At 40.5% G+C, this 144,179-nt stretch overlaps 1 protein-coding gene and 1 long non-coding RNA gene across 10 annotated transcripts; one reads left to right on the top strand and one right to left on the bottom strand.

Moving 5' to 3' along the window:
• The first annotated feature begins 28,908 nt into the window (after positions 1-28,908).
• On the top strand, positions 28,909-90,171 carry LOC138763931 (diencephalon/mesencephalon homeobox protein 1-like). Of its 2 annotated transcripts, none has more exons than XM_069938939.1 (6): positions 28,909-28,977; positions 34,246-34,714; positions 72,068-72,231; positions 78,359-78,537; positions 82,915-83,269; positions 89,763-90,171. In XM_069938939.1, the coding sequence occupies exons 3-6, from the start codon at positions 72,078-72,080 to the stop codon at positions 90,167-90,169; spliced, it is 1,095 nt and encodes a 364-aa protein (XP_069795040.1). In that variant the 5' UTR covers positions 28,909-28,977; positions 34,246-34,714; positions 72,068-72,077; the 3' UTR covers positions 90,170-90,171. The 2 variants fall into 2 exon arrangements, with proteins under 2 accessions (XP_069795040.1, XP_069795039.1); XM_069938938.1 differs by lacking the exon at positions 28,909-28,977 and adding an exon at positions 30,288-30,412.
• Positions 88,804-126,250, bottom strand: LOC138763932 (uncharacterized). Of its 8 annotated transcripts, XR_011357902.1 has the most exons (8): positions 126,132-126,250; positions 111,216-111,288; positions 106,781-106,873; positions 97,116-97,148; positions 94,878-94,999; positions 93,455-93,546; positions 91,188-91,313; positions 88,804-89,412 (listed from the first exon to the last, which is right to left on the bottom strand). It is a non-coding gene; the product is annotated as an uncharacterized lncRNA (long non-coding RNA). The 8 variants fall into 8 exon arrangements; XR_011357903.1 differs by lacking the exon at positions 94,878-94,999; XR_011357904.1 differs by lacking the exons at positions 94,878-94,999; positions 97,116-97,148.
• Between the last annotated feature and the right edge of the window lie 17,929 nt (positions 126,251-144,179).

Below are 144,179 nucleotides of genomic sequence, written 5' to 3'. Positions count from 1 at the left end.
AATAATTAATAATCAGTTTGCAGATCAAGTAACTTGCTTTTCTTTCGGTCTCAACCATTAATAAAGGCAGTCAACAAACAATGAAACATTTACCGAAATATTTGATGGAGTTAACACGACATTAGTAATTCCAAATACATTTCCTGTCATCACTCTGACCATAAATCACACAATAAAATTTTTTGGTTAGGGTGCAGTTTAAAGCAATAGGGAAGTGGGATAAAAGTCAAAATAATTTTACTAATATTGCCAAACTAGAATGGGAGTAGTCTATCATCATTTTTTTTAATAACTCGGAACGAGCAGGTAATTCAACCCATTCAACTGGCGCTCAGAATTTGTCCACGCTATTTTTTTTTGAAGGAACGTCTAATTATTTTTGACCACCCCGTGATGAAAAGGAAAACGTGTTCTTGTTTGCTTTGCATTCTATTGCACAATTTTATAACCGTAACCCTCCTCTGAGCCCCCAGTTGAAATAGACACGTCGCTGGGTAAATGTTAACTCTCCTGGCGATCAATTCACGTTCTGTCTGCACAGAATTGTAAAGTTTCATTAAGCTTCGTAATGAGATCCTCATTGAAACATTGAAAAGAAATTAAGCCATGTTGGGTGATTATCCTGTTAATTAACCCATTTCAACCTGTTCCCATTCGATTCGGGCCCACCAAGATGACTTTTTCTCCATTGTAATTTCACGTCTCTTTTTGCTCTCTCTCTCTCTCTCTCTCTCTCTCTCTCTCTCTCTCTCTCGTCTGGCTGTGGTCATTGAGTACGTGGAGGGAGCAAAGAAAAAGAGTGAGAGTAGACAAGCTCTTCGCCACCCTGCTAAATGAAGATTTGTCCGATATTTCTTCCCCTCAGGCCAAGAACTCCTGTTTGAGGACAGGCCATTTGTAACCAGCATCCCAAGCCTCTTCTGACAATTAATATTCAACAACAGCGAGCTTATTCAGATTCACACAACAGTGAGCTCATTAGGATGATGAAGTGCTTTTGTTGGTGAGTGATTTTTTTTGTTTATGTTCGAAGATCTTCGGAACGAGCTATTAAAATATAATAATTAAAACTAAACACACCGGGTTGCCGAAGGCCCTTGTTTTTCAAAGAGAAGTTTACTTTGAGACAATATAGCAATTATGTGATTACACTATTATGCTCGTTATTAAATCATTGATTTTTGGCGTCAGGTCTTTCTAAGGACCCGCTTAGAAGAAGGGCGAGTGCTTGTTTTCAAATTTAGAACAGTAAATTTAGTAATATGTTAACGATTTGTATAGTTGAAAAAGTGACTCAAGAACTACTACATGTCAAAGTCTGCTTCAAGCCAAAAAAAAAGCAGCTATGGAATCTAATGAGGTGCTAAATACCACAATGCCACACTGAAAAGGTAAATTTGAACTTTTTTAAGATACTTTAAAATTGAAATAGCTTTTGGAAAAAATCTAACTTACTATCTATTTGAAAGATTAATGTGAACCCCGTACTCCTGTAGCATGACAATTTTTCTCCAAAATTATGCTATTATATCTATATACTGTGCAAGACAGTTATTTGCAATTCCCTCCCTCATGATGGAAATAGAGATACTTTATCTGAAACATTTGTATTTAAAAACTTAGCAAAATGTTCTATAATAAAGCAACAGATGTAACTGACTCTTTTACTAGTCTAACCCTTCATTTAATTTCTAATTACCAGTCGGAATTATTTTGTCGAGGGTAGCGTCCAATTAGATAGTTAGGGTGGTGGGGGGGGGGGTGAGGTCTGTTAACAACAATCTGAGAAGAAAAAAAACATTCATATAATTGAACTACGCAATGATTAATTCGACTCCGGTTCAACGCATGTCTGCCAGCAGAATATTATTGATTAAACACCTCTATTTATATTTACGTGCAAATGAACTTGTAAGCATAGAATACGGCAAGATTTTACATTGTCATTATTCTAATAATTGATTCCCAACTGTTCTTATTCTGAGTTGACTAAGTGCATATCCCAAAAAAGAATAAGGAATAAATGGCATTAATAAAGTACGTTGACACTGGACGATGCCACCAGTTAGAATCAAACAAGCACATGAAATATTTAATGCAACGTTGAAATTCGAAGCAAGGGAAAAGATTTGATAGCAGTTTCAGTGCTGGGTGGATCACAAAAGACTGGATGAATAAATGTGCTGCGGGGAGACAGCACTTAGAAAGACACAGCCTGGAGGCACCTGCACACCTTCTGATGCGATTTTCCGTCCTAATACTCAGCAGTCTACGAGGTTCAAGAGAGCACCCTGTCACAAATGATACTGTTTAAAATGAGGTCTTATTCTAGCTTGATGGTCATACATTAAGGAGGCGAAATTGCAACAAATGCCACTGCCTTTTGATCGATACCTTATCACGCCTCTTGACTTTCAGCTATTGATGGGCCAGAGGCATTGTTCATTTTTTTCTCTCTCTTTTCACAAAGCTATTTGACTTGACTTGGGGGCTAGATTATTGACACGTACATGTGCATTTGGTGCTCCTTAGCGACACTTGGAGCTAGTAAAAAAGACCTTCGGGAGGCCGCCCTGACAAAAAAGGAAAGTGATGTATGGTCACTGGTGACCGTCGGTTGCAATGGCCGGAGAAAGAACATGGCCTCAGCACTCCGCAGGCTGCACTGGCAGATTACTTGTGGAAAATAAGAGCTGGAAGGCGCTTGTTATCAACTGCGAATGAAATGTCATCGTCCCCAGCCACCAGATTTAAGGGACTCTGGTTAGAAGTGTTCCACCTTGGTGGCTCGTTTGGGTCTGAGCCGAGGCAGGAGGCAGTAATCCATGACATATCAATTATTTGACTTCTAGCCGAAAACTGTGCTGGGTTGTCAAACAATTGAATGATTTTCTTTTCCAGCAGTTTCCAAGTATCAAGATTCTAATATAGCATTTATATAAACGGAGTAGCAAATAGAAACAGATTTTTAAATAGTCAATAAAAATGCACCAACCTCTATTACTGGGTTCTCCAACTGGACAATAAATCATACGCACAAACCATTATATTTGGTAATGCTAACACAATTCATGTCTCATGGGAGATACTAACAGCATAATTATTTTTGTATATATTTTTAGACAGAATCCGTTCGTCCGCTCATGAGTATCTGTTCTTCGACACCACTGAAACCCGTTACATTCTTTAGCGTACGGATTGACAATGTACATATACAACGGTGGCAATCCACTGCGGGCATGTGAGGGAAGCAAGGTACATAAGGAACATAAGGACCTGTCCTCCTGTTTGTGCGTAATGTAAATGCAATTACGATTCTTTAAGTGATAAGGATGTAACGTTATTTCTAATAAAGGTGAAAAGTTGTGAAGTATTTGTTATGGATTACAAGGTAATATACCCAAGATGCCCTTTCTACTTCTCTTGATGTGGAATTACTTAAATTCCTTCTAAATTATTCTTCATTGGGTTGAATGTGAGGTGTTTCTTATGTCAATTCCTGCGTTTATAGTCTTGAAACCCATTGTCTTTGGGGGGTTTTTAATAATTATCGAATCATGCGACATACCATGTTATATTCTTCAATCCATCTATAACTATCAAGGAGCTATGAACTCCGGCATATGCCAGAGAAGTGACATGGTCAATGAACCGTAAAGGCCATGGTGTATTATCAACCCAAATCGTGAGGTAAATATGCCAGCGCATGATGCGTTTCAGTAACCCTGTTGACTCCCTGTGCGTGGAAGACGTCGCCGTTTACTATTAGGGCACATGAGAGGTCCGCAGACTGATCAGCATCTGCTTCTAGTTTGAGTCTGCATCGGGCACCAGGGTAAGCTGGAAGAAGTGCAATCCAATGCTGTTCGGTAAACTGTCTGACCAGTCCGTCACTCCCTTCACAGAGAGATCTGACTACCTGAAAGTGTTTGGGGTCTAGTTTGGAGGGGCCAAGGAAGATAGCAAAGGTTCAGCAGAACTTGCGTCTGTGGGCACCACGCTCCCTTGCAGTCACAGAGAGGAACTTGGTCATCAGGTGCTCTCAGTATGGCAGTATATGGTGGAGAAGTGGCCCATCCCCTGCACCTCAGCCCTGGCGTCTCCAGAGCAGTCTTCTGGTTCAGTTTGGAGATCTAAACTGAAAAGGATCCAAAGGGTCGCCATGCACAAGTTGCCAGAGAATGGGGGCAAGGAAGTCAGCAATGTGGCCCTCATCCTTATGACCATCTTCCTGTGCAGATGCATCAGGAAGATGTACTGCTATGTACCAAGGTTCTACCCATCCTGGTTTTGAGAAGGATGTGCCTGGTCCCATTACAATGCAAAGTCCCGGACTTTGCCATATTAACTAATCTATGTAGCGAAGCTTTATCAAACACCTTTGAGCACGTCCATAAGATGATGGCTAGCAGGGAACATCCTGCAGACACTGAAAGACTAGAACTCGATGGATACTGTGGGATGGTTCCCTGAGCTGACTGTCCAGGTCAGCTTGTGGAATGCCTCATTACCAGTGCCCTCAAACATCAAGATTTGGGCTGCCTGGCAGTGAGAGGAGCCCTCCTGGTCAGATCCTTCCTGTTCAACAAAAACATCACCCACAACAGACGTAGTCCCCGAGATGACTGTGGTGGAGTGGAGACTGTGCCCCCCACCCCACACCTCCTTGCAAAATGCTGATTTACTAAGAGTGTGTGGAGAATCATTCAAGGGCCCAGATCATATTTCAACCCAGCAGCAGCATGACAGCAGACTCTGATTTATGGGCCGTTCCCAGGGACGTATGTAGGGTCAGTCACCCAGAACTGCCGGAAGATTATTAGCTTGGTGAAAGACACCCTTTGGTCTGCCCAAAACCTGGTCTGCCTGAAGCCCCTCAAAAAACAAAGGGGGAAGAAATGATAAGGTGCAGCAGTGGTGGCAAGAGGCTAAATAGCCCAGTGGCTAGAGCACTGGTCTTGTAAACCAGGGGTTGTGAGTTTGTTCCTCGCTGGTAAGGGGCACTGGACAACTTGGCTACTCTCTGTCTTCCTTACTGTCGACAAAATTAAAGAATTTCTTATGTTACATTCGAAATATGTGACAATAATGGAACTTTTACCTTTAATTAAAGAATGTCTGTATCAATGCACATTGATGGAAATGTATGGATATGACACTGTGAAAAAAATTTAACCTTTTTATTTCTTGTAAATAATTTATTGTAATAAAGTTTATTTTTGTTTAAAATATGAACTAGCCTTCCTTACTCTAAAAACCGTGTGTAGAGCCAATGTAGCAAATTGAAATGTCACAGAGATCTGCATGGGACCCCTTAAACTGAAGAGAAATGCATTAGTCAAGATCTGAGTGTAAAACTAAAGGGCATAGGTTTAAGATGGAGCAGAAAGATTTAAAGGGTACCTTAGTGTTAAGTTAAAGAAAACAATACGAGCTGCCAAAGGAGGTGGTGGAGGGATGGGGGGAGTTAAAGAAAGGTATTTGAACTGCTAGTGGGGGAAAAAAAAAGATACAATAGGGACCCAAGCGCCGATATGATCCAAATGGAATTATTTTAGCTGGGCATAGATCTTGGCGTTTGTTTCTACGTTGCGTGACTTTTGAATTTTTACAAGGCGCAGTGAATCAAAACATGAAATTGTAATTTGGAAAAGTTTTTTTTAGTGGGATTACAGTAAAAACGCATGACATCAAGTGTCAAGCAATACCAATAAAAGTTTTCTAGCGTTGTATCAAGATTCTGTATTATTTGTCTTTTGCCTTGGTCTTGCAGATATGAATTGCGGCCTTTAGTTCTTTTTTTTAATATTAACGCACGCAGCACGGTAACAGGCCCTTTTAGCCCACGAGCCCGTACCGCCCAATTTCACCCAATTGACCGACAACCCCAGTACTTTTATTTTTGACAGGTCGGAGGAAACTGGAGCACCCGGAGGAAACGCACGCAGACACGAGAATGCATTAGATGTCTGAACATTTTGTCCCTTTTCAGGTCCCAAATCTCCATTCTCCCTGGCCACTCCACAACGTCCCAACATCACCCGATTCAGAAACTTCTCTGTGTCTGCGAGTGAATTGTCGCTAAAGACAAGCTCCCTCGTCTTGTGGCATATGTTGTCAAATGTTGGCTGCGCCCGTGTTCGGCTCTCTCAACCACGAATTTACAGGGCTAAGTGACAGATTGCTTCCCTCAAGGATATTAATAAAAAAAGTTCTTTTGTGGATGAGGCGTCGATGAATAGTCCATAAAATTTCTGGATTTGTTGAATTTATGTTAACAAATTGAGTTTTAAACCCAGTTTCTGGTGTTGCTCCTTTCCTGGAAGCTGGCTCCCACGGCAAGCACGAGAAATAGCTCAAAGTTTTTTTTTGCTTGAGATCGGTGTTGCTAGAAATGCTCTCACATGTTTTCTGTTAAATGTCCTGAAATATGATAATGGACCTTCTTGAATAGTTGATTCGATTGCGAGATTTGCTGGGTCATTTCACGGGACTATTGAGTCATCCGCGTTGGTCGGGGACTGCATCTGAATCTGAACGAGGTTGACTAAGTTTTGTTCTTACTAGAAACTGACAGCGTCATTGCTGGTCTTGTCATTATCGCAGAGAACCAGATCCTTCGGCCCACCAAGTCTCTGCCGACCACCAACAAACCTATCTCTGCCAATTCCTTTCACAAGCATTTGGTCAGTTACCTTTCGTTCCTTGGCGTTTCGAGTGTTCGTCCACATCATTATTAAAAGCCGATAGCCTCTTTGCCTCCACCACTCCTGCAAGCAGCAGATCCTGGCTTGTTCCTCTCTCTCGGTTTAGTCATCTCTGCAATGAAGGAGCATTTCCTTCTGTTTGCTTTTTATAAATTTCTACGCTGTTAACAAGGCTGCTTCAGTTATGAAAGCTAAATATTATACACTGTATCTCTAGTCTGTCTCAGAACTGAAAAATTCAATCCCAGGCAACTTCTTGGCCAATTCCTTCCCCAAAACAATCACGACCTCTATAGACTGGTGACAAGGATTGTATACAGTACTCCAGTTTTGGTCCAGCTAATGGTTTATAAGGATTAGATTGGGGTTCTAACCTTACTGGCCTCATATTTCAAATCTATGTTGACATTTTCGAATTTGAACTCGTGTTTTCCGGGTTATTCGTTTCGTAATGTACCTATTACATCAGATTCATGCTTAAAAAAAGAAGGGGGGGGGGACTAATTGATTTGAGCTGAGTAAGTGAAGTGATATTATAAAGCTACTTGATACGCCGCACACTTAATTTCTTCGTCCAGTTCACTCCAGATCTCCACCTAAATATACCAAGCCGAAAAGTACTCCTTAAACGTTTTAATTGTTCTATCTGATGTGAATGACGACATGGGGGAGGTATTTCCAACTTCCCACCACCATCACCACTTAGGTGGTCTCACTTAGGTGGAAAGTTCAAAATCTCAAATCTGTGATGCGATTGCTTGGGTCCATTCATACTTGCCCCATGCTGTCCTGATGTTATGAATGTTAGGATGGCGTGGACGAAAGAGAATGTGCTCTGTTAATATGAAAATACATTTTAAAACGAGGAGGGAAATAGTGCCGACCTCATACCGGTCTGGAGTTACACAGCATACTGCGTGAACTCCACTATTGTCTCGCCGCTAAGTTTCAATATAGACGGAGATCTGATGGGATCCCTTATTTCACTGTTAATCTCTATCCACATATAACCATATAACAATTTACAGTACAGGCCCAAAGCAATATCCTCCCGAGCGAAGGTTGAGTCATGTCTGTAACTTTGGATGGAACACCGAGGATGTAGGTAAAGAAGCTGAAAACTCCAGCATTCCAATTGGCAAAAAAAAAAATTTATAAATGAGGCCTTTGAGCAAGTAAATCATTATTAAAGCCAATTATTATCTCTTCTTCAGCGCGTTCCCTAAATAAGATTAACAGTTAATATACATTTTCTTAGCTGCTTCACTGAGATTTCCCCGTTAAACACGAGTCAGGGGCAGCCGGGTGAACCAAAAGTGTATGGCTGATCAATTTTCAATTCTTGGAAAACTGGCGAAGCCCAGTCTAAAGGTTAGGACAGAAACAAAGAGAACCCTTCGATTGTTTTTAAACTCCCGCTTATTGTAATTAACAATGCCAGGGTCTGTGTTCATCGGACAACGCACTGAAGTAATCGACAGAGTGGCGCTTTGTTCATTATCAGCTGCGTGCGTCCATCCAGCTATCTGTCTGTCTGTCCCTCCTTATGCTCCATCTGCGCTCCACACCAAATCTCCACTCAAACATCACCACTCTTCACCTTTCTTTCAATTGAAATATTATTGTTTCCCTTGGAATTAACGCCCTAATATCTTTGGTGCCGCTGTAGGCTTTATTCGGGGCCACGACCAGAAGGCTTGAATTCACGCGTTGCTGCGTTGAAACACTTTTCCTGCATGCTGAGCTTGAAGGAATTTGGCTTTCACTGGTCCAGAAGATGACGCTTGCCAGATATATCTTTTATTCAAGAACGCTGCACTGAAAATCAGGGTCCCGCGACCGCAGACGATAGAATGCAGCATCTTTTAAAAGACAACGATTTTCCAAATGTTGCATCAAGGGTATCGGGAGGATAGAATAGGACCAAAAGCGGACGATGGTGGAAACACTTCGAAAACCAGTCAGCAGCTGTGGAAAGAAAAACAATAATATTTTAGTTCTAAAGAATGATCTCGCACCTGAAATATTAACGTTCGCTCTTTCCAAAGACGTTGGCTGCCCTCTTTTCCAGTATTTGGTTTGTGTTAACATCAGATTTATTTTGATATTTTCATTTAGAGATCTTAGCGCTTGCCCAGGTCACTCGCCAGTCTCCCATAATGGTTGCAATCGCTCGTTGAAATGTTTTAGTCTGTAAATTGGTAAAATAATACCTGAGGGAAGAAATATAAAAGCCATCTGACTTCTTGGTGTTGAACGTTGCCTTGATTCCAAGAGGAGATTCACCAAACACGGGATTTTGTTGGCACTGTGGTTTAAGTTTAAAAAAACACAAATGCTGGAGAAACTCAGCCATGATGAATGGCTCCAGCCCGAAACGTTGGTGATGTATCTTCACCTTTTGACATAAAGGCACTGTTTGACCTGCTGAGTTTCTCCAGCATTTGTGTGTGTGTTTGTGTGTGCGTGTGTGTGTGTGTTTCACCAAAGGCGGGTGCCAAAGGAGAGCTAATAAAATGGAAATCTTTGTACATGCATGTGCACATCAACTTATAGAAGTATAGAGAGGGAAGGAGTCATGGTCCTTTATTTTGCCACTGTTTAATTCTGCCCTTGTTGCTTGCAACGTCTTGTCCGCCCCCGTCGTGGGATTTTATTTAATTTGGGCTGCTGCAGGATAAATTGACTATAATTTGATTGTTCCCTGTGACCTGGATTACTATGCTCCGAATCAAAGATGAAGGTGCTAAAGTTAACCTTACTTATGCGATAATCAGGGTTCTTGTAAAATAACCCAGCTCTATATTCTCTTTCGCAGTTACCCAGAGTCCTGTTGTGTATATATTTAAATCCTTGCGTTACTTAGGAGCGTTCTGTCATCAAAACGCGCCAATTTGTAATTTTGCGTCTTTTATCTGTACATCTATTAACAAGTCTGGGTGGGAAAATAGTCAATTGAACAATATCAGAAGAGTTTCCCGATATAAGATGAAGTTGTGGAAGGTGATATTTCGACACGGAGAAGATAGTGAATCTTTGAAGTTCTCCCCCAAGAGAATTGAGAGGGTTCGAGCGCTGCCAGATTGATTCCTGGAGACCATAGGAATTAAGGGACTTTGGTCCATACATGAAAATTATGAAAGGCGGATCAGGTGGGAGAGGCCAGAGGGCATGTTTCTGCTTCTCATTCAGTCCAAGGGAATAGTGGGTCCAGCAGCAGTACAGAGAGAAGGGATGGCGGTCATGTTTTTAAAACGGATTCTAAGATCGTGGGATATAACAGCTGGGAAGTATCCTATTCATCCCGCAATAACTTTGTCGTATTGACTTAGAACATGGAACAGCACTTCGCCCAGGATGTTAGACTGACCTATATCAACCTACTCCCCTTCCTAACCTCACAACCTATAACCTTTATTTATTTTATTTATGTGCCTATCGAAGAGTCTTTTAAATGTCCCTATTGTACCAGTCTCCACCACCATCCCGCCAATGTATTCCAGGCATCCACCGCTCTTAGTGTAAAAATCTTACCTCTAACTTCTTCACTAAACTCCATTCACTTTAAACAGATGTCCTCTGATATTGACCATTGCTGCTCTAGGGTTACATGTCTGGTTACATGGAGCGGTACGGTTGGTGTAGCGGTTAGAGTAAAGCGTCAGCTATTGGGACCTGGGTCGGATCCCGCTCCGTTTGTCCATGCTCCCCGTGTCTGTGTGGGTTTTCCCAAGGAACTCCGGTTTCCTCCTACTATTCGAAATGCCCTGTCACCGTGCTGTATGTCTACATTTAAATTTAAAGATTCCACCTGAGTCCAATTCCAACTCTTCATCAGGCCTTGTGTTCCAACCTTCTCAGTACTTGATGAGGCAAATTGCCCTCCTTTCATCTCTTGTCTTTGTGTGACATTTTACATCCATGACTTCTGATTAACTATCTATCTTGCAAATATTGTATAATATTAACAGGAATTGTCTAGGATGACAAAGAGTTCGAGATGGGATGCAGAGAAATGGTGAAGAAGAGGTAAAAATCACATGGCCTGCCAACAAATGTAAAGTAATTAATGATCAAAACAAAGTGGACAACAATGGGACAAATAACAAAATCAGAGATGTAGGTGGGTGGGTAAATAGATTTGTAGATGCCGCAAAGATTGGTGGAGTTATGGAGGGGACTATTAGAGAATACAGCAGCATGTAGATCAATTCTAAGTATGGGCAGAATATGGCAGATGGAGTTTAATCCAGACAAGTGAGAGGTGTTGCCCTTTGGAAGGTAACATATACAGTTAACAACATGACTCTTAACTGCATTAATCTACAAAAGCATCTGGCAGTCCAAGCCCATAGATCCCTGAAAGTGGCCACAAAGCAGATAAGTTGCCAAAGAAGCTATATGGCAGATTTGCCTTCTTTGGGCAGGGCATTTTGGAAGTCATGTTACATAAAACTTGGGCTACATTGCACTTGGACAATTGTATTTTCTGGTCACCCTGTTACATGAAGGATGTGGAGGCTTTGCAAAGAGTACAGAAGAGACTGACCAGGATGTTGCTTGGATTAGAAGATGAGTTATAAGGTGAAGTTGCACAAACTTGGGTTGTTTTCTCTGGACCATCAGAAATGATGGACCTGACAGAAGTTTATAAGATTAGAAGGGGAATTGATAGGATGAACAGTCAGAATCTTTTCCCTGGTAAAAAAAAAATCATGCATTTAGGGTAGAGGAAAAGGGAGTTTAAAGGAGATGTGTGAGCATGTTGTTTTACACAGACAGTGCGAAGTGCCTGGAACAGTGATGGAAGCAGATATTGTAACAATGTTTAAGAGGATTCTAGATCATTTCACATGGATATGTTGGGAATCTGACAATTTCACCAAATAATTCTACTAACCCTATTTTCATAGAACAGTTACGTAGAAGTGTACAGTACATGAATAGGTCCTTCAGCCAACAATGTATCAAGCATGGGAATGGAGGGATATGTATCTCATGTACAAGCATGAGATTTCATTTAATTTGGCATCATGCTTGATACATTGTTGGCTGAAGGACCTATTCATGTACTGTACACTTCTACATAACTGTTCTATGAAAATAGGGTTAGTAGAATTATTTGGTGAAATTGTCAGTTTCAATGTTGAATCCAGATGACTATGATCCTTGAATTTATCTGGAGCTATTTGTGCGTTTCAATGGAACATTTGTAGGTGGGCAGGCACAGATAGCCTAGAGTGTTAGTGGGATGGAGTCATACAGATGTAGTCATACAGATGGAATTAAATTTGAAAGCTCAACAAAACCAGCAGGCCAGTGAGGAGAATAAATGTTGAATGTGGCCACTCTGCAGAACATCCCATTCTCAATTCAAACATCCCTTTCATTCCCACTTAATTTTCTGTCTCACTCTTGTTATGACATTGCACTCATCAGCCTCCTACACTGTTCTGACGAAGTTCAAAACAAGTTCAAGAGCCTGCAATATTATATTTCAGTGAGGCAAATTACAGCCAGTCAGACTTAACATTGTGTTGAATGGAGGCAATGATTACACTTAAGAAATTTGCACTTTGTTTAAACCCATCCATTTTACTTGTCACATTTTTCTTGCATTCATCACATGTCTTCTCCTACTTTGCATCTTATCACAGTCAGGTTTATGTTTTCCTTACCCCTTTCCTTGCCCACCCTTTTGTTGTTAATTGAGTTCACCTCTACCCCCCCCCCCCCCTCCCTTTATGGAAAGTGTTTAACCTGAAATAACAACTCTCTAAATGCCTAATGTCTTGTATATCCCACAGTTTCAGATATTGCTTTGTTCTCTTAAAATATTTGTAATAATTCTTCTGGGGATACAATGGGAGAACAAACCCATGTTCTGTGATGTCTCCTAATCCCTGAAATCCCTTATTACTGGTATAACCCTGGCAAGTTTCCTCCATATCCTCTCCAATACCTTAATTATTCTGAAAAGAATTGGATGCAATCCTGCAAGTGAGGTCCAAATAATGCTTTGCAAAATGTTTTCAGGCCTCTATTTGGTGTCCCTACTTACAAACCAAAACATCCATTGTCTGCAGATTTTTTTTATTTCTAATTTCCTTTGTAACTGCCTGATCAATACTACCATTAAAGATTGATGAACAACCACTATTTCTGAGTCAGTCCCTCCAAATCTCAAAGCTGCACTGCCTATCATTCACAAGCCAAAATTTCCTAGTATCAGTGAGTGACCCAAAAACATTCTTCTTTTAAAAAGATCAATCCTTCATTACTTTTTGACACCTGTTCCTTATCTATTTGTAAAAGTAGTCGTATCCTTTTAATATTATATGCTTCTATTTTCAGAAAGCCTGTTAGATGGCAATTTATTGAGTATATTTTGAAATTTATCAACTATAATACCTTCATCCATTGTCAAGAAAAGTATGGAAGATTTTTGTCTCATCAGTGTATTTTCAAAGTTCTGCAAGGAGGAAGTCCACACAAATTTGACAACTGGCCAGAGCACCTCTCTTTAGGGCCAACATAACTCATCTATAAAGATGTTGGACAAATTCCATTAATTCACTGGAAAAATTACTTTCAGCAAAAAATATAGCTGCTTCTGTAGGACCAATGTTCATAATTTATTCTCAATATCAAAAAGCTCAATCAGATTAATTCAACACAATTTGACACATCTGTGTTGGTTGTCCATGCTTCTCCACCTGAAAATTCATTTTGTCTCTGATGAACATTTCCAGCAGTCAGTTCGTCGACCAGAACATCAGGTCCACAGAAGGAGCAATCTTATGTCACGTAGACCACCTTGATAATGATGATACTAATAATAATCAGTTTATTGTCATATACATTGGACACCTCTATACCAGCAGTCTTGCTGTAGCGTAGCTGAACAGTTACTTCATTGTATACATTAAATTAAAGAGAGATAATACATACAAAAGATAGGTAACAAATAGTCACAAAAAAAAAGTGGTGATACAATTATAAAGACCATCTTTATTGCGGTGTCAGAGTAGTCTGTGATTAGGCAACAATAGCTGATGGAAAGAAGATGTTTTGAACATAGAGGTGTTGATCTTTAGACTTCTGTACCTTTCACTCTGAGGTGGCAGTGAGAAGCTCTTGCAACTAGGGTGATGACCCTCCCTCCCCCCACCCCCCTTTATAATGCTGGCTGGCTTCTTGAGGCAGTGCCTCACATGAATAACTTCAATGGATAGGAGGTCGGAGCCTGTGATGGGCCCGACTTTGTTGTTGACTACCTGCTGCAGCCTTCTGCATTCATGGGCACTTGAATTACCAGGCTGTGCTGAAACAAGCCAGTATAATTACCACTGTGCACCTGGAGAAGTTTGTTAGTGTATTCAATGACATGGAAAATTTTCTCAAACTTCTTAGAAAATGGAGGTGCCTTCTTCATGGTTGCTTCAATGTGCTGGGTCCAGAAGAAGTCTTCTGATATATCGATTCCCAGGAACTTGAAAGTACTAATCCTCCAACTCCATCACATCAATGAGGGCAGCTGCATGGTCCCTCAGCTTCTCCTTATCTCCATCAATTAACTTGATATTTAACATAATCAGAATCAGAATCAGAAATTTATTGTCATGAACAAATCATGAAATTTGGAGTTTTGTGGCAATATCATAGAGCAAACATTCATATTATAACCATCTGACAACATTACAATAAATCAAAAAATTAAAATAATAATGCATGACAAGTAAGGCAGTGCCTTTGGTTCAGCAATCATTTAGGATTCTGGTGGAAGAGCGAAAGAAGCTGTCCATGTGCTGCTGAGTGCTCGTCTTTAGGCTCCTGCACCTTTTTCCCGATGGTAGCAGAGTGAAGAGGGCATGGCCTGGGTGGTGGGATCTTTGAGAAGAAAGAATGCTTTTTTCAGACATCGCCTATGTAGATGTCCTTGATAGAGTGAAGTCTGGTGCCCATGATATTGCAGGCCATGTTAACAACCTTAACCATATAACCATATATAACCATATAACCACTTACAGCACAGAACAGGCCAGTTCGGCCCTACTAATACATGCCGTAGCAAATCCCCACCCTCCTAGTCCCACTGACCAGCACCCGGTCCATACCCCTCTAGTCCCCTCCTATCCATGTAACGATCCAATCTTTCCTTAAATGTAACCAATGATCCCGCCTCAACCACGTCTGCCGGAAGCTCATTCCACATCCCCACCACCCTCTGCGTAAATAAATTTCCCCTCATGTTCCCCTTATAATTTTCCCCCTTCAATCTTAAACCATGTCCTCTAGTTTGAATTTCCCCCTTTCTTAATTGAAAAAGCCTATCCACATTTACTCTGTCTGTCCCTTTTAAAATCTTAAACACCTCTATCAAGTACCCTCTCAATCTTCTACGCTCCAGAGAAAAAAGCCCCAGTCTGCACAACCTTTCCCTGTAACTCAGACCTTGAAATCCTGTCAACATTCTCGTGAACTTCTCTGCACTCTCTCTATTTTGTCCTGAGAGTTGGCACCTCTATACCTCTATACCTCTATACCAGGCAGTGATGCAACCAGCCAGAATGCTCTCCTATACAGGTTTCTAAGAGTTTTCAATGACATGCTAGATCTCCTCAGACACCTCACAAAGCATAGCCGCTGGCGAGCCATCTTTGTGAATGCATCAATCTGGAGGCTCCAGGATAGATCCTCAGAGATGTTGACTCCCAGGAATTTGGTTCTTGATCATCTTCATTACTGAGCTCTCAATGAAGATTGGGCCATGTTCTCCTGAATTCCTCCTGAAATTCACAATCATCTCCTTGGTTTTACTGATGTTGATCGCAAGGTTGTTGTCGTTACACCATTACAATGATCTATCTCCCTCCTGTACGCTTCCTCATTGCTGTTTGTGATTCTGCCGTCAACTGTGGTGTCATCAGCAAACTTCTAGATGCCATTGGAATTGTACCTGGCCACACAGTCTTAGGTGTATAATGAGTAGAGCAGTGGGCTAAGCACGTATCATATAAACAGCAAAACTAATAATCAAATTCCGGAATCTGGAACTCTGTTCTTCCCTTTGCAATAGGGTCTCCCATTTCCTCGTCAGTAGTCCCCAGTTCGTGTAGTTTGGCAAAAGCACCTCTTTCTTGCTTACCATCAACACAGGGGCAACTCAATCCTGGGTACTTAGTCCCCTGCTCTATTCCCTCTGCACAACTGACTGTGTTTTACCTCTGATTATGTAACCGAGGTCCACTCCAATAGAAACTATAAATTTACTGAGGGCGCCACAATTGTTGGCCAAATAATGGGTAATAATGAGTCAGAACATAGGGTGGAGATTGAGAATGTGATTGTGTGGTACCAGAACAACAATCTTACTCTCAAGCATCACCAAAACCAAGGAGTATTAGGAAGGGGAGAGACGTTGCACCTGTATTTGTTGGTGGGACAGATGTTGAGAAGGTTACTATCTTCAAGTTCCTGGGAGTCCATATATCAGAGGGCTTCTCCTGGAGACAGAACATTAATATCTCTATTTTCTCAGGAGTCTGTTGAACTTCTTTTGGTGAGCCTTGGAAAGTTTTCTGACTGCACTGTGGCCTGGTTGGAAACTTATGCACCCAGGAATGCAAAAGGCTACAATAAGTAATTAAAAGGAATCTGAGGAGTATTGTAGATCAGAGGGATCCAGTACAGGGTCATGGTGCCTTGAAGTTGGGAATCACAGTGATCAAAATGGCTTTCATCACAATAGCCTTCATCAATTAGAGTGTTGATTTTAGGTCTTGTTGCAGTTGTGTATAAGACATTGGTGAGACCTATTTGGACTACTGTGTTAATTTTTGGTCACTGTGCTACAAGAAAGATGTTGTGCGCCCATTCGCTTCTGGAGGAGGGGTGCCGTGCATATTCCATATGCACAGAGCTTTTTCTGTGCCTTCTCCAGAAGAGGTTTATTGGTCTGGTGCTGCATGAGCTGGAGATGGATGTCATCCCCTCAGCTTACACCGACCATGTCCTCTTTATGGTGACTGACCATGCTGGGCTGCAGAGAATGCGTGACTGCCAAAATGTCTTCTCGGCCGCCTCATCCACCAGGGTCAACTGGGTGAAGTGATCCAGGGTTCAGGTGGGTCAATATCAGGTGTAATCCTAGCAGAGGAGATGCAACCCTTTGAATGGAACACCACACATTTCCCTCACATGGGGGTCCTCCTGTGCACCACTGGAGAGACCTGACTGGAGGCCTGCCAGGACTTAAATGCTGAAGTCTATGCCTGACAGAGTCACTGGCATGTCTCCTCCACATGATTTCATACCGGAATAGGGCACTGGTCATCAACCAGCTAGTGGCCGTGATCCTGTGATACCGCCTTTTCACCCTGGTGTCACCCACCACATTTATCACCATGTCTCAGAGGAAGTTGGTGGACCTCTTTTGAGGTAAAAGGAGGCACTGGTCTCTTCAGCAGTTCTGAGTCTCGAGACCACAGAGTGTGGCTGCACTCAGCTGGGAGCTCTCTACCTCAGCGCCCTGCGGAGATACCTATATGAGAACATGTGTTGGCCATCTACTTACTTAGCAGGGTTTGCTGCTCCAGGAGGACACACAGCTCACATGAATGAACAGCAAGCTGTGCTGCAGGAACTTCCCACTTTCAATTGGGAGCTCACGTGGATGGTATCTTCCAGAGAGGCCATAACAAGTGTTGAGGAAGCTCAGGGATTGGAGAGGAGGTGGGGGTGAGGAGGAGGTTGAGCAAACATGGCTGTGTTGACCACTGAAAAACTGGAGTTGCTTGTTGGAATCAAGGCCCGACATCTTTCTCGGGCCCCAGTCCAGCACAATGTAAGTCACCTTCTGTTGACTCCCACCATGCCGTTCCGAGACATGTTGAAGCAGATCGTGGGCTAGCTGCACCTGCTCACTTTCCACTTCCTTTCCCTCACCTACCATCTGGAGACCCATGATGGTTTGTTTAACCACCCAGCAATGAAGGAAGTCCCCATTGGAGTCCTCCCCCTTTACATCAGGGATCCAGGGTGAAGAGTGCTACACAGAGAGATGCCGTGCAACCAATTCATGAGTCAGTTCACTGACTCCTCATTTCTGTGGCTGGGAGGAGAGAGGTGTACCAATTGAATGTGGTGTGAAAGATTGCAGCTCTCTTCACCTACCTGAAGGGTCTGCACCAGCCCCCCTCAGTGTGGGGGCAGGGGGGTGGTGGGAAGAGGGGGTCAGTTGCTCAGAGGATCGCTTTGTTGGGTTGTTGCCGGCCCTGGCCAAGATAGTCATTCATGGATTGAGGAAGTGGGCAATCGAGGGTTCTGGATGAGCCAACTACTTGCCGCTCTTTTGAGCTTACGTCAGAGCACGTATGTTGTAAGTGTGGGATCACATGTTATCTGAGGGGATGGTGAGCGAATTCCAGGACAGTGGATCTCCAAAAGGATTGAGTGTGTTGTAAATTTTAACAACAGAATTTTAATTTGAACATGTAAATAGTGTATAGCTTATTGCATCTGTGCAGTAACTTGTCTGTAACAAAGGGGCAGTATTGATGATCACTTATTGGAATTTCCAACAATGTAAATAATATGTTTAGATCTATAGTTTGTTGAGTTTTGTACTACTATTGGAGTTTGAATAAACCTTTGTAAAAATAACAGATGTTAACCAGAGCAGGTCCAGAAAAGTTTTGCGAGATGTTGCCAGGATTCAGTGGGGTGGAGGGGGGTGCCCGAGCTATTGGGAGAGGTTGTGTAGGCCAGGCTTTTATTCCTTGGAATGCAGGAGGATGAAGATTGCTCTCACAGTGATATGACTAGATTATGAGAGGAATAGTTCAGGTGAATGCAGAATCTCTTGCCCAAATAGGGGAATCATTTAACCAGGGAACACAGGTTTAAGTTGATAGCGAAGAGTTTGAACAGGAAGCTGAGTGGTAACTTGTTTACACAGAGGATGGTGAATATAGAGTGGGCTGCTGGAAAATGTGATTGAGACAAGTAATAGTTCAAATTTTAAGGAAAAAAATGGATGCATATATGGATAAGTTAGGTTCTGAGGAATATGGGACAAATATAGTCAGGTGGGACCAGTGTTAGTCAGACATTTTGTTTGACATGGGAAAATTAGGCCATTTCCATTCTTTATGACTCCATGACTCAAAAATTCAAAGTACATGGGCCCTGCAATCCCATCCATTACAGCCATCCATCTATGTGAAAGAAGGGAGCTAACAAAGGATTCCATCACCCTTGTCTCAATCTTTTCTTGCTACCTTTCAGGAGTAGGTACAGATGCCTGAAGTCCAGCACTTCCAGGTTTAGAACAGTTCTTTTTTCCCAATCAGATTCCTGAACCTCACCACTCTACCCTAACCATAAACTATTCTGGAACTACCAAAAGGTTTTCCTTCACAGCTGAAACATCATTTTTTTTTGCTGCAAAATCCAAATGAGAATATAATTTTTTATTTATTATCTTTTTGCATTTCATAACATATTGTGGAAACCACCAATATTTTTTTTGTCCTTTCCGTCCCTTTATTGTTTTCTTTTTTTTAAATTTTTTTATTTTTCACACTATAAACCACATTGATCAAGATACATACATTTTTCTTTTCAAATATATACAGTGTCATTTTCTCCCCCCCTCTTCCCATCCCACCCTCCCTACCTCCCCTCCCATTCATTTAATGTATAGAATCTAAGATACATTAAACCCGTCAAACAATGTTGTCACTCAATAAAAATAAACAAGAAATTCTACTGAGTCAATACTTTTCATTTCCTTCTCCTTCTGTCATTTTAGGTGGTAGATGTCCTTGGTAGGTTTTCTCTATTGTGTTTCATGTATGGCTCCCATATTTGTTCAAATATTGTAATATTATTTCTTAAATTATATGTTATTTTTTTCTAATGGAATACATTTATTCATTTCTATATACCATTGATGCATTCTCAAGTTATCTTCTAATTTCCAGGCTGACATAATACATTTTTTTGCTACAGCTAAGGCTATCCTAACAAATCATTTTTGTGCACCATCCAAATCAAGTCCAAATTCTTTGTTTTTATGCTACTTAGGAGGAAGATCTCTGGGGTTTTTTGGTATATTGCTTTCTGTGATTTTATTTAATATCTGGTTTAGATCTTCCCAAAATTTTTTCACTTTCTCACATGTCCAGATTGCATGAATTGTTGTTCCCATTTCCTTTTACAGCGAAAACATCTGTCAGATACTGTTGGTTCCCATTTATTTAACTTTTGAGGTATAATGTATAGCCTGGGTATCCAGTTATATTGTATCATATGTAACCTCATGTTTATTGTATTTCTCATAGTTCCAGAGCATAACTTCTCCCATGTTTCCTTCCTTATCTTTATGTTTAAATCTTGTTCCCATTTTTGTTTAGTTTTACCATTTGTTTCCTCATTTTCCTTTTCTTGCAGTTTAATATACATATTTGTTATAAATTTTTTGATTATCATTGTGTCTGTAATCACATATTCAAAATTACTTCCCTCTGGTAACCTCAGACTGCTTCCCAATTTGTCCTTCAAGTAGGATTTCAGTTGGTAGTATGCCAACAGTGTATTGTGAGTTATGTTATATTTATCCTTCATTTGTTCAAAGGATAATAATTTATTTCCTGAAAAGCAATTTTCTATTCTTTTGATCCTTTTTTCTCCCATTCTCTAAAGGAAAGGTTATCTATTGTAAAAGGGATTAGCTGATTTTGCGTCAGTATTAGTTTTGGTAATTGGTAATTTGTTTTATTCCTTTCTACATGAATCTTCTTCCAAATATTGAGCAAATGATGTAATACTGGAGAATTCCTATGTTGTACCAATTTTTCATCCCATTTATATAATATATGTTCAGGTATCTTCTCCCCTATTTTATCTAGTTCTAATCTAGTCCAATCTGGCTTTTCCCTTGTTTGATAAAAATCTGATAGGTATCTTAATTTTGCGGCTCTATAATAATTTTTAAAGTTTGGCAGTTGTAAGCCTCCTTGTTTATACCATTCTGTTAATTTATCTAGTGCTATCCTCGGTTTCCCCCCTTTCCATAAAAATTTACTTATTATTTTCTTTAACTCCTTGAAGAATTTCTCCATCAAGTGTATTGGCAATGCCTGAAATAGGTATTGTATCCTTGGGAAAATGTTCATTTTAATACAGTTTATCCTTCCAATTAGCATTAGTGGTAAGTCTTTCCAATGCTCTAAGTCGTCCTGTAATTTTTTCATTAGTGGATAATAATTGAGTTTATATAGATGGCCGAGGTTTTTATTTATTTGTATACCTAGGTATCATATTGCTTGCATTTGCCATCTGAATAGTGATTATTTCTTAAATTTTGAGAAATCCGCAATATTCATTGGCATTGCTTCACTTTTATTTGCGTTCTTGTATCCCAACACTTCTTCATATTCCTTCAATTTCTTATGTAATTTTTTAATTGATATTTCTGTTTCTGTTAAGTATACTATAATGTCATCTGCAAATAAACTGATTTTATATTCCTTGTCTTTTATTTTTATCCCTTTTATTTTATTTTCTGTTCTTATCAATTCTGCTGGTGGTTCTATAGCTAACGCGAACAATAAGGGTGATAGTGGGCATCCCTGCCTTGTTGATCTGCTTAAGTTAAATTGCTTTGATATATATCCATTTACTGTCACTTTCACCAATGGCCCCTTATATAATGCTTTAATCCAATTAATATATTTCTCTGGTAAACTGAATTTTTGTAATACTTTGAATAAATAATTTCATTCTACTCTGTCAAAGGCCTTCTCTGCGTCTAAAGCAACTGCTACTGTTGGAGCTTTATTTCCTTCTGCTGCATGAATTAAGTTAATAAATTTACAAATATTGTCTGTTCATCTTTTTTTAATAAATCCAGTTTGGTCTAGATTTACTATTTTTGGTACATAGTCGGCTAATCAGTTTGCTAATAGTTTAGCTATTATCTTATAATCTGTGTTAAGTAAAGATATTGGTCTATATGATGCTGGTGCGAGTGGATCTTTCCCTGTCTTTGGTATTACTGTAATTATTGCTGTTTTGCATGAATCTGGTAAGCTTTGTGTTTTATCAATCTGGTTGATTACTTCCAGGAGGGGAGGAATTAATAAATCTTTAAATGTTTTATAGAATTCTATTGGGAATCCATCCTCTCCTGGTGTTTTATTATTTGGTAGATTTTTTTTATTATCTCTTGTATTTCTACTATTTCAAATGGTTCTGTTAATTTATTTTGTTCCTCTATTTGTAATTTCGGTAGTTCAATTTTAGTTAAAAATTCGTCTATTTTGTCTTCTTTCCCTTCGTTTTCAGTTTGGTATAATTGTTCGTAGAATTCTCTGAAGTTTTCATTAATCTCCGTTGGATTATATGTGATTTGTTTGTCTTTTTTCCTTGATGCCAATACCAATCTCTTAGTTTGTTCTGTCTTAAGCTGCCATGTTAGAATTTTGTGCGTTTTTTCTCCTAGTTCATAATATTTCTGTTTTGTCTTCATTATGTTCTTCTCCACCTTATATGTTTGTAGTGTTTCATATTTTATTTTTTTATCTGCCAATTCTCTTCTTTTAGTTGTGTCTTCCTTCATTGCTAATTCTTTTTCTATATTTACTATTTCCCTTTCCAACTGCTCTGTTTCCTGATTGTAGTCCTTCTTCATCTTGGTTACATAACTTATTATTTGCCCTCTGATGAACGCTTTCATTGTGTCCCATAGTATAAACTTATCTTTCACTGATTCCGTATTTATTTCAAAGTACATTTTAATTTGTCTTTCAATTAATTCTCTAAAATCCTGCCTTTTAAGTAGCATGGAGTTTAATCTCCATCTATGCATTCTTGGAGGGATGTCCTCTAACTCTATTGTCAATATCAGGGGTGAGTGGTCCGATAATATTCTAGCTTTATATTCTGTTTTTCTTACTCTGTCTTGCATACGAGCTGATAACAGGAATAGGTCTACTCTTGAGTATGTTTTATGTCTACCCGAATAATATGAATATTCCTTTTCCTTTGGGTGTTGTTTCCTCCATATATCCAAAAGTTGCATTTCTTGCATCGATTTAATTATAAATTTGGTTACTTTGTTCTTTCTGTTAATTTTTTTCCCAGTTTTATCCATGTTTGAATCCAAATTAAGGTTGAAATCCCCTCCTATTAGTATGTTCCCTTGCGTGTCTGCTATCTTCAAACAAATAGCTTGCATAAATTTTTGATCTTCTTCGTTAGGTGAATATACATTGAGTAAATTCCAAAACTCCGAATATATCTGACATTTTATCATTACGTATCTCCCTGCTGGATCTATTATTTCCTCTTCTATTTTAATTGGTACATTTTTACTGATTAATATAGCTACTCCTCTAGCTTTTGAATTATATGACGCTGCTGTTACATGACCTACCCAATCTCTCTTTAATTTCTAGTGCTCCATTTCAGTTAAATGTGTTTCTTGCATGAATGCTATATCAATATTTTCTTTTTTCAGTAAATTTAGCAGTTTCTTCCTTTTGATTTGGTTATGTATTCCGTTAATATTTAAAGTCAAATAGTTCAATGTAGCCATTTCATACTTTGTTTATCTTTCCTTTCCGTTTCCTCTTCATCACCTTTCCTTCTTATCCATTTCTGCTTTCTTGTTTTGAACACTTTATAAGACAACATTTCTAAAACATCAAACATTTCCCTTATTCTCCTATCTAAAATTTCTTTAACCCCACTATCTCCTCCCCTTCCTGAGTTGCCCTTTATCCCTTGTCGGGCAACCACATCTCCCCTCTCCATTTGGATTTGCGAATTCACTCGCAAACGTCAATTGATTTCGCAGTGACCGTAACTCCTCCCCACCCAGCCCCCCCAGAAAAGATTTTAATTCCCTCCTTACTTCCTCTCTTCCCTTTCTTTCCCTTATTAATTCTTATTTATACTCTATATATTTTCCTTTAAATACGGATACACTCATGTACACACATATATACATACACACACACACACACACACACACACACACACACATATATGTATATATACATATATATATATATACCCATATACACACATACATATAGTTCGTGGTCATTTTTACTCTCGTTATATGTCTTCAGCTCTCTGTCTGTTTTGTAGTTGTTCTACAAATTTTCGTGCTTCCTCCGGATCCGAGAATAGTCTGTTTTGCTGCCCTGGAATAACTATTTTAAGTACCGCTGGGTACTTTATCATAAATTTATATCCTTTTTTCCATAGGATCACTTTTGCTGTATTAAACTCCTTTCTCTTCTTCAGGAGTTCAAAATTTATGTCTGGATAGAAAAAAAATTTTTGACCTTTTTATTCCAGTGGCTTTTTGTCTTCTCTTATTTTCTTCATTGCTTTCTCCAATATATTTTCTCTTGTTGTATATCTTAAGAATTTTACTAAAATGGATCTTGGTTTTTGTTGTGGCTGTGGTTTCGGGGCTAATGTTCTATGTGCCCTTTCTATTTCCATTTCTTCCTGAAATTCTGGTCTTCCTAGGACCCTGGGGATCCAATCTTTTATAAATTCTCTCATATTCTTGCCTTCTTCATCTTCCTTAAGGCCCACTATCTTTATATTATTTCTTCTATTATAATTTTCCATTATATCTATCTTCTGAGCTAACAGCTCTTGTGTCTCTTTAACTTTTTTATTAGATTCTTCTAATTTCTTTTTTAAGTCCTCTACTTCCATTTCTACAGCTGTTTCTCGTTCTTCCACCTTGTCCACTCTTTTTCATATATCTGACATGACCATCTCTAATCTATTCATTTTTTCTTCTGTACTTTTAATTCTTCTTTTTATTTCACTAAATTCTTGTAATTGCCATTCTTTTACTGATTCCATATATTCTTTAAAAAAAATCCATTGTCTTGCCTTGCCCTTCTTCTTCCATTTCTCTATGTTCTTCTTCCTCCTCTGGGTTGGTTATCTGTTATTTCCTTATTTTCTTTTTACTCTCTTCTTTCTTGTTCTCGTTGTTTTCTATGTTCTCTTCCTGTTGTTGTGTTGTAGCTGTCATTCTCAGCTGTGGAGATCGACTCCTCAGCTGGTCCCCCCTCCCGTCAGTGTTTTTTTTGTCAAGCGCGATTGCGCACTTTTACTTGGCTCCGCGAACCATTTTTGTAGTCCCGAGCTCGGGACTTCAACTGACCTTAGGGAGCAGGCTTCTATCTCCGCGGCGGGCCTCCTCGGACAGGTAAGGCCTACACCTTCTTCTTCTGACGTTCTTTCTTCTTCTCTTCTTCCCGTTGCTTTCGACTTTTCTTTCTTCGCTGCCATTTTATTCCCACCTTTACTTTCACTTTATTTTAATTTTTATGCTTGTGCCTTTGTGTTTTGTGTGTTTTTTTTTACTTTTCTGGAGAGGGCTGGAGTTCCCCTACCGGCCACTACTCCATCACGTGACTCCTCCGAAACCACCAATATTATTGTTGTTGGTGTACCTTACATTACATGTAACTGCTCTAAGTAAGAATGGTAGTGCCTCTGTACATTGCACCTATATGTATGACAATAAACACTCATACTTAAATTCATAGCCCTGTTACATTGATTGAACTTTATTAGCAGATCTATCCTTTCCACATTTTGAACAGTCCTTCAGCATTTGCTCTCCTCCAATCCTCTTCCATGTCCATATAAAAATTAAGGACTTGTTCCAACCTAGGGTCACGAACACACCCATTAACATCTCACCCAGACCAGTTAACAATAACATTGAGTGATACCAACCTTTTTTTTTGGTCTTGTTTTATCCTCCACCTTGATCATGCTCATTCTCTTTTTACTTCCTTCTGACTCTTCACTAAACCTCAGCACCCATTCCTTTAGAAGATAACCATCGTGACTTTTTAGAAAGTTATGCTTTTTTTTTCTCTTGGTAAAATGTCTTTCCCCCTTTTTAATTCAATTTCAATTTCCTCCCACGCTCTATGCCGACTTTGCCCGGACGCCACTTTCTCTACCTGAAGCTGCTTCACTTTAATCTCGACTTCCTTTGTTATCTGCGGGGCTCTCGTTTTCGAGGGGCCTTCCCTCCTCTTTATGAGAATGTGCACGGTTTGTAAACCGACTCTCTTCTGCCGCGAAAGCCTGCCATTGTTTAAGAAACCCGTCTTAGAATAAGAATCGGTACAATGAATAACTTTTGAATGGATTAAGGTTTTAGGTGGGGGAAATACATCTTTCCTTGAAGTATCGTCTGCATCAGAACTTCTGGGACGAAATTACACAAACTAAATTGTCGTTAAGTAAATAAAGTTAACCTAAAGTTTCAAAGCGATCTGGCGCCTGAAATGAAAGGTTTTAACTTTCTTTTGTTGGCTCTTGAAAATCATGCTTTAATTCCGAGATAAAGAGGTGGCGTGTCCTGCATTCCAGAAGCCGATTTTGTTTCCTGCTTCTACCGATGGAGTTTAAATCCTCCTGCCAGAAATAAAGGCGGTGTGTGGAGCATCCGACAAGGAACCGAATGGAGAGGGGGAGAGAGAGAAGGATAGAAAGGGAACAGGGAGAGCAAAATAAGCAATAAAGAATGGAGCCCAAGTGAGCCCCTATATAAAAAAAGAAGGGAAAGAGAAAACGTTTCTTTTTTTAAAAAAAAAGGCGAAAACAAGAGCAGCACAGAGGGTAAAGTGGAGAAGAATTAATATGAAAGACGCAAGTTTGAGTTCGGAAACTCGGCTCTTTCTGAAAGCGACTCGATGTCGTGTTCCGAGAGAAGGAGAGTATATGTTAAGAATATTCACCAGATGGGGCCTTGAGGAATTGTCAAAAAGCGCAGTGGTGATTTAAACAAAGGAGAATTGTGATATATGCACAATTAACCGCATTTTGGAGGTCTGAGCATTCGTCCTGACTTTCACAGAATTGTATTTGTGCAACATTAAAGATGAAAGAGAACCATGCGGTCATTGTTAATCTCCGCTGTATCAAATGTCCAATCGCCCACGTAGGTGCTTAAAGTCCCTACGTTTAAAGCTAATATAAACGATGGAATATCAGAACCCAGTTAATAAAGTTCCAAAATCTAACCATGTCGAATGAAATATCAGTAATTTCCTGGTATTTTCAAAGTGATGATATAATCCCTGAATATTCAGCATAGACTTTTCTTTTAATTTACACTTACTTTATTTTCTCTTGCAATTCTCATTGGCAACTCAACGTAGATTAACATCAATCACGGAATAGATTTGGATCATCCCAAATTCCAATAAATTAAACAAGCCATGTGCCCGTCCACGTGCGTATTTGGCCATACCCGTCGTTTTATCGCCATTTTTCGATGGTTTTGTACGAGTGAAGATGTCCTCTCTCTGTTCGAGTCATGTACTATGACTGTATACGCCCCTGTCTATTCTGGGCGTCCCAACTCTATGCACATGTATACATCTGTGGGTGATATGTATATGTTCGAATTAAGTTTTAGAAGAGTTGTATTCTTGACATTGTCATTTTAATTTTCTAATAGCTTCACAAACTATTCCCAATGAAGCTTTAAACGGCGGAGTTCATTTAATTATTCAAGCTGCACTGTTAGAAATGTGATTTTCTAATATGTCCTTGGCACGTCCAAAAATCCTAAACTCTGGGAGCGGAGATTTTCCTCCATTGATCCTTAAATAGGTAGCCACGCAGTACTAATATATGTAAGCGTGTGCATCCAGACTGGTGAAAATAAGCAAGGACTTATACTAATAAATGGTACAAATATTCAAGCGGTGCATTCATACTGTAGGCGCAAATCAGCGAGCACTCAGCAAATACATCAGCACATCCTGCAAGAATATAGAATCTATCCACGAATACAGAATGGGCTAATATGCAGTACATATTACAATCAGCACAAATATCAGTGGAATATTTGTAGAATTGGACTCATTCAGCAGCGCCGACTGGAATACTGTGTTGGATAGTTCAAGTGTCAAATGTGCACAGAATTATAAATAGGCCCTTAAATGTGCAACTTTACAGGAAATGGAAAGAACAGATTACTTATTTATATCACTCGCTTTATTCTCAGTCTTACCCCCTTTCATTTAGATAATTGATTTTTTTTTTCCTGCCGTTTCTTGAGAGTAATTTGTAACAGCTTTTAAGATGCTTTAAAAATGATCAAAAGGGTTTCGAGTCACTCAAAGACGAGGTTGAGGGGAAAAGAGCAGATTTTCCTCGTGACGGCATTTTAAACCCCTTTGCCGCATATTGCTGACAAGTTGATATTTCCCTGTTGCAGAGATCCAAAAAGCTGAATTGAAACCAAGTAAAAGAATGAGGTTTGCATTTATTTATTTTTTGTCTTTTTAAGGCTGTCAGAGAACGTTAGTCTCTCAGAAAATTAGTCGTTTGGATCATCTTCTTACCAAAACAAAATCTGAGCTTTTTAAAGCAATACCGGATTATAGCAAGAAGCTTTGTTTTGCTAAATCGAAGGATTAGAGAAGATTTGCCACCATAACGTTGTGGTTTTATCATCCTTTTATCCCTTCGTGTTGGTAAAGCTGTGTTGCTTCAGGATTAGGGTTTTACAAAGACCTTCCTTGTGCTGCTCTGAGGCAGATAGGTGCAAATCCACGGATATGGGAGGCTTGCCTAGGTTGCTCCTGGCCACAAATCCGCATGTAAATTCTACTGCCGTCAAATCCAGTGGCCTGCAATATGGATTGTTCTTTTCTCCATAGTCAAGTTTGGTGGGAGGGGGGTTGCAGTTTTATGATGAAGTACTCATATGCTTCTTTAAACTGTTAAGATCTTGAGAATTTATTTTGCACGGATTCAAAGTATATCAAGGATAGTGTTTCCTAATACTTTACCGAAGGAAAAAAGTATTTATTTGTATTCACAACTTTTGGTGATCATGCCTCTTTTTAAACCTGTCTCTGCAGTGTCTGTGTGTTAGAGTGCGCTTTACTAAACTGTGATTAATGATGAACGAATAATGTTATTATCGTACGTCGCGTTTGTGTGGCTGTGTGAGTGTATGTGTGTGGTTGTGTATGTGTGTGTGTGTGTGTGTGTGTGATAGAGAGAGAGAGTGAAACTCATAGTAAAGCAACAGTGACCATTTTTATTTAAAGTGTTGACGTCGCCACATAATGATACAATAATGTGTTGTATATGACTGGCGTGTTCATCTTTTCAAAGTTCAGCTTTGTGAATGTATCAGAAGTGTGACTTGGATGTAATACAGCTAGATAACACCATTTATGTCCAGGTTGGCTCTCCTCTCGAGAAACGTTACACATTTATTTATTTCTATCCCTCCGAAGACTATTATATTAGTACTACTGATGTCAGAATTAATGTGCCCTCACTGTACGATTCGAGACTATGGAACCACCCCCCCCCCCCCACCTCAGCCGTGTCTGTGTGTGTGTCTGTGAGTGTGTGTGTCTGAGTGTCTGTGTGTGTGTCTGTGTGTGTGTGTGTGTGTCTGTGTGTGTCTGTGAGTGTGTGTGTCTGTGTGTCTGTGTGTGTGTGTCTGTGAGTGTGTCTGTGTGTGTGTGTGTGTGTGTGTGGCATTAATTTAAACCCTTCTTAGTCTTGTCAATGTACATCAAATCAATTTTTTTTAAAAATACCATCTCCTCTACCTAAAAATAACCATGAAACACTAAAACACATTCATGCCTCAAATCAAACACATACATATAGGCCCACACGGACTGAAACGCATCCACACACGCAAGTGAACATACAAACACGGCGCACTTTGCTGAATTTTAACCATGTGCCAGAATGTATTATTTCCGCCATTAAAATTACAGTTTATCTGCAATTAGTGGAGGTTAGAAAATAAACTCTCGAGATCCACCAGGATTGATCTGCCTCATGATCTCCACCCCATCTCCTTGACAAACGACAAACGTTTAGGCCGATATTCCCTTGCAAGATATAAAGTGCTCAATTGAAAGCCATTTTTTTCATAATTCCCTCGCATTAAGGCATCGGCGTGTTCATGTGATCCTTTCGTTTTAGTTCCCACTAGAGAAACAAGCTTGAAGAACGTTGTTTTCTTACATAATCTGTTTCCTATATCATTGGGCACTCAAGAATTCTAATGCATTAGAGGGGTAACCGTGTGGTACCAGGTCATTTCGACCCACCAATGCCGTGCCGCCCAATTTACACCCCATTTACCTACACCCTCAGTACGTTTCGAACGGTGGAAAGAAACCGGAGCGACCCTCCTCCCACCCCGGGAAACCCACGCAGACACGGGGAGAACGTACAAACTCCTTAAAGGCAGCGCGCCGATCACTGGCACTGTAAAGGCCCTAGATGATTTTGCAGGAGATCTTTGGAAGTGGTATAGCAGAGGGTACGGAAATCCTAAGATGAATCAAAAGCGTGACTTAAGTGTTATTAAAATCCAACAGTTAGTCATTTAGGCTGGGTCTTGGGTCAAATGTGAGGGGTAGGACAGGGATGCGAACGAGGTAAAGGTTCCATTATTGTCACGTAATACTACATATGGAATGTAACAAACATGAAATTCTTTAACTTTGTTTACCGTAAGGAAGCCTGAGTCGCCACTTTGTCCAGCGCCCCTCACAGAAAGGCAAAAGGAGAGGGGAAAGTACTCATACGCGTACTTTCGAGTCTGCCATTCAAACACTATCTGATATCAATATATTTGCTGCTATTCGGTAAATGCATTTCATTTAAAATCTCGCGTCCTTTTCTACAGAACGATCTTTATTTGCTGTGGGGTTTGAATTGTATTTGCCCATGGTATAAATATGGACCACTTGTTGCCATTGAAACGGCACCGGTAAATAGGGGGTCGAAATTGTTCAGTAGCAACTTCAACCCAGGGCTGTAAATATTCCTCTACCTTGAAACACAAACGTTTCTTCTGTAGCAACACATTCGCATCAAACAAAGTCAATCGAACACCACGTAAACTGGGTAGAGTTCTGTTCTAATCTTGTGGTCAGTAACGTTTGTCCCAATATTTGATGAAAATCCATTCGCACATTTTGAGGCACAAGTTAAAATACTTAATCTTTCCATTTCTATAGAACTTTCATTTTAGTTTGTTTCACGTCCATTAACTTTTTACCAAGTATGGGACTTTCGCGTCATGTGATTTTCTTTTCACTCTCTGTGACTTGGAACTAAACAAACTAGTTCCCAAACAGTTAAAGCGAATTTCAACAATGCCATTTGTGGGAACCGTCTCTGTAAGTGCACGGCTAATCCCGAGAATTTGCACAATTCCATTGAAGAAATCGGATGATGCTTTTCTTTCCTGTCTTTACCGAGCTGGCTTTCGCTACAGAAAATGGGAGCGTGTGTATTATAAAGAATAATATGCTAGTCATTGAATTGAATTCAGCTGATCTGGATTGGGCTTACAGCAACATTCAACATGCAGGACGGCCAACAAAGCCGAAGAACCAGAGAAAGTCGGAGTACACAAATGCCAGGATTATCTGTCCCCCTGATTCGGTGAAGTTACGCTCGGAGTAGATTGCAACCATTTCACGATAGGAATGAGTTCATGTTGGAAATATGGATGTGCACATTTGGTCTAATGTAACGTTATAATGTCATCTATACTCTTGCTCTCGCGTTTTATCGAGTAAGACCCTTAAAGTTGTGGAACATTGCATTCATAGCTATCATGAAGGTCACATTAGACAGAAACAGCACAAATATTGTTTGGTTCAAGATTTTAACATTATACGTCCGAACTGGAAAGTGAATGATTTTATTTTCCAACCATGTTCACTTATGCAAATACAAATTGGTCACATTTGACGGACAACCTGTAATGGGAGGCGTTAAAGATTGCGCGACAATATCACTCTCATACAATTATAGATGGTAAATTGGAGGGGCAAGTTGTTTTAAACCTGATGTTAGATTGCATTAAAATGAGAAATTATGTCAGCCAGATGCTTAAACATTTTGTTTTCACTGCAAAAGGAGTCTCAAATCAGCGTGTTAAGATCAAACTCTTGAGAGAAAAGGAAGAAAAGTTTCACCACCTAAATAAGGAATCCCATTGCTTTCTGAGACCGAATAAATGCCGAATGTTTTGGATGCATACATAATTAATAACGTGTCATAAAATGTTAATGTGGGTAGAACGTGCCTTTAGAAATTATTTGCCAAATGCAAATAATGGTGAAAAGGGGTTGTTCAATAATACTGATCAGATCTTTTGTCCATATACAATTAAATCAAATCTATTCAATAATTTGATTGTAAGACGCTAAGTGGACTTCTTGTCATATTGTTTTTCGACTGGAATTGAACATTACTTTTTGACCATCGAAAGTGTCAAGCCAAAGAAGGTCGGACTGTGACATATTATCTGCAATTACAACACTGGACTTTAAACTGTGAATTTCAGTCGTAAATTAGAATTGTAAATTGAAATACAGTTGCATCTGATTTTTTTTGTCTATGGATGATCATTACTTGGATTAGAATAATAAGATTTTTAAAAAGAGACGAATAAAACATTAACTAAAAGGAATTTATTACTCTGGTAGAGCAAGTGAATGAACAGTAATGTAAAAGACTGCTGCCTTTGTGACATTCAAATCACCTTAAACCCCTTCTTTGGGCAGTTGTTTAAAAATGAAAGAAAATGACATTCCAGTCACCTAAAACTTTCTTAAACGAGATTAGAAGGCGAATTGGCGGCTCTTGTCATCAATAAAACGATTTTCTTTTGGTCGGTGTGTGAAGTACAGGTGTAGGAGAGGAGATCTTCGCTAACAGGTAGGTCTATTCACACAGCCTGCTGCCTAATTCTCCCACAGCCCCGCTCAGACGAAGCCAGCGCTAATAACATGTCGTGGAGATGGCTGTTGGCAAATTGCTTTGTTATTCTTGTCAGAAGAGGTCCCTAGGAACCAGTCAATTTTAAACGATACATCAAAATGATTAATTGCCTTTAAATGAGCATCTGTTGGGTACCCTTGGTCGGGTTGGTTGCAAAGTTTGGGGGGGTGGGGGGAACAGAAAAGAGCAAGAGGCTCAAAAATATAATGTATTCATAAAGTAAAAGTGATTCGATCTATTAATTAGCTGACAGCCGCCCATAGATTATCTTTTCTACTTTCAGATGTTAAATTGTTTTGGGGAGTGGGAGGAATGGGTTTAGCAGTGCCTCGGCGTGACTACGGTCTGGGTCGTCTCGGAGTCATTCCGAAGCTTTTTTTTTGCTCTTTTTTTTCTTCGCCTTCTCAAATCTTATTATATAATTCAGAATAATAAAGTTGGCGCTGTTGAAGCTCGTGCGATGGGGCTGACAACGACATGTTATTAGATCAAGAAAGAGGTGGGGAAACGAAACTCTGAGCGTGAAGTCAAAATAGAAAAGATGTAACTTTGGGAAAATGAATCGAGCAAGTTCTCTTGTCATTAGCGCTTCAAATGAAAGATTGAGAAAAGGTAGAAGGAGTAGAAGACATGTTCTGGAAAAAAAAACCAACCTTCTTCAAATCTTCTGATGGACTGGACGCTCGTCTGCATTAAGCCACACTGAAAGCTGGCTTTAAGGAAAAGCTGAGAGGAATTTATTCTCGCTTTAATTGCTTTAGAACGGCTCCCACAATGACTCATTTGAGAGATTTTGCGCCCATTTAAGTCCCTACTTTCAGCAGTTCACGAGTTAATCCCCTTTCATTCTGCAGACCCGCGGTTGGCTTGATTCAAGGGAACCTGCTAGACAGAAACTTAAACATATAAGAAGCCAGTGTTTTAGGGGTATTTCCAAACAACAGCAAGGATCAGTAGCGTGGAAACAAGAGAACTCTGTGGAGAAAAAAGGTGTGAGAGAAATAAAGGCGAGATGAAAGAAGAATTGGTGAATATGCAAAATAAATTAAAGGGTTGAACAGATCAGTTAGTCCATACCAGGAAGGCAGATCTGAAAAACTGCAATAAAATAGAAGTCGCATCAAATGGTTAAATAAGCTACGCAATTAATTTAAACAACTAGACGCATACCTCAAAGAGCGACCGTTTTACCACAAATGTCTTAGCTAAAGGTATATTAGAGCAAAGTTATCTTCCGCACTATGGGAAGGAGACGCTATCGAGCACACATCAAGAAGAGACGGGCATTATTGCTTTAATCCTCTTACCAGTAGTCATTTTAAGGCAGCTTTTTTGGTGTGTGGAATGGCGTCGTGTTGCCCCAATCCCAGTTTAAGCCGTCAGGGCTGGGAGAGATTGTATTGGGAGGACCCGGGGCTCTATTAGCAATATCCAGAGGGTTAGAACCGTCCATTCTGCTGTGTAAAAGCATGACCAATCTGAAAAGCAAATAAAATCAACGGTTGAGTTCGTCAACCCTGTACCAAAAACTGTACAAACCCCTGCTAACAGGAAGATGATATCTCGAGTACAGTAGACACTCCCCACTTAAATATTGGGCATTTTTATTTGTTCTGTGGGGAGGGGAAAAGTTGTTCCTTCTTGTCGAAAATATCTCAGAAATACTTTATTGTGTTTTAAGGTGTGAAGCTGATTTGATCTGTGCAGCTAGGAACGTGACGCAGGTTGTTTTAGACGAAGTTTGTGCAGAAGTAAGAGGAAGACCGAGAAGACCATGCTTTGATTGACACGTTGAAGGACCATTGAAATCCTGCAAACTTGTTCTTGGCTCCTGAAGCACGCCAGTGCTTCTGTCTTAAACTCCCGCATCAGCCTGTTTCCCAGCAGATGGCAACATACCCTATGATTGGCTGCAACTTTCTAATGTAAACTGCAGCAACGGAGTCTGAGAGAGATCGAGAGAGGTATTGTAGAGAGATACCAAAAAGAGGGCGACAAGAGGTGGCCGCAGACAGCAGTAAAATGACAGAACTGACTCACTGAACAATTCCGAATACTAAGTGTTAGATATTCTGTCTGCCTTTTTATCCAAGAGCTCTTAAAAGGAGTGTATCTTCCGTGGGCTAGTGGAAAGATTCAGGTTGACTAAGGTAAGTGTAAAAATTAGTTTAAATGGAATGTGTCTTGAATATGTAACTAGTTGAAGTAGTGTGTTTAACCTGCGCATCTTGTTTGAACACTCATTGTTCTTGGGCACACTAGCTGGGATTTGTTTGTCTTCGTGACGAGTTTAATATGCGCTTTTCCGATGGCAATAATTTAGTTGCTAGCAAGTCTCAACACTTGACTCCTCGCTCTATCTTTTATTTTCTGTTTAAATCGTCCGACCAACAAAGTAAGAACTGCGCAACGGAGGCTGGTGCTGAGCACTGAGACGCTTCACGTCTGGTTATTTCAAATATTTTTGAATGAATATCACTCTCTGTACACCCTGCCTTCCGCTCCCATCCAACCCCGTGCAAATCTCTGTCAAGACAAAAGCAACCTGAAAGAAACCCGATCAACACATGTCCCATCCGGCATTCAACAGAAAGCAGGGCTTTACCGCTCTGTCAAGCGCCTACCTACTTGTAAGATGGCAAGTTCTGAAAAAAACTTCTCATTCAGAAAATAAAACTTGAATATTATTTCCTTCAACAACCTTTCTGACATTTCTCGTAACTATCAAGATTTTAAGATTAAAAAAAAATACGGATGCGCGAGTTACAATTTTAAACCCGTGTTGATTAGATGTCATAATAACGTAAAAAGAACTGTTCTGGTGACCAATCTGTCATACCCTCATGAACCCCACTCTTGTATTCTAATGAAACACTTTTGACAGAAAGAGGAATCGCGGGTGTGATTAAAACTAGTTTCTGATTTACTCTTCTCAATCTGTTCAGATGGTTTTTAAAAAAATATTAAAATTAAAAGCGGAGGGTTAATGCAACCCGAATGATGTGGAGTATTCGGCCAACTTTCAGAATGGTGACGCGTGAATTCAGCTGCATTTAGAAAGGTCCTGCTGGATGGGATTATACTTAGATGCCGCGGCGCCTTCTAGATAAATTGGTTCGGATTTGTAATGAAATGGGAAATTCCAACTGAATAGTTGTGGTCAGCTTTAATCCCCCCCCCCCCCAACCTCCGCCACCCTCACCGCCCACCAATCCTCTCCCCCAGCCGGAATTTCAACAAAATTGATTCTGAATTTTTAACTTAAATTATACTTTGTTTGGATAGTGGCTTGATGCGAACAGTTATTACTAAGAACACAGACCAGTACCACACAGGAACAGACCCTTCGGTCTCCGATGTCTGCGCGGAGCACGGTGCCAGATTAACATAAAACTCCACTGCTTGCACATCATAAATATGCCTCCATTCTCCGCACGTGTGTGTCTACAAGCCTCTCAAATGATTCTATCGCACCTGCTTCACCCACTCCCCATGGCAGCCCGTTCCAGGCTATTGCGAACAAAATATTTGCACATCCATGCCTGATGGAGTTATTAATGAAGAAAGCGTGGCCCACTTTAAAGTAGCCTCGCAGTTATTCCGGATATCTCCAGCTGCTTTGTTGCCAGTGTAGCCTTGAACTCTGCGCAGGTTGGTCATGAACCTGTATTTTACTCTCCAGATGATCAATCAATTTTCATCATGCCCCTCTCCCCCTGACTTCCACCCAAACAAAACGAAATGACGGAAGATGAGGGTAACCATGGCCACAACAGAAATTTAGTTCGTGGAATAAGATATCAGCAAGTAAGAATACCATTGAGATGTAAACTATTGAGGACATTTCTGAATAACGTCCCAAACACATTTTAAACGAATTATAAGTTAAATCAGCTGCATTTCTAAGAAAAAAAGAGGATAAGAGAAATGACACCTCAGTGTATAAGTGCACGGAAAACTCATCTGAATAACTTGAATGAACATCGATATCAATGATAAATATTTATGGTATAGCCATATGCAAGCTTGGGTCCAATACCTTCAAACATAAATTGTGTGTAATTCAGGGACGCGACGACAAACGCAAAAAAAAAAGGGAATGTTGGCCACAGACCTGGAGAAAGGAATAGTTGGACAAATAAGCCATCAAAAATGGCAATGGGGAAATTAGAGCAAAATAAAGACAGGAAGCGAGGTGAGGAGTGTGCAGCGCAGAGAGGTAGATTTTCTGAAAACTGTCTTAACTCTAGTGTATCTTGGTACAAAATACGCGCGTGTGTGTGTGAGACACATTATGGGGTGGGGTGGGGGGGGGGGGTGGAAGGCGCAAAGGTTTGTGGGGGGCGGTTGTGGAATCAACCTGGTGTCAGAGAGGATGATGAATGAACCGCACTGCAGTCGAAAGCTATTTCCACTTCTATTAGGTCCTGAGCCAAATGGGGATCAGGATGCATATTTTAAGGACTATCTAATAAATCTTGCCAAACTCGCCCCTACGGCGATGATCCCGATGCAGAGGTGACTGCTGAATGCTGGCCTACTTTGTCGCAAAGTAAATGTTTAGGAATCGCCTCTGTCGAAGTAATCAACATTCCTGGGCGCTTCTGTAAATCTCATTTCAATGAATTTTTTAAACTGTTTAGCAAGTGTCCATAAATAATTACTCTCGTCCCACTGTACAAAGACTTAAGGAACAAAGTGGACTTGTGTAAGTAGCAAATCTCAGCGTTCCGAGCTTAATCTAATTCAAGTGCAATTCTATAAATCATGATTTTAAAACGCACCGGTGCTGTTTATGTTTGTTTAGCGTGTAATCAAGGGACAGTTGACTCTATTTAATAATTAACAACACTTAAGAAACAATTAATTCTGTTGCACGTTTTTAATTTTACGACTGAATATAATTGCTTTCAATCTCACTTGGAGTGACGGCCCACAATTACATACTCTTTAGCGCACTTTGACAGCGAGAAAACATCTCAATTAAGTATAATTAGTACATTTGAATATTGTTTGCCCTGAAGCTACACCCTAAAATATTTAATTATCAAAATCTAATTATTTAAACTAAAGTTGCCAATGTTCCAGTTATAAGTACCAACCCCTTTGGAATGTAAAACAACTGCTTAACTGTATTTGTAGGTTTTTGATAAACTTTTTTTTCTGCTATTGTGAAATGTTAAGGTGTTCCACGTCATTTGCTGCGATGCAAATAATAAGCGTAAATATAAACGTGCCGTTAAAATGTGGTACAAACACATACATATATTTGCGTATAAAATATGTATAGATGTATATGTATGTATGTAGATATGTACATTTCGATTTTGCCTGGAATGATGAATGATGTTACAAACATCACACAGAATTATCTCCCTTGGCTGCTAAAAGTCGGATGTCTTATCTGCAAAAGAGACTTACATTTCTTCCCCCTTCGGTGTTCTCTTTCGTTCTCCTACTCTCCATTTCTCTCTTGCTTTGATTTATGCAGTTCGATTAGGATTACTGTATATTTGGTTCCAGATCGTCGCTGTCGTTAGATTTGCCTTTACAGATGTAGATGACAGTAATAAATATATAATCATGTCCCGCAGCAAAGATCCCTCCCGGCAGCTCCGCCATGCCAAACTTTTAACACTGCACAAGCCAGGAGATGATCATCTTAAAGATGTAAACGCAGATAATAGTCAGCCGTGTTTGTTTTGTATTTGGCGTGGGAAGAAAACTCGGAGAATACATCCCGAAGGAATGAATTGCGTTTAGTCTGTGTGGGGAACAATTGACCCGGGACAAACCGGCCATATGCAAAGTATTTTATCACTTTAAAATGTGTAGACGGGTTGTTAAAAAAAACTTGATAGCGATCTCTAATTTCAACAAATATTTATTACAAGATTTCTCAGTGGTACTGACTCTACATCATTCGCGTTAGCTCTAAACTCAGTGTCTCAATTGGGTTATCTCCTGATTATCTGTAGATATTTCGGATTAGTTGCGGTGTTACTAATTACCAACGGATTTAAGGACACTGTCAACCTAGTATTGAAGTCGCTCGGGACCCGGCCCCCTCCACCACCAATTCTCAATAAGACAATTCCCGGGATAGCAATTGTCAAAGCAAAAGCTCTCCGCGTTAACGAGTACAATGCTTCGTCGTATTTCTGTTTGATCATCTCTAACAGGAGTACCTACATCACATATCATCGCCGCCACTCGAACGACCCTAACTGATTATTCTTCGACTGCACGGCTTCTTTTGACATTCGGCCCCCGTCTCGGCTTTCTTTTCTTCGTCTACTTCACTTCATTCGGTTTAAGACTTTGTCTAACCCATAAACCGGAGGCACGCACTCCTCTATTTCTGAGAAACAAATCCTCTTGAATTTCGAAAGAGATTGAAGTCCATTGAATGAGCGTTCTCTTATCCGAAACATTATCTCGCGTTAAATGTGCAGTACAAGTGTTGAAACATTTTAACAATCTATTAGGGTTCTTTGACATCGCTGATGTTCCGCATTTCACAACCCAAGATTATAGTAAATTTGTTCTCTCTCCTGAGTCCCTTGGGGAGACACAGCAAAAGCACCATTTATATGCAGATTTACTGAATCAATAAAAAGCAGTTGAAGATACAAGTATACACGAGATAATCTTGAGGGGTGATATGTATATATGGAACAATCTGAATATATACATATTTCCATATTAATCACGGTAACTGAGAAAATACGGAGAAATTCATTGATATCTACCATCGGTGTAAGCGGGATACGTGAACGAGATTACCAGTGGATGGGGAGAATGAATCAATATCAACGAAGAAAACAGATATCCTTCAGTAATTATGCAATTAAAGTTTGAGTTTAACCGGATTTATGTCTCTTAACACGAAACAAATCGCCTGATTAAATTCGACAAAAAAACGCATCAGTCACACTACATTAAAGGAGATGGAAGTAATTATTCCAATTACCTCTTTGTAATCGCGTGGTTCATAATTAATGGCTTTTCGCCCAACAGATAATTTGATAATAATAGATAACAGTGTTGTGCAACATTTTGTCACCCCTTGGGTCACATTCCATTTAGACAGAAAAGGGAAAATAAATTGAATCAGGATAAATCAAGAAAGGGTTGCTTCCCACTAAATGTTAGCCTGCATTGAATTTCAGATCGGAATCGCACTGCACATTTGGAGACTTGAACCCACTTTGAACAGCCCTATTGATGAGGTCTTACACTTAAGGGCATTTAACAGTATGAATGACCCTTTATTGTTATTACAGCTTCTGCTACTTTTAAGTCTCTTTGTGTTTTCATATTATTGTTTTATCCCATTTAGTATATAACATATAACATTCTGACTAGTTTCTTCACCCATTTTACTTTCACTGAAAACATGACAGAAATAGTGGAGTGTTAAGGTAAATTCACCAATCACCAGATGGATCATTTACTCCATGAAATAAAATAGTAATCTGAACACACAAATGGTTAAGAAAATAGCAGCAGAAGCTGCTAAGATCATTGCAAATCGAGGGCCATTCCTAATGTTAAACACAGCCTCGAATAGACTCAGCACAGAGAACTCAAACTGTCTGCACATCTGATCTCTATGTTTAAAAAGCAGTGAAGGAAGTACACAATAATGCACAAATTTTCCAGGAATAATTTATCAGGTCAGTGCCCTTTGGTCGATTAGATTCAGTGAAGGGCTTATGGGAATGTAGTTAGGAAAATAAAACATGTCCACTTTTGGGTGAACTAGAAACAGAAATAAAATATTCTTGTTAACAGGTCAAGTCGAGAATTTATGTGAGATTTCTTTCCATAAAATGTTGATAATCTTGGAACTAGTATCCACATGTTGAAGCAGATAGCATTAATACATAAAAGGGTGTACACACGAAGCCGAAGGAAATAGGGGGCTGTGTGCAAAGTGAAAAAAGTCATTAGAATCAGCGAAGGCTCAGGTTGAATTTAGATACTGGCATTTAATCACTCGGATTGAAGATTCTATGTAAAGAGTAGGCCGAGGCCTACAATCGTAATGCGCAAATTTCTCTCCTGAATTGTCTTTGAAGGTGAATTTCTGAATGCATTATATCCTACATGGTCAGTCTATACTGTGCTCCATGTAATGATATGTCTAGTGTTAATTTCACAGCTGGATGTGGAAATTAACGGTTAGATACATACATGATATTGGGCAAGCAAATAAACATAATGAACAATTTGATCATATCATTCCATACAAAACAAAGATCATCCACCTAAAGTGATATGCATATGTTAATTGTATATCAATGTGTGGCAATACCTGCTTAACGAAAATCCATGAAGATCTGCCTTATCATTCGCAGGTGTAAGAGAACATCATTTACTGTTGTAAATCTGATACCAATCTAAATACTGACTTCCCACTTCTACTTAAGGGCGTAGTTCTGCAGCTATGAAGTCAGTACCCCATGACACAATCACATCGCTGATTCCAAGTGCCTCCAATGGCTTAATTCTGAATGGAAAACAGAAAGTAAGGATGCAGATTCATTTTGTGGTTACAAGACCTGCTGTGCTGGTTGTCCCCAGAAACCCTTGAGCTAAAGAAAGGGGGGAAAAAAAAAGTCACCAATTTCCCTGCTGCCATGTACATTTTCTAATTAATGGAATCTGGCTAATCATTCATGCCCTCCCTTCATCCCTCTATTCTGTGCGTTCCTTATTGTGAGGACATTTTGCACCTATGAATAGGGAGCACATTTCCACTGATGCATTTAAAGAATAGAGAACTTGGTCCTTATTTTTTTTACTGTCAACAATTAGATCCATTTTATCTTTTTATATTATTTAATAAAACCAAAGAATTATTGAATAATTATTCTAGTAGAATTAATGCTAGCTTAAAATGTGTTTGTTGAGCCACAATTTATTCAATAGTGATTAAACCAAGAATGCCATAATCAACATCGTTTACCTTTCCAACAGTGATAATAATGCAAAAAAAATTAAAGTTAATGCCAATATGGTAATGAGGCTGACTTCATCAAGGTACCCTGTGGAGGAGGAGCAGCGTATCATTTATAAGCAGCTTCTAGGTTTCTGTGTTTAGATGCAGGTTTGCAGATGCATGAAGCTCCATGTATGTAATGACAACATCTCAGACAAAGTAGAAGGGAACAAGGCATTATTCTAACCACCTCTTATCGGGGCAGCAAAAGTTCAACTGAATGGCTTACAAATGGAAATGAAGTGATTGTAAGCAAACATTTTTTTTTCCCTCAGATTAACCAAGTTTACAGTTATACTGCTAGTTTCCACACATATAAAGTCCTTCTCAAAGATGTGAAAATGGTAATCATACTGAGTCCCACAAGTAATAACACAAATCCCCTTCCAGATGAAATTTCAATTTTATTGTACAATGTGTAACCAACAATTTATTTCTGACCTTGTCTTTACTCAGCAGCACAGGAGGATGTTGTATGATGCTGGATGTATTAGAAACAATTGAAGAATTTTAAAAACAATACCTCATTCCACATAGGTAGTCTGTAACCCAAAGATACAAACATTGAATTTTTAAGTTTTGGTTAACCTACATCCTCTGTAATCTTTTTTTTTCTCTCCTCTGATCCACTAGACTCCCATCCCTTTTCACCTGCCAGCTGATGTCTCCCAAATTTATTCCTCTCTCTCCACCTCCTGGCTTAATCTGTCCATCTGCTAACTTACCTAGTTCCGTCTATTGCCTACCAGCCCCTGCCTCACCATTTCCTCTCACCTCTTTCTCCTGGCTATTTCCTCTCCATGTTCAATCCTGATGTACAATCTTGGCCCAAAACATTGACTCCACAGTTACTGCCTTACCTGATCAGTTTCTCAACAATTTGCATTTAGTTTGAAAATGTTTCTTCTCTCCAAAGAATCCATGGCAGTGAATTGTATTTTATATAAATTTTAAGAAACTTACATTCTACTTTTATATAACCATATAACAATTATAGTATGGAAACGGGCCACTCCGGCCCCTCTAGTCCGCACCAGTTTAAGAGAACTCCACTAGTTCCACGGATCCACTCCATGACCATAACCCTCCAATCCCCTCCCATCCATGCACTCATCCAACCTTCTCTTAGATGACAAAATTGACCCTGCTTCAACCTCCTCTTCCAGAAGGTCATTCCACTCATCCACCACTCTCTGAGTGAAGAGGTTTCCCCTCATGTTACTTCTAAACTTCTTAGTTCTTAAGGCCCCCTAAGCCTTAACTTATGACCCCTCATTCCAATCTCACCTACCTTCAAGGGGAAGAGCCTATTCACATCTACTCTGTCTATCTCCCTCATAATTTTATATACCTCCATCAAATTCCCTCTCAACCTTCTACACTCCAATGAATGAAGACCCAGTCTACTCAAACTTTCTTTGTATTCTAGATACTGGAATCCCGGCAACATTTTAGTAAATCTCCTCTGCACCCTCTCCACCTTGTTGATATCCTTCCTATAATTTGGGGTCCAGAACTATATATCTCATCAAGATGTGAATATATCCCTTAACTGCTTTATTTGGTATTGTTGTAGAGAGTGGCATAACATTAAGGGCTACAGGTATTAACTTTTATTTCTTCTATGATTCGTCAGGCAGTGTTGCCCACCTCATCATGCTCAATGGTTACGTGACGTCATGTCATGTTTAAATTTAGAGAAGATTAGATGCTCAATTTCTGATTTGAATTCAAATTTTCAAACACTGTGCGGACCCTTTTTGAATTACTTTTATAATCTTTGATTTGTTATGAAGGTCGAAATGTTGACTAATGAGATAATTTATAACTCTGATAAGAATTCTGTCTGTTCTTTTTGGCCAAACAGCTTCTTTCTTGGCAGTGGAGTTAGATTTTCCTTTTTTATAATAACATAATAAAATATAAATACAATATAATCTGTTTGATTAAGATGTGGGGTACTTTGGATGAAATGATCATGTATTTTTGGATGTGAAATTTCAATGTTAATAAAAATATTGAAAAGAAAGATAGGATCATAAACGAGACAGGCGCCTGCATAAAAAAGGTGGAGGAAGAGCAGAGAGGAGGAAAGAAGGGCAGAGGAGGAGCACAGGCCAACAGGCAGGAGGTCATAGGTTGATATGAGGAGGTGGGCAGGAGAGAAAAAAATCTGAGCAGTAATAAGTGGAAGGATAACTCTCTGAATAGAGAGGGAAGGGGTTGAGGAGCTGGAGGAAAGGACGCAGAGAGATAGAGAAAGAGGGGCAGGGGAGAGGAAAAATAATTGACTTACTGATCAAGTGTGAGGTCAGACACATATTTATTTAAAATGAATCCATCCAGAGAACTAATTCTTCAAAGGCTATTGGTGTTTCTGAAATTTTAAAATAATGATTGTCCATTGATTTTAATTTGTTTGTAACCAACAGAAGTTCAAATGGCGGGAAATAAACTCATAAATCAGGATACTCACACAACTTTCATCAACCCTCTTAAGGCATAAAGTACATCTGTCCAATGAAAAAGCTACTCCAATATGCTTTGTAAATGTTCATTTTGGCTTGTTCAAGCATGTAGATGAGACATTCTTAATCACAAAAGAGAACAATTCAAAAAGACCAGTGAATATAATACAGGTAAATAGTGGCATATTTTTAGGATTATCAAAACTATAATGAATTAAAATGCTATCAATATAAACTCATTTTCATAACTATATTTATACAACCAGGACCATTATTAACCAATGTGCAGATCACACGTTACCGAAAGAAGGAAGGCGGCATGGTTGACGTAGCAGTTAGCGTTATGCCTTTATAGCGCCAGTGATCGGAACTGGGGTTCGATTCCCATGCTGCCTGTAAGGAGTTTGTATCTTCTTCCCATGTCTGTGGGGTTTTCTCTGGAGGCTCCAATTTCCTTCTATCCTTCAATATGTACCAAGGATATAGATTAATGGGGTGTAAATTGAGCAGCAAGGACTCGTGGGCCAAAATGGCCTTTTACCTTGCTGTATGTCTAAAATTTAAATTTAAATGTAAGGACGAACAGGCCCAAAAATACTTGATAAGAGGTTGATAGAAATAATTTTATTGTAATAAGTTTGTTGTGTGTGCAGACCTATCTTAATATTCTTCATAGAAAATTGCAATTGCAGAGAGGAGTTTATGGAAGAGATCAATTTGATGACAGCAACAGGTTTATTATTTCAACATGATAAATATATGGTTTACAGCAGATACAGTGAGTCCTGTAGACAATGACAGTTGTCCAGTGGCATCTATTGGTAATACATGAGATGTCTTCATGCCATTATATGGAGATGTCCATCCAGCAATATGGCAATTCATTGCTTTTGTTGGTATCAAATAATTCTTCTATCCATTATTTATTTTCTCTGTCTGTTTTACAAATGTATGTTTTCCGAGTATGAATTCACCGAAGCATTGTACTGCTTAGTAAGAGTTCCTGAGTTCATAGGTCAATGTTCCCCTTTGCCACAAAGGTCCATGTCGCAATTGCTTGTGGTATCTGTACACCAACTTTGTGTATCAATGACACTATTTCTGAACAATAAAATATTAAGCAGTTTTACACCATATGTTATTGGTATGTGTTTTGTTTTGCCTACTAAGTTGGATATCTGAATAGTTTTCCTTATTCGATTTCTTTTGCCATCTTTTTACCCATTCACTTAATCCAACTATCTTCCTCAGCAGACAGTTTATGTCCTCCCCATAACTTACTTTCCCACATCTGACACAAATATTATCAACTTGGATGAGAATGAAAGTAGCATGTTTAGTAAGTGGTATGGTGTGCAGCAAAGATTATTGTCCAAGGATATAGGAATTTAACTCAGAAAAATGTGAAGTGATGCATTTTGGGAAGTTAAATCACAGCCTACCAGTGATTAAGAGTCCCCTGCGGAGTGTTGTAGAACAGAGAGACCTAGGGGCACAAGCATATGGTTCCCTGAACATGATGACAGAAATAGACAGCATGGTGAAGGAGGGGTACAGCATGCTTTGGCTTCATCAGATGGGGTATTGAGTGCACTAGAAGGATGTGATGAAGCTTGAGAGGGTGTAGAAAAGATTCACAAGGATGTTGCCAGGATTCAGTTACAAGGGAAAATTGGATTGGCAGGGATTGTTTTCCCTGGAGAGAGGGGGGATTCGGGAATGATCTCCTGGAGGTTTATAAAGATCATAAAGTGAGTGGTCAGAGTCTTTTCCCAGTGCCGCAGTGCAGAGGAGTCTGAAACGAGAGAGTACAGGTTTAGGTGAGAAGGAAAAGATTTAAATGGGACACAGGGAACATGTTTTCACACATTTGGTGGTGGGTTTATGGAACATGCTGCCAGAGGAAGTAATAGAGGAGCGTACAATGACAACCGTTATTAGATATTTGGATAAGTTAATGGATAGGAAAGGTTTTGGAGGGATATGGAGCAAATGCAAGCAAATGGGACTAGCTCAGGAAAACACTTTGGTCAGCATGGATGATTTGGGCCAATAATTTCTGATCTATCGGTGAAGTTGTATTATATTTATTTGCAGCTTTTAAGTTATTCGCGTAGACTATGAATAACTGATGCCCAGTACTAATCCCTGGAGAAACTCACTAATTAGAGTGTGCCAATTTGAAATGACACTTTTACATCTATTCTCTATTTTGTGTCAACCAATCTTCTGTCTATGTTAATATGGCCCCATAACCCATGATCTTGTATAATTTGCAGTAACTTTGAGATAGCACCTGCACTTCGTAGAAATCCAATTCCACTGCATCTATCAGCTTCCCTTTCTCTATCCTGGTATGTTATACCTTCAGATAATTCTAACAAAGCTGTTAAATATGATATTATATTTATTGTTGTACACATAACTACAATGTACAGTGGCACCCAAATTCTAGTTTGCTGCAGCCACACAGATAAGACACAGCAAACCAGAATAGGATAAATTAAATAACCACAATATCACATGAAACAGGGATAATGAATATAAAAGGATAGATAAATAAATATTCAAGTTGCAAAACTGCAAAAATAATGTTTAATAGTGCAGACAGATCTTTTGGTGATTCTGGAGTAGTTATGTGAGTACATGGACATTCAGGAGCCTGATAGCTGTTGGTCATAAACTGTTCTTGAACTAGAGATGCTGGACTTCAGCTTCTGTACTTTCTGTCTGAAGAGATTTGTGACCAGGGTGATGGGGATATTTTGTGATGTATAGCAGCACCTCATGCCTTCAATGGATGGGATGTTTGTGCCTGTGTTGAGCTTACATGGAACATAGCAGCATAGAACAGGCCCTTCAGCATGGAACATAGCAGCATGGAACAGGCCCTTCAGCATGGAACATAGCAGCATAGAACAGGCCCTTCAGCCTACAATGTTGCACCAGTGCTGTTGTGACTTGGTTAGGTTTGCTATCTTCTGCAGACTTCTGTGTTCTATTAATAAAAATTCTCTTTCACGGTCACTTTACTCGGTTGAATCATGGTCAGACCCGTCTCTGGGATGGGAAACGATAAGATTCTTTCCTCCATGAATCTTCTCTTTACATAGGCTAAAGCCAGGCCAGCCTGGCTCCAATGGACAAAATTGAAAGTTCAAAGTTTAAATTTATTATCAGAGTTTATTGCCCGAGATTCTTTTTCTGTGGGCCAGGCAGAATTTCTAATCACCAGTAACTGTAACCTGAAAGAACTGTAAACAAACTGACTGTGCCAAATCAGAAGTATAAAGATTTAGTAATCTTCTTTCTTCTTTGGCTTGGCTTCGCGGACGAAGATTTATGGAGGGGGTAAAAAGTCCACGTCAGCTGCAGGCTCGTTTGTGGCTGACAAGTCCGACGCGGGACAGGCAGACACGGTTGCAGCGGCTGCAGGGGAAAATTGGTGGGTTGGGGTTGGGTGTTGGGTTTTTCCTCCTTTGCCTTTTGTCAGTGAGGTGGGCTCTGCGGTCTTCTTCAAAGGAGGTTGCTGCCCGCCAAACTGTGAGGCGCCAAGATGCACGGTTTGAGGCGTTATCAGCCCACTGGCGGTGGTCAATGTGGCAGGCACCAAGAGATTTCTTTAAGCAATCCTTGTACCTCTTCTTTGGTGCACCTCTGTCTCGGTGGCCAGTGGAGAGCTCGCCATATAACACGATCTTGGGAAGGCGATGGTCCTCCATTCTGGAGACGTGACCCATCCAGCGCAGCTGGATCTTTAGTAATAAATCACGAGCAAAGTATGAGTCCTTAGTTGTTCAGGAGTTTGATAGCTGAGGAATAGCAAGAATTTCTGAACCAGGAAATATGAGTCCCGTGGCACCTGTACCTCCTTCTTGATGGCAGCAGCAAGAGCATGTCATTTCCTGGGTGGTGAGGATCCTCGATAATTGCTGCTACTCTCTCATGACAACCTTCCATGAAGATGTTCTCGATGGTGGGGAGAGTCTTGCCTGTGATATACTGCGCAGAGTCCATTACCTTTTGCAGGATTTTTTTTATAGTCAGAGTTGAAATAAAGTGAAATCTCCTCATCCTAGTGTTAGATTAAATTCAGCCAAAGATCAGGGGACAGTGGAGCAGTGTAAATAGATCCATCATGTGTATAACTCTTGAATGACAGAGAAATGCTGTGCTTGGTAATGGCTCTGTTACAGTACAGCTCCACATTGAGTTATTCTGCCTCTGTACTATTCTGCTGCAGGGGAAACAGGATTATGTGTAGAGCTGTGTCCTATAACAAAGGAACAATAATTCAAGTTTTAATGTCAAAAGTAATAGTAAACTCCTTTGAATGGTTTTAAAGTGAAGGTCAAAAAACTATTAGCTCATAATAAAAATGATGGGGATTAGCTCCACAAAGTGACTTTGCTCAGGTTTCCAGAATATCATTTAATTATTTTCATTAGACTGCAGTGTTCACATCAATGCGAAGCAAACCGACTCAGTATAGAAGCACGCTGCATTAATCAACCATGATCATATTGAATGACAGAGCATGCTTGAGTGAGCAAATGGTCTACTCCCGCTCTTATCATTTCGTGTTCTTATGTCATTTTGAGGTGCTGCAAAACAATATAATATTTTGATTTTTTTAAATTTATTATGTATTTTGCCAGGTGATCATTTGTTCCTTTGGCATCTCCTTTGGCAAACTTTCCAATTTTAGGGTATCCCAGACGTGTAACAAATCATGTTCATCTTGGTTCTGTGCACATAAACTTCAAGCTCAATGGCATATATCACATCCAGAATTCAGACGAACACAGATTTCAGAAGAACATGCCATGTTTCTGCTTCTAGTCAAACCTTTCAATTTCCTACACCAGTCAAATTGAACAAAGATGATTATTTAATTTAACTAGAAGATGTTCTTTGGACACATCCTGACTTGAATTAATCTTACTGTTTATCAGCAATTGTGGATTATGTTATTGTCAATAAATATGTACAGTTCTGTGGATGTCCGCTATAACTTCTACAAAAGTTGTAAGTAGCCTTATGTGCGGCACCTTGTCAAAGGCCAATCTTTACTTTTCACAGCCACCCAAATTCCCAAATGTTTCCTTGCAATATTTTTATGTCCCTTCTGCAATTCACTTGTCTGCTATCAATTAACAAACTATTACAAGGAAAATAAAGTGTAATCTTTAAAAAAGCAAAAATAAGAAAAAAATAATGAACCCACAGTTCATCATTCTCTCTCTCTCTCTCTCTCTTTCTTTCTCGCCAACTACACCCCTCACCCAACTACCTCCTCTCCACCTCAATAAATACCATTACTGACAGGTAGACAGGTTTCTGACAAGTAGTTCCAGTGCTGAATGCAGGCAGAATTCAGTTTGCACTGCACAGTTTTAGCCTAGCTGGTACTTAACTATTTTCCTAAATACAGCCACACCAGAGCAGTCTCTAAAGTGGTCAATGTTTCAATCTTGGGAAGTTGGATGCCAGACTTCTAAAGATTTAAAGGAAAGTGTTTGGCTAGGAGACCCACTGTGCACATTGTAAACCAGTTTTGACACTGCGGTAGACTTATACTCCACAATGTATCAAATCATAAGTTATGAGTTGGCCCCTCTGGTGATTTTCACAAGAAGGTCAGATCCTCAATCCAGATTTAAGATTTATATTGATGGAAAAATAAAATTCTATTGCATAGATGCTAAATCCATAGCACAAATGGTCTTTAAAATGGAAAGCATAGATGATCTAGATATTGTAAGTACAAAAATAACTTCCAATAAAGTATTTTATTTCAATGCTTTATGTTTCAGTATTCATCCATTGCATCATTCTCACAATGTCCTGCATTATGAAATAACCAGCACTTGATTAGTTCCATTTAAATCCATGTAAAAGAAAATGAACCTCTGTCCTCATCTGTGAAGTTTTCAAGTTCTCAATGAGTGCATTATCCTAATTTTGCTCTATATAGTAATTAAGTGGAAATTCTGTAGTCATTAGTACAGTATACCACCAATTTCCCAAAACCTATTCAAGAATTAGGCCAAATTCTGCATGAAGACAATTGCCTCTCTGTACAGTACGTATAATTCCCAATAAATACTCAACTGATTCAGGTGTGACTTCCTGACTTTCCTCTTTTGCTCATGGTGAAGGAGGGATATTAGTGTTGGGAAATGAAACAATTCAATTTTCAAACACCACCTTGTGTAATTATCAAGTACACCAAGGTCAGATGCAACACTGATGGATGAAAAAAGATAGATCTACTCTAACAATTTACCTCAACTTGAAAGATCACTCCCCAATGTACCATTTTGAATTTAGCAGACCGATCATTCTACCTGGCATTTTGTCAGATTGAGCAATTTGAGCAATTTTCTATGTAGCTTTTTAGAACAAGAGCAAAGTTGGAAATATCCAGCCTCAATCTAAGAAGGATTTAAATACAGGTGCCTGAGGTGAATGTCCTCACCGCCTTATCACTCCCTTGTCAAGATTCCAGGGTATCAAACCATTTGATTTAACGGAACCATCATATCATTTATCCTGATACAGATTCTAGTTTTAGAACTTACCAGTTAAACACTAATTTCCAGTCCCATGATAAAACAATTCTGAATACCTGAGTAAAATATAAACAATCCATTGCTAGATTTTACTTGACCCCAAATGTAAAAATCTGTATGTTTGCTTTACTACTGTCCCATGTTAACATACACATTCTGAAATGGTTCATAGCAGATTGTAAAAGTCTTTCCATTCTTAATAAAAAAAAGATCTTTGAAGGATTTACATCTTCAACTGAAGTGAATATCTATAAAGGAATTAACGTAACTGCACAATGGGATTGTTGTAAAATGGAAACAGGTATAGGAACAGCTTTATTGATTCAACTTCAGAAGTTCAATTCTGAGACTCCATGATGTGATGAAGAAAAAGTTCTCCAAAACCTCGTTTGCATCAATTCATTAAAGAGAGATATTCCCCCCCCCCCTCATCCACACCATTAATAAATATTGAACTGCAACTATTATTTTCTAATTGCAGCTCCTTTCTAACTATGCTAGTCCTCACCCATCATGTCACTTTGAAAACCAAGGTTTAACAGATGCATTCCAAAATTTAAAAAGTTGAAGATAAATTTCATGCCATTTGGAAATAAGAATTCCGTTATTTCTGGGTTTTTTTTTTTCGTCCTAGAATGAACTAGAACAAGAAATTAAATGGAAAGATTTTGTCATGAGTCTGATTTTCAAATCAGCAAAGATCTAGGAAGAATAGAACAGGAAGTATGAAACAGATCAAAGGAACACTGGCATGAGCGATTAAAGAATTTTATTGAAAAATTGGATATTGTGTCATAACATGTAAAATGTTGAAATCCCTGGAAATATGGATTTTAAACAGAAAACAATAAAGACAGATGACACTTTGTGAAGTGCCTAGTTCTGGTGAAGGCTAAGACATGAAGTGCTAACTCAGTTTCTTTCTCCAATAATTCTGAATCTTGCAATGAGTATTTCCAGCCTTTTATGCTTCTGTTACATTATCATAGGGGCTATGTTGTATTGGAGTAGATTGCAAATGTCAGGACATTGCTTTGTGACTTTATTTACAAGTGTTGCTCAACAATAACTTCAGAACTTACCTTGTGAAAGGATATATTTTGGTTAGTTAGTGAACTGTGGGTGGATTCTTTGTTGGAATACATTATTACATATTTGAACTGTATTCTGGGCATTGTACTACAGATTTACTTTTTTAATGCAAGTGTTTACATTGAGTTTTGTGTTGAACTGTGTGGGGATTGTACCTCTATACAATGAGGTATACCGTCATTACACATTTAAAAAGGTTGCACTTGTAATAGGGCTTATTAGCATATCTTAAGCCTTATGTTTGAATTTGTACGTGGGCTAAGTTAATACAATGCTTCACTTGCATTGATTTGATCATAGTTTAGTTGGCTGTGATTGTATGATGCATATTTAGTGAAAATGTAATGCAAAATTAAAGTCAATCTAGATCAGAGTTGAAACATGAACAAAGAGTCCCTTAACTATTATAATATTTATTTGCATGTTCACATATAGAATGTACAGGATCTAAACAGATTATTCAGCCCAAATGGCTGATCCCAGTATTTTTTATTTTAATATATTTTCAGCTTAACTATTACACCAAAAATATGATTTTCACAGAAGTTGAAGTGGTTCCTGAAAGGAAGGATATCATTTGAAGTATGCATTGGGGGTATAGGTTAATGAGGTGTTGGTTAATTGAGTGTAAATGGGGTGGCACCGGTTCATGGGCCGAAGTGGCATGTTACTGTGCTATATGTCTAAATTTATAAATTAAATTAAAATCAATTTTTTTTGTCAGCAAAAGAAAAACTAAAAAGCAAAATCATCATCCTAGAAACAGTTCATTTCGTTAAATTTTACTCTGACATTTCCTAGAAATGTGACAGGTGTAAGGCTGAAGAAGGTACTTTGTTACAAATGTTTTTGCTCTTCTTCCTCTCGTTCTATTTTTTGGGAAGATATTTTTTGTACTTTATCTTTAGTCCTCAATGTGAATCTGATACCTAATCCGATAATTGCCCTTTTAGGATCAACTAAGACGACTGATTTGAATTTAATTATGTCTCAATCCCATGTAGTCTCATTTGCTTCCCTTATGCCAGATGTTCAATATTGATGAGATGGAAAGATGCTGTCATTCCTACTTATACTCATTGGTTACATTTAAGGAAAGACTGGATCGTTACATGGATAGGAGGGGACTAGAGGGGTATGGACCGGGTTCTGGTCAGTGGGACTAGGAGGATGGGGATTTGCTACGGCATGGACTAGTAGGGCCGAACTGGCCTGTTCTGTGCTGTAAGTGGGTATATGGTTATATGGTTATATGGCTATCTGATATGATGGCATGCCTAACTTTTGAAAAATATCAGATGTTCTTGAATTGTAACAGATTTAAATTTTCTAAGTTTATGGGGTCCTTTTATTAATTATTTTCATAACTTAAAGATCACTTGGATCTTAATTTGTGAGTTTGTGGTTTCTTTTAATGGTAGTGAAATTATATGTACCTACCAGATAACTTCAGAAGAGAAAGGGGTAGAATTTGTAGTACTGTATAGTATAATATTTACAGTACTTTTTAAAAATCTTTTTCAATTACCCATATAACCATATAACAATTACAGAACGGAAACAGACCATCTCAGACCCTCTAGTCCGCACTGATTTAAGTGATCTCCTCTAATCCCACCTACTTGCTCCCTGTCCATAACCCTCCAATCCCCTCACATCCATGCACTTATCCAACCTTCTCTTAAATTTCAAAATTGACCCCGTTGCACCACCTCTTCCGGAAGGTCATTCCACTCAGCCACTACTCTCTGAGTGAAGAAGCTTCCTCTCATGTTTGTGTTTACTACCTTTTTTAATGTTTGATTGCTATGATATTGAGTTTATATATAATAGTTTTATTTTTCTCATATAACTTTTTTCTGTACTTTTTTAAATATATATTACATTTGATTGATGGCTTCTATTTATGTACTATTTCTGCAAAATCCAATAAAAATATTTAAAAAAAGACAGTTTGCCAATTCCATTGGAATATTTGATAATTTTCTCCCTTAAATTATGATTCTATATTATTTTATTGAAGATATCATTTTACTCAGAATCTTTTTTTTCTGCCAAGGACAACAAATGTCTACAGGCAAATTAAATTGAATCTGAAGCATTCTATTTACTGATTAATTTTTAACTGAGTAACACTGAAAAATGTTTGTAAAACAAATTGGTGTTAGTCATTAAAACATAATTTCAATAAGGAATGAGATAAATGGAACCTGGAAGCTTGATCTTACTTGAACGCCAGATCACCTTGGGTGGTCAGGTTGCCAAGAACACTTGAAATGCGATCCAGAAAGCTTCAGTTCAGAGATTTTTACAAATGAACTCATCTTAAAACACAGTCTACAGCAGTTTATTTTGATACATAGTACTTCAGCTAAACAATGTTCAATATATTTATCACACTGAATTCACCATTAACCAAGCATATTATTTTTGGATAGATACACAATAATGATATTATAATGAAGAATTTTCTTGCATGAATGCTAAAGGGCATCAAGGTATGGAACATTCTTTCAGTAGGCACTGTAATGGTAAGGCCAATATAAATTCAATTTGAATAAAGACTCATGAGATTAAAATTATCAATAACTAACGACGCCAAACTAAATGGGATATTCTTGAAACAATAAAATGGGACAATTGGTGATTTGTATCGAGTGAAATTGCAGTAATCAAAATCATCTTCTTCTGACCATCAGGTGATAAATTATTGATACGTTTATATAAATTCCACAATGTTTCTTTCTGAAAGAAAACTTCATACTACTGTAAATGTAATCTTAAAGAAAGCATTGATGCCATAACTTCAGCAATCAACACAATAATTACAGTTACTAATTTTTCTGTGTGGATTCCTTCAGAAATCATTTATGTTGGGCTCATGTAACATCACAGTTTTCCATAACCCTTGACCATCCGTTAAACGTGAAAAATCCACAATGAAGACTTCTGGCTTGAGGATACTGACTTTGTTCTTCAGCAACAATTTCACCCTACAGATTGGAGTGTGTTTGCTGTCCATGCCATCATAGATTCTCAGATTAATATATTTATTTTCCAACTTTGTCCTCAAATACGTCAACAAGTGTTTGAATGGAGTGGCCTCACAAAAACAAATAAAACTGTTTGCTAATCAAAAACCATGGATGAATAGTGAGGTTCATCTTCACAAAGACAGAGATTTAGCCTTCATATCTGGAAACTGGAAGACTTACAGCTCAGCCAGGACCAACCTAAGGAGGGGACTCTCCCGGGCTAAACACACATACAAATAAAAGATTGAGGAGCATTTCAACTCCGATGCATGTGGCATGGCCTACAGATCATTACAGACTACAAACCACCTAGTACTGTGCCCCCTTCCAGCTGTGTTTCCCTCTCTGAGGAGCTCAATTATTCCTATGCTCGCTTTGATTGAGGTCACCTTCAAAGTGATCTTCCACCTGATGAACTGCCTTTCTCACTTTCCATCTCCAGTGTTTGGGCCATCCTGAGTAGAGTGAATATAAAGAAGGCAGCTGGCCGAGATGGTATACCTGGCCATGTGCTTAGAGTCTGTGCTGAACAGTTGGCCAGGGTGTTTACTAACATTTTCAATCTGTCCCTGGCCCAGGGACCTCCATCCAGATGCACACACTTCCATTATTGCAAAACATTTTGAGAGGAAGGATCTATCACATTTTAAATCCTATGTGCCCATCACCTGGTCTCTCATCAATTTGCCTACCACACCAACAGGATGACTGAGGATGCCATTTCCGCAGCACTTCACTCTGGGTCACACTTAGACAGCTCCAAGTCTTATGTCAAAATGCTATTCATTGACTTTAGTTTAGCATTAAATATTGTGATTCCCTCCAAAGTGATCACCAAACTTCACCAACATGGAATCAGCTCATCCCTCTCCAATTGGACCTTGGACTTTCAGACTAACAGACTCCATTCTGTCAAGTTAGTCTTTTCCATTCTCATCTTGAGCCCCAGGGCTGAGTGTTCAGCCCTCTTCTCCCTGTTCACCTATGACTGCATTCCTGTACAGGGTTTAATTTCATAATCAAGTTCGCAGATGACACCATGATGGTTGGCTTGATCAGGGAGTGGGGTGATGGGATGGCCTATAGGAATGAGGACCTGCATCTGGCCGCATATGCTGATAACAACTTGGCAATTAACATTCAGATGACCAGGGAGATCATTGTGGACTTCAGGTGTGCGGGAAGCCACACTCATGGGCCTATTTATATCAATGGAGTTGTGGTGAAGCATGTATGAAGCTTCAAATTCCTTGGTTTCCACATTTCTGATTCTCTCACCTGGTCCCTGAACTCCTCCATCCTGATCAAAGAGGCACAACAGCACCTTTATTTTCTGTGGACCATGAAGAAAGTACACCTCTGTCCCAAGATGTTAATGGATTTTTATTGCTATATTATTGAGAGCCCACTGACCTACAGCATCTCAGTGTGGTAAGGCAATTGTCTGGCATCAGACCATAAAGCATTTCAGTCGATGGTGAAAGCTGCCCAGTGTATTATTGGCATCAAATTGCCTACCATTGAGAGCATCTATCAGAAACCCTGTCTGAGCAGGGTGAAAAACATCATCAAGGATGCATCTCACCCCAACTATAAACTTTTTACTCTCCTTCCATCCAGTAGGTGCTACAGGAGCCTTCGCTCTCAAACCAGTAGGCTCAAGAAGGGCTTTTTTCCTGAGCCTGTGACCCTGCTGCTGAACCTTAAATCACAGTGCTGTGTGGTACCGCACTCACATTGAACTGTCAGTACTTTTATATTTGTTTGCTTTTTGAATGCATTGGTTTTTATTTGGATGTAGTTATTTGTATATAGCACTATTTTTAAAATTCTGGTTGGATACTAATTGCATTTCATTGGTTCCATGACAATAAAGTTGAATTTAATCTAAACACTTCCCTGCAAAATATGACTCAAAAAAAGAATCCGTTCAAATACATAGCAGTGTGAATTATAACAGCTCTAGATATATCAGACAGTTTTCAATCACTCAAGCTGGGCATGCTATTAGATTACTCCGAAAAGGTGATTATCTTGTGATCAACTGCAGTAATACATTGTTCTTTATGTACACCTCCCAAACTCATAATGCTTACAGTCTTGTACTTAATGCAGTTAATTTATTATTTTTGTACTGAACCAAATAAACTTCAATTAAATTTGAGGGATAACAATTCCCAAGAGAGTTGCTGGCACTGCTCTCATCCAGGCAGATGGAATGCTGCAGATTTCTGATGTGTGCCTTCTAGGTGGTGAAAATGCCCATTGCATGATACTCAGCCTCCAACCTGTTTTCACAGCCAGAGCAGTTATGTACTGTGTCACTGAACAAAATTAGTTTTCAAAGGGTTTGCTTCCTAAATGAAAATTGAGGATTATGAAGGACAACTTCAATCTGAACACAAATATAATTTCAGATTTGCTGTGTTACGTAGGAAGTTGTAGAAACATTAAATTAATTTTTATTGAATTTAGCATGTTTAATCGTATAATGTACCTTTGAGCCAAGCTCTCAGGTTGACAGCACATGTTGCACAATAAATGTGAGGAGCCAGGATTTGTCTTGGTCACCAATTTTACAACTGAAGTAGAGCCCATAGGCTTTCTTAATAAGTGAGGTCATGCTGGGTCAAGGAGCCTTAAACTTATACTCACCACAAATGTTACAGTATGTATTGTAGCTGTTGCACCATTGAACAGACATTTCTACTGTATTGAATCTTCCTGAAGACAATAAATATTATTGTTCAGTACATGCACTATGCTATTGCCTGAAGAACATGTGCATCACCATGCGTTCAATCCATATCAATGTAAATCACAGCATCTGTAAATGTGAGCTGCTTTTATAACCTGTCTGCATCTATCCTGACTAAGCATGCCCAGGCCTAAGACCACATTTACATAGTGACTGCACTAAGTGCATGCCCAATCATGCTTCAACAGACCAAAACAGCTTGCTTTGTGGGAAATATACTAGTAGACTTAAAATATGACAGAAAATCCCAAAAAATAAGTTATATCAGTAAAACAAAGTATGTGATATGAAGATTTTTAAGGTGATTTTCATGTTCAACAGCCAAAACTCCATAAAATACCCCAAAAAGTGGTCAGGAAGCAAAATCTTCATAGTTCAGTCTAATCTATTAGAAAATTATGCAATTTCTCTTACCAACCTAAATGATTATATACAGTAAAACACCTGTTATCCAGAATTCAAGCAACCATAGGAAAATAAATCAAAGAAAATAAGTAGGTAAAAATTATGTAAGTTTTAAATTGGCACACCTTGCCATTAGTTTGCTGATCTCACAACACACAATCTGAAGCAACCAGAAAATTCACTTATCTGACAACTACCAATCCCCATGGGTGCTAGATACTGGGGGTTTTACTGTACTATTTTTGAAGTTTATTAATCAGGGATTCCTGAAACTGGTTTTATTTTTATAGCTTACAAGAATGACATTGTTAAAGACTTAAATTTATCTACTAAACTCATTTTTAGGTGCACTAAGAATGTAATCCTGACCTGAAAAGGTATTGTTACGAGTCCAGAGGACCCCAAAACTCAGCAGCAATAGAAATTCACCAAGACAAATGGTTACTTAAACAAAAGTTTATTTTAATTTTCTTTAAACATAAAAAACAGGATCGAACTTTAACTTAATACTATTAACAACATAATCTAACTTAACCCCCTTCTAATTCTAAGTGCACGTGTATGTAATGTGTATATGTTCAAGAAAGTTCTTTCATTCACAGTCCAATCTCACCTCTCACTCTTCCAAGTTCACTGGTATCAGGCAATTCTTATACTGTGCACAGAATTTAACATGGATGAATTTTCACCAGGCGGTAAATGGTTACGACTCAGCAAGGTTCTCATTGGGTTCAGAGAGAGATTTGTTGCTCGTCCACACACACACACACACACACACACACACACACACACACACACACACACACACACACACACACACACACACACACACACACACACACACACACACACACACACACACACACACACACACACACACACACACACACACTGATTTCCTCTGATCAGCCACTTCAGTGTGATGCCAAAGAAACTTTCCCCATCATGGGTTTTCCAAATGATAACCTCATCTTCCAGGTCACCACAGAGTTCCTCTTGTTTCTCTTATTTCAGGAGAAATACTCTATCCAGCCATTTCCTCTTGTAAGGACTACAAGGGTTTACAACAGGCTGAACTCAGAACTTACAACCCATCTTCAAAATGGGGTTTTCAACAACCCTGCCAGCTTGCCACGATGCAGCCTCCACAAAAAAAGCTTCTGCAGAACTCAGTTCTCTTTCTCTAAAAGAAAAAGCTTGTTTGGTCTTTTCTCTCTCTTTCTTTGCAAAACCACATGACCGATTGCTGGCACCGGAATGAGTTCCTGACCCTGGCCATCTGTTGCTTTAAAGACAATAGTCCATTTATTCCCCAACATCAGTCCGATTAACACCTACTTGTGAAGCCGCCATAGGCATTCTTCAAAGTATCTGTAAACTCACTGTCGTCATGAAGTCTCTTCTTATGCATAGCTCTTGCATTTCATATGAGAAATGTTAATGTCTGTTTGTGAAGTGACCTACACTAAAACCCCACCCCCCACAATCTATCTCTTTTAAAGACATTAATATATATAAAATAATATATAATATACCCTGTAACAGTATGATAAAAGGGCTTCATCTTAATTGAGCTACATGGTGATTAGAACATTAGACAAAACAGTTCAAGAGCAGGCCATCCCACCCATGATCTCTGTGCTAAACATAATGCCAAATTAAATTTCTACTGCTTGCACATGATACGCATCCCTCTATTCAGACTTCAATCAATTTTCAATGAAATGTTGCACTTTGTGCTTGTTGAAAATATGACAGGAAATCACAAAAATAGGTCATATTCACGATAGGAACATTTTATGATGATCCATAAAATACACCAAAAAAATTTTCAGGAAGTAATATGTCCATTGTCCAGTGTTATTGATGACTTCAAAGATATTGTTAATGGGTGAACACAACAACTGCATAGCCTTTGAATACCAAGGGTAGGTGTCCAATCTCACTGGAAATGGTCATTTCTGGCACTTTTGAGCTATAAAAATATTACTTTCCACTTTTTAGCCCATGCCTGAAGCTGCCTCAGACTATAGTGATGTCCTGGGACTGAGGGGAATGACCAATGATAACCATACCCATGATCCTATGTGCAAAGTAGGACTCCAACTCCTGGAGTGCTTTCCTTTCATGCCCTTTAATTTCTATTTTAACCAGGTTGGTCTTGATGCCACCCTCAGTTAAATGTTATCTTTTTGTCTTTCTCATCTCATTTGCATTCAGCTCTTTGATCCTTGGGTGGCAAGTTGCCAATATTTAGATCCAGTGATGAACAAAGAGGTAATAGGTTCCCAGCTAAGGATCACATGTCACTTGTTGGAGAATTTGCAGGATATGGTGTGGCAAAGCTCCTACTAAACTGATCTTCCCAGGTGATAGAGCATGTAAATTTGGGAAGTGCTATTCAAGAGCCTTGGTGAAATGTTGCATTGATCAGATGTGGGCTGTTATATCCTGGATGGTGTTGAGCTCCAAGAGCTTTTGAAGTTGCTGTTTTCCAAGCAGGTGAAGAGTATTCTATCAGCTACCTGATTTGTACCTTCCGAGGTGGTGTGGAAAGGAGGAGCTGATCTTTTTACTGCAGAATATCCAGACTCAGAACTTCTCTGAAGGCAACAATATTTCACTGACTGGGGGTTTACTTCAGTAGATGGTCAATCATTACACCAAGCATGTTGAAGGTCAGGTAGACTGTAATATTATGGAGAAATGGTAGGACTCTCATTTGTTCAAGATCGTCATTGTCTCCAATGTATCAAAAGAAAACAGAGCAGCACATAGTAGTGTTGATAGACCTTGACTTCTTATTGCTGAAAATCTATGAAATTGATGGTACTGGAGTAATGTGAACTTATCATTTATCAGCTTGTGGCTGAACATGGCCTGGGCCATATAGAGTCATACATCATGGACACAGGTCCTTCAGCCCAACATGCCCATGCCAACCAAAATGTCCCATCCACTCTAGTCCTATCTGCCTGCATTTGGGCCATCTCCCTCTAAACCTATCCTATCCATGTATCCGTCCAACATTTTCTTCAATATTGCAATAGTACCTGCCTCAATCACCTCCTTCAGCAGCCTATTTCATATACTAATGATCCGCTGTGTAAAAGAAGTTACCCCACTGTTTTCTGTTAAATTTCTCTCCCCTCACCTTAACTCCTGTGTCCTCTGGTTACAGATTATCCCTACTCTGTGCAAAAGACTCTCTGTTTTCACCCGTTCTATTCCTCTCATTATCTCTATGAGATCACTCCCTCATCCTCCTGTGCTCCAAGGAATAAAGTGCAAGCCTACTAAACTTCTCCCTATAGCTCAGGCCCCCGATTCCTGGCAACATCCGAGTAAATCTTCTCTGTACTCTCCACCTTGACATCTTTTCTGAACCACAGTGACAAACCTGAACACCATACTCCAAATGGGGCCTCACCAACATCTTATGCACTGCAACATGATATCCCAACTTCTATACTCAATACTCTGACTGATGAAGGCCAATATGCCAAATGCCTTTTTGAACATGTGACTCTATGTTCAAGGCACCAATTGTCTATACTCATCAATCACTCTGCTCTACAACTCCCCAGATCCCTACCATTCACTATGCAGGTCCTACCCATGTTAGACTTCCCAAGATTCAGTATACCACTTTGTCCAAACTAAATTCTATCAACTATTCCTCTGCCCACCTGCCCAACTGATCAAGATGTTGCTGCAATCTTCGGCAACTGTCTTCACTATCTACAATACCAGACATTTTAATCTCATCTGCAAACTTGCTGATCATGTCATATAAGTTTTCATCTAAATCAATGATATAGATGACAAACAACAATAGGCCAAGCACCCAACTCTCTGGCAAACCACTGGTCACAGGCCTCCAGTCCAAAAATCAACCTTCCATCATCACCTTCAACTTTCTTCCATGAAGCCATTTTTTAAATCAAATCTATTATCTTTCCTTCTTACTCTTGACTGAATTTCCCTCATCCATCAAGCTTCCCAACACATAAATATCTGACCTTTCATTCTAACAGGAATGTGCACGTCCTGGACTCGCATTAACACACCTTTAAATACATTCCATTTTCCTAATGTTCCATTTCCTACAAACAACCTGTGCCAATTGAGCTAGTTCTTGTCTTATACCTTTAAAGCTGGCCCAGCATTAATTTTGAAGTTTAACTCATGTCTCTACATAACTAAAATCTAATAGAACAATGGTCATTGGTCCACAAAGGCTTATAAGAACTGCATATAATACTCCAACACAGCAATCTAACCAATATTTTGTAAAGTTGCAACATAACTTTCATATTCTGTGCCATTACCTATGAAAGCAAGGATGTCATCAGCCATCTTTGCCACCTATATGGCCATCTTCAGGGAGCCATGGTTTGAACCATAATGCCCCAGTGTTTATCAAAATTTCTTGGTGAACTCCCATATTAGACTTCCCAAAAAGCATTACCTTACCCTTTTCAGAATGAAGTTACACTTCCCAACACATCGCCCAATTTTCCAAATGATATACAGCTGTAACCTTAAATACTCACTATCCACAACACCCAACATCTGCAGTCATACAGATCATACTTCTTCCATTCATAACCAAGTCAATATCCACAACACCCAACATCTGCAGTCATACAGATCATACTTCGTCCATTCATAACCAAGTCAATAATACACATTACAAATAACAAAGTTTCCAGAATGTCAGCTGTAGATCAAATAAGGTTGTCATAGAGGATTTTAACTTTACAAACATTGACTGGGAAAGTCATAATGCAAAAGGTTGAGAGGGGGTGGAATTTGTTAAACATGTTCAGGAAAGTTTCCTCTGGCAATATGTAGAGATTCCCACATGGGAGAGGGCAATGCTTGATCTCATCTTGGGAAGGGCAAGTGGATGAAGTATTTGTGGATGTGCAAAAGAATTACATGTTGAGTGTTTCCAGCACTTTCTGTTTCAGTTAGTCATAGAGCTGTACAAGGCAGAAACAAAACCTTTTACACCAACCTTTTTGCCCATCTACACAAATTCCATTTTCCCAGATTTTACCTGTTTCCTCTTCTGCTTTGCTGTAAATCTGAACTAATGCTGGGGAAGCCTAGCAGGTCAAAGAGTATCCAGGGAGAGGGAAAGATTGTATTACCTCAGAATTGGCCAGGGATTATAAAGATGCCAGCAACTTGAAATGGAACTAGATAATGCTGGAAACAGCTTAGCAGGCCAGGCAGGATCCACAGAGAGTGAAGCAGAGTTAGTGATATCCAGGGTGACAATTCAACAATCCCATACCACCATCCCCCCCCCCCCACCCCCCACTCACATGCCACTATCATGAAAAATCATTGCCCTGAAATGTCCTCTCCCCACAGATGATCCATCAGCCATTGCTTGCATTCTGGTGTCTTGTACCAGAATCTGTCAGTTCTGGCCCAATCAGAAAAGGCTGGTTTTCTGAAATTGTTGAGCTTGCTGTTGATCTCGAGGAATGTCTCGTGCTGAAATGGAAAATATAGTGCTCATTATTGAGGTTACTTCATACTTCATGGCAACAACAAAAGAAGCTAAAGATAGAAAAGTTAGAGAGGGATGCAGAATTAAAGTGAGAAGCAACTGGAAACTCAGTCACCCTTGTAGACTCATCTGAGGTATTTTAATTTAGATTTACAGGCTCTTTCGGTCCATGAGCCTGTGCCGTCCAATTACACCCAATTGACCTTTACTCCCGGTAGGTTCTGAACAGTGCAAGGAAAACAAAGCATCTGGAGGAAACGCAGACACAGGGAGAATGCACAAACTCCTTACAGACAGCACCGGAGGTGATCCTTGGCGCTGCTACTAATGACATCATGAAGAAAGCTCGTCAGTGCCTCTTCTTTCTCGGGAGTTTTCAGAGGTTGGGTATGACATCCAAAACCCTGCAAATTTCTACAGATGTGTAGTGGGAAGTGTCTGACCAGCTGCATCACATTCTGGTAAAGCTCTGTAAAAGGTAGTGGACACCGCCGTGGACATCACAGGCAAACCCACCCCATCATCGAGAGCATCTGCAGGGAATCCTGCCGTCAGAGAGCACACCGCCCAGCACATGCACTGTTCTCACTGCCACCATAAGGAAAGAGGTAGAGGTTCCACATGACTCACATCAACAGGTTCAGGAACAGCTGCTACCCCTCCATCATTAGACTCCTCAGTAATAAACCCAATCAGGAACTAATTTAAAATGATTAAAACTCATTACCTTTGCACTTTATTGATTTTATTTTCTCTCTGTATTGCACAGTTTGTTTACATTTCTTTATATGTGTACATTGTGTACAGTTTTTTTTTGCACTACCAATAAGTGCTGAATCTGCTTCACCCACAGGGAAAAGAACCTCAGGGTTCTATGTGATGTCATGTATGTGCTCAGACAATAAATCTGAAATATGCAACAACATGACACTAACAGGACTTTAGCGATGTTACCTATTAGGCATTTTGACAATACTTTTGAGCTGAGAAAACTGATAAATTGAATTGTTTATTGTCACATATTATAGTGAAAATGAGAAGACAAATACAGAAGTTACTGGTGAACTGGATTTATATTGCTTTTTATCGCTAGGACTTGTATGTGGAATTTTCACCTAAGTGAGTGGATGCTTGTTTTGTAACCACACAGGAACAACTTGGCACAAGTTCTGGAGGACAAATCTTCACTGAAGCCATTGGGATCTTCCCCCACCCACCCAAATCTTCTGGCTCTCCCAGTTGCTTCCTGATATTGTGTGAAATTAAATCAACTAATGACTGGTGAGGCTGGGAAGCCAAGATTGATCATCCACTTGGCACTTGTGGCCGAAGATGGTTAGAAACCTTTGGCACTAAATCCATCAAAAAATCAGGATGTTCCTATTATGTAACAGTTCAGTAAGGATGGATTGTCCACAAAGGATTAACAACATCTTTTTTTTGTCCAGAAATAAAAATATTAGTGAAATTTAGAGCAGCACCAGATTTAAAAGGTCAAGCTAAGGCAAGAATAATTTAATACAAAGCAGAAAGTCTTCCAGGGAACTTTTTGCAAACAGGATCAATGCCACACTGCATTTAGTTGAGCCAATAATATCCTCTCTGATCTCCTTGCTCATGGAGTGCTACTGGATATTATGCTATGGCAACTGAACAACAACAGGAGAGTCATGTTTCCTGCTGGCTTCAACTGAAACCCATCAATACTGCCACTGGGCGAGTGCAACGTATTTGGCTGCTTAATGAAATATAAAGATTATTTTCTGCATTGTAAGCAGAATTCGACAGCCTGAAAAACAGAGCCTCCGCTTGACAAATGCATTTGTAATTTTAAAAAATGCTGTATATGTTCTTTTCTATCATTGATTTATGTTTTTCTTTAAAAGGATCTTAAACATGAGCAAGAACTGCTTTGTATCAGTGAACATTGTAACAAATACTACTAAACCCTGAAGCTACAGTCGCAGCAAAGCTTTCTGATGTCCAACACTGCCACTCTTTTCAAGGAGATTTATTTCCCACCACATTAGCTGATTTATTGTAAATTAGTGACAGCCCCCAGCTTTAGCAATGAAAGTGCTGGACTCCAAGCTAAGATGGAGCACTGGTTTGAATCAGCAATGCATTTAGCAATTTGTTCAACAAACATATTTCTATTTTCCATTAAAGTTGTTCATGCCTCATTTGTATATTGTGCATTCCAGTGCATGATAGTGGGATAAACCAAATCATCATGTGGCCTTTTCTCATTATTGTTTTAGAGATCTAGATGGTTTGCACTTTTGCTTAAAAGAATTCCTTCTTCTTGTTAAGTTCTTTTTTGGGGTAACAAATATTTCTTTGAATGGAAAATCTAGCCTACTAGTTCAGACACTGCTCCTCCATTGTTTTGTTAGTGGCCTTGAACGGGTACAGGAGGCATCACTTGCAACTGCTCTAACCTCACAGTGAATCTCACACGAAGAGTATTATTAAAACTGAAACCCACCAACCTAATGCACAGAAACACTGGAGCACAAAAAAAATACAAAACTATCACATCATAATTTTTATAAATGAAGTTTGACACAATCTCTCAATGAACATATAAGATGTTCTCAGGAAGATCTCCAATATTTTTCAAACTTCTGGCTTTGGAGACATTGCTTACGAGCTGAATTAGTTTATGAAATCTTATATAAATTGTTACAGATATATCTGAACGAACCACAAGCAATATTTAGCATTTTATCTTGAAGCAGAAATTATTGAACTTGGCATTGCCCAATAAGCACATTTGAAACTCAGAGGTCCAAATGTTTGCAGGATAAATCCCAGAACAATGCTACTCCAGATTATCAACTGCCAAAGCAATGAATGCTAACTCAATCAAATAATTGTACAGGAGGGTTGGCATTAGCTGATAGAATCAAATACTTATTGAAAAATTATATTGCTCTGTGGTGGAGAAGAGGACTTTACCTCATTCACTAATGTTCAGACAAAATCCAAATTTCCCACAGGACTTTTGTGTAATATGACACTTACCATAAAATCATACTGGTATAATTTCTCCATAATTTCTATCTCATGGCTGCTTAACAGTTTTCACATCTGTGATAGTACAGATCTATCACCAATGTATATAGTGTATATAGTTACAGTATCTAGACTGTGCTTACAGCGATTGGTTGAGAGCTTAGCCACGCCTACTGTCTGGGCCTAGCCAGGTCGGATCATTCCAGATTGGTCGGCCACCTGTGAAGAGCTTCTGTCTTTTGCTAATAAAAGCCTTGGTTTGGATCAACAAGTCTTTGATTCTTTCGACGAGCTCCACAACATCATAACTCTATATTGGCCAGATTTTAGTCTGTACACATGTGCCTATTTGATTAAATAGAAACCTGACTGTCACGTCTACATTCCAGAATAATTTTCAAACATGTAATTCAGATTTTCATGTCAATAATTTAATGCTCTTCCTTAGAGGGTGTTGTTTTACAATCTTCCCAAAAAGCTACAAAAATTTGTACACTGTTAAGTATTTCCAAACTATTCCCATTCCAAAATGTTCTGAAAGTGTTACATGATACTTCATGTGTAAATTAACTTTTTTTAGACCACAAGCCCTTAACACCTAAATGCCCCAATGAACCTACAACATCGGTATTGTTTGAAGGGTGGGAGGAAACCAGAGCACCCAGAAGAAATCCACGCAGACACAGGGAGAACATACAGAGAGCGCCGAATTCAAACCCGGGTCGCTGGCGCTGTAATAGTGTAGAGCTAACTGTGCCACCCATGCTGCCCTATTAACATCACATACCAGCAGTACTATTTAACAAAAATAGACTAATTCAAGATTAATGGCTTGAAGTTGAAAGTAGCTTCAGATTCTTTGGAATAAATATTCCTAATGACCTAACATGGGACAGACACATTGGCATGATGATCAAGAAAGTGCACAATGCCTCTGCTTTCATAGAAGTTTTGCATGTTTCCCACCCCCTTCCATTCCTCAACAACTTCTACAGGCGCACCATCGAAAGCACTTACTAGATGCATCACAGTGTGTATAGGAGCCGCTCTGCTCAAGATTGGAAGCTACAGATGATAATGAATGCAGCTCAGAATGTGACAAAAAGCTCCCTTCCCACCATGAACTCCACCTACATCTCCTATGACCTAGGAAGGGTAGCCAGCATACCAAAAGACCCATCACACCCTGGACACACTCTCTATTCTTTTCTCCAAACATGGGAAAGGCTCAAAAGCATGAAAGCATGCGCCAACAGGCTTAAAAATAGTTTATTGCCTGCTGCCATCAAGCTCCTGTATGAACCACACAACAGTACCCTCACACTGCCTTTGCTCAATGTTGCTAATTGATTCTCCTTCTCAGTGTAATCCTATACTCTGTAAATTGTGTCCTATGCATGGTTGTAGGTAATGATAGAGATAATGTGTTGGTCTATCTGCAGAAGAAACCATTCTCACTGTACTAAGTGTTTGTGAAATATAAATGTAATTCCACATGTACTGATTTTTCTCGAATAGGGAATCTTTAAAATAATAAAAATACTTTTTGAATTTTAAAGATTTAACATATGACCATTTCTATTTTAATTTCATGTGTGTTTTTTCAATATTGCACTATGTAGAAAATGAAGCTTTTATTTCCTGGTACATTGACTGTTCAGCTTGAAGACATTATTGATACTAAGGATCAGTGTTCTGCTTGAGATGCTGCCTGTCAGCAAATAATAATGGGAAAAAGGAAGGTCAAACCACAATGATCATCAGATCTTGGTGGGAAACTATCTTTAAGGTCACCAGTGGGTGCCTTCACTTCTCCGATGGCCAAAGATACAACCTTCGGTATCTTCATTTGTAGCTGTTTACCCAGCCGTGCACTGTTATGAGAAATTTTGATAGCCATTTTATGCGTAACAACATCCTACCAACAGCAATGTGACAGTGACCACATATTGTTTATTGATTTTTTTTTAAGTTAAATGACAGTTACATGACTGGCGATAATTTCCTTGTTCTTGTTCAAAATAGCCAGCTCAGAAATGACAGCTTCTAAATTTACCATCTCATCGAAAGTGCAGCACATTTAAGAATGCAGAGTCCCCTGGTACACATAAGTGAGTCAGCCTGGACTTCGGTTCTCATCTTGAATTGGGCTTTAACCCACCACCAAAGTCAACAGAAGCATCATTTTACCCAAGGCTGGCATTGTGGCACTCTGTTGCTCAGACATCCTGTTTCAATCTCACGCCACAAACGAGCCTGCAGCTGACGTGGACATTTTACCCCCTCCATAAATCTTCGTCCGCAAAGCCAAGCCAAAGGGAAAGAGAATAGTTAATGCAATCCACATCCATAGAATTTTAAACAAGGATTATTGCTACATTAAAACCAGTTACATTCCAAGTGTCATGGCTTCCAATACTATTTTTACATTATTTTTATTTACATGGGAGGATTATATCAGAAACATTATCCAATCAGTGAATCGGAGAATGATACAGCACATAAAGAGACCTATTTATTCACTTTGAAGGATCAGCCCTTCATTGCATGCCCAACATTTGTTGCCCATCCTTCACCTTGGAGAAAGTGAATTGATGACCCAATTTTTTTAACTGCTGCAATCCTTCCAGTGAAGATGTTCCAAAAATGCAGGTGTTCCCCTATTTAGAAATTGCCACCTTGAAGGAATAGTGATATAATTCCAAATCAGGAAGGTGTAATCACACAGTGATGGGATCCCATATACATCAATCTTTGTCCTTTTTGGACTTAGACATAGCACATTTGGGAAGCTCTGTTATATTGTTTGGACAATATACAGAAGAGAGGTTTGCATAAGTGTTGCTGGTGTGGTATTTATCTAGGAAAGTGGAGACTATTCCATTGCACTCCTAAATTGTGTAATGTAAATGGTCAAAAGGGTTTGGAATGTCAGGAGGCTAGTCACATGCTGCAGGATAGCCAATCTCTGACTTGTATTTATATGGCTGATCCAAATAAGTTGCTGGTCAATGAGTGACATACAGTATGCTGATCATGGTGAATTTGACCAAATAATGAAACTGAATGTCAAAAGTATCTGGTTAAACACTCTCTTGTTGGAAATGGTCATTGCCTGACTCTTCTGTAGTTTGAAGGTTACTAACCACTTATTAACCCATCCATTTCCTCCATTCCATCTCTGCCTCTACAGATCTACAAACACTTCCATTCATTCATGCCTTTATCCAATTCCCTTTTGAAAGATACCATGAAATTGGTTTCCATCACACTTTTAGTTGGTACATTACAGGTCATCTGAACTTGATGTGTTACAGTTTTCTTCATCTTGCCTCCAATTCTGCTGTCTTTTATCTACATTTTTTTGTCCTCTGCTCACTGACTTTTCTGTCATAGGAAAGAGAGTAAATAAGGAGAAACTATTATAATCCATAACTCTGAATACCTCTGAAATTTCTCCTTTAAGTTTACTGATTTAAACAGTATAAAATCTTTTCCAATTTCTCTACCATAAACGTAGTTATACGGCACCAAAAGATTCCAAATAATCTTCTCCATCATTTTGTCCATGCTTTCTTCTCAAGCTCTAAATTCCAATGTTGAACTAATGTTATACATAGCTTGCTTGATTTTGGGTTCAGTGCTGCAAATTGTAAAGCTGAGGATCTGGTAGAATTTTTAACTGAAGAGTCAATTTATCATTTTAAATATTTAAGGATTAAGCACTCACAAATTTTTCTATTCCTCCATACCTTTTTTTTTAAATATAGTCATCAGGCTGAATAGCCCCAGCATGTCCATACCAACTATCATGTCTATCAGTACGAGTGGTTTTCAAACTGCCTCCCAAAACTCACATTCCACCTTAAGCAATCCCTATGCCATAAGTGCTCTATTAGTAAGGGATTGCTTAAGGTGGTATGTGAGTGGAAAGAAAAAGGTTTAAAAACCACTGTTTTAATCATACCTAAATGACTCGTTATGTGCACCGTTTCATAGCTCCAAAGGAAATGGGCCAATGACAATTTTTCTCAGGCAAAATATTTCAGTAACAATTGGGTCTAGAGCAGTGGTAATCAACCTTCCCTTCCCACTCACATACCAGCTTAGGCAATCCCTTACCAATCACAGAGCACTCATGGCATATGGATTGCTTAAGGTAGAATGTGAGTTTAGGGAGGCAGTTTGAAAACCATTGATCAATCCTAAGCCCGAATGATATTCCATATCACTCTATATTTCCTCACGCAAGTACCTGTTCAGGTACCTTGTAACTGTTCCTGCTTCCATCACCTCTTCTAGCAACTCATTTCAGATATCAACTATTCTCTATAACAAACTTACCTTTCTGATTCTCTTTAATTCTCTTCCCTCTATCTTTAAGTTTTCACCTGGCATTTCTTTGCCTCCTTCTCAACAAATCTATATCCTGTCATAATCTTAAAGAACCTTTTCACTGTCCACTAGACTATCAATTTAGTTATTAATCATGCCATGACATTCATATCCATATCATTCATATATATGGCAAACAACAGGAGATCCATTGCTGATCCCTGCAGCAAACCACTGGCTTCTGGTCTCCATTCTGAAAATTAACTGTCCATTAACACCCTCTGCTTCCTACCATCAAACCAATTCTCAATCCAATTGGTTAGCTCAAACTAGATCCCACGTGTCCTAACTTTTCAGATCAGCTTTGTCAAAGGCTTTGCTAAATTCCATGTGTATAATGCCTACCATCCTGCCCTTGTCGTTCATCTTGGTCACCTCTTCATAAAACCATGTTGCATGTTTTGTTTTCACATAGAGTGCAACCGCTTCATTGAATTTGTCATTTTGTTGGAAACTTATTTGTTCACAAGATATTAGAGGAGGAGGGGACTGATTTTATTTCCACTTCAGATGTTGCTCGATCTCTACTAAGACCAAATAACAAGCATTTTTTGTTATCATGAAGGGATCATGAGATAACACTAAAAAAATCAGTTCTTAAGAGTGTCACCATAAAATTGATCAAAGAGCAGTAAAATATTTCAGTCCATTGTTTTAGTTACTCTCCAAGGATGGGGACTCAGCTTGTGCCATGTGAAACATATTAATGTTGGCTTGGGATATTTTGACTAGAATTCATTGCTTATTACCAAATACTGCACTTAAATTCTTCAATTTTACACTGTAAACCATAAAATATCTTCTCAAAAAGATTTCAAGTGTCATGTGAATTGGCATCACATTAAAAGATATGGCAGGGTTCCGACCCAAAACAACAACAATCTTTTTGCCTCCCTAGAGGCTGCTTTGATCTGCTGAGTTTTTCTTGCAGTTTATTTTCCTGCTCCGGATTCCAGCATCTGCAGCACTTTTTTTTTGTCCCCATGTTGTGGATTTGTAACTGCTTTCATTTGTGTGAATTTCCCTCCCTTAGCCTCTATTTGTTGGCAGTGTTGGACAATGCCATAATGAAAGCAAATCTATCTGGAGCATCAGATCCTGCTACATGATAGGTTTGTGTGCAGGATCCTGTGGTAAATAAATGATGACATCAGAACACTAAATACAATTTATAACTCAAACCATTCACTAACATATTTGTTTGTTTGCTGTTTCTCCCAAAGATTGGCAGCCATGCAGCACTATGGCGTCAATGGTTATTCCCTTCACGCCATGAACTCTCTGAGCGCAATGTACAATCTCCACCAGCAGGCAGCACAACAAGCTCAGCATGCTCCTGACTATAGACCGTCTGTCCATGCACTGACTCTGGCAGAGAGGCTGGCTGGTAAGATACTTATGTCAGTTCCTTTGAATTCAAAATTTCTCTTAACACTTCCAAATATTCAGAAATGCTGCAAAAATGGCTTTGTTTGAAAATGATTAGTGCTGGCAACAGGGTCAAAGACAGCAGCATAGAAGGATGTAGCGAGTCAAACTCCAATGACTTGTGTCAATTCTGATCTCCAGAGTTGTCTATCTGTAGTTTTCATGTTCTTCCTGTGGCTGCATGGGTTTCCTCCTGTATCCCAAAGACATGTCGATTGTTGGTTACTTTGCCAGTGCAGATTGCAATTAGTATGGAGGTAAGTGGTAAAACTGTGGAAAAGTTGATGGGAATGTGGGGAGAATGAAATGGAATCAGAGCAGGCGTAATGTAAATGGGAACACAAATCTGTGCTGTATCTCTCAATGATTCAACTTGCTTGCCAACAGTAGCAGAAGCTGAATTGCTCGCATGGAAATGTCTTCCAGAAGAGCAGCCAAGATGGTACTTTATTAAATGTTGGTTAAGCCACAGCTGAGTACCATGTATAGTTCTGGTCACCACATTATAGGAAGGACATGCTTGCACTGAAAAGTGTGTAGAGAAGTAGAGAAGATCCAGCAGAATGCTGCCTGTTTATTCAATTTTGAGGAGATTTTGGATAGACTGGGCTTGTTTTCCTTAGAACAAATGAGGTTAAGATGGATCTTGTAAAAGGTTTATAAAAAAAGAGGCACAGCTAGGGTAGAAATCAACAAATGTTTGCCTACAGCTGAGATATCTAAAATCAGAGTCGTCGGTTTAGATGGCGTTTGAAGCAGAACTTTTTCACTCAGCTGATGGTTGCAATCTGAAGAGGACTGCCTAAGTAGGTGGTGAAGGCAGGTACTCCTAAGATACTTCACTGAAGCACTTGAATTGTCAGGGCAAAGGCCAAATACTGTAAAATATCAAGGTAATTTTCAGATGTGTTTGCCAATGAGTCAGAAAGGATCAGTTAACCATTGAAAGACTGCACCAGATTTTGCTTTCAAGTTACTTTGTGTTTGGATAACACAAAATCAGATAGGAGGGCTTTGTTGGAAGAAGGGTTGACACAAGAATGTTAATGCCATAGAGATGGAAATTGGTGGTCTTTTAAGAGAGAGGATAGGATGGTGGACTAACAGATTAAGACTGACATGAATATACATTTATATTGATGTTGCATAGCTAGCACAGGTGCAAAAGAAAAATGAACACAATACTGTGTCATCAACATACTTGTGGAAAGTAAAGTCATTTGCAAATCTTGCTATGAAGTAGTCTAGAAGGAGGCAACCAAGGTATGTCTTATGACAACTTTGAACTCAGATGGGATGAGGAAGAAATATCATTATTAGGGCTGCTCTGGCCATAATAAAAAAAGATAATAATAAGATCAATCAGGTGAAATCTTACAGCGGCCCAATGAATGTGATGCATTAGAGACCAATGGTGTAGTCAACATTGTTGGAAGATGAAGGGATGTTATTATGTATGTCATTCTCTTTAACAATAATATCAAGATGGTAGTAAAATAGATATACAGAAGCTGTTGTCTTGAGCAAACAATAAGATGGACTGACAATTTCTTTCCATTGATGCTGCTTGACCAGAGTTCCTTCAGCTTCTTTCTTTTTAATTCTTTTTATTAAACATTTTAAAAGTAAACAATTCATGAGGAGAATAGAATACAGAAACATCAACAAATTGCAATGCATAAATACAACATGTAACATTATATCATATTGAACAATATAATCCCTTTCTCCTCACTTAAGAATATTTCAAAAAAGAGGAAAAAATGTTATGAAAAAACAATCTAACCTATCAAAATTTAAAAAACAGCAATATTAAAAAAAAGGCTGGGCAGCCTAAACTGAGAATTTACTATATCAGATCAATACAAATTATTTATCATGTCTTTGCCAATAAAACAAACCAGAAATCCAAAACAGTCTTGAGGGTAAAGTCAAATACAAATGAACTCATACGAAAATGGTTTATAAAAAGACGTCCAGGCTCTTCAAACTTAATGGAATTATCAAAAGTGCAACTTTTTTTCTAAACTTAAACATGACATAACTTGTGAGAGCATTGCATCAAAGTAGGTGAATTAGGATCTTCCCATTGAAATAAAATGGCTCTTCTGGCCAACAGTGTAGTAAAGGCTACAACCCGATGAGCAGAAGTGGGAATTCGGCCCACTTCTGGAACTATAATTCCAAAAATAGCAGTCAATGGATTAGGTTGCAATCTAATACCCAGATAATTGACAAAGTCTTGAAAATATCTGTCCAATACTTCTCCAATACAGAGCAAGACCAAAACATACGCGTTAGTGTGGCCACTTGTGATTTACATCTATCACAATTTAGTAGGACTAACATTAGGAAAGATACGAGCCAATTTAACTTTAGATGTATGAACCCAATGGACCACTTTAAACTGAATCAATGTGTGATGAGCACATAATAAAGAGGTATTAAACATACCAAAAAATGTTTTCACTAAGTTCCTCTGGGAGAAGTGGCTGAAGTTCCAATTCCCAAGGTCCTCTAATTTTATCATTAGAGAGTTATTGCAATTTTAATAAATTATTGTAAATATTACCTATTAAACCCTTATGGGAAGGATTCAAATGAAAAAAGTGTATCAACCAAATCCAGTTAATTTGATATAGGAAAGTTAGGTAGTATCTTATTCAAAAAGCTTTGAACTTGAAAACATCTAAAATAATGTTAGATATCATATCAAAAAACATTAATCATCCACCTATAAAGAGATCCCAAAAATAGACAATTCCTTTGCTTTTCCAAAAAGAAAAAGGCTTGATCCATTATAGACGATGAGGAAAAAAATAGTTGAGATAAATAGTACTAGATAAACTAATTTTTTTTAAATAAGAAGATTGAAACCAAATCTGTAACGTATGTTTAAATGTTGGGTTAAAGCTATGTCTACTAATCTTAGAAATTGTAAAAGAATGAGCAGCTCCCAATAAGGAAGCGAATGAATACCTCAGTACAGGTTTCAATTCCAAATCTGTCCAATGAGGATGTTCAGGTTTGTCAGAATATACCCAAAAAATAATATATCGAATATTAAATCTAAGATTAGGTAAAGCCATACCACCGTCTTTCTTTAATTTCTGCAAATGAAATTTACTCAACCTAGCATTCTTATTATTCCACATATAAGAAAATATTTTAGAATCAATATTGTCAAAAAATAATTTAGGAATAAAAACTGGAACTGCTTGAAATATATACAAAAATTTGGATAAAATTATCATCTTGATAGCATTTATATGACTGATTAACATTATGGCCAATGGAGACCATCTAGAATGTGTTTGTTTCACATAGTCAATCAAAGGGAGAAAATTCCACTTGTATAAATCTTTAACTTTAAATTTTTAGTGATCTTAACCCCAAAGTATGTAAAGTGTTTTTTTTACCACTCAAAAAGGTATATGCCCACAGATAGGTACATGTATATTCATTGGAAATAGTTCACTCTTGTGTAGATTCAATTTATATCCTTAAAAAATACTGAAATGGGAAACCAAAGACAGCATTGAAGGAATAGACATCTCAGGATCTAAAAGATAAGATACCTTATGAAGTACATCCCCACTGTTAATACCCTGGATATGACTGGAGTCATGAAGTGGTATCGCTAAAGGTTCCAAGGCTAGGTTAAATAATAAAGGTCTTAATGGATAACACTGTCTAGTTCCTCGAAACAGATTTTAAAAAAGAGGATTTTTGATCATTAGTAATTATGCAGCAACGGGAGCATGTGATAGATCAAATTAACCCATGAAATCTTTCCAAAATTTCAAACAGATATTTCCATTCCACTCTATTGAGTCTTTTCTGCATCTAATGATACCCCACGTTCCAGAATTTTATTCATTAACCTACGATATCAAAATACGAATAACGATTCTTTATAAATCCTGTTTGGTCTGTAGAAATTATCTGAGGAAGAATATTTCCCAATCTGAATGCTAAAATCTTAGAAAGAATTTAGGTTTCAGCATTCAACATTGGTCTATAGGAAGCACAATCTAAAGGGTCCTTATCTTTCTTAGGAATTAATGAAATTGATGCTTCGTAAAATGTCTGCGGCAAAATTCCAAGAGATACAGAATCGTTAAAAACCCGACACAACAGAGGTGTTAGTATGTTAGCAAAGTATTTACAAAACTCAACAATATAACCAATTCCTCCAGCTTCTAATTGTTTGTTTTCACAAGAAGGTGTGACTTTGTTCATAGTGATGTCATTTTTCACCAAGTACTGTAGACCAGATGTATCACACCAGATTATATTGGGAGATTTTTATCTGTCTACAGGGAGAGGTTTAATAGTATTTAATTCTAACAATGTACAGTCAAATCACTCCTTAATTGGGAGTTTATATCTACCAGTGTAATGAATAAACAAGTAGTCAAAAAGGAAGAGGGAAAAATAAAGCATTTCAAGTAAATGGATTGTATCAAGATAACAAAAAAAAACTCTTCTACTCCTCACAGATGACCAGAGTTAAGAAGATAGAGGGAATGGGTAGTGTTCAGGGAGGCTAGGGATATATTTTCTGAACAGGATGGCTGTATGAATATTATAAAATAGAAATATGAAAAAAAAATAGGCAGATGTGTGGTTCTTATTATGGAACAATCATACCAGAAAAAAAAACACTCAAGTTCCATAATGAAGTTTTTCCTGATTCCTGATGAAGGGCCCAGGCCCGAATTGTTGGTGACCCATTACTTCCTACAGATGTTGCGTGATGTGTTGAGTTTCTCCAGCACTTTTGTGAATTGCACTTGACTCCAACATCTGCAGATTTTCTTGTTTAACTCCAAAATTGAATAAGGTTGCTTTCCAGGTTCAACCAGGGGCCCTCTTTATCTTGCTGATAGATACTAAGCAACCCATGGTATCCTTCCAAGAAAAGTACGAATTTCTTCCTATATTTGCCTCTATTTTTCCATGAACAACATTCCCTGATAAGGTAAACTGCCTTGTCACCTCACTGAGGGTCATCTTGGAACACAAAGGTCTTTGTCACTGCACATTTGTAAAGATACCCACTGCTATGAATATTATTAGATTAACAATGAAACTGAGATGTGCGAATCTACATTCAACAAATATTTCCTGTCCAAGTGACTGCTATGTGGACATTCTGACTCCACCCAGTTTCATACAGTTTGAGTCATAGAAATGGGCATCAAGGAAACAGGCCCTTCTGCTGACTATATCAGTATTAGCCCTTATTCTATCCACACTAATCCCGCTTTCCTGTATTAATTCCATGCCAAATACAAGAATGATCTGTCAATATATCATATAACACCACTTACAAAATTGAAAAGTTTCAACTTCTGAAGTTGGTGTTGAATACCAAAGGATTGATCGTTTTCCAATAGCTTTAGTGATGAAGTGTTCCTTCTGCAGGTTGGTCCCAAAACCACCTCCTGTCAATAACCAGTCTACAGACACCTCATTAACAGAGTCAATAGGCACTTTTTTCAGCAAAGTTTCTGCTCTGGTGGCAGTGTAAAAACATCAGAACAGAATTTCTTATGCAAATTCCATCCCGTAATTTTTCCACTTGCACCCCACACATTTTTACAGAGCGGCTGGAGTGTAAATTGATTGCAGCCACTCTGTAAGAAATAGGCCTAATGAATACAATGTTCTCCCTCCGACAAACTCTGCAACACAGGAAGTCTGTGTAAAAATGCCCTAAATATGCCTCTTTGTAAACGACCACATCAGGGCACACCTGAAGTAAGTATGCTAAGTTTTTTTCAGAACAATTCTGAAGTTTCTATGTAAAAATGTCCAGTGTGATTAATCCAGTGATTTTGGAAGAAGACAATGGCACTCATGTGGGCCATGGGAATGTTACAGGGATGATTTGAGAGTTGTACACAAAGCAACCCTTCAGGCATTCAACTGGGAGTACCATGGGCTTCATTGCATATGAATAGGGGATGACAAGTGATTTAGTGAAGAACGGTCAATAATGCAAAAGTTTGTTAAAATCGTGCCTCTCCCAATAATTAAACTATTTGTGTTTTTCTTTTCCAACGGCTGTGCATTTCAAGATATTATCCTTGAAGCAAGGTACGGCTCCCAGCACCGTAAACAGCGTCGCAGTCGGACAGCCTTCACTGCCCAGCAACTAGAGGCACTAGAGAAAACCTTCCAGAAAACTCACTATCCGGATGTGGTGATGAGGGAGAGGCTGGCCATGTGCACCAACCTGCCTGAAGCAAGAGTACAGGTAAAGCCATCCCATTTCTATTGTACTGCCTCCTGTTCGTGAAATAAAAACACACAGAAATGTTGGAGGAACTCAGCTAATCTAACAGCATGCATGGGAGGTAAAGATATGTTACTGATGTTTTGGGCCCAAGCCCTTCTTCAAGGTATAAGCGAAGAACAGGAAGACATCTGAATAAAGACTGAAAAATGTTGGAATAAGTCCAGAGCAACAATCAAAAGGTGTTAATTGGATATGATAAGAGGAAAGGTGAGAATTGATTTTGGCTCTGTGAAAGGAGACAGAGGGAAAAAGGAAGCGTGTGTGTGTGTGTGTGTGTGTGTGTGTGTGTGTGTGTGTGTGTGAGAGAGAGAGAGAGAGAGAGAGAGAGAGAGAGAGAGATGGGGAAAGGCAATGGGGGAGGGGAAGAAGGGGGGAGGGGTGGTTAATGGAACCCAGAGAGAAGTCGATAACAATACCATCTTGTTGGAGGGGGCTCAGATGGAAGATGAGGTGTTGTTCCTCTAATTGGCAGGTGGTCTCAGTCTGCCAAAGCATGCTTCCATGAACAGACATGTCAGCAAAGGAATGGGATGGGGAAATGAAATAGGTGGGCACTGGCAGAACATGCTATTGTGGCGGATAGAATCGAGCTGCTTTTACTACCTCTGGACACTCCTATGGATGTTGCCTAACTGGTTGAGTTCCTCCAACATTTCTGGGTGTTTTTACTACAATCACAATTTCACCCTGTTCTTGAGATATCTGATTAATAGCCATTGTACTTTCACCACCTTTAAACAAGCAAAAGTAACATATTGGATCAGGAGCAGGCCATTCAGTTTCTCAGACTAACCAGGTCATTAATGTGCTGAGAAAGGGTCCAGGCCTAAAAAAATCTTTGGTTCCCCTTCTGAAGGACCTTTGTCATGGATAAACATACATTCAAACAACCAAGTCAATAATAAAGCATAATAAAAAAATTATAGAGAAGACTATATCTATAGGGGGGAAAAAACCTAATAGGGCTAACAAGTCCCCAGGACCTGATTATCTTCTTTGAGGTTTTCAAGAAAGTAGTGCAGAGTAGTGGAAACTCTGGTACCAAAACTTTCTACATTTTAGAGAAGTCCTGGATGGTGGAAGATGGCGAATGTGAAGTGCCTGTTCAAGAAAGGAGTGAATCCGAAAGTAGGCAAACAGTAGGCCAGTTGGTCTATTGTCTGTCGCAGTTAAGGAGGTAATAGCAGGATGCTATCAAGCAGCATTATAACATGATTTTGGGGGTTTTTTTTGAGGATATAACATATAATGGGGTGCTATTAGGTGTAATGTATTTGGATTTCCATTAAACTGGGTAAAGACTAATTATGAAGGGATGAGGCAGGAATTGGTGAGAGTAAATTGGAAACAGGTGTTTAAGGGTAAAAGCACAGAAGTAATCTGGAGGAAGTTTAGGGACCACTTGTGCAGGGTTCAGGATAGGTTTGTCCCACTGGGACAAGGAAAAGATGGTAGGAAAAGGGAACAGTGGCTGACAAAACAAGTCAAGTAACTAGTCAAATAGAAGAAGGAGGCATATGTTAGATATAGGAAGTGGGAAACAGGTAGGGATCATGAGAAATATGTGGTAGCCAGGAAGGAGCTTAAGAAAGGACTTAGAAGAGTCTGAAGGAGGCATGAAAAGACCATGGCATGTAAGATTAAGGAGAACCCTGAAGCCTTCTATGCATATGTAAAGAACAGAATGATGGTGAGAATGAAGGAGGGACCACTAAAGGATAAAGGAGGTATCAAGTGCCTGGAGGTGGTGGAGGTCCTAAATTAATACTTTGCATCAGTATTCACAAGAGAAAAGGACCTTGATCACAGTGAGGTCAAAATTGAACAGGCCTGTGGACTGGACAATTTGGAGATTAAGGAAGAAGTAGTGTTGGATTGTATTAAAAACATCAAGATTTATGTCTTCATGGGGAGATCCATTATACTCCAGATTTCCATGGGAAGTGAGAGAAGATATAGTTGGGGCAGTAGCTATGATCTTTGAATCTTTTTTGGCTACAGGGGAGGTGCCGATGGATTGGAAAATGGCAAATGTAGCCCCCTTGTTTAAGAAATGTAATAGGGAGAATCCTGGGAATTATAGACCTGTGAGTCTTACATTAGTAGTGTGCAAACTATTGCAGAGGAATCTTAAAGATAGGATCTATGAGCATTTGGAGAAGTACAGTCTGCTCAAGGATAGTCAACATGGCTTTGTGAAAAGAAGGTCATGCCTCACGAACCTAATTGAGATTTTTGAGGAAGTAACAAAAGAAATTGATGAGGGTAAGGTGGTAGATGTGGTTCCATGAGAGACTCATCCAGAAAGTCATGAGACATGGGATCAGTAGAACCTTGGCTGTGTGGATTTTTTGAAAAATAGCTTGTAGGTACCAAGCAGAGAATAGCAGTGAAAGGTAAGTATTCTGCCTGGAGATCTGTGACTAGTGGAGTGCCATAAGGATCTGTTTTGCGACCCCTGCTCTTTGTGATTTTTATAAATGACCTGGATGAAGAGGCGAAAGGATGAGTCAGTAAGTTTGCAGATGACTCAAAGGTTGGAGCTGAAGGTTACAAGAGGATAAGACAGGATGCAGAGATAGGCAGTAAAGTGGCAGATGGAGTTCAATGTGTGAGGCAATGCATTTTGGAAGGAAAAATCAGAAGACTGAGTACAGGGTTAATGGTCAATTACTTAAGAGTGTGGATGAACAGAGGGACCTTGGGGTTCAAATCCAGACATCCCTCAAGGTTTCCGCACAAGTTGTTAGGATAGTTGGAAGACCTATGAGATGCTGGGCTTCATTAATAGGGGGATTGTGTTCAGGAATAGAGAAGTAATGTTGCAACACTACAAATCTCTGGTAAGACCACACAAAGTATTGTGTTCAGTTCTGGTCACCTCTTTATAGGAAGGATGTGGAACCTATGGAGAGGGTGGAGAGGAAATTTACTAGGATGTTGCCTAGACTGGAAAGCAAGTCTTATGAGGTGACAGAGCTGGGACTTTTCTCTTTAGAGCATTGATGGAGGTCCACAAGATTATGAGAGTCATAGATAGGGTGGACAGCCAGCATCTGTTTCCCAGGGCAGGAACAGCAAACACCAGAGGACATATTTATTAAGTTAAGTGAGGGAAGTTTAGGGGAGATATCAGAGGTAAGTTTATATATATATATACACAGAGAGTTGCGGCTGCCTGGAATGCCTTGCAGGGCTGGTGGTGGAGGCTGAAACATTAGGGGCATTTAAGAGACTCTTAGGCACATGGATGAAAAGAAAGTAGAGGGTTACAGGATAGGGAAGGTTTAGTACTTTTTTGAAAGGAATATATGGGTTCAGCACCACATTGAGGGCTGAAGGGCCTGTACGGTGCTGTAGTATCCAATGTTCTAAGTTGTTGAGTGACCTGCAGAGTTTCTCCAGCATATTTGCACTTGACCCCAGTGTCCGCAGACTTTCTTGTTTACCTCTTTTGGTCAATTATTCAACAAGGTTGTGGCCAACCTACCTCAAGCAGCTTTGCTCCTCACTATCCTCCCACTCCCCTATCCATCTACTATCCAGCAATCTATTAAATCATTTTTCAATGCAATGGAAGACTAAATCTCCACGTTTGGAGAATTTCAAAAGGTCTTCTTTCCACCCAGTGAAGATCTTTCTCCTGGTTTCAGTTTAAGTATTGTAGAGCCATTTAGCATGGAAGAGGTCATTCGGCCCAAATTTCCCTGTGGATCAAGTTGGCGTTCTGGATTAGTCCCTTTTCCCTGCATTTGACCCAGTCCCCACTGTCTAGCACAATTTGAATGTTAGTATGGAGTGAAACATAAAACTTTGCACATTGTAGTAAAACTACAAAAATTCTAGAGGAACTCAGCAGGCAGGGCTCAGGCCGGAAACGATGGTTATATATATTTTTTAAAATCTGCTATGGACGTTGTGTGACCTGCTGAGTTCCTCCAGCATTTGTTTTACTTGAATTCAAATGGGTAATTTTTTTCTGATTTTCTGACGGGGGCTGGGGTGTACATCAGTGGAGGGGTTAGACCCGTGGTTGCCAGATGTGCTCTGTGGTTACTGGGGGACTATTTAAGGTGACATGTGAGTAAAAAATAAAAGTTGAGAACGACTGGATTCACTTTTTCCATGAGTACCCTTTCCCCTCACCATCCCCATCACATTCCCGCTTCTACCTCGCTCGCGTCCCAATACTTTAATGGGTAGAAATGCTTGTTGAGCAATCAATAGTCTTCCCATTTTGTTCCCACCTTGATGAAGGAGCATTGGTTGTGCGTGTGTGTCTCTCTCCCTTTGCTATGCGTGACCTGCAACTCACCGTTTCTGTGTTCGTTTTAGGTGTGGTTTAAGAACAGACGCGCCAAATTTCGAAAGAAGCAACGCAGTCTGCAGAAGGAGCAGCTGCAGAAACAAAAAGAGGCCGAACTGAGCCAGGATGTACCGAAAGCAGAGAAACCAGCCACAGAAACTCAGAGCTGTTCGGAAGTCAGCGAGCCACACAGTGCTGGCAGCGAGCCGATCAACATCGAACTAAATGTCACGTCGGCCGAGCAGTCAGACACTGAATCATCCGCAGAGGAGCAGATGGAGAGAGACCGAGAGTTCAAATCCCCCACCGACGAACTCAAGCAGGACAAGGACTGCAGTCCCGAGAGCAAGGCAACGCCCTGCAAACGGGGAAGCCCCAAATCAGGTAAATAGAAGACTCCACGTCGTGGTTAGGAGTGGGCGAGAGTGAGAGGGGTTGGAAAACGACCGTGTCTTGATACCAATTCAGTCAAGGCCGAGTTAAACTGGAAAATCTGCGAATGCTGGATCCAGTACAACACACCGAGGAAACTCAGCAGGTCACCCAGCATCTATATAAAGTAAAAGACAATCAACTTTTCGGCTTGATGCCTTCGCCGGGAGGGTGGAAAAACAGGTAGAGGAAAGGATATAAGCTGAACGGGAGACAGAAGCTGAGAAGCGATCTGAGAGAAGGGGTGGAAAGGGGACAGAGGGGGCAGGGAAAGGGAGAAACCAGGGAAGGGGGTTAGCAGAAGTTGTTGTGGGTATCGCGTTTGTTGGAGATTACCGAGCACCTGAATGTGCTGTCTCCAGGGAAAGCCCCGAGAATGACCATTGAAGTATGTGGATGAGTTGTGAATTGCTTTGAACATAGCACAGGGACAACCTGAACAGGAGTAGAATTAGGCTGTTCAGACCAATTCAGTCTATCCCGCCATTCCGATCGTGGTTGAGTTATTTTTCCCGCTTTCAACCCTATTTTCCTGCATCTCCCTTTGATGCCCTTATTCATCACAAAAGAACAATCAACCTCTGTTTTAAATGGACCCAGTCACTTGGCGTCTGGGGCCATCTGTGGCACGAATTCCACAGATTCTTCACCCTCTGTTCGAAAGGGGTTCTGAGGTTTTCCTACTGCTGGAAACATTTCGGCCCATTAGTCCGTCCCGCCCAATTAACTTGCACCTCCGGGACGTTTCCAACAGTGGGAGCAAACCCGGGCAAAAACCCAAGCAGACACGGGGAGAATGTACAAATTCCTTAAAAGACGGCGAGGGATTCGCACCCAATCACTGGCGCTGTAAAGGCGTGGTGCTGACGGCTACGCCAACCGAGCCGCCCCACTGACACTGGCTACTCAATTTAGCCCTTTCACTATTCGATATGTTTCCCTCGTCCTCCGGGGAAAACGGCTCCTCATATGTTAACCTTCTCATCCCTGGGATCATTCTCGTGAACCTCCTATGAACCCTCTCACCCTGGGGTCATTCTCGTCAACCACCTCTCCAATGCTTTCACGTGTCTGTGCCAAACATGAAATCCAACTCAAACCAAAGCTCTGCTCCTTGCACCTGATAGCACTCCGTCCGCCACCTTCACATTCATGTGTCTATGTAGAAGTCTCTCAAATGCTCCCAATCTATATCTGTTTCCGCCACTACTCTGGGTAGCCGATTGTAGGCACAGTGCAAGCTATTTGGTCCGCACGTCTACTTTTCCATTTCCTCTTCCTCAGCTTCAAAGCACCTCCCACCGTGCGTGACACATTTACCCTGCGAAAAACATTCTGTCTGTCCACTCTATCAAGGCCTTTAGTTTGAAATAAACCTGCCTCTTCTTCCCATTCACGGTGTTGCCCCTCAAAGGGAATAGGAACCCTTTGGTTAACTGTTTTTACACACAGAGGGTGGTGAATGTGTGGACCAGACGTCCGGAGGAGGTAGGTGAGGCAGGTACTACTACAACGTTCAAGAAACGTTTGTACGGATACACGAATAGGATAGGTTTCGAGGGGTATGGGGCGGGTGGGACTAGTGTGGATGGGACATTTTGGTTGTTTAGGGCACGTTGGAACGATCTTCCAAACCGTAATTGGTGACCGCTCCACTGGCCCTTTAATTTCACGTGGATTCCAGTCCCTTAATCCTTCCACCTGCTTCGAGATGGACTTCCAATAATCCTCAAAGTGCTGGTTGGAATTAAAGTGAGATGGCATTCCCTACGCTTGGGTTAAGTTCTGACCCAAAGCTGACTTCATCCCGGTTCCAAGGCGTCTCGTCACCATGTCGCCAAACAATCAATCTACCCAGATTGGACAGTCCTCGCCTTGCTCATTGTTTTAAAATCTTTCAGATTCCAAAAGCCGAAACCATGACTGCCTCCACATGCTTGTTCTGCGGTCAAATATAACTGGCGTAACCTTCAATTCTCTCCCCTAGAACGGGTTTACAAGTACTGTACGATAGTTTACCCATTGGGATGAGGGTAAGAAACGGGAAAGTGGCCCCTTTTGAGGTTGGTCGTGGGGAATTAAAATACTTCCACTGATCCAAAGCCTACAACTTGGTGTAGCAGGGGTCAGAATGAAAAGAAAGAAGAACCCGGTCGGGAAGGGTGGGGGGGTGGGTAGTGGTTAGTGTTACTTTAATTAAACTACGAAGTGTGAGTTTGGTTTTTATTGGGGTTGCTGCGTGCCCTTCCTGTGAAATGGATGGTCGTGACTAGGGAAAATGTACGAGATCATTAGAAATTGGGGGGTGGGGGGGGGGGGGGAGGGGGTGAAATTACAATCCTGCTTTATGCTTGATTCAATGCCGTTCTTCTCAACTGCTCTTCCAACCTGCAGCCCTGTTCGTCTCTCGCGGTCATAGATTTTGGCGAGCTCGCCACTTTAATTGTTCGAAATCCCAGCTAATGAAGTTGGTGGTTGAAAAGGTTTGGGTGGGATTTTCTGCTCAACTTTCTGGCGTCAGTGTCACTTTGATTTTGATCAGATAAAGATCTTATTTCCAATTATTAGTTTTCTGACAGCTCGCCAGGTTTCAAATGCCGACGAATGAAACTACCGGCTGTCAGCACTGATGAGTTCTTTGTTTGACTACAAAGTGCTGTGATTTCCAGGTGCGTTTAAGCAGTGCAATGTTTAATTATAAATCGCTGCAGCCCTGAACGTGGAGGAACTTAAATGCCCTCTAACGTGGACAATCTTTAATTCAGATTTGAGTGGCAATTCCCCCCTCCCTTCCCCCCCCCCCACCCCCACACAACATCCAAAGGTTTGTCTTTCTGAATATTGCAGCCTCCAGTGTTTCGATTCTCATTCTAACAACGCCCCCACTCCATACCGCACACCTACACCATCCTTCTGAGGCAATCCGCCTAAGTCAAGAGGAACTTGCTTCTGGTACGTTTTAATGGGTTCCCAGGTGACTGATGAGATTAATGCAGAATTTTCCAAATATTCCGCACAAGGCCTGACAGGACGGGTGGGTAGTTCGTAATGTCCCGCGCATCTTCCATTCTTGGGCCAGATACATTGTCAATACCATCCCTTACGCTTAGTTTTTTTCAGGAGTTCGTCGGAATTACACATTTCATCAGGGAGACCTTGAGCACATCTTTGATTTCTTTCCCCTGTCTGCCTGATACAATCTTCTCTCTCGAGACAGAGCTCGAAATAAAGTAAAAACACGATGCTGGTGAAACCCAGCAGTCAAATAATGCACAGTACTTTATAGAGCAAAGATAAAGATGCATAACCAACGTTTAGAGCTAGAGCCCTTTATCGAGGTTTGGACAAAATGAGAGCAGGTGACTGAACAAAATGGAAGGGGGAGCACAGTCCCAAACGCAGGGGGTAATGGGTGGCTAAGGGAGGGAACAGCAGCAGACAGGGGGAGGAGGAACAAGAGAGGGAAAGGGTGGGGAGCTAAGGGAAAGAAGACAAGGGGAAATGGGGAGGGAGAATGGAGAGCAGGTTAGCAGAAACTGGAGAAGTCGATGCCATCAGGTTGGAGAGTTCCCAGGTGGAAAATCCAGTAAATTTTCCTCCAATTTACAGGTGATCTTGGTGGGATAGAACATGAGGCCATGGACAGACCTGTGAGTAGGGGAGTGGAACACAGAAATGAAATTGTTGACCACTGAGAGGTCTCTTTCACTGATGTGGACAGTGATGGTGTTCAGCCAAGCGATCTCCCAGTCCACTAAGGGAGCACCAGATGCAGTAGATCACTCCGGCAGATACTCAAGTGAAGTGTTGCTCCACTTGAAAGGTCTGTTTGGGGATCCGGACTGTGGGAAGAGAGGAGGCGTGGGCGCAAGTGTGGCACTTCCTGCGGCCACTAGAGATTGTGCGGGGGAGGGGGGGTGGATGGTGGGGGGGGGGGGGTGCGATAAATGCATGAGGGAGCAGAGTCTATGGAAAGCAGAGAGGGGTAGAGAAAAGATGATGTGTCTGACAGTGGGATCATGTTGTAGGTGCCATAAATTATGGAGGATAAGTCAGATGTGGAGGTTGCTGGGGTGGTAGGTAAGGATCAAATAAATCCTGTGTTTTGCTCCATCTGGGGGCAGAGGGGGCCAGGGCAGATGAGCAGGAAATAGAGGATGCGGGTGAGAGCTGAGTGGTGGAAGGGAAGCTATTTTTGTGGAATGAATGTGTGTTCTATCCAACCAACACCACATACAAAGCTTCCACAAAACTTCCCCTTCATTGCCGTCAACTCAGTCCTCATCCACATCTCTATTTCCTGCTCATCTGCCCTTCCCTCCTGCCCTGCTTATTGCTGGGCCCTCCCTCCTTATCTACCTATTATCTCCTGCCCTTAAGACTGTGCTCCTCCCCACCCCCTACCATTTCATTGGGACGTACGTCGACGTTTTTCCTTACCTTGATGAAGGGATCAAGCCCGAAACATTGCTTATGTACCTTTATCTTTGCTATATAAAGTACGCTGACCTGCTGAATTTGGACAGGAATAAATGGCCACTGTGTCTGCAGACTTTCAGGTTTTACTTTTAGCTCGAAATAAAGTGCTTGTTATGGAGTTTGGTGCCAGGCACATAAATCACTTGGTGTCAAACAGAGCAGTGGGCTTCATTCCTGGGAGAAGACACGGACCTCGGCTCATGAATATGATGGATTGGAGAGAACTGCCTTTGATGGGCGAAGGAAAATGGTGTCTAAATGTCAAAACTGGTACCAAACTCATGGGCCGCCAGATAATGGTAATCATGGTACTCCGAGACTATACAGCAGGTATATCATAAGTCCAGAAAAATGCCAACATATATGCAAGAATAGAATGTTACCAATGCAATAAGGTTCCTTCCACTCCACCATTCTCTCTCCCTCCATATCTTTGGTCAATGCAAAGCTTTCCAGCATTTCAAAATGGGGCGAGTGAAATCTCATTCACATGACAAGTCAAGTTTATTGTCATCTGATTGCACAAGTACAACCTGACTAAACTGCGTTCTTGGTCCTCGGTGCAAAACACGCAGGCATACAACCAGGCATAAGACACATATAGACAAACAATACACGTGGGACAAATATTTATCGATACAAATAAAGAAATAAACGTTGTTTCATGAATATGAGAATCTCGGATGGTTAGTGTGAGCAGTTCCTCTGGTCTTTCAGCATTCTCACTGCCCGTGAGAGGAAGAGGTGGTGCTGGCTCTGATCCTCCTGTAGCACTTTCCCTCTGAGTTTATTGTCAGACGAGGAAGAACTGCCCTTATTTTGTGCAAGAGTCCTCTTCCAACTTCAGTCTCCAAACCAAATAGCAATGAACAGTCGTTCATACTGAGGAGTAAAGAGCTTGTTTACATGAAACAGTTTGCAGTCAACCAGCCTCTATATGCGGGGGTAAAACACAGGATTCTGTTGACACTGGTGGTTAAGTGAAGAAGAAAAAACCACACAAATGCTGGAGAAACCCAGCGGCCTTTATGTAACAAAGGTAAAGATTCATTACCAACGTTTCGGGCTTAGGGCATGAGAGATGTCCCAACAAAAGGGGGGTGGGTGGTGGGGTGGGGGTTGAGAACCGCAGGAAGGATGGAAGGGGGGGGAGGAGTGTAGGGTAGTTGAAGAGAGAAAGGAAGTAGGAACTGCAAGTAGCCTCTATATGCGTTTCTGTGACGAGAGTTACAGTTAGGCAAAGTTCATTCCGTAGCAATCCCCACATGAAGAATCTTGTATGGTCGTTCCCAGTCCTTTACCTGTAATGGAGGTGACACCGGCGTTTGTAAGTTAAATAAGAAAGTCTGCAGATGCTGGGGTAGCATGCAATACACAAACGTGCTGGAAGAACTCAGCAGATCACGCAGCATCCATATATCTGACGAAGGACCCATTTATTCCTGTGGAAGATGCAAGACCTGTTGAGTTTGGTTGCACGGGTGGTGATCATCTTTACGAGGACGAATTTAGGATATATTCTCACTGACTTTGGACGTGTTGGGAGTAGCTCCTCTTAGAACGATTGTTCTCAGGTTACCCATTCAATCTGTAGCCTCGCCCGGTCAAGTCCGATTCTGTTGGAAAACATTCAGCATTTTCATTTCAACCAGTTCAAAGCTGAATGAAGAGTTCGTCGACATACACTGTACAGAAGGCTTACTCGCTGCAGCTTCCCAGACATGTAAAACGCACCACTTAGATTAAATTAACACAAGACGCCACCAAGAAGAAAAAAACCATAACTGATCTTAAAAAGAAAAAAATAGATAGATATTCCCAGTTCGGATTAAATATTAATTTCCCGTGGAACAAGAGCGGAGGTTGAACACAACTGCTTTAAGTGTTGTTTTATAATAATTAAACATTCCGTTTGGTTCACATAATAAGGTTTAATCCAACTAAAATTGTACTTTGTTTCTATTAGATTCACCAATCAACACGACAGGAACGCCGGCGTCCGGCGGTGGAGGTAATGTGGTACAAACCCACTCTTACTCCTCATCTCCCTTGAGCTTGTTCCGACTGCAAGAGCAGTTCCGTCAGCATATGGCAGCGACCAACAACCTCGTTCATTACTCCTCCTTTGACATGGGCAGCCCACCAGCCATGCCATACCTGGGCATGAATATGAATGTGGCCCCCATCAGCTCTCTCCACTGCCAGTCTTACTATCAATCGCTGTCGCACGCCCAGCAAGTGTGGTCCAGTCCGATTCTGCAGGCGTCGAGTGCCCTACCCAATCTCAACAGCAAAACCACGAGCATTGAAAACCTCCGGCTTCGAGCTAAGCAGCACGCAGCCTCTCTGGGGCTTGACAGCTTACCGAACTGACTGCAACAGGATGGGGGTGGGGGTGGGGGGTGGGGGGGGGGATGATCTCCTTCCGAATGAAGACTTACCGCATGGCAGGATATCATTGAATAAGACTAACTTGATGTTGCTAGCTTTGGGAAAAATGCTTTAAAAGCACGCGCAAAAGAGAAATGGAATTGCATATCAATTTCTTCTTCATCAAATTATACGGGAAAGCTAAAACGTGTTCTCTGGTTAAAAACAAAATCCATTTTATTAGTCCAGTTTCGAATGAGAAAGAATCAATGATCAATCCGTTACAGGTAGTACTTTTGGTTACTTTGGATGTTGCACCGTCTATATTGGAAACAATTAAACAATAAATTTTAACAGATAACCTTTCAGAAGAAATGTAATATCAAAACATCCCAACTAAATTATCTCAGCGGGCAGAAACGGAGGAGTTTCCTTCCCATGAACTAATCAACAGCCGTTTACACTGGAAGGTACTGGGCAGGACAGCCAAAGGGAGTTGAATACAACCGGTTGTCATTTATTTTTAAAACGCACTGAACTTAGCATTCCATCTTAGTCATTTTTTTTTAAATAATGTAGCCAAATTCCAGGGGCCGCCTGTCTGCCAGCCCTCAATTTCACATCAACGATGGAAGGAATCAACGGAGGTTTTAGAACAGGTTGTGTTTAAAGTTCATCAGAATTTTTACTTCAGCAAAAATACACATCAGCCCGATTAAAATGTCCTAACCCTAACAGGGAATTTCACGTTACGGCCGCTACAAATATTAATTGATCTTAAAAATTGTATGCAAAGCGTGTTCCCCAATAAACTGGAAATGTTGACAAAAACGATTTAGCTTATCGGCCAGTATAAACTACACTCCGTTCGCAAAAAGAAACTTCTGCATTCAGACAAGTCACAGTTAAATGTTCGAAATCGGGCTTTTTAACCACATTAATTCTGCTGCTTCTCTATTTCTTCGGCACAAATATAAACCCAATGCAATTACTGCGAGACAAGTGGGAAACACATACTTACAAAGTGAAAAGGGACGATTCAAATCATCTGTTTAAAAAGCCTTCCTGAAAATCTCTGGGTCACAGTCAACATCTCAATCCAGGGTATTGATGGGACTTCCCAAAAGAGTGGAGATCTTACATCGCACTATTCCACAAATTGAACCAAGATAATCAATTAGCTTAACCCAATTGGATCTACGTTTTTTAAAGCAACATAAAACTGCATGGGGTGGGGATATGCAGTGCAACAGATTGTCCCTGGCACCCGGGGCTCCCTCCACACTACACTGATTTTTGATTTGATGAAGGGAGTACTCAACAGGATCAGGAAAACGTTCTAAGCTTCCCTGGCATAGAGAACTAATTCCTCTCTTTCCAGTCGATAGAATAAGTTTTCTTATGTACATTTGTGCCAAGGTGGTCAATGTTTCTGGCTGAAGTGCGGGCTAGAGTAACAATTTCAAAATGTTAATCTCGTCTGGATAGAACTGCAAGGATTGAAGTTTTAAATCTGAGAAACAAGTGATTGGACATCATTCCAGATCAGAGAACTCAAGGGTAATGGTGAATGAGATGGTGCAACTTAGGATGTGTTCAAGATGTTGATGTTAAGAGTAAAGTTAGCCAGGGACGTTCGGGTAACTGAGTCAAGAAATAATGAACACATGAATGAGTGTTTCATCAGTACCTGAGATATCCAAATACCAGAGAGCATTATATGGTCCTGGTGGTGGAGAGCTGAAAGTGGAAGTCATCTCTGAATTAAAATAGAGATTTGCAAATTGGTTTGGTGCGAGAAAGGTTCAAGGCGGGTTTGGAATTGAAGCACTGTTATCATCTTGCTCAGTTACTACAGTTTTTGTTAAATTTGGACATACAGCACAGGAACAGGCCATTCCAACCCTGAGTCATGCTACCCAATTTACACCCAATTAACCTACACCCCTGGTACGTTTCAAAGGATGGGAGGACACCAGAGCCCCCAACGAAAACCCATGCAGACGTGTGAAACGTACAAACTCCTTGCAGATGGCAAAGGATTCGAATCCCCAACACAATTGCTGGTGCTGGAAAGGTGTTGGACTATCCACTAGGCCGACCACGCTGCTCCTCAGAGCATCAATTCTCGTGCAAAACTTTTAAAAGATAGGGTCAGAATGCATCCATAAGTTGGTGCAAAACCGTCCACTTTACGGATAGGTTGGTGAATAGAGTTATATAGCAGCAAATGGAACCAGTTAATCACTTTGTTCAGTAGTAGTGTTCCTGTTTTCAGATTACTTTTCATGGACATACCACTGTAATTTTAATCTGAATTAATACAATGGTTTCATGTAAACTTAGCATCAATAATTGATTCTATGATTTCCCCCAGATGCAAACATATTAGGTTCTACATACAGATTCGCTGGTAAAAAATATGTTTGTCCTCATATCGTGTTTAAAATCAATGCATTAAAATCAAGATCCTCTCATGGAAAAAAAAAGAAAAATGGTGTCCCCAAATGTGGACATTATATCAATGAAAATTTTCTAATTATCACAACCTTCAGTTTTCCTGTGCCAATTATGTCCTATGCTCTGGCTGAAAGATCCAGCTTTCATTAAAAAAAATCCATTCTATAGCTCATTATGACTCATTTCTGTGCCATCTTCCTCATCAGAATGATGTGGTGGAAGATGCACAAACTAGGGAAAGAGAGAAGTCTAAGATTCAGCTCTTTATACAGCAATGATCAGTGGACAGGGATATAAATATGCAACTCTTTCATTTTTTTTAAATTTCACTCAAATTTGCAATTTTATTAATTAAAAACTACTTATACCCTTTTTTTCTTGTTTATATCAAATTCCATTTGTGCATATTTGCCTATAAACTAGGGTTGATAATTGGCAGACAAATACCTAGCACCTTTAAACAAATCATGTTTGCTCTTTTAGTAGAGGGATTAAACCAAGTAAACCAAGTAAAATAAATATTATATTTGAATATATTATCCATCAATTCACTACTACTGCCAACAATGTTTTTAATTACGTTCTCAGTTATCTGTTATCGGGAGTTCCTTGAAATCATTGTGTAGCAGAGAATATACTAAATGAAGTGACAAAAGCATTTCCAGGCAAAAGGTAGAACTTACATAGCACATCAATGAAAACTAAGAGAGGTAAAGATTCCATTATTGTCACATGAGCATTAATTACCAAGTTTCTCACTGACATCCTTGTGCATCTAAAATTGTTACCTACACAAGAACCTGGTGAAATTAGTGAAATCAAACATACCCCTTTCAGATCTTGTATTTGAATTGAAATTCAACTCAAAACAATCTTATGGTTTTCATTTGTTATTAATCCAAGTTTCTGAACACATAAACCTAGTAGGAATAAACAGTTACAGTTTTAATGAGAAGGAGGTCACAGGATGAAGATGATTTTTCTTTGGATTTAATCCACGTTGTGACGGTTTTGAAAATGGTTGGTGATAACATAAATTTTACAATAACATAAGTTTAGAGATTTGTTTGAAAGACAGGAGAAATGTGGCTACCAGACCACCCAAACCATTATGCTTAAAACTTAATACTCAATTTCATTCACTTGATTGAAATCAATATTATATGTCACATTAAAAAAAATAGTTGCTTCAGTATCATCCATTTAGATTTGGGACCCAAAACAAACTTCGACCCCAAGGACTGACACCACTGACTTTACTCCACGTATATTCAACTTCCCAACACTAATCTTTGCACATTGGGATGATTTCATGATGTCCGTAGTTTACTGCAGTTCAAATTTCAAAATCGTCCCTTTTCTTAACAACCATAGGTGGAAAGTAAACATGAAAAAAATTTCCTTTACTCATGATAATGTCAGCACTAAGTTTAATAACGCAATCATATGTGTTTTGTGTTGTTGAATTCAGTGTATTTCTGATCGTGGTTGATCCTATGTAACCTTTCATTGAGCTCCATTTTATGTGAAACAATCAGTGAGAGTTCGTACAGTCTTCCTGTTCATTTTCTTCAGTTTGGTGCCTAAAACAATCTGTATGGAGGAAGGGTGTATTTAAAACCACATCTGTGTGTAATCAATTCCTACAGTGATAGAAATGTGAACCAATTAACGACAAGTTATTTGTCAGGTAATTGCTGTACAGATTAAATATTTTTTATTTACATTTTACGGAAGATTAGTGAGATGTGAGTTTGACCCAGGATAGAATATCAAAGAGGGTAGCCATTTTTTGTCACTAATATGTAAATAATGTCTGTTGTGTTGATGAACAGTGTGTTGTCAGTGTTGCCTTACCTAGATGGTGAGAGCATTTTCTCTTTTTTGTTGGCTCCTCAGTAATTGCCACAATTCTATAGAATGTTTGAAAATATATAATTCAAAGAACTCAGAGTCCTTAGCAGCAGACTGTTAAAATGATCGAGTCTACATTAACAGCAAATCTTTTCTTGCCTATCATATACAATATCAATTCACTTTAAAGGTTTTTTCAGGATTTGATCCATATTTAGCAATGTATAGTTTCTATATTCGATTTACCAATGTAGGTTGCAAAGTGGATTTGTTCACTTTGGACGAGAATGATGACACGCACAGATTTTTTTTTTAAAAAGAGTTTTCACATATTCCCCAATACAGTATATAAATAAAACAAGAACATTTATTTATATATCCACTGTCATTACTACACCTTTCAATCTTTGGAAGATACAGGAGATTTGTTCAAACCAGGAAGGTTGTTAATAAGGTTCCAATGTCAACCAGTTTCCACTTGGCACATAATGAGAGGCAGGCCATCTTGCATTCTGCAAGCTTGTTAGATAAAATTATTTACACAACTACGATTAAATCATTAAAGTTTAAATATGTTTTGATTTATCTGTAAAATAAAAGAAATAGATAATAATATCTGCCAAAGAAATTAATTCAGAATGATAGAAGAAATTGCTTTTCACTTCAAAACATTAATATTAGAGAGAATTTGATGACCAATTTATAAATTCTTGATCTATTGGTATTATATTCACCGAGTGGTGACTAAACAATTGCAAATGTCCAATTAACATTAAACTCTTGAAGACAATATCTGGTTTGTAGAACTATTGTTTGAGGAAAGGATAAGTTCAATATTTGAAGAAACAAGACATAATCCAAGGTAATCATTCAGTTTAAAATGTCATAATTTTCAATTAAATTAAGCAATTTCTGCTTCCATATTAACTCCACTGTCGGTGGTTGTTTATGCAGAAGTGAAGCAGTTTTGCACACCATATATTTGACTATTTCATACTCTACTAATTATCAATTAGACTTTGACAACATCTCTCCAAAATTACATGATTTAGTATTAATCCAGCTCCTAGACACGCCAATACCTGGATGAGCAAAACTAAACATATCAAAGTGCCTAATATTTAGTAAAATATTGGGTAATAGAGGGTGAGGACAACATTTATTTATCTAATTAATCTGGCTTTTAATTTAATTTTTTTTTATTGTCTTTTGTAGACAAACACACATTACCAGTTGCTATAACCTGTACCTTAAAAATACCTGCATAAAACTGTTTTCTAAATGCTCCAATGCAAGGTCAATATTGTTTTTAAAAAAAAGACAATAAGATTTAAATTGACCAAGCAATGGAGACATAATTTTTAGAAAGTAGCTGTAATAAAATGCACTCAATTATTGATTCTAGAACAGAAGTTTCCATTAAATATTCAATGTTTAAGGTATAGAAAGAAGAATTTTCCCCAATATCCTTTCTTGCTTATGCATGAAAAGGTAAGAATGAATTTTGAAAATAACATTAATAAGCCTTAATTGGGCCAAAATACTGAAATTCAAAGGTGCCAATGACTCTGGGTACTTTTCGAAACATTAATTGTGATTTGTTTAATTTTTGTAAATAAGTTTCCAGTGATAATCTAGTAAATGAACTGTAGTACGTATTGCCACTGAGAAGCTCGCCTCTTACAAAAAGGGAAAGTGCAAAGCAATTATTTAAATAAAAAATAAAAGTGAGTGAATTCCATTAATTGTATTGTGCTATGTGGCCTTGTAAAATGTTTCATTATAAAGAGCTTTTGCAGCTAATTAGATAACCTGCACTTTGTGAAGGTCACTTAAAATATTTTTTGAAAAAAGGACAATTTTGTTTTTGTGTATGTAATGTATAAATAAAGCAGTCAAGGGCTGAACTCCAGCAGTTCGTTGGCAAATGTTTATTCATGGGCTCATGTTTCCAGAGGTGAAGTCTGTGAAAGCCTCAGTCACCATAGTACGGTCTACAAGACCATTTGTGAATTTGCTTGTTATATAAAAAAAAACACTCACTGAATGTAAAAAAAAACCCCTCAAATGTTTTGAGAAATTTTGTGGACATGTTTTACTGTAGGCACTATAAAAGTTTATTTTGATGATTTTTAATGGGGGATCTGTATTTATCTGAATAGCCACATCATTCTGGATGTATATAAAGCGAGATGTCTGTACCTTATGGTGTCTCTCAGTCTTTCTTTGTTCCTTTCAGAACCACTCATCAATTTTAACTTTGCGTACGTACGGAATGAAATGAAATCATTGTGCAAGTTTCTTCACTTGGGAAACAAGTTTTCTTTCTTTCTTTTCCAATCTTTTTATTATTATTATAATTTATAAACACATACAGTTCAAAGAGATATGAAAAATACATAGTAAATAACGAATTAATACAGAGATGTTAAACAATAATATTGCAGAATAAAAATATATCATAAAAAAATTTTTAGATCAGTTTAGAGTATGAACTATCTCTAAAAAAAGATATAATTAATAAAAAGAGAAAAAAAAAAGAGAGAAAAAAAAACCCCAAAAAGGAAGAAAAAACAAATCTGAATTAAAAACAAGTTTTCAATTCAAATGAATATTGGATCTAGAAAAATCTTACCGCCTCATACTTAGGTCAAGGAACTTTCTAATCCTAAAATGAAAGAAATATTAATTTTAAAATGAACTGATCCTGCATAACAATCTTGACCTGCTAGAAGTCAATGGAAGTTTCTATGTTCCAATTATTGGATATAGTCAACCACCCATTATTGAATCGTTGATTGTAATTTGATTAATCCATTCCATTAAGAGTGTTGCCTTGTGCTTTTCTAACAATATATTTAACAGAAGGAATCTGGCAAAGTTTTTTTTTTATTAAGTTTTGTTGTTTCACCATGGCACCCGTGCCATTAGGTTTGAGTCCTTGAGCTGAACAGCATAGATGCGAGCCCTTCATCTCACTGTATCTGTTCTAACCATCTATTCTAATCACATTTTCCTGCATTAATTCTATATTCTTCTGTTCCTTCCTCAAACAAGTATGTGTATAGATGTGCTTTCAATTATGGTTACTCTTTCTTCTTCCACCACCTCGCCAGGCAGCTCATTCAGATGCCAACTACTCTTTGTGTGAAAAAAAAATGATCCCTCAGATCTCCTTTCAACATACCTGTAAGGTATGCCCTCTGGTTTTTGATACCCACATCATGGGAAAGAGGCATTGATTATCTCTCCTATCTATGTCTCTCCTAATTTGAATATGCCTCCATCATTTCACTCTCCTCTGCATCAATAAGAAGGTGGAAAGGAGGAGGGGTGGGAAAGGAAGAGGAGCATGGGTGAATGCCGGTGTGGGAGAAAGAAGAAAAAAGTGTCAGTGTGAGGTGGAAGGAAAGAAGGTGCCTATTCCTGCATTGCCGCATGCTCCTGGTAGATCAGATTAGGTTTTGCGCTCGTGAGATATGGATCGTGTGTATAGTTTTTCCATCTATTACAAGGTCCCATTTCATTTTTGTGTGACTGTCACTTTAAGGGTTAACAAATCAAGCTGCAACCCTGCAGAGATTTGGAGAGACTGGAGGTGGCAACAACTTGTACAGCATGTACCAACTGCACTACTTTTGAAGAGAAGACAGGAAATGTGCTGCTTTTCCAGGGACACCGGTGGGAAGAGTCATGTGAGAGACACACTTAAAGAAACAGGCACTTGGTCGTCAGCAGCTAACTCTATGACCAGCAGCCAACTGAAAGAGCGCTGTGCTGGAGTGGCTCTGTGTGGTAATGGACTATTTGTTTCTTCCTGTCAGGAGAAGTTTTGATCCCCACTGTGACCAAAAGAAAGAATATTTTTGAAGGGGAATTATTAAACCCCACCATGACCAAAGGAAAGGTAATTTTGAAGAGGACTTATTGAACCTTCTTTGGCTTGGCTTTGCCGACGAAGATTTATGGAGGGTTAATATCCACGTCAGCTGCAGGCTTGTTTGTGGCTGACAAGTCACGATTGCAGCGGTTGCAAGGGAAAATTGGTTGGTTGGGGTTGGGTGTTGGGTTTTTCCTCCTTTGTCTTTTGACAGTGAGGTGGGCTCTGCGATCTTCTTCAAAGGAGGTTGCTGCCCGCCGAACTGTGAGGCGCCAAGATGCACGGTTTGAGGCCATATCAGCCCACTGGCGATGGTCAATGTGGCAGGCACCAAGAGCTTTCTTTAGGCAGTCCTTGTACCTCTTCTTTGGTGCACCTCTGTCTCGGTGGCCAGTGGAGAGCTCGCCATATAACACGATCTTGGGAAGGTGATGGTCCTCCATTCTGGAGATGTGACCTACCCAGCGCACGGCCAAAGGAAAGGTCACTTTGTTTGACACATATCTGGGTAAAGGAATCAGTAGTCTTGCCTCATTGGATCATAACCATTGTGCTGGTCATTTTGACTGACCTTTGCCAGGGTTTTTAGAAACTTTTGGTTTCCCCCATGAAAGGAAAATGGGACCTGTGATAATCACTTGTTTGAAAGGACATTCACTCTGGAAGCAATTTGACCAGGATGTGTGAATTTTCTGCAGTCCAATCACTCAGTCTCTCCCGCCTCATTTGTAATTACTTCTTTGCTTCACTTTAAGAGTCTTTGTGTCAACAACAGATGTCTAAGACTGACTTTGGAATTACTTTCCAAAATTGTGCCTAAGCTGCAATGGTTTGGGGTATCGCACGTGTGCATGCGTGCACACACACACACACACACACACTCACACACACACACACACACACACACACACACACACACACACACACACACACACACACACACACACACACACACACACACACGTCTATTTCTACATAGTTGGGGCTTTAAGTTTAGATAAGGTATTATATTGTTAATAATTAATAATAAAATTGTTATTTTAAAAGTAACACTGTCTTGGCAAATTACTATTGCTGCTGGTCTGTAATGTAACCTAATTGGGGGCTCATCCAGGATCACACCAAAATTGGAGCTTAGTGCTCAATTAATTTTCAATTTGAAGAAAAAAATAATTTAATCAATTTCAATTTTTCTTCCTTTTTGAAAGGCAATTAAAAGGCTTGCGTGTATGTGGAAAAACAGCAGGAATAGATATTGAGGAGTCTTTGGAATTGCTATCATCTGTAGGTTTGCAGAGGGCGAAAAAGAATGAGTTGGTGGATATCACCCAAAAGTTGGGACTTTCCACAGTAAAGCCATCAATGAAAATGGCAGAGGTCAAGAGAGATATAGTTGAACACTATATACCAGTGAGGAAGTTTTGAGAGGTGAAGTAAAACAATTTCCCGAGAGTAAATCCCTTGAGCAGTGGTCAACAAATTGAATTAGAAAAACTTAGCTGTGAGGCAGAGGAAGCAGAGAGGAGAAGGTAGTTTGAGAGAGATCAAAGCCAGTATGAGTTAGAAAAATATTGATTTGAGGAAGCAGAGAGACAAAAGCAGCTTGAGCTAGGAGTTAGAAAAATGTAAAAGGGAGGAAACAGAAAAGGAAAGGGAGTTTGAGCAAGAAATGGAAACTTGACAAGAATCTGCTAAATTAGCGGATGAGAGTGTTTTAACCCATAGGGTTAAGTTTGTGCCAAGTGGAGCTTTCCCGAAGGGTAATGTGGAATATCCATGTAAGTTAGAAAGCAAATCGGAAAGTAGAATTAGTAGCAAAGATGAAAGGAAGCAAGTAAAAGAAAAACCTTTGGGGTCCCCTTTGCCACTATTGTAATAAACCTGGCCACATGATAGCAAATGGTTCCAAGGTGAGAAATAGAGTTCCACCTTCTGGTCCTAGTGAGAAGTTTGTAACCAGTAGGGAGGTTGGATTAGTTCCTCCATTTGATGAGACAAAGACAGATTCCAAATATCTATCCAGCCTCCGCAGTGACTCGAGCTATGAATAAAAAGCTTGCCGGTGCTTACAATCCTGTGCAGCCTGACTTAAAAGGGACTGCGATCTGTGATAGTGCAAAACAGCCTACAGGTTGTAATAACCTGCCAAAGATTTTACCTCCTTTATTGGACCAAAGTTCTGGTGTTAAGCTTGACAGTGAAGATTTGTCTTTGACCTTAAAAGTGTTTATAGCTGGGCAGAACAGTGATCCTGATCTTACTGAAGTGAAAAATTAGGTTCTCGCTGATGATGAAATTAAGAAAGTTCCAATAGGATATTATTTCATGGAAGGTGTGTTAATGAGGAAGTGGAGACCACTTGATATCCCTGCCAATGAAGAATGGGCGGTAGTTTCACCAGGTTGAAGTTCCTAAAGCCTATGGGGATGGAATTTTAACCTTGGCCTATAGCATGCCCTTGGGTGGTAATCTTGGTGTAAAGAAAACTATATATATTATGAAACAATTCTATTTGCCTAGTTTAAGAAAAGATGTAACATTTTGGTGGACATATCACATTTCTCAGGTTGTGGGTAAGCTTAATCACGGTTCCCTGGTGGCTCCTTTAAACCCATTCTTGCTTTTGGTGAACCCTTTTCTAAAGTTATTGTTGATCATGTTGCCCCATTGGCCAAGTCAAAAACTTGGGAATTAGTACTCGTTAACTGTCATGTGTACAGCCTCCCAGTTTCCAAAAGCAATACCACTTTAAAATATTAAAGCTTAAACTGTCAAGGGCTCTTGTTAAAAAAACTTTCACTTTGTTTGGTTTGCCTAAAGAGATCCAATCAACTAGGGAAGTAATTTTATGTCAGGGCAGTTTCAGTAGATAGTTTATAAATTGGAAGCTTACCATATCACGCCGTCCGCATATCATCCAGAATCTCAAGGGGCCTTGGAGAAGTTCCATTTGACCCTCAAAACCATGATGAGAACCTATTGTTTTGAGAATGAGAAGGACTGGGAGGAGGGTGTCCCTTTGCTTTTGTTTGCAGAAAGAGAGTCTGTGCAAGAATCATAAGTGTTAATCCTTTTCCTAAAAAGTTCTAATTCTCCTAGAGCAAAATTTTCAGGCCCTTATGAGATAGAGTCAAAGGTTAAATGAAGTCAACTATGTAATTCAAACACCCAATTGGAGATGTAGAACCCAGAGTTGCCATGTACGCATGTTAAAACCTTATTTTGAGAACTAGGCTGGTGGCAAGGAGCCGTCTTCAGTCACTTGTTGAGAAAACTGAATTTGGTGACCTGAGGCACCACATGCTGACTCTTGTGAGGGTCACTTCACCATTTTCCCAGTTTGTCTGTTTAATTCAAGTATTTTGCAGAATTTGGATGTTGACTTATCTTCAGTCCCATGAAAAGGAACAAATGAAACAGCCACCTTTAAAATTTAGAAACTTGCTTCCTGACGTGCTTAAAAAGAACCCCAAAAACTTGTTGCCAGGCTTATCAAACAACATCCCTATCGAATGAATGTTGAAAAGTGTAAACTGGTAGATCAAGAGATTAAATATATGTTAAAGAATTAGACATTCTACCTCAGAATGGAGTTCACCTTGTGTCCTGGTGCCTAAATTAGATGGGACGATTAGATTTTGCACTGATTATAGAAAGGTTAATGTGGTAACAAAGACCGATGCCTATCCTATTCCTAGGGTGGATGATTGTGTGGACAAGGTTGGAAAGGCTAAATTTCTTACAGAGATGGACTTATTAATAGGTTACTGGTGTGTTCCCCTAATAGACAGACATAGGGATATTTCTGCATTTGTAACCTCATCTCGGTTATATGAATACAATGTTCTACCAGGGACATTCCAAGGAATAGTCAATTCTGTGATTCATGGTTCAGAGCATGCAAATGCATATATTGACAATTTGGTTATGGGAAATGACACCTGGGAAGTACATATCTCTGTGTTAGAGAAAATGACAAACTTTTAAAAGCTAAAAGTAAATTTGGCCATGCTACTGTGATTTATCTCGATTATGTTGTTGGTCAGGGCAAGTTGGTGCCTGTTCAGGCGAAAGTTCAGATGATTTCTGAACTTCCCATTCCCATAGGTAAGAAAGCTAATAGGATGTTTTTTGGGAATGGTAGAGTATTATATAAAATTCTGTAAAAAAACTTTGCTGATATCGCTCTTTTTTTGACTAACCTTCTGAAGAAGGGTGAAAAGTTTGTTTGGTCAGAGCTTTGTAGGGAAACATGTGATAAACTGAAGCCATTTTTAGTCTCCAGCCTGTGCTTAAGTCACCTGACTTTGAGTGGCCATTTTCTTTGGCAGTCAATGCTAATAATCAAGCTACAGGAGCAGGTAGTCCCGACTTACGACCTATGCGACTCACGACCATACAATTTTTAAATAAATATAAAATACACACAGTTTATGCTGTATTTTACAAACTTTAACAGGGCATGTAAGAGCCAAAATGTGCGTACTTACCTTGTTAATTAGTGACCTGGTGTCCATAAGGTGGGTACAGCCATCTTGATTCCTGTGTGCATGCGTGAATCTTTGGTTGGCGCATGCACGGTGAGTTAACATATTGGAGTTCAGATGCCATATGTGTGAGAGTTAAGTGAACAAATTCAATATCATTTGAGCGCTTAACTCTCATGCATGCGGCAACCGAACTCCAATGCGTGAACCCACTATGCATGGACCAACCGAAAACTCGCATGTGCGTACAGGAATCAAGATGGCCGCACCCAGCCTATGGACCTTGGGATGCTGATTATCAAGGTAAGTATGCAATTCCGTCATATGTCCATTCCATGATACCTCTGGTCATCCAGAACAGAACACGGGCATATCTGGGAGAGTATCTGTACTAAAGAATGGTTGAGATGATATTGACCATACAGTGGCTTACTTATCCAAGAAATTCAATAAACTTAAAGGAATTATTCTGCCACAGAGAATGAACTGGCTTTGCAGCATTTCAACGATTATATCTGAACAACTCAGGGAGCACTTGTTGTGTATTCTGATCATAATCCTTTTGGGTTCTTAAATAAAATGGAAAACAAAAATAGACGATTGTTAAACTGGAGTCTAATTCTCCAGGAATATGATTTAATGATAACTCGTATTAAAGGCAAGAATAATGAAATTGCTGATTGCTTTACAAGATGTTAAGTTTGCAACGTAACTGAAAATGTTATATTTGTTTGTATTATATAATGTAAATAGTGACTATATTATTTCAAACATTATAGGTTGCAGTTAAAATTTTGCTCTGACAGCCCAAATTTTCTTTGTGAGAGGGAGGTATGAGGATCCATTTCATTTTTATGTGACTTTCACTTTAAGGGTTAACAAATCAAGCTGCAACCCTGCACAACTTTGGAGGGACTGGAGGTGGCACAACTTATATAGGATGTAACAACTCTCTAGCTTTGAAGAGGAGAGGAAATGTGTTGTTTTTTTCCCAAGGACACAGGTGGGAAGAGTCATGTGAGGGTCATATTTGAAGGAATGGGCACTTTGTGGTCAGCACTGTGCTGGAGTGGCTCCATGTGGTAATGGACAACTTATTTGTTTCTCCCTATCAGGAGATATTTTTATCTTCACCATGGCCAAAGGAAAGATCATTTTGAAGGAGACTTATTGAACCACACTGTGACCACAGGGTAAAGGAAGCAGTAGACTTGCCTCATTTGATTGTGACCATTGTGTTGGTCATTTTGACTGATCCTTGCCAGGGTATTTAGAAACTTCATGGAATCACACATTTTGGTTCCCCCACAAAATGAAAAGTGGAGCTGTGATAACCACTCGTCTGAAAGGACATTTTCTCTGGAAGCAACTTGACCAGCATACATGAGTTTTCAATAGTCCAATCCCTCAGTCTCTCCCATCTCAGTCATAATTACCTCTTTTCTTCGTGTCAATACTCGATGTTTAAGACCAACTTTGGAATGACTTTCCAGGGTTATGCCTAAGCTGTAATAGTTTTGATTATCTCTCACACACACACACACACACACACACACACACACACACACACACACACACACACACACACACACACACACACACACACACACACACACACACACACACACACACACACACACACACACACACACACACAAACACACACACACACACACTCCCATAAATGTTTATTTGCACATAGTTGGGGGTTAAACTTAGATATTGTGTTATATTATTAGTAATTAATAATAAAAATATTATTTTAAAAATAACACTGTTTTGGCGAAATCCCATTGCTACGGATCTGCAACACCACACTTCTAATCCTGCCCAGGAGTTTCCAATCTGCATTTCTAATTTGGTAAAGAGTCCATTCTGCCAGTTCTTGAGAGAATCATGAACAGAGGAGCATAAGAAATAGGACCAGAAGTAGCACATTCCTTATGTTTGCTATGCTGCTTATATTTGCCGATTATGATAACCCAACTGCTTCTTCTCCATTTGCTAATCTTCATGAACAGTTCACACAAGAATGCTTTCAATGTGATTGTTAAAGTATTTTGACAAATAAATTAATTAAATGCTCATGTTTTTAACTTTCTCACACTTTGTGGGAATTAAAAATGGCAATAACTATATGTGTTTTTATGGATATGCTTCTTGCAATTATGGGTTAATGAAAATGGAATCACTCTATGCTTAAAACAAACTGGATTTTAAAATGGGAATTAATTGGACACTTCAACAGCATTGTATGAAATATGTAGAAGTCCATCGCTCTAAATAATTGAAATACAGGAACTTCAGTAGAACATTTTAAGAGAATTAATAATTAACATTTTTACAAACCAATCCTACACATCATAATAGATTTTGGAAACCTTTACCAATGACATTCCACATAGTGGCATTGACACTCAACAATATCATTCATAATGTACATCCTGCAAGCTCACATCAAGACACAAGAGAAACTTGTCCGTGAACTACTCTTTGCAGACGATGCCGCTTTAGTTGCCCATTCAGAGCCAGCTCTTCAGCGCTTGACGTCCTGTTTTGCGGAAACTGCCAAAATGTTTGGCCTGGAAGTCAGCCTGAAGAAAACTGAGGTCCTCCATCAGCCAGCTCCCCACCATGACTACCAGCCCCCCCACATCTCCATCGGGCACACAAAACTCAAAACGGTCAACCAGTTTACCTATCTCGGCTGCACCATTTCATCAGATGCAAGGATCGACAACAAGATAGACAACAGACTCGCCAAGGCAAATAGCGCCTTTGGAAGACTACACAAAAGAGTCTGGAAAAACAACCAACTGAAAAACTTCACAAAGATAAGCGTATACAGAGCCGTTGTCATACCCACACTCCTGTTCGGCTCCGAATCATGGGTCCTCTACCGGCATCACCTACGGCTCCTAGAACGCTCCACCAGCGTTGTCTCCGCTCCATCCTCAACATTCACTGGAGCGCTTTCATCCCTAACGTCGTAGTACTCGAGATGGCAGAGGTCGACAGCATCGAGTCCACACTGCTGAAGATCCAGCTGCGCTGGGTGGGTCACGTCTCCAGAATGGAGGAGCATCGCCTTCCCAAGATCGTGTTATATGGCGAGCTCTCCACTGGCCACCGTGACAGAGGTGCATCAAAGAAGAGGTACAAGGACTGCCTAAAGAAATCTCTTGGTGCCTGCCTCATTGACCACTGCCAGTGGGCTGATCTCGCCTCAAACCATGCATCTTGGCGCCTCACAGTTCGGCGGGCAGCAACCTCCTTTGAAAAAGACCACAGAGCCCACCTCACTGACGAAAGGCAAAGGAGGAAAAACCCAACACCCAACACCAACCCACCAATTTTCCCCTGCAACCGCTGCAACCGTGTCTGCCTGTCCCGCATCGGACTTGTCAGCCACAAACGAGCCTGCAGCTGACGTGGACATTACCCCTCCATAAATCTTCGTCCGCGAAGCCAAGCCGAAGATCATCAGAAATTGTGTCAAGTGTAATCTCTGAAATATGCAAATCTAGCCTACTGATAGAAAGTAAACTCTATTTAAATTGTTCATATTCCAAAGTTATTCCAACTCACTATTGAAGGTGTCAATGACAGAGTAACAATTGTGTGATGTATAATTTTATTGGCATAACAATAACTTTATAATCCTATATTTACACAACTAGGGTCTTGCATTAATAAGAGTCAGCCAATCATATATCAATATGAAAACACCACGTTGTGTCAGTTAGCTATATTTGCAATGTTAATCTTGAGGAGTCGATCCTCTGGCTTTGAAAATGTTTTGAGCATTAAAGAGTAAATCTTGTTGTCTTGAGTCAGCAGTTCCAATCAAAACTACTAGTTTTCAGGTGTTGAAGCTTCAGTAAAGTTTGAACTTCACACACATGATTCCAAGCACTGAAATCAGAATCTTACCTAATGGCGCATGGTGAAAAATTAATCCCTATACATCATGGTTCCTCAGCATTGTAATAAGGATGGCATCTCTCGTCCCATAGCTTGCCAGAGCTGACATAGATCAGAAAAAGATTATGGTGAGCTTCATTATTATTCTTATGAGGTAACCATATAGCAATTACAGCACAGAAACAGGCAGTTCAGCCCTTCAAGTCCATGCTGAACACCTTCTCCCACCTCATCCCATTGACTCGTACCCAGACCATAATCCTCCATACCCTCTCTCATCCATATACCTATCTAATTTTCCTTAAATATTAAAATTGAACCCGCATCTACCACTTCAGCCAGAAGCTCAGTCCACACTCACACCACCCTCTGAGTGAAGAAATTCCCCCGCACGTTCCCCTAAAACTTTTCCCCTTCGGTCTCAATCCATGTCCTCTTGTTTGAATCTCCCTCATTCTCAGTGGAAAAAGCCTGTCTACATTGACTTTACCTGTCCCCCTCATAATTTTAAATACCTCTATCAAATCACCTCTCAATCTTCAATGTTCCAGGGAATAAAATCACAGCCTGCTCAACCTTTCCCTGTAACTCAAACCCTGATACCAGGCCACATTCTTGATAATCTCCTCTGCACTCTCTCTATTCTGTTTATATCCTTCCTAGAATTTAGAACCAAAACTGCACACAATTTTGTTTATATCTTTCCTATAATTTGGTGACCAAATTTGGCCTCACCAATGCCTTATGTAACTTCAACATGACATCCCAACTCCTGTATTCAATACTCTGATTTATGAAGGCCAACATACCAAATGCTTTCTTCACCAACCTACCAACATGTGACTCAACTTTCAGGGAATTATACACCAGAATTCCTAAATCCCTCTGTTCTACTGCACACTTCAATTGTCAACCATTTAACGTGTAGGACTTTTGCTGATTAATCCTACCAAAATGTAGCACCTCACATTTATCAGTATATTTCAGCCCACTATTCTAATGGTCCTATATCCCATTGGAAGCTTTGATAATCTTTTCATTGTCCACAACACTACCAATCTTCAAACCATCAAACTATAAAATTTATAAAATTGTGAGGCCAGTTAAAATACTTTTCCCTGGGTTAAAAAAAAATCAAGTACTAGAGGACATGAAATTAAGGTGAGGCGGAAAGTTTAAAGATGTGCAGAGCAAGTTTCTTTCTACACTGAGGTACCACTGAATGGTCGGCACCTGCAATGAGCTGCCGGGGATGCTGTATATGATACAGTAGAAGTATTTAAGGGACTTTTAGATGGGCACATGAATATGAATGGAATGGAGAGATATGGATCATGAGCAGGCAGAAGTTTAAGTTGGTAAGTGTGTTCAGAGGAAACTGTGTGGGCCAAAAAGCCTGGGCCTGAGTTGTATTGTTCTATGTTCTACCAAGTACACACAATTTATTCTATAATATTAGTAAAACTGTAGTGTGTTTGGCAGCACTTCTGGTAGTCTATATATTTATTTCTTATTGCTTTCATACAGATGACATAAACTAAACACTTTTGAACATAGTAGTAATAATATTAATAATAAAATTATTATTATTATAATAATATTTATGAAGGGTTGTGCAGATGAATACATACATATCAGTAGCAATTAACCTTTAGGACAGCAATGAGAAGATTTATTTAAAAAATATATAATCTATTTACAACATGCGGGGAAACGTGATCTCCTTTATTTTATGTTACCATGTAAGGTATATCATTGATACTTGTGTAATCGCACTTTGGGGACCAATTTTTCAGGTCAAATTGGGGGGGGGGGTCGACTTTTACACTGATACTACTTTTGACCACAGTAAGTACCTGTGTCATTCAATGTGTCAGGATCTCGGATGTCCAGGGCTGGGTGGTATGTGCGTGTTTTGGGTGCCAGGAGCTTAGATAGGCGAGCAGTCGGGACCGACAGTTGGCCGAGGCGAGGTTCCATGGTTGGAGTGTCGGCAGCTTGGATGGGCGAGCAGCTGAGGTGAGCATTCACAGTTGCTGTGTGGGTAACTTAGATGGGTGGTTATTCAAGGTGTCATGAGCTCGGATGAGTGGGTGACCAAGACAAGGATTTGTAGTCGGTAGCTCGGATCAATGGGCAGCCAAGGCGAGGGTTCGAGGTTGGGGCATCAGGAGCTCAGATGGACAGGCAACCATGGCCAAAATTAGGGAATCTTGCCTCTTTTGAACAAAGGGCTTTCCTCTTGGGAGCGAAGAAGAATGAGAGGTGACTTAATAGAGGTCTACAAGCCTAGAAAGGGTAGAGAGCCAGCACCTTTCTCCCACAGTCGGAAAAGCAAACACTAGAAGATATTTGTACAAAGTAAAGGGAGGAAAGTTTAGTGGAGACATCATGTGTAAGTTTATTGCACAGAGAGTTGTGGGTGATTGCCAGGGGTGGTAGTGGAGGCTGGAAGAATAGGGGCATTTAAGAGACTAGACAGGTACATGGATGAAAGAAGAATAGAGGGTTATGAAGTAGGAAGCATTTAGTTTTAAATATTTTTAGTTTTAGTTTTAATATTGTGCATTTAGTTGGCACCACATCGTGATTGTATTAATCTCATGTCAACATACTCTGAGCCAATGTATTTCACTAATATTGGTTGAAAGAAAAATATTCTTTATAACTGCAGTAAACTCTGTTCTTCAAGTTGTAATTGAGTTATCAGTATAGCCCTTTATCCCACTATATTCATGCTGGCTCTCATATACCTACCTACAGTAATCCCATTATGAGCACTTGGCCTGCAGCCTCCACTGCCTGGTAAATTCAACTTCTTTCTTTGGTTTGGCTTCACAGACGAAGATTAATGGAGGGGTATAATGTCCACGTCAGCTGCAGGCTCATTTGTGGCTGACAAGTCCGATGCAGGACAGGCAGACACGGTTGCAGCGGTTGCAGGGGAAAATTGATTGGTTGGGGTTGGGTGTTGGGTTTTTCCTCCTTTGTGTTTTGTCAATGAGGTGGGCTCTGCGGTCTTCTTCAAAGGAGGTTGCTGCCCGCCGAACTGTGAGGAGCCAAGATGCGCGGTTTGAGGCGATATCAACCCACTGGCGGTGGTCAATGTGACAGGCACCAAGAGATTTCTTTAGGCAGTCCTTGTACCTCTTCTTTGGTGCACCTCTGTCTCAGTGGCCAATGGAGAGCTCGCCATATAACACGATCTTGGGAAGGCGATGGTCCTCCATTCTGGAGAAGTGACCTACCCAGCGCAGTTGGATCTTCAGCAGCTTGGATTCGATGCTGTCAGCCTCTGCCATCTCGAGTACTTCAATGTTTGAGATGAAGTCGCTCCAATGAATGTTGAGGATGGAGTGGAGACAACGCTGGTGGAAGCGTTCTAGGTGATGCCGGTAGAGGACCCATGATTCGGAGCCGAACAGGAGTGTGGGTATGACAACGGCTCTGTATACGCTAATCTTTGTGCGAATATTGTGAGGCAACCTGCTTCCACCATCTAATGAGGCAGAGTATTCCTAATTCCAACTACCCTCCATCTCTCCATCCACAAAATCTTTCCTTCACATCCCCCTCCAACCTCTTCCCCCTTATAGTAAACCTACATCTTCCAACTGTTGACACGTTTATAAGGGGTAAAATTTTCCAAAAAAAATTTAACCTGTCTATGACCCTCAGAATTTTGTATTCCTCTGTCAGGAATTCCCACCCCTCCCCATCTTCCTGTTTGTTTCAAAAAATGCAAACATAGCTTCTCCATGTAAGTGTGCCATGGATCTAAATTTAAATTTAAATTTTAAATTTAGACATACAGCACAATAATGGGCCATTTTGGCCCACGAGTCTGGGCCACCCAATTTACACTCAATTGACCTTCACCCCCAAATGGTGGGAGGAAACCAGAGCCCCTGGGGAAACCAATGCAGACATGGGGAGAATGTACAAACTCCTAATAGGCAATGTAGGATTTGAACTCCGGTTCCAATCATTGGTGCTATAAAGCCATTATGCTAATTGCTATGCCATCCTTTGCTTTTTCTTAAATTTGTACTTTTAAAATAAAAAAAGTTTACTTATTCATATTTGCATCACCTACCACAGCAGCAAAAACCCTCCTCTCAAGTTTTCATTTTAAAAATGCTTGTGTCCTCATCACGGTAAAGCATGAAGATTGGAAAATGCTAGGTTGCCATTTAATTCTGGAGCTCTTCAGCATAAACACTGCATTCTCTTGAAAGGAAAATCAATTTGTACTTCAGGAACCTTGCTGCATGGCGCAATTTCCAAACCGAGAGCAATGAAGAACATTTAGGGACAGAGGTCTGGAAAACAACGTCAAAATCTGTCCTTTCTTCATCTGGAATAGGGTTTTGAATCTATCTCAAGGCAGAAAACATAAAGCCTTCAACTTTTGATGAGACAATAAGTAATCAGAAAATGTCACCTCTTCCTTCCTCAGTCTTTACTTCAAACATGGCTGGGTCATTTTGATTGGAAGTATTTGCTGTCTATGTCTGCTAAAGATACATGAAATGAGGTGAGTCGGTGTTAATTTAGTTCCCAGTGGGTGTGAGTCCACACAACGCGTCTCAGAAAAATATTTCCATTGTTGATATTGTCACAATGACTAAAATGGATTCATGTGTTACAAAAGGAAAACTCTACTTTCAAAGGCAACTCCATGTTGGAATTATTATCTATTCATTGGTCTGAGTTACACACGAAAATATCATATAACTCTTTTATATAGATAATATTTTTGACCGTCTTTCTGGAGTGAACGACCCCTACTGTTTGACTGTTATTGGAGTGTGCAACGATGATTGCTTTGCATTACAGTCTATTGACCATATTCACCAATCTCTTACGAGAGTAAAGGCCCCCTATTGTTCAGCCCTATAGAATTGCTCAATAATGATTTGTATTAGAGTGCATAACAGATGACCAGATTTCACCTCTTTCAGAGAATGTTTTGTTATTCATCACCTTATCTTAGGTGGCATTATTGTACAACACAACAGTGCCAAAACAGTGGTAAAGTATGAATCTGCGCTCACAGCACTTCCTTTCATCACATGAAACTCTGATCTTAACTATGCCATTGTCTTGATGGGAAGACAGAGTGAAGAATGATCAAGTCTCTGCAGAGGGATTTTGAAGTTTAAAACAGTACTTTAACAGCATGTAACAGAACAACATGGGAGGGGATTCTTACATCCTCCTTTGTCTCTGGGGCAGCAACTATTCAGTGTGATATTAATGAGTTTTTGGAAATGCCATCATCAAAAGTGAAGAATGACATACAAACATAATATGTCTGCTTCATCCTCTCGTATCCATTCTATTGCTGGGCCCAGTGGTATTGGTTAATTTAGTGAATAAATATGCAGTCATAAGAGCTGTGGGCCCAATAAATTTTACCTCTAATATATTACCGTGCACTTCAACCACCCATCCTTGACAAGTACGGGATTGTGCTTATGTTCAGTTGCATACAATCTTCATTTCGATGTTCTTATTTGGTGGGATGGGATATGTCCAATATGAACCCTACTATGAAAATCATGTTGCATTTCAAATAAGCTATCAGAATGCATCCAGTACTTAATATCTAATGTCCTACAAGAAGAAGGTTGGCCAAACTTGGGTCATTTTTTCTCTGAAGGAGGACTTGATAGAAGTTTATAAAATTGTGAGGGGCCAGTTAAAATCCTTTTTGCTGGGTAAAAAAAATGTCAACTGTGAGAGGACACGCATTTAAGGTAAGGGGGAAAAGTTTAAAGATGTGGAGTTTCTTTTTACAGTGAGTAGTTAAAAAAAAACCTGCAGTGAGCTGCCAGGGGAAGCAGATATGATAGTAGTTTTTAAGATACTTTTAGATGGACACATGAATCTGAAGGGAATGTAGAGATGTGATCATGAGCAGGCAGAAGTTTAAATTGGCAGGAGTGTTCAGAGCAAACAGCGTGGGCCAAAAAGCCTGGGCCTGAGCTGTACCATTCTACGTTCTACCAAATACTCACAATTTATTCTATAATATTAGTAAAATAGTGTTTTTGGTAGCACTTCTGGTAGTCTGTATATTTATTGCCTATTGCTTTCATACAGATGACATAAACTAAACACTTTTGAACATAGTAATAATATAATTAATAATAAAAGCAGAATTAATGTAGCATTGTGCAGATGAATATTGGTAGCAACTAAACTCCAGGACAGCAAAGCCTGTGAGATTAAATTTTAAAAATCATCTATTTACAATATGTGGGGAAATGAGATCTTCTTTATTTTATGTTATCATGTAAGGTACATCGTATATATTTGTGTAATACTCGTGCTTTGGGGACCAACTTTTCACGATAAATTGGGGGCGGGGGGGCTCGACATTTACACGGATACTACCTGCATGGTTCAATGCATCATGAACTCGGATGCCTGGGACTGGGTGGTACGTCCATGCTTTAATGGGCAAGTGGTCGGGGCCAAGGGGAGAATCTGTGGCCGGGTCATCAGGAGCTCGGATGGGTTGGCAACTGTGGCCAAAAACATGGATCGTATGGAAAACATGCAATTTTTGAGCCAAAATTGGGGGGGGGTGGGGGGGAGGTTGGGGGTGACCTTTACACAGGATCAACTATTATGCAAGTATATAAGGTGGTGTTTAAATTAAACAAGATCATTATTGTTATCCTATGCATTCATATTACCGTGACATAAAATGATCATCTTAAATCCAAGTTTGTCATCACTTTTTTTCAGAACTCACTGAAGCTCAACTATTTTAATGACACAAATATCCAGTTCAGATCACAAATAAGAAGTACTTTTTAAAAAATCTATGAAGTATTGAAACATATACAGCAGATAAGAACACTGCTGCAATATTCAGCTGGCGATTCCCTCTGTGCACATGGATTGACAAAGCACGTGCATACTCACACGCACTTCTCTCGGGCAGTTACTCATTTCTACTGGTTTTGAGGCGACAGATGAATTATGTGAGATGTGCCAGAGATCAGTTGTTGTGGATTCATTAAGGTAATAGCATGTATGCCATCTTGTAGCAGATGCAGGATCAACATAAATATGCACTTGGAAATGCACGGAGGTCCTGCCCATTGCTTCCTTCCAATATTTTTCCACCCCAACCACCCTTATTCTGACTCCTCTGCTTCAAAAGGGCATCAAGCAGGCCAGTGCTTAAGAAGGCCAGTGAGCTGTCTCAATCTCTATTGCCCAATTGCACTCACATCTACTGTAATGCAATGCTTTGAGAGGTTGGTTATGGCTAGAACTAACTCATACCAAAGTGAAGATCTGGAGCCATTGCAATTCACCTACCATCACATTTGCTCCACAGCAGATGCAATATCATTGGGTCTCCACTCAGCCCTGGATCACCTAGACAACAGCAACATGTACATCAGGCTACTCTTCATCGACTGCAGCTCAGCTTTCAACATCATCACACCCTCAGTACTGGTCGACAAGCTCCAAAAACTGGGCCTCTGGATCTGGATCTGCATCTGGATCCTTGACTTCCTGAATGGAAGACCACAGTCAATACGAATCAAAACAGGTGCATCTCAAGGATGTGTGGCTAAAGCACAATTCAAGTGCCATTTACAACTTTGCTGATGACACCACGATCATCGGAAGAATCACAGACAACAATGAAGAAGCGTACAGGAGTGAGATCAGCTCGTTGGTTGATTTCACAACAAAACCTTGCACTCAATGTTAGCAAAACTATGGAACCACGGAGGGGGAAATCAGGAGAACAAAGTCCAGTCATCATCAATTTCTGGGTGACAACATCTCTGAAGATCTATCCTGTGGCCTCCAAAGATGAAAATATTTACATGTACCATATAGAACATTCTGATTGATTACATCACTGCCTGGTATGAGGGAGCCACTGCATAGGACAGGAAAAGGCTATAGAGAGTTGTGACCTTGGCCAGTGCCATCATGGGCATTGGTCTTCACTTCATCGAGGACACCCTCAATAGGCGGTGTCTCAAGAAAACAGTCAATAACCTCAAGGATCCTCACCACCCTGACCATGCCCTCTTCACTCCATCAGGAGAGAGGAACAGGAGTCTGACAATGAATACCCAATGGTGCAAAAGCAACTTCTTTTCCATCAGATTTCTAAATATGAACTAGACATGACCTCACTTTCTCTTCTTTTGATTTATTTATTTTCAAAATGTAATTTAAGGCAATATATACTTGTAACGTTACCGCAAAACATCGAATTCTGATTCTCTCACTCTTGACAATTGCCTCCAATACCCTTCATTGTAACACACCTCTAGTCTCCTCTACCTCTGCCCCTTCAACTTCTTCGTTCATCCAGCTCCCAAGTCCTCCCCATATGCTCCTTCACTTGGCTTCCCTGAGAACCTATCCCCCAAGACACCCACCTTCACCCAATGTGCAATCACTGAATTGCCTGCCTTCAGCATGAAGTCTAATCTGGGGTGCTGAGTAGGGTATTGCACTGGCCTTGGGTTACCACGTAGGCATGGTGGTGGGTGTCAGCTCAGTGCTGCCGAAAATGGGGCAGAGAAGCAGACCTGTAGGGATGACATGGTGGTAATATATCAAGACAACAGTCAATATCTTCAGAATAATATCCTCACTGACCGAATTGCCACCAACCAACTCTCTCCATGATCGTCTTATGGACAGCAAAATCTTTGTTACCATAATGTAAGCTTTCTTTTGAACTGCTTTGCAGACTTCATCTCTGGTCTTGCTTTTCGTTATAAACTGCAAAAAACAAGCTGCTTCCCCAAGTGTTACACACAACAAAGTACAATGCTCTCACTTGCATTGTATCTTTTGCTCATCACTTCTTTTGTTAATGACCCATATTGATTCATGTTCTAGCAATGCCTAGTAATGGAAGTCCTCATTCTCATGTTAAAATCGTTCCATTTCCACAGCCCTACTTATTTCTGTAATCTCCTCAAGCTCTACAACACACAGTGTATGTACTTTAAACAACCCTCTGGCATTCTGTCCCACCAAAGTCAATATAATTGACTAACTTTAGAAGCAGATTTCAACACAGTTAACCACAATGTCACTCATTTAAGCATGCAAGAGAAGATAAATTTCTACCCTTGGGTCTATCAAAAAGCCTCTTGTATATCTCCAATCCCTTCATCTGCTGCTTGTGATTATTCAAAACCAAAATTCCCTTCCTAAATCTCTGAATCTTTATTGTTCTCTCCTTTAAGCCATTATTTGAAACCGACCTCTTCGAACAAGATTTTGGTCATTTGCCTTAAATAAATTCCAAGACTGCGAGATGTGGAGGGAGGGTGCTAGTTAGAGGTTGGAGTTTTTTTTCATATATATAAAAATGATTTGTATAAGATTAAAATAGTTTTAGATCCAACTGTATTTTTATTGGGTAGTTTGCAACCTCTGAAAGGCTTGGGATTAGATAAATTCCAGCTTGCTTTTGTATATTTAGCTTTATCCGTAGCGAAAAAATGTATTGCTAGTACGTGGAAAGATACAAATATGATTGATATTAATAGATAGCATGAGATGAAATATTGTTTAATAATGGAAAAAATTACATGTTTTGTGTGATAATTATAATTTTTTTTATTAATAAGTGGTTGTTATACTCAGAATATTTACATTTCAATTTATATTGATTAGATTTTAACATGTATATTTAACTTTTCTTTATATTCTTTCTTTTTTCTTTTTTTATGGCTCTCCTTAGGAGAGTTGGCTGAAGGGGGGGGGTTCTTTTCTTTTCTTTCTTTTTTTCTATATATATAAAAAAAACGTTCATGTTCATGTTTAATTGCTGTATATGTCATATATTATTTGTTTTTTGAACGAATAAATAAAGTTTATTTAGATATGTATCTAAATGTAGTAATTGTTAATTGTTTGTGATGACTAATCTTAAATAAAATATATTTTAAAAAGACTGCGAAATGAAAACTCAAAATGGTCAACCAGTTTACCTATCTCGGCTGCACCATTTCATCAGATGCAAGGATCGACAACGAGATAGACAACAGACTCGCCAAGGCAAATAGCGCCTTTGGAAGACTACACAAAAGAGTCTGGAAACACAACCAACTGAAAAACCTCACAAAGATAAGCGTATACAGAGTCGTTGTCATACGCACACTCCTGTTCGGCTCCGAATCATGGGTCCTCTACCGGCATCACCTACGGCTCCTAGAACGCTTCCACCAGCGTTGTCTCCGCTCCATCCTCAACATTCATTGGAGCGCCTTCATCCCTAACGTCGAAGTACTCGAGATGGCAGAGGTCGACAGCATCGAGTCCAAGCTGCTGAAGATCCAGCTGCGCTGGGTGGGTCACATCTCCAGAATGGAGGACCATCGCCTTCCCAAGATCGTGTTATATGGCGAGCTCTTCACTGGCCACCGTGACAGATGTGCACCAAAGAAGAGGTACAAGGACTGCCTAAAGAAATCTTTTGGTGCCTGCCACATTGACCACCGCCAGTGGGTTGATATTGCCTCAAACTGTGCATCTTGGCGCCTCACAGTTTGGCGGGCAGCAACCTCCTTTGAAGAAGACCGCAGAGCCCACCTCACTGACAAAAGGCAAAGGAGGAAAAACCCAACACCCAACCCCAACCAACCAATTTTCCCCTGCAACCACTGCAACCGTGTCTGCCTGTCCCGCATCGGACTTGTCAGCCACAAACGAGCCTGCAGCTGACGTGGACATTTACCCCCCTCCATAAATCTTCGTCTGCGAAGCCAAGCCAAAGAAAAAAAAGAATTTCCATAAATGAAAGCTGTTGTTTTCATGAAGTTCACAAGTAAATAATTTGTCTTAATCAAGGGTCCCAACCTGAAATGTGGATTGACCACTTCTCTCCATGGATGTTGCCTGACCTGCTGTGTCCCCCTGCCCCCCACCCCCAGCTTGTCTTTGTTCAGAAAAAATGAATTATTTTCTTAAATACTGGCCAAAATCTGCTTTCTTTTTTTTTAAATTTGGACACACAGCATTTCAGCCTATGAGTCAATGCCACCCAATTTTCACCTCATCAACCCCATTAATATTAACATCATTAATATACAAAATATACTCCCAGTATATTTTTGAACGGTGGGAGGATGGTGAAAAAAAACCTATGCAGACACGAAGAACATACAAACTTCTTACAGAGAGCATGGGATTCAAACCCTAGTCCAGTCCCAATTGCCGACGCTGTAAAGGCATTGCATTAACTGCTACGCCAACTGTGTCGCCCATTTTGACTGGACATTCTTCACATTTCGAAAGAATGATAAATTGATCGATTCACTCATCTTGGGTACTACTTTACTGGAAATTCAGGTTGTAATTCACAATAATTTATTCTTACATTTTGCCACTTCTCTCCCAGCATAACCAGGAAAAGTTAAAACAAATTATAACTGCTGCTCTTCCCCATCGGCACTAACCCCCACACTTGATGCTTTTTGAAATTGAGCCTTAAGAAAGAACACAATCTTCTTCCACAAGTTAAAAAGCCTCAAAGCCACTTGAAATACTCCAATCTCCCCTGCTGGAGTCCTAAATCAGCAGTGCTTCAGAGATGGGGCTAAATTACATTAAGGATGAACAATAAGGTAAGTGAACATCCGGCTTGGAAGGCAGAGGTAAAGAAATAGCGCATTAGCTGTGGTATATACCGTGCCTATTAGGAGGAAGTGAGTTTCTAAAATGCAAGAGCCTTTCAACCCAGCGCTAATCAGACATGGCTCACAAATTGATTCCACGGAGGCTGGCACCATCTAGGTGTTTGCTCAAGGAGAGAGATGCACCTCGGCCACAGATGACTTGAAGCTAATTTCCTTTTTCCCTTTCCTATTTGTCTGAATGAGATTTGCAAAGGTCAGGATTAGGAGGATGAAAATAACTATGTTTTAGCTACCACCTGAAAGCTGCACTGATCTGCTTTTTTCACAGTCCCATGATCATTCCTCAACTTATTTCAGATTCCTCTTAACATCTAGGTTCTCTCTGCAAACTTAAGCTATTAACTCTCCTCAAATTAATATCTAAAGCCTCAGGTATCAGCTCTAAACTATTCGCAACTGTTCAAATGGCTGCATCCTTAAGTACTCGTGTATAGGTTTGGAAGGAACAGGGCAACAGCAGCAATTTCTTTTAAACACTTCTGCACTTACTTCAGAAAAACAAAAGGTTCGAACATTCATTTAGAGGATGGATGAAACTGTATTAAGGATGTATAAAGACAATGAGCATCAAGTGGATTGGAGCTCCCTAGAACATAATGATCCCATTAGTTTTGGTATTCAGACTTTTATGAGCAGGTTTCTAAAAAAAGATTAAGCCTTCAAAAAGACTTGATTTAAGTTTTCCAGCAACGGTGACGTACACAGTCTGTACCAAATAGGTTTAAAACTGGGCCATCAATTTTAGAACCAGAGAACCATAGAACATTACAGCACAGAAAATAGGCCCTTCTGCCCTTCTAGTCTGTGCCAAATTATTATTCTGCTGAGTCACTCTGACCTGCACCTTGTCCATAGCCCTCCATTCCCCACTCTTCCATGTACCTATCCAAATTGTTCTTGAAATTGAGCCTGCATTCACCATTTCAGCTGGAAGCTCATGGTAAGAAGTTTCTCCTAAATTTTTCCCCTTTCACCTTTAATCATGTCCTATCATTTGTACCTCACCTAATCTTAGTGGAAACAGCCTAGTTGCATTTACTCTGTGTATACAGAGTATAATTTTGTATCTTTGGCTTGGCTTCGCAGACGAAGATTTATGGAGGGGGTAAATGTCCACGTCAGCTGCAGGCTCGTTTGTGGCTGACAAGTCCGATGCGGGACAGGCAGACACGGTTGCAGCGGTTGCAGGGGAAAATTGGTTGGTTGGGGTTGGGTGTTGGGTTTTTCCTCCTTTGCCTTTTGTCAGTGAGGTGGGCTCTGCGGTCTTCTTCAAAGGAGGTTGCTGCCCGCCAAACTGTGAGGCGCCAAGATGCATTGTTTGAGGCGAGATCAGCCCACTGGCGGTGGTCAATGTGGCAGGCACCAAGAGATTTCTTTAGGCAGTCCTTGTACCTTTTCTTTGGTGCACCTCTGTCACGGTGGCCAATAAAGAGCTCGCCATATAACATGATCTTGGGAAGGCGATGGTCCTCCATTCTGGAGACGTGACCCACCCAGCACAGCTGGATCTTCAGCAGCGTGGACTCGATGCTGTCGACCTCTGCCATCTCGAGTACTTCGACGTTAGGGATGAAGGCGCTCCAATGATTGTTGAGGATGGAGCGGAGACAACGCTGGTGGAAGCGTTCTAGGAGCCGTAGGTGATGCTGGTAGAGGACCCATGATTCGGAGCCGAACAGGAGTGTGGGTATGACAACGGCTCTGTATACGCTTATCTTTGTGAGGTTTTTCAGTTGGTTGTTTTTCCAGACTCTTTTGTGTAGTCTTCCAAAGGCGCTATTTGCCTTGGCGAGTCTGTTGTCTATCTCGTTGTCGATCCTTGCATCTGATGAAATGGTGCAGCCGAGATAGGTAAACTGGTTGACCGTTTTGAGTTTTGTGTGCCCGATGGAGATGTGGGGGGGCTGGTAGTCATGGTGGGGAGCTGGCTGATGGAGGACCTCAGTTTTCTTCAGGCTGACTTCCAGGCCAAACATTTTGGCAGTTTCCGCAAAACAGGATGTCAAGCGCTGAAGAGCTGGCTCTGAATGGGCAACTAAAGCGGCATCGTCTGCAAAGAGTAGTTCACGGACAAGTTTCTCTTGTGTCTTGGTGTGAGCTTGCAGGCGCCTCAGATTGAAGAGGCTCCCATCCGTGCGGTACCGGATGTAAACAGCGTCTTCATTGTTGAGGTCTTTCATGGCTTGGTTCAGCATCATGCTGAAGAAGATTGAAAAGAGGGTTGGTGCGAGAACACAGCCTTGCTTCACGCCATTGTTAATGGAGAAGGGTTCAGAGAGCTCATTGCTGTATCTGACCCGACCTTGTTGGTTTTCGTGCAGTTGGATAATCATGTTGAGGAACTTTGGGGGGCATCCGATGCGCTCTAGTATTTGCCAAAGCCCTTTCCTGCTCACGGTGTCGAAGGCTTTGGTGAGGTCAACAAAGGTGATGTAAAGTCCTTTGTTTTGTTCTCTGCACTTTTCTTGGAGCTGTCTGAGGGCAAAGACCATGTCAGTAGTTCCTCTGTTTGCGCGAAAGCCGCACTGTGATTCTGGGAGAATATTCTCGGCGACACTAGGTATTATTCTATTTAGGAGAATCCTAGCGAAGATTTTGCCTGCAATGGAGAGCAGCGTGATTCCCCTGTAGTTTGAGCAGTCTGATTTCTCGCCTTTGTTTTTGTACAGGGTGATGATGGTGGCATCACGAAGGTCCTGAGGCAGTTTTCCTTGGTCCCAACAAAGCTTGAAAAACTCATGCAGTTTGACATGCAGAGTTTTGCCGCCAGCCTTCCAGACCTCTGGGGGGATTCCATCCATACCTGCTGCTTTGCCACTTTTCAGTTGTTCAATTGCCTTATATGTCTCATCCTGGGTGAGGACCTTATCCAGCTCTAGCCTTAGGGGCTGTTGAGGAGCTGGAGCAGGGCGGAATCTTGGACTGAGCGGTTTTGTATTTTGTATACCTACACGATCCTTTATCTGGACATCTAAAATCCGGAAAGCTCCAAAATCCGGCATGGGGACCAGCAGTTGGGGGAAGGCGGAGACTGCCGGGCAGCCGAGGGACCACGGTATGAAATATCCCCTCATTGTTCTATGCTCAAGGGAATAAAGTCCTAACTTTTATTTATTCAATCTTTATCTGTAGCTCAGTTCCTGATGTCCGGGCAACATCCATATCTGCACTCTTTCAAACTTATTGATATTTTTCCTGTAGTTAGCTGATGAAAATTTCACACAATACTCAAAATTTGGTCATACTAGTGTCTTATATAACTTTACCATAACATCCCAGCTCGAATGTTCAATATTTTGGTTTTTGAAGGCCAATATGTCAAAAGCCTTTGTTACAAACCAATCCACAGTTACGTCACTTTGATTGAATTCTGTATCTGTATTTCCAGATCCCCTCAGTTCTTCCACACTCCTCAGTCCTCTACCGTTTACAATGTATGTCCTACCTTGATTTATCATTCCAAAATGCAACACCTCACACTTGTCTGCATTAAATTCCATCTGCCTTTTTCCAGCTGGTACAGATCCCTCTGCAAGCTTTGAAAGTCTTTCTCGCTGTACACAATACCTCCAGTTTTTGTGTCATCTGCAAACCCCCTGCTTACGACATTATCATCCAGATCATTGATTTGATAACAAACAACAATGGTCCCAGCACTGATCTCTGAGGCATACCACTAGCCACAGGCCTCCAGTTTGAGAAGCAATCATCCACTACCACTCTTTGGCTTCTCCTGTATAGCCAATATCAAATTCAGTTCTCTACCTCATCATGAATATTGAGCGTCTGAACTTCCCACATGGGACCTTGTCAAAAGCTTTACAAAAATCCATGGAGACAACAACCACAGCCTTTGCTTCAATTACTTTTCTGGTAACCTCCTTAAAAAACTCTCTAAGATTGGTTAAACATGACCTACAATGCACAAAGCCATGATGAATATCCTTTTAATCAGATCCTAACTATCCAAATACAGGTACACGATCCTTTATCCGGACATCTAAAATCCAGAAAGCTCCAAAATCCGACATGGGGACCAGCAGTTGGGGGAAGGCGGAGACTGCCGGGCAGCCGAGGGACCACGGTTGCAGGAGACTGCCAGGCGGCCGAGGGATCGGCGACCGGGAGAGACTGCCGGGCAGCCGAGGGACCACGGTTGCAGGAGACTGCCAGGCGGCCGAGGGATCGGCGACCGGGAGAGACTGCCGGGCAGCCGAGGGACCACGGTTGGGGGAGACTGCCGGGCGGCCGAGGGACCGGCGGTCAGGGGAGACGTCTGGGCGGGCGAGAGACTGTGGTTGGGGGAGGCGGCCGAGGGACCAGTGGTCAGGGCAGATGTCTGGGTGGCCAAGGGACCAGCGTTTGGAGGAGGCGACCAAGGGACCAGTGTTTGGGGGAGGCAGGCCAGGTGACTGGAAGGGGGTGGGGGTGGATACTGCAGCATAATTTGGGTGGGCTTTCCGAAATCCAGAAAAATCTGAAATTCGGAACACACTGTCCCCCAAGATTCGGGATAAAGGATCGTGCACCTGTACTTGTATATCCAATCTCTTCAAATACCTTCAAACCAATTGTTCTCAAATTACCTACTATTGTTATCAGGGTCACTAGCCTATAAATTCCTGGGTTACTTTTGGAACCTTTTTTAAGCAATGGAACAACTTGAGCTACCCTCCAATTCTCTGGCACCTCACCTGTGACTAAGGACATTTTAATATTTCTGCCAGAGCCCCTGCAATTTTTGCACTAGCCTCCTTCAGGTCCAAGAGAATATCTGGTTAGACCCTGGGGACTTGTCCATCCTTATTTGCTTTAAGACAGCAGGTACCTCCACCTCCTTAATCTGTATAGGTTCTATGACCTCACCGCTTACATTTTTACTCCGTGCCAGCTTCCTGAGTAAATACTGATGCAGAAAATATCATTTAAGATTTCCCCCATTGATGCACCTTCAATTACTCGAAAGATGTTGAGAAACCCAAAGGCTATATTCACTTAAGAACAATGACACATTCAAACTGTTCAACTGTCCTGCACTGTCCTATACAGGAGCCTATGGGGAGAAGCCACAGGTACAATTGGCCAATAGGTGTGCCTGATCAGACAATTATACATAACAGTGGTTTACCACACCCATACATAGCTGACCACTCTGATCTTCAAGGGGACTAATTTGGTCCCTTACTATGGTGGTACACCACAGGCCTACTGCAGGGGGAAACCTCTGTACCTGCAGAAGAGCATAGGGACAAGACAACATCTGGGCTGGCTGTCAATCAGCTGACGTGAATGGACCAAGCCCCACCCGGTCGGGTGTCAATCACCCTCTGGGATATAAGCCTGAGCCGGCCCTTCGAAGACATTCTCAGGGTTTACAGCAGCAACTACTCACAGCCAGCTCTGTGGAAGTTTATGTCGAATAAAGCCTGTTGTACAGTCTTTTGGTTTTGTGTGTTTGCTTCTGACCGGCAGCTCACCACACTTATACTACCCTTTTGCTTTTAATTTACCTATAGAAACCCTTAGGATTTTCTTTCACATTGTCTGTCAAAGCAACCTCATGTCTTCCTTTAGCTCTCCTGAGTTCCCTCTCAAGTGTTTTCTTGCATTTTTTATACTTCTATTGTGCTTTTTTTGCTCCTTGTTGTTTATACCTATGATACATTTCTCTCTTCATCTTGCCAGTATCTCTCAAAAACCAAGGTTTCTTATGCTTGTTAACTTTGCTTTTAATCTGGACAGGAACTTGAATCTTAACAAACTCTGTACTCTCGAAATTTCAACTTTGAAGGCCTTCACTTACCAAGCACATCCTTGCCAGTAAACAACTTGCCCTAATCTAGATCCTTTCTCATTTCCTCAAAATTAACCTTTCTCCAGTTTAGAATTTCATTTCTATGTCATCATTTAAATGTATCTAATCCATTATTCCAAGTACACCTTGGTTCTTTGGCTTGGCTTCGCGGACGAAGATTTATGGAGGGGTAAATGTCCACGTCAGCTGCAGGCTCGTTTGTGGCTGACAAGTCCAATGCGGGACAGGCAGACACGGTTGCAGCGGTTGCAGAGGAAAATTGGTTGGTTCGGGTTGGGTGTTGGGTTTTTCCTCCTTTGTCTTTTGTCAGTGAGATGGGCTCTGCGGTCTTCTTCAAAGGAGGTTGCTGCCTGCCGAATTGTGAGGCGCCAAGATGCACGGTTTGAGGCGATATCAGCCCACTGGCGGTGGTCAATGTGGCAGGCACCAAGAGATTTCTTTAGGCAGTCCTTGTACCTCTTCTTTGGTGCACCTCTGACACGATGGGCAGTGGAGAGCTCGCCATATAACACGATCTTGGGAAGGCGATGCTCCTCCATTCTGGAGACCTGACCTACCCAGCGCAGTTGGATCCTCAACAGTGTGGATTCGATGCTGTCGGCCTCTGCCATCTCAAGTACTTCGATGTTAAGGATGAAGTCACTCCAATGAATGTTGAGGATGGAGCGGAGACAACGTTCTAGGAAGCGTTCTAGGAGCTGTAGGTGATGCCGGTAGAGGACCCATGATTCGGAGCCGAACAGGAGTGTGGGTATGACAACGATTCTGTATACGCTTATCTTTGTGAGGTTTTTCAGTTGATTGTTTTTCCAGACTCTTTTGTGTAGTCTTCCAAAGGAGCTATTTGCCTTGGTGAGTCTGTTGTCTATCTCGTTGTCGATCCTTGCATCGGATGAAATGGTGCAGCCGAGATAGGTAAACTGGTTGACCATTTTGAGTTTTGTGTGCCCGATGGAGATGTGGGGGGGGGCTGGTAGTCATGGTGGGGAGCTGGCTGAGTTTTCTTCAGGCTGACTTCCATGCCAAACATTTTGGCAGTTTCCGCAAAACAGGACGTCAAGCGCTGAAGAGCTGGCTCTTTTGAAAATTTAATAAAAATGAAACAAATCTAGCATAAAGAAGGAGCCGCAGAAACTAAAATAAAAGAGCTTCTCTGAGGTACTTTCCATCCTGTTTCTTATCACCAACTCTATAAGCAGACAGTATTTTGTGTTGTTGTCAGTAATTTCGGGTATTGCAGTTGGAAAGGCACCAGGCCTCCTTTGGGATTACGAACTTTTGACAGGGAGTATGCCAGATTTCAAGCTGGTCACTGAAGATGGTTAGAGTGATGCATCAATTTCCATCAGGAAGAGCTGCTGGAGAAAGTAGGTATTGATCCTGGCAAAGAGTTAATAACTCAGCTCTGTGACCATGCAGGATAGGACAAACGTGAGGCGCAGGGTATCATGGGATTAGAAAGCTGATTAGGACACAAAGCAGTAATGGTCTGCGCTCCTCCATCACTATCACACAAGAGAGCCAATGGTGTACGCACTGAGATCACGTCCTTGCATAATTTGTTGATGAAGCGGTAACTTTGATGAAATGCAAGAGGAACAGTTGGAAAAGTAGTTGTGTGCTGAAGGCCTGCTCTCTTTAGCCAGCTACATATCCAGCCAGGCACTTCTGGTAACTGCAAAACCAACATGTGCCATTCAAGGTACCGAAGTGCCTAGCATGTCTTCACTATGAAAAGCAAGACAAATTCAACTTATCAGCTTGAGCGTTTTCTCAATCATTAGTAAAGTAATGTGAAAGGGCATCACCAATGCTATCAACAGCATTCTCAACTAACCTGCTGTTAAAGAAGAACATCTGCTTACCCACTTCAAGCGTTTGAGCAATTGCAGCATCAAGGAAACACACTAATATCGAAGAAAATGAGCAGAGGTTTCAACAGTGGCTAGAGACACAGTGGTCACAAAGCAAGGCGGGTGAGGTCAACAAAGGCTAATTGCATCAGCCCTGCCAACACTGCCGCACTTCCTCAGTATCTAAGAAAACCAATTAAACCTTTGTGAGAGGGGGCCTATTATTTTCCACATAATTTGTTCATATTCCTTTATAATATGGCGTACAAGATCTGTCATTTATCGTTTATGTACCATGTGCCCTCATAGGGATCATATTCTGGTTGGCTGCCAGTTCTCATTGCTAGTGGTGTTCCACATGGATCGGTGTTGGAGTTGCTTCTTTTTAAGATGTATATTATTGATTTAGATTACAGAATGAATGGCTTTGCATGTGATATGTAGAGGGAATGCAAAGGCTGCACAAGGATTTAGGCTAGGAGAATGGGCGGAGAAGCGGCAAATGAAATATTCTGTCTAAAAGTATACAGTCATGCACTTTGGTAGAAATAAATAAACAGGAAGACTAGTGCTTTAAATGTGTAAAAGAAGGAAGTACCCAGATGCAAAGGCACATGGGAGTCCTCGTGCAGAATAACCTGAAGGTAAACTTGCATGTTGACTATGTGGTGAAGAAGGCAAATGAAATGCTGGCATTCATTTCAAGAGGAATAGAATACAAGAGTTATGGTTTTATAAGCCACTAGAGAAACCTCACTTGGAGTATTGTGAGCAATTTTGAGCTCCTCGTTTAAGAAAGGGTGTGCTACCATTGGAGATGATTCAAAGGAAGTTCACAAGGATGATTCTGGGAATGAGAGGGTTATTATCAGGGGTGCAATGCTAAGTTTTAAGGTGCCAGACCTCACTAAAAATGGCAAGAAGGATGAGACCTGGCCTTGGTGGCCTCCATGTATTCTATAATTGAGAATGTTGTAAAATATGACTAAGTATTACACAATTGCACTCACCAATTACCGTAAAATATAATTATCAACAAGTAAAGATCATCTTCCTTATCACTTTCACACTTCAAATAAACTGTTACGGCAGGTCTTAATGCTCAGGCTTGTTGATTCATCAATGAGAAGTAAATTTTTTCCATTTATCTGCTTGATCAGCTGGCAAATTTTCTTGTTCATATTAATGGCCATGTGATTCATTATCTCTGTAGCACTAGTGCGGGAATGCAGTCCAATTCCTATGTCAATATTGTTATTTAGTATGTGATGATAGAAGACATCAGTAAGAAAATCTCTTCTGTTATTTGAATCTTGCTTCTGTAAGTTATCTGTAAGTATCTCAGAGACATAATACGGTGGCAGTAGTATAAGAGAACAGGAATAAAGTGATACAATTGATTGTAAGTCACTGAAATATGAAGGGAAAGAAGAGAAAAAAAATTACTGAAAATAAATGGCTGGAGCAACAGCAGTTCACCCAGTGACGGACTGGGAGGCTGAAGACATTGTTGAATCATTTAAAAAGTTTCAGTAGAAGTGCAATTTATTCAAAAGCTAGTTTAAAAATGTAACAGCAGTTATATACTTCTCTGGACAGGGGAATGAGGCCTTGACTTATTTAATAGCTGGGAGCTTACAGAGGTGGAGAAAAATGATCCAAAGCAGATATTTGCAAAGTTTGCTTCTCACCTTGAACTCAGGTCTAATCATAGAATTAAATGCTATGAATTTCAAGGTTTAATGCAAGAGACTGATGAAACTGTTGATAACTTCCTCATTAGACTAAAAATAGTTGCTGCAAACTGCAGATTTAAAGAAATAGAGGAAAGATTAGTTGATCAACTAATATGGGGGAGTGCCCATCCCGAAGGGCAAAAGTCTCTATAGGGAAGGATAGCTTGAAGCTGGCCGAAGCTATAGACACAGCCAGAGCCTTCAAAGCCATGAGAATACAAATGAAATCCCTATTGATCCAGACCCACCCACAGCAAAAAGAATGAAGGGTTAATGCTATAAAGAACACAATCAGAAAAGTGCAATCCACCAAGGCCTGCAGGAAGTGAGGCAGACAACAACCCTTCAATGACCAAAATACATGCACCGCAAATGGTTCTGAATGTGGAGCCTGTAGTAAAGCAAACCATTGGGTGAAGATGTGTAAGTCTGGTATGAAGAAAACAGTAACACCAGTGAAGAAAAAAGACAAAAAAAAATCCAACACATAAGAAGAAACAACAATGAGGACTCCAACATCCTGATTCTGGACATAGAATCCAAACACCTTCATGTGATGTTGGGTGAGATGAAAGAAGGAATTGAGTTGCTTACAAGGATCCCAATACAGAGGACATCCAGAAGAAGCCTACAATATTTAACCTAAAGGTGAAGCTGGATCACAAAGCAACATCCTTCCACTCAGACTCTACCGCCAGATGTTCCCAGAGAACATAATAAAAGGGTTTCCAAATGACGGTGCATTGGAAACAGCAAATGTCACATTAACGGCCTATGGAAGACACATGATCAAGCAGCTAGGGAGAGCTAAGATCAATGGCTGCCATAAGGGAAAAAACATCCTCTGTATGTTTTATGTGGTAAACGCAGATGGACCAGCAATTCTAGGTCTGGATAGCTGCCAGGAGTTGCAATTGCTCTCTGTCAATTATGAGATCCAGATGAAGAAAATATCCAAAAGGATCAACAAACACACAAAACAAAAAGAGGAAAAAATTTCCACAAAAGTGCCTGCCAGGCCATGGCACACAGTGGGAACAGACTTGCTCACCAAGAATCAGGAGTGATATTTGATAGTAGTTACTCCTCTAAGTTTCCATTCGTCAAAAGAGTGAAGGACCTGAGAACATTACTATCACCCCAGAAATAAGAGCGAGGAATATCGAGCAAGTAATATGTGACAATGGAACACAGTTCACGTCACAAGAATTCAGAAAGCTGGCTGCAGAGTATGGGTTTGCTATCAATACATCATCCCCATACTACCCAAAGGTCATGGGTTCATTGAAAGACAAGTGCAAACTGTGAAATGCACACTAGTTAAGTGTCGTGAAACAAAAGAAGACCCATATCTAGCTCTTCCATCACTACGAGCAACACCTTTAAAGGCTGATGTGAAGTCCCCGGCAGAACTTCTAAATGTCAGGAGATATAAAACAACTCTGCCAAGCAAAATACACCCTCCAGAAGACCAGGAGGAAACCAGAAGATTGGCTGATACGCAAGAAGAAGGACCCCAGCATTATAACAAACATCGCCAGACCTCTTCAGAGGGCAGCATGTTCATATTCAAGAGCCGATGTTAAAAACATGGACCCCAGGAAAGGTCATCAGAGAAGCTGAGACACCAAGATCATACATCGTCGAGACAGACTCTGGCAATCAGCTGAGGAGGAACAGAATTCACATCCGACCGACACAAGATGTGATGAAGCAGAAATCTTTAATACCTGCAAAGCCTGCAACACCAAGATCAAGTGAGGTGTCAAGTGAAGGGACCACAACCACTAATACCGAAACATCAACACGCAGTTGTCAGGTGAAGCACAACAAGCTACATCATCTACATGGGTACCAGCAACACAGAGCCCAACGGTCGCAGCCAAATCCACAAGATGGTGAAGCAACATACTGCCACCAGTGCAATATCAATAAGAACTATGTAAAAATAGTTGCACTGGAAAGAATGTGATAAAGAACACTAAATTTTTTCTTTATCTTGAGAAGTAGGGATACTATTTAGTCAGGATAATGTGAACTATTTTGTAACTGTGTAAGAATACACCCTTCTCACTGTAGTAACTAGTGCACTAATGTGTGTGTGTGTGTGTGTGTGTGTGTGTGTATGTGTGTGTGTGTGTGTGTGTGTGTGTGAGTGTGTGTGTGTGTGTGTGTGTGTGTGGGAAAGACATCAGTAAGTAAAATTTCTTCTGTTATTTGAATCTTGCATCTCTAAATTATTTAAGAAGCCTTTCATGTAACACAGAGATATAACAAATACCATTTTTGTTTAGAAGTTCCAGTAAGCCAAAGTGACCAGAGTATGGATTGTCATTCTGAGCTAAATAATATGCAGAATTAAAAATTGAACTCTCTGCTCACTCTTTCTCCTCCCAACTCCACCCCCCCTCTCTCTCCTCTCAACACCCCCCCAACCCCCTGTGCTCTCTTCACTCCCATGAATATTTTCTACTTCAATCATTTAACCACCTTCCTGTAGAGCCTGCTTCACGCTACTTTTGGAGTGACCCAAATCTCAACCCACCAGATTATTTTTTTTCTGAAGAACCACGGCTCTCTGCTTCCTCCTTCAACATCTCCTGTTCCTCCCCTGGACCCAGCTAGTATACCCCTTGCCCTCGCATGCTCCCCTATTTTTGATCAGAATTAGTGGTCCCTGCTGTTTGGACACCATGCACTGATGCTCAGACATCGTATGTGTTCAGCACAGGGCAAGGAGCTCAGCACATTCTGCCCAGCTCCCTCCCTTCCAGGACTGATGCTCGGCCCTTCCCCCTGGGATAACCTGCTGAGGACAGAAGGGTCATGCATCATGGTTCATAATTGGAAGGCTGAGGATCCCTCTCTGCGCCCGCACACAGCAGCGAAAGTCAGCCCCGTGTCAACGTGCTGGCGGCAACAGTCAGTCCCGCCCCAGCTTTCCTCTCCCCTCACTGCCTGTGTCCGCCTTCTGCGCCCGGGCTGCTGCTCCTCCTCCTCTGCCCGGGGCTTTCCAAGGATCTGGCTGCTCCCTGTTCAGATGGAGACCCCCGACCCCACTGAGTGCTTACCCTTAACCCAAAAAGGGAAATCCCCTTGAATGAGAAATGGACGGGGGGAGAGATTTGCATCTTTCAACTCATCACATCCATGCTTCACAACGAACTCCTTTGCTTTATCCCACCTCATCCTCCAGTTCTAGCACCCTGCTGGTCACAATACTTGGCACATCACAATACTTCAACACATCGAAATAAACATTTCTCCTCTAATCCAATGTTTTCAATGTCTCCCTCTCTCTGAAAGATAAAAATCCTAGTGTTATCATAGATGTTGGAGCAGCACTCTGGTAAACTCCAGCAGCACTGTACCCCTGGTTATTATGTGAGAAGCACTTGACGATGCTTGGTCTGTATTTGTTGGAATGTTGAAGAATGAGGGGGGGGGATCTTATTGAAACATTTCAATTGTTGAAAGGTATGAACAGAAGGGTTATTTCCCATGTGGGAGTGTCGAGGACAAGGGGGCCATAACTTCAGATGGAAGGGTGTCCACTTAGAACAGAGATGCCAAGAAATATCTTTAGCCAGAGGGTGGTAAATCTGTGGAATCAGTCATTTGTGGAGGCCAGGTCTTTGGGTGTATTTAAAGATTAGCCAGGGCATCCAAGGTTATGGGGGAGGCCGGGCAGTGGGGCTGATGATAAAAATGACAGGGAAGACTCGATTGACTAAATAGCCTATTTCTGCTCCTGTGTCTTATAATCTTATGGTCTTATTGGTGCCAAGCATACTGGAGAATTACATTGGTTGTTAACTCCCACGTTTAATTCCTAATATTTTCTGAGTGAGCCACCTTTGTCCCAGGATACATTTCCAGTGCAAGCGTGGTCCAAGTGTACCACATTGAGATGAAGAAATAAAAGACTGTTCCTTGTCATGCTGAGACTACTTTTGAGCAGCTCACTGCCCAAGCTCACTGATTGTCCACACACGTGACCTCCTCTTACCAAGAGCAAATCATTCTAAGAGGAACTTTCATCTGTTCAGGTAGGCTCTTTGAAGGACATGACCTTCAAACTTTAAAATCCCACGAAGCTGCACCCTTAAATTGTACCTGATATCAACTCAATCATTGGTGAATGTCTCTGAATCTGAAAATCTTTGGAATATTTTGATAATATTTGGTGAGAATTATTCTAATAATGAAATCTCTCACCATCTGAATCTCTTTGATTTCATCTTCAGGGGAAAAAAAGAGTTCATATTTCAATCTTGCATATCAGTCATACTGTTGAGCAAATAAATGGGCACCCATTTGGCTTTAGAATGACACATTAGGGGAGAAAAAGCAGCATTTAAAAAACTTGTTAAATAACATTTTTGAATAAACAAAAGGCAAATGTTGTTATCATAAATACTTCCTGTGCGACCTTCCCCCAACACTCTGCACTCCACTTTACTACACTGTCTTTGGCTATAATTCGTTCTTTTTTTCACTCCTCTTTACCTTCTCCCTCCTCCAGCAGCCTCCAGATCAGACATGGCCATGGCAGAAACATTGCCCTCATCTTCTTCACAGCCCTTTTAAATCTTATTGGGCCCCTTTACCATGGTGCTTGGCTACCATTCATTTTCTCAATTAAAAGAATTAAATCTAATCTTGGCTCCAATTTCCCATGCCACCCAATCCTTTCTATCTATCCTCTGTGCCAAGGAAATTACCTTTCTGCCAACTTATCCAAGGCTCCATGTGATTTATATTTACAGTCACTGGACTTCCAGAGACAGCTTTTTTTTTTGTTTGTTTTTTTTTATCTTCTTTCTGCCTGCAAGAAGTATCAGGTACAGCCCACAGGTTTGGAGGACACAAATCACCTGCTGTCAGTGTCAGCGTAATGAGGCATAGACTGGACAAATTAGCTGGGTAGTATCTTTCTGACAACCAGCAGCTAGCCTGTAATTACTGGACCCCTAAATGCAGGTCATGAAGTACCAGAAGAAGACTAGATACAAAAGAGTAATCATCATGTCTTCAGTGAGACAGGGATCAAATGATCTGGCAGATGAGATGAAACTAAACCAGTGGACAAAGCAGTAAGCACCAGTGATGAATCACTGAGCTATTAAGTAAAGCATGACGCCCTAAGGCAACGATTACAGCACTATTTAAAACTGTATTCTCTTTTCTCGTGGAGGTGAAGAAAGGGAGAATGCATGTTGTAAAATAGCAAAACCATCCAGTGGCACCAGACCAGAGCACATCAGCACCAGACTTACCAACCTGGAAATTAATCATAGTGTGTTGGGTCCACTCACTGTCTCTGGAGTATAGATTTCAGAGAATAAAGTAGAGATTTCATTTTTTATACCTCATTTCATTTAACAATTTTCTTGATCTTGCAATTTTCAATTTAATGATAGACAAAAAATACTTAGTGGTAAACAAGCTGTCCGCCAGGTAATTAGATTAGTAACTCGAACTGTCTTACTGAGATCAGGTGCCTCGGACCAGGCTGGGGAAATAAGCTTGTTCTAAGATTCTGTGTATGTTAAGCATAGCATGTAATACAGAGTAAAGGGCAATGTTTACAGAATGCTGGGAGCAACGCTTCACTGCAGTAAGGCCAGAAATCAATGATGGATTGGGACTAAAACACTGGACAATTAAGATTTTTCTTCCTAAACACTTTTGAGTGTATTTTACGGATTTTGGGCTGCTGATCGCAAAAAAAATCTTACAATTTTCCTATGTGATTTCCTGTTACATTTTAAGTCTACTAGTATATTGCCCACAAAGCAAGCTATTTTGGTCAGTCCAAGCAGGCCTCTGCATGCACTCAGTGCAGGTGCTTTGCAAATATTGTCTTAGCCCTGGGCATGCTAAGTCAAGATAGATGCAGACAGGCTATAAAAGCAGCTCACATATACAAATGCTGTGCATTACATTGATTATATATTGAATGCATGTTCTTCAAGCAATAGCATAGTGAGTATACTTAACCATTGAATTTATTGCCTTCAGTAAGGTTCAATGTCTTGTCAATATTGCAATAGTAATGATACATTTTGTTTCATTTGTGGTGAGTATATGCATAAGCTTCAAAGATGGAGCATGACTGCACTTACGTCCAGCTGTTGACGAGTTGCTTTAAGCGGACAAAACCATGAAGTGCAGCATGTCATTGAAAATTTATTTTCTGCATTTGCACTTGGACTTTTTCCCTGCTGATCTTAGTGCAGTCAGTGACAAACATGGTGAAAGATTTCACCAGGACATTGTGACGATGGAAAGGTGGTATCAGGGCACTGGAATCCATCATTGCTGGCCATCTATTGTTGAACTCTCACACAAGAGGCATCAGATGCTCCATACATATGGAAATCAGTGGCAAAATATTTTTAGATCAGCATCATTATTGTGAGTAAAAATGCTAAATTCAATAAAAGTCAATTTAATTTTTCTCCAACTTCTTATCTGATACTGCAAATCAGAAATTATCTTTGTATTTATCTGGAAATTGTCTATCATAATCCCCAATTTATTTTCAGGAAGCAAACCTTTTGAAAAAAATTTGTTGTCCAGTGAAATTGGACCTGGCATTTAAAGCAAGAGGAGGATGTTGAAAGATAAAGTTTTGCAACATGAACTCTGCATACAAAATGATCCAGTGTCAAAACAAGGAGTGGATATTGTTTTTGTTATGTGGCTGTTTTATATCATTTTCTCATGAAGTCTGGCCCACTGGACCTTGAGAGCACCACCCCTTCTGCAATTTGTTGGAACTGTTAGATAGCCTCTCGGGGATTGGCACCTGTGCGGCTTTGTATTTTATTTTTAAAAAGATGAATTTAGTTAGTACAGGCACGGCAAATAAGGTGGAGCAGCTCTAGTGTGTGGGAGCTGAAAGGAACCATTGCAAGTCATGAAGGCTGCAGTGTTTGCAGCTTGTGGGGCTTTGGCTTAGGAGCTCAACTTCAGGCACTGTAATGCATCAGGGAGGGATCACTGTGGAGGATGCCTCACTGTAATGCATCAGGGAGGGATCACTGTGGAGGATGCCTCACTGTAATGCATCAGGGAGGGATCACTGTGGAGGATGCCTCACTGTAATGCATCAGGGAGGGATCACTGTGGAGGATGCCTCACTGTAATGCATCAGGGAGGGATCACTGTGGAGGATGCCTCACTGTAATGCATCAGGGAGGGATCACTGTGGAGGATGCCTCACTGTAATGCATCAGGGAGAGATCACTGTGGAGGACGCCTCAATGTAATGCAGGGAGGTATATCAATAGGGAAAGTTTAGAGCAAATAGGACCAGCTCAGGTAGATAATTTAGAGATTAGACCAAAGGGGCTGTCTCTGATCTGCGTGACAACTCCACAAATCTAGCACAAAGGAAGGAATTGACAAGGAAAGAAAAAGCAGAATATGAGATTCTTCCAGTTAGAAACATAAACAAACTTACAAAGGGTAAACAGCAATGTTTAAAGGAAAAGATTAGTAGAAGTCACAGAATGAGAATGGAGAATATATATTGGAGGTAAGGGAAATATCAGAGCAAGTAAACTAATACTTTGTGTCTGTCTTCATAGAAGAAAGCAGAAAACTTCTGGAAAATAGTAGTGAACATCAAATCTAGAGTAAACGAGGAGCTGAAATAAATTAGCATTAATAAAGAAAATGACTGAAAAAAAATTAAAAGGACTGAATGTCAGCAGAGGTCCAAGGTTTTGAAGAATGTTTCATAGGGGATATTGGATGCATTGGTTTGTCATCGTCAAAAACTCCACTGATCCTAGAAAATTCCAACAGAAAGGCAAACAGTGTAGCCACTTATGAAAGGAAGAAACTACAAAGAAGATAACCTTGCATTAGCTAGAGGGAGCCTGCTAGAATTTATTATCAACAAAATGGTTGCATGATGCTTCAAAATCACCATAGAATTAGCCAGAGTCAACATGGATTTCTGAAAGATAAATCATGTTTGACAAATTTGTTGGATTCTTTTGAGAGTGTAATTATAACACATGAATGTACAACATTAACATGCAATGTATTTAGATCTTTTGAAGACCTTCAATAAGATGCGATGCAAGATTATTAAACAGTGCAGATGGGGTTAAAATGCTGCATGTTTTGAAGGTTTTTTAATGGGCAGAAAACAATGAAGGAACAGTTTTGGAGCCTGTGGCTAGTGATGTGCCTGCTGAGACGGGTTCTGGGACCCAGCTGCCCACAAGCAATATCCATGATTTAGAATCGGAAATTTTAGATGAGAGCAACAAGTGTAACATATCTATGTTTACTGACGATACTGAGCTGGTGAGTGAGGAGAATGCAGAGAGCCTTTAAGAAGTAATAAGCAAGAGATAGGGCATGGCAGTTGGAATATAATGTATAAAAACCTGAAGCCTTCTCTTTTGTTAGAACAAATAAAATGGCAGCAATTTGATAAAAGGTGGAATATGAGAAGGTCGGTGATCAGAAAATCTTTGAATATGTGTAAGTGAAAGTAACCTTGCAGATATAACAACTAATTAAGAAGTCAAATGATTTATTTTCTCTTGTTGGAGGAAGATTTGAGTCTAACAGGGTAGATGTCTTACTGTTCTGGTTGGAATGCCTTGGAATACAGTGTACGAGCTAAATTGCATACACGCTGTTGGATATACACGTGATAGAAGAAGAGCTATAGCAATCCACCAATTTAATTCTCGGGATGGGTGCTTTATCCTTTGAGAAAAGATCGAGCAAACCAGGACTGTGCTTTGTAGAATTTACAGAAGTGACATGTGATTTAAATTTAGACATACAGCACAGGAACAGGCCCTTTCGGCCCACGAGTCCAATTACACCCAATTGATCTACACCTCCGGTACGTTTTGAATGGTGGGAGGAAACCGGAACCCCAGAGGAAACTCACAAGGACATGGAGAGAACATAGAAACTCCTTATAAACTGTGCCAGATTTGAACCCAGATCGCTGGCGCTGCAACAGCGTTGCACTAACTGCTACGTTAACTATGCTGCCCCTGATCTGGTTGAAACGTACTCTATTCTCAATTTTCCTATTACCTTCTTCCCCACCACTCCCCCCACCCCGCCTGCTTCAAGATTCCACAGTTCACCTACAGTAGGGGCAATTTAAAGTGACCAAATGTGTTTGGGATTTGGGAGGAAACCCAAAGGAGTCATGGAGGGAATGAACAGTGGAGAGCGTGACTAAACCTGGGTTGCTGGAGCTGTGGGGCAGCTCCTGGCCAACCAATGTGCCACCCCATTACCCCTGCCCCAGGCTATTTCCTGGAACCTCATTATTCAGAGCACAGGAGGTTAAAGAACTCAGTGTATCTGAAACATGGAAACTTTTCTGAATAAAAATGTCCATGGATTTTTTTTTTTAATTATTGTCAATGTTATAAATTATACTAATTTAAAATAAATTAAGTGTTGGAGTGCTGTGTTCTTATTTCACTGGAGAACAAAGTGGTAGTTATAAATATATCGGTGATATCATCGGCCCCTTTACTTCCATCACATCATTCAGCTTCTCCATAGACACCAGCCTAAATCTCTTCCATGTCTCTTTGTGCTGAATATGCTTGTCTCCCATTTCATCTAATGTTTCTTCCAAGCCCAGATCTTCACATTGTCCTAGGCTACCCAGTTCATGTTAAAAACACTTTAACAGGGGCAAATGAGAATTAAAAATGGCAGAGAAAGTGAAAAATAATTCAGGGATTAAAACCAAATGAGGGACTTAAATGTTTGTTCTTCGAGAAAAATTTATTCATCACATTTTGATCAATTATTTTGGCCAATTAAAAGCCAACTAAATATCCGAGCTAACATTATGACAGAGGCACCCTCAGAAAAGTAATTGATCTTAAACCTATGAATGATGATGAATTAAGTTCAACGAGGAAAAAGTCATGAACCTGATGGTGCTTCATTGATTCAGTCATTCAACTCTGTGGAATTTAATGCAATGCAGGACTTGGGAACTTCTCCAGACCTGATTTTTCTCCCCTATTAATACAATAACTATTTGGTCTGATCCCAAATATTAGTAGTGTCAATGCGAAGGAGAGAAAATCTCGATGTTCACTCAAACTGTCAATTTTTACCAAAAGAAGATGAGGTTTCAGTGGTCTGAATGTGGAGAGGATGTTTCCCAAGGGGTCACTGTTGAGAAATAAGGGGTCACCCATTGTGGTAAAGCACTATCCGTATATTTAACTCGGCCGATTGGCCGACTGTACCTGTGGCTCCTCCCACAGACTCCTGAATAAAGGAGAATGTTCCACAGCCTCCTCCCTAGTTCAGGACAGTCAACTAGCATGAACGTGCCTCCATTCTATAGCTTCTATCAGTTTTACATAACCTAGTCTTTTGGAATTATTGATGGTGCATCAATTTTACTAGCTATATGTTATGACAATGGAGCAGATCCTAAAACCAGAGAAGTTAGACCCTCAATCACCTGAGGCCTCCACCAAATTCGAACTCTGGCTGCATTAATTCGAAGTGTTCCTGCAGGCATCATCTGCAATCATTCGATCCGAGAATGACAAGCTGCAGGTACTACACTCCCATGTTGGGTTCCTGGTATACTTAATGATCAGGGTCGCTGAGTCGTACCCGAAGACAATGGACATTCTGTAAGACCAATACCTGAGGAAGGTAAATGAGGCCTACACGAGACATCTCCTGGCCACCCGAAAACAGCGACCTGGGGAATTGAGCGCTGAATATTTCCTGGCCTTGCAAGCTCTTGGACAGACCTGCGACTGCAAGGCTGCAGTGAACATGGAGGACATAATCTGAGACATGTATGTCGCAGGCGGAGGGCAGTCGAACTGGCAAGCGCACTAGAGGTAGCCCTCCAGAATATGGAAGCCTTCTCGGTTGACAATACAGCAGACTCGTGGTTTCCCCGGGCACTGGAACCTTGGGATGCACCACAGTCACCATGCCCTGCCAGTGATCTGACCATCGCCTCTGTACTCAGCGTGGCACCTTACTCCGCTATTACCATGATTCACCAGTAACCCGACCATGGCCACTGTACTCCATGAGCACACAAAGTGAAACTTCTGCTGCCTGACAAAAGATGCAGTTTGCACTAACTGCGGGAAGAAAGTGTATAAGTCCAAATCACCCCAACCCAGCAGTACTGCATGGGGGCCACTACCTTGGATGCCACCGTCTTCGAAATCCAGCAGTGTCACCTGGGGGCTGCCATCTTGGATGCTGATATCTTGGGTCCAAATACATGAACACTCCACCGCATTTACAGACAGCAACCCGACACTGGCCTCCATCACGTTGGATCAAAATAGCCCTCACAAACTCACCGTATTGATGATGGACATCCAGGTAAATGACCACGTGTTGAACTGCCTGTTCGATAGTGGGAGCATGGAGAGTTACATCCATCTCAACAGCGTTTCTCCCTCGAGGCAAGGCCAGTAAGCCACAAAGACTCCTTGACCTCAAGTCCCATACAGCTGATGTTCACGGCTACTGAGTAGTGATCCTGACCGTGTCTTTATGACTACAAAGACTTTAAACTCCTTCCGTGCTACTGGGACTGGGCTTTCAGTGCCACATTAAAAGTATGACGATGGAGTATGACGGGCCCCACCTCCTCTTCACTGTCTGTAACCAGCAGTTTTTACACCACCCACTGCATTCCACCAGCAACTACCCCCAGGCATCTTCCCCCACCATTCCCAGCCAACAACCCAACCACTGCCCACTGCACCCAACCTGTGGACTCTCAACCCTCAAGATCACCCTCCACTGCTGTTCGCTAACCTCGTCCCCAACTGCGAACCCACTGCTACCAAAGGTAGGCAGTACAGTGCTAGGAACAGGGCCTTTATTAGATTGGAGGTACAGCAGCTACTCAATGAGGGGATCATTGAAACCAGCACCAGCCCCTGGAGAGCCCAAGTGGTGTGGTGAAGAATGGGGAGAAAATCAGAATGGTCACTGACTACTGTCAGATCATTAACAGATATACACAGCTGGACACGTACCCCCTCCCCAACCTATCCGACATGGTAAACCAAATCATGCAATATTGGGTTTTCTCCACCATTGACCTAAAGTCAGCATTACCACCAGCTCCCTATCTGCCCAGAGGACAGAAGGCCACCTCTACCATTTCGTGAGCTTTCCTTCCAGCAATCCCAATGGGCTCTCGGTCTTCCAGCGGGAGATGGACCAAATGGTAGAGCAGTATGAGCTTCAGGACACATTCCTGTAGCTGGACAATGTCACCATTTGTGGCCATGACCTGCAGGACCATGACGTCAACCTCCAAAAATTCCTCCAGACCGCCAATCTCCTTAATCTCACATGCAATAAGATTAAATGCATATTTTGCACAATCCGCCTTGCTGTCCTTGGCTGCGTCGTGGAGAAAGGAGTAATTGGCCTTGACCCCAATCTCGTGTCCATTTTTGGAACTCCCCCTCCCTCACAGCCTCAAAGCCCTGAAAAGGTGCCAGGGCTTCTTTTCCTACTATGTCCAGTAGGTTCCCAATTATGCAGACAAGGCCCACCCCCTCATTAAATCTACCTCCTTTCCCCTGACATCAGAGGCCCATGCAGCTTTCAGATGCATTATGGCAGACATTGCCAAGGCAACAATGCACGTTGTGGATGAATCCACCTTGTTCCAGGTAGAGAAGAATGCATCCAACCACTCCGGCTGCCACCTTTAACCAGTCAGGCAGACCCATCGCCTTCTTTTCCCGCACCCTCCGGAGCCCCGAAATTCGACACTCCTCTGTCAAGAAGAAGGCCCAAGCCATTGTTAAGGCAAAATGGAACTGGAGACATTACCTTGCCGGCAAATGATTGACCTTGCTGACTGACCAACGTGCAGTTGATTTCATGTTTAACAATCAGCAATGAGGTAAAATCAAAAACGACAAGATTTTGAAGTGGAGAGTTGAATTTTTCACCTATAATTATGATGTTTTGTACCACCCCAGAAAACTCAATGAGCCCCCAGAAGCTGCAGCCCATGGAACGTATGTCAGTGCACATATAGACCGATTACAGGCCAACCACAATGATCTCTGCCACCCTGGAGTCACCAGGTTCTTCCACTTTATCAAAGCCTGCAACCTGCCGTACACCATTGAGGAGGTCAGGACTATGATCAGAAGCAGCCAGGTCTGCGTGGGGCGCAAACTGCACTTCTAGCCATCAGTCAGAGCACAGCTGATAAAGGCCGCTCGCCCCTTTGAACGCCTGAGCATCAATTTCAAAGGACCCCTCCCCTCCTCTGATGGCAACATGTACTTCCTCAACATCATTGATGAGTACTAATGTTTTCCATTCACCATCCCCTGCCCAGTCATGACCACTGCCACAGTTATCAAGGCCCTATGTAGTCTCTTCACCCTTTGGGTTCCCCTGCTATATCCATAGTGATCGGGAGCCCTCCTTCATGAGTGACAAGCTGTGCCAGTTCCGACTGGCTAGTGGCATCGCCACGAGCAGAAGCACCAGCTACAATTCACGAGGAAATGGGCAGGTGGAAAGGAAGGATGCCACCATCTGGAAGGCCATCCTCCTAGCGCTGTGGTCTAGAGGCCTTCAAGTCTCTTGCTGGCAAAATGTCCTCCCTGAGGTGCTCCATTCAATCAGATCGCTCCTATGTACAGCCACTCCACATGAAAGAATGTTTTCCTTTCCTAGGAAGTCTGATACAGGGACCACGCTGCCGGCCTGGCTGGTGTCCCCAGGCCCGGACCAACTCCAGAAACATGTGAGGAGCCATAAGTCTGTCCCACTGTTCCAAAGGGTCCATCTCCTCCACACCAACCCTCAATATGCCTATATAGTGTACAATGATGGGCACGAGGTCACGGTCTCTATTAGGGACCTGGCACCCTTGTGGGTTCCTGAGACCATTGCCGATCACCACGCACACCCTTCACCTATCGTCACCCATGATGCACCAGGGTCATAGCATTTTACCCCAGCCCCAATGGACGGCACGCCAGACTTGTTGCCACGCACCCACCAAAGCAACGCCGATGACAACATGCAAGTGTTCCAGACTATCCAGGACCCAATAGCTGCAATGCAGCCAGTACGACGATGGTTGCAGCGGCAAACCAGACCACCCAAAAGATTTAATTTGTGATAATGCCTAATGCATTTCACTCCACCAGACTCTTTCTAAATCAAGGGTGAATCTGGTAAACCACTGTATGTTTATTTAATTGTCTGGGCACGCCCATTGGCTGACTGTACCCGTGGCTTCTCCCACGACTCCTGAATAAAGGTGACTGTCCCACAGCCCCCTCCCCAGTTCAAGACAGTCGACCAGCATGGACGTTCCTCCATTCTATAGCTAATAAAAGCCCATCAGTTTTACATGACTTCTAGTCTTTTGGAGTTATTGATGGTGAGAGGGATGAGGCAATTTTTTTTATCTGAGAGCTGTGATCTTTTAACTCTCTTCCTCAGAAGGTGATGGAAACAAAGTCTTGGATTTACTAAGACAGAGGCAGATAATGCTTTAATAATATCTGCAAGGATTTCCTTCAGGCGCTCCGAATTCCTCCCACCCTACAAAACGTACAGAGGTCGTCGGGCAATTAGGAGTAATTGGACAACATGGGTTCATGGGCCAGAAGGCCCCAATACCATGGGCTCATGGGCCAGAAGGTCCCAATACCATGATGTATGTCTAAATTTGAAAGAAAATTCAAAGCAGGTGGTGAAAGATTATAGTGTGATAGCAGGAGTGTGAAATTGCGCTTGCAAGCGTATCACCCTTGGGCCAAGTAAATGAGGGAGCCAACTAGAGGGGCATGACTTCCTTGCCCCTGCTCCTAACTTGTGCAATCATACACAAGACGGTTGAAATGCGGATGGTCTTTCATACCCTGGACTAGGCATGTTCATCTGCATCTGACCTATTTCATTTAACTTGTTGATGAGTGATTTTCTTGCACCTGAGAAAAAACAAAAGTAACATGACTGGGTGCAAGCAGAAAACACCCAAAGATTATAAAGACTTGGCAGAGATCTCCACCTGCCCAATTGCTCCCTTAGCATGACGGAGGATTGTTATCAGGAAAAGAAATGTATCTCACTGAACAGGAAGTGGACAAAAAATGAATGTTGCAAGATATATTCCACCGAAATATTCCATGTTTCCATAAAACACTGCAGCATGAAAACAGGCCCTTCTGCCTTTCTAGCCTGTGCTGACCCATTATTCTGCCTAGTGCCATTGCTGTTCATTGTTTTCAGGAAGGATAAAGCAAGGACTCCATTATGGTTTTCAAAGGCACCTGTGGGAATGCCCAAAGAACTCAAAACATTGGCTCTGTTCCTCTTCTCACAGCTGACTTGCTGAGCATTCACACCATTTCTCATTTTCATTAATGAAGGAAATCCTGTGAACTCTGTGACCGATAAGATTTTTGGATACGATGGGATATGGAGTTAGGAATGGCAGTGAGGAAAAATAACTTATTGAACGGTGCATGAGATACAAGGGGCCAAATGATGTTTCGATGTTTTAGGCTTGTGTGTTCAATCACTGAACAGTCACTTCCTCACATCCTGCTCTGAAATCAACATTCTGTGAGACCAAGGTGATAAGCTTAAGGGGTCGCCAAGCATAGATGAGGAGAAGTAGTTAGAGGTGACAAGGGAACACAGGAAACAGCTCACCAGAGGGCCATCTCATGCACCAGTTCTCAAGAGAATAGAGATTAAAACTTCAGTTGTTCAGCCATTCAAAAAAAAATGATTCAGTGCAACAGGAGCACTGGAATCTTCTGGAAATACCGATTAGCTTCATAAAGTCCCCCAGCAATTTGAGTAAAGTTGTTACAAAAATAGCAGGAATATTAGGGAATCAGACATATATGGACCATGTAACTGCAATTGATCCACCATTGCAAGAGTCGATGACATGAGTAATTCAATCACTTACAGACTGGAGGTATACAGACTTTGAGTTCAACCACCTCCTTTACAATGAACAGACTGATAGAGGTTTCATTTCACGTTAGAAACTTCCTCCTCGTCAGGGGTGCAGAGCTGCCAGAGCTCACCGGAGCACTGCTCCGGCCCCTCATGGAGCTGTTCCACCATCTCCTCACTCCGGGCATCCCCCCTCCATGGAGCGCTACACTGGAAATACAAGGTACCTATTTGTTCCACGACTGGTTGTCCTCCTTTCTCGTCCTACTGTTCACTCTCAATTATACAACGCCAAATTCAACATGGTGACCACCAAGACCA

The sequence above is a fragment of the Narcine bancroftii genome, chromosome 5 (assembly GCF_036971445.1).
Source record: "Narcine bancroftii isolate sNarBan1 chromosome 5, sNarBan1.hap1, whole genome shotgun sequence".
Taxonomy (NCBI): Eukaryota; Metazoa; Chordata; class Chondrichthyes; order Torpediniformes; family Narcinidae; genus Narcine; species Narcine bancroftii.
Note: the sequence above shows the minus strand (reverse complement) of the source record. Positions and strands in the feature narration are given on the sequence as shown.

Excerpts from the sequence above, each read along its gene's own strand:
- LOC138763931 (XM_069938939.1), top strand. The coding sequence starts at position 72,078 with ATGCAGCACTATGGCGTCAATGGTTATTCCCTTCACGCCATGAACTCT. Across the intron at positions 72,232-78,358 it reads TCTGGCAGAGAGGCTGGCTG|ATATTATCCTTGAAGCAAGG; the intron begins GTAAGATACTTA and ends GTGCATTTCAAG. Across the intron at positions 83,270-89,762 it reads ACGGGGAAGCCCCAAATCAG|ATTCACCAATCAACACGACA; the intron begins GTAAATAGAAGA and ends TGTTTCTATTAG.